This window comes from Xiphophorus hellerii, chromosome 17 (assembly GCF_003331165.1).
Source record: "Xiphophorus hellerii strain 12219 chromosome 17, Xiphophorus_hellerii-4.1, whole genome shotgun sequence".
NCBI lineage: Eukaryota > Metazoa > Chordata > Actinopteri > Cyprinodontiformes > Poeciliidae > Xiphophorus > Xiphophorus hellerii.
Window position 1 is genome coordinate 16763027 of NC_045688.1, and position 126669 is coordinate 16889695.

Sequence of the window (126669 nt, forward strand, 5' to 3'; positions counted from 1 at the left end):
AGAAATGTTTTAGTCTCACCTCAACCTGTGCGCTTCCTTCCCATAGTAAAGAGAACGCAGCAGTGTAAGAGCCATTGCGATGATCCAACACTCGCCCTGCAACGCCTGCAAAAAGAGTCGGGTTGTGCAGCCGAGCGAGCAGAACATCTCCCCCTGACGACTTGCGGCGGCCATGGAAGTCAGCGATTTGTATCAGGACCTCCAGCTGATCCCCTACTCGCCAACTTCCTCCGCCGTTTCTTGGCAGAACGGTGAAGGTGCTGTGAGCTGGACCACTGGTGTCATTCAGAGAGAAGTTAGACGGGAGAGAAGGAGTTTCAGGCCAGGCGATGGACTCCTTCAACAGTTCTGCCTCCAGAATGTCCTCTGGTAACACAGAGTGGAAGGAGCAGATGTTGGCCGGCTCTGGAGGCTCAGTGGGACGTTTTGACGTTGAGGTGTTGGGTGTTGGAGCCTTAGTGGTGGGGATGCTCATCTTTAGCTAGAGGAAAGTTTAGAGATCAAAGGTTTATCAAGAGTAATGAAGAAAACGCTTGACTTATCTTAGTGTGATTCACTTTTGAGTAAAACACTGGCAGCTGTGTTTGCCAGAATTTTATTGTAAAAATACAGTAAAATCCATATTTCTACAGTAAAACTGCTGCCTGTATTTTACTGTAAATTAAAGAATTTTTTAACAGTGTACAATCAGAGATGATGGTTTACTTGTTCATACAATCTTTCCATTGTATGAAAAGTTGTATTTTATCAGCCTTATATCCGTAAGCAGTTGGAATAAGTATTTTAAAGACGACAAGTACTCACCTCTGATAACCTGCAGGTTATGTGATCAGTGATGTTTTCACTGTAAAACATGACCCATAAAGCAAGGCAGGCCAAGAACAGGAAGATCCAACTGTACTTCAGAGGAAAACGTTTTCTGGACGTCTGGCCTTCCATGACAAATGACGACTGGCCCTGTGTTAAAAGACGAAATAAATAAATAAAAAACACTGAGGTTTCTGATTGTCAACTGAGTTTTTTTAATTAAATGAACGATTTGTCTTTCTTTTATTCATGATTTGAGAATAAATGAAAGAAGCTTTTTGGGGATCACGTTTACCTTTATCCTTTCCAGTTGCCTCAAACTGCTAGTATGAAGTCATATTTGGTTTAATTAAATACCAAAACAACCCGCTCGTCACAAGTTTAATGTCAGCAAAAAATGTACAAATGTTTATTTCATTTACTTTTTGTTGTGTCTATTTTAACCACGAGGGGAATGGCGTTTTCAGTAGATGAAAAGGGGGGTGCAGGAGATTTATATTACATTGCTGTACATCAAAAAGTTCAGATAAAATCAAAAGTGATGTTTTCCATGTGAACTTCTGTGCTACTGATGAGCTAATTAATAAGCAAGACAAAACTCTTACAAATCTATAACTTACATAATCCTCAGTTAATAGTAATTGTACATCTGAAAGACTAAAAGATTCAATTTTAGGCAGTTTTATATGATAAGTATAGTAACTGACAGTTTAAAGTGGATTACTGTGGGTCTCGTTTACGGTAATGCCAGCAGGATTTTTTTAACACCACGGAAAAATTGTTTGGTTTTATTGCAATATCAAATGATGACGTAATTTAATCGAGTCTGACCTGTGCTGCACGAAGCAGTGTACAAATGGAAATGGAATGAAAAAAAAGTAGCTGGTCAAATGCTCAACAGTCTTTACTTGACTGAATTTCACAGAATCAGCCCATCTCTGCGAGAAGGGAAGGATATACAGTATATAGTCTCTGCGGTGGTTTGACCCCTGCAGCTTCCGTACCCGTTTTCTGACTTCCCGGACCTCAGCTACGGAAAAGCTGCGACACATTGCGGTCAACGGCCGGTTTGACCTGAAACAGACCCGCCCCTGTTGACCAATGATTTTTAAGACTTCATGTAAATTTTGGGAACTATTTATTTCTGCTAATGGATCTATACAGAAATGGTTTTAATTTGAAATGTAATCAGATAGGCAGTGTCTGTTTCCTTTGGAACAACAAAGTTTGTCTTATTTTTATGAGCGTTATAAATAAAGCGCTTCCATTGTTCACAGTCATAGCAAGAATCCTAATCAAAGTGGTCTAACATAACGTCTTTGGAAATAAATGTAAGATTTTTTTTTCCATTATTTTGATGCTCTAACCCTAAATATTTAACCCTTTTGGTTGTTTACTGCATCTTCCTTGCATTTTGCTACCAATAAGGACATTCAAAGTTGACTGTTTTTATATACATTTTTTTTATATAAATGTATACATTATATACATTTAGCTAACAAAAAATTTCTAGAAAAGATAGTTTGACAGAAATCATGAATACTGTAAAAATGGTTAAGTAGTTTTAATCCAATAAAGTGTCATTTCTGCTCTGGGGGACGTTGCGCTTGGCGTGATCTGTTTGCTCCCTAAATCAGTATTTTCTAGAAAATGGAGACACTTTTGTTCAAGGTTTTTGTTCATCTCATATCAGATGAACGACAAAAGCAAATGCTGTTGGTTGCATCTGTTTGAGTCATAATGAAAACAAAACATTTAAACCGGAATACATTTAAACATTTTTCCTTAAAAGATATTTGTCTATAAATGTAGTTATCACAGTGAACTTGATTTAACTTCGGTAGAAAGTTATTGACCAGGCGACACATATCTCGAACGTGCCACGAAAGACGAGGTCTGCGAGGAGAGAGAGGCGGATCTGGCAGCTGATTCTGACCATTTTCACGGCGCTTCTGATCGATTTCTCAGTAAAAAAAACAAAACAAACAAACAAAAAAACAACTTGTATAATCATGTCAAGGTTGTAAAGTTCAGTTTAATTGGCAGCTGGTGTTTACAAAATTGTAAAAAAAAAAATAATAATAATAAAAAGTCAATAAATAAACGAGGTCTTCTTACGCTGTTTTGTGTTGTTATTTTAAACGCCAAGAGAATCGGTCTTTTTTCCAACTTTTGTCACTGAAGTGACAAAAGTTCTTCTCTTCTGGAAGGATTACCAACCGTCCCTGCACGGCCAACAACCCCCGAAAGCTGCACCACACCTCTCTCTTCTCAGGACTTTATCAATCTGTTTAATTTCTGATCTCTGCAACACACACACACACACACACACGTTTGCGCAGCTATCTTAAGGCCCATTCAAAGAAATACTGAGGTGGCAAATAAGCTCTTGCAGCCACTTGGGGATAGTGGCAGAACACGGCGGTGTCAAAGCCTATGGAGAAATTTTGCCACTTCTGTCCCTGGTCCTAACCCTATCCATTACATACCTAACCCTAACTAAAACTCAATTCACACCTTAGTCCTAAATCTGACCCCTGACCCCAAAACAGCGTTTCCCCTTGTGGGGACCAGGCTTCGGTCCCCATAAGGAGCAGTGTGTCCCCACAACGTATGTCAGGAATATGGTCCCCATAAGGTAATAGAAACAAACGCACGCGCGCGCGCACACACACACACACCCACACACACCCACACACACACACTCCTACTTCTTCAGAAAACTCCAGAAGTACGGACTGGACTGTACATACTGTTCTTGTACATAGATTTTTTTTTGCTTGTTTTTTTCTGCTCCGGGTTACATTGCTGGAAAAACAAAAGTTGGAAAAAAGACCGATTCTCTTGGCGTTTAAAATAACAACACAAAACAGCGTAAGAAGACCTCGTTTATTTATTGATTTTTACAATTTTATAAACAACAGCTGCCGATTAAACTGAACGTTACAACCTTGACATGATTATATCATGTCAAGGTTATATTAGTAGGTTTTTTGTTGTTGTTTTCTTTTTTTAAATCGATCAGAAGCGCCGTGAAAACGGTCAGATCCGCCAGATCTTCCTCTCTGGCTGCAATGCGAGCCTGTCAATCAATTCGGTGGGTTTTTTTTTTTTTTTGGTCGCAATTCGTCCCGAAGTAAACAGTAAACATCCGTTACCTAGAGGACGTTTTTTAGGGTCTACCATGCGCTGCAGTCTGGCTTAGATTTGATGATTGTCTGCTATTAAATGCGCTGCGGTCATAAAGATTTGGTGGAAAATAATCTGGAAAAAAAAACAAAAATGTTAAAAGTTGTCAGTGGGGAACATGTGCAGAAGGCAGCTTTGCACAGAGCATTCAGAGGGCGGAATGGACTTTATTCCATTTTCCAAACTGGAGTCTGGAAAAATGTAAACGAGGATAAATGTCTGCAGCTGATCAGAGAACAGCTGAAGACAGAGAGACGGTATTAAAACACCGAGATTGTGTGAAGGTTTAGTCATCATGACGTCATTGGTGTGAACTCATCAGTAGCGGCTGAAACGGTTGTCCAACCGGGTGACCCGTCAGCTCTTCAGTTTGCGCACGCGCACCCCCACCCCCACCCACCCACACACACACACACACAAAGCTCATAAACCTGCGACCCGCCAGAACCGCGCACACGGTAAAAAATAAATAAATTTTAAAAAAAAGCTCTGGCAGGATCCAAATTTACAAAAACTAAACTGACCAATGAGATTTTACGCAACTCCACGGACTCACACAGACTCGCTTACAAGACGTTTTGACACAATACATCTTTTTTTTTCTTTCTCCTAAATGTTAATAGTAAAGAGGGTTAGATAATAATAATAGTAAAAAAATAAATAAAAATGATTCTTTTATGTTTTACTTAAAGGAAAAGCTCAAGGTACACACAGTGCGTACAGCTGCGGGCAGGGCAGGGCCGTAAATTGGGGGTGGGGGACACTGCCCCCCCCAGCCCACCAAACATTAACACCAAACAAAACGTAATCCAAAATGTAATCCAAGATATACACAAGATATGTGTTTTCTACAAAAAGAATATTTATTTAAGCAAGCAAGTTCTTATCATTGTCTGTTTTAGGTCATTAAAAAAAAACAACCTTTAAATGTGACCAGGGCTGTTGCAAGACTTTATGAGGCTTTAAGTAGAATATAATTTAGCTGCCGCTTCCTGTGAGTTCCCCTACAGCAGGGTGCTAGATCTCTCTTTCAATAAATCCAGAAAAATAAAATGCTCACAGTCAGGTTGCAAACCGTGCCATCAAAACACAGCAGTAGAGTTGTAATTTAACTTGTAAAATGTGAATATAGTGACAATTTTTTTTTTTTTTTTTTTAAACGCTGAGTTAGAAATTGTCATAATTAAACTCATGTTGTTCTACTGGTTTCCAGTGGTGTCCAGTAGACATGCTGGGAGTGAAACATCACACGCACAAACACACAGAATTATGGCCGTATAATACGCACAGAAACTCCACGTACGTCTCTAAAAGTCTTGCAGTACACACCCTGCAGTACGACACACACTGCACACATTTCTCATTCGCATATTCACACAGCTACGTTTCAAACGCCCAGATATTTATTCACTAAAATGAACAAATCAGAAGGTTATGCATTCTGTATGCATTTTCACCGACAGTCACGTTTAAAAATATTTCTTCTTGTATTCTCATTGTACCCCACATGTCAATATTTAAATATGTCAATATTTTTAAAATAATGAGTTTTAGAGGGTTTTTATGCTAAAAAAGCCTTTTTGTAGCGCCAGTGCTATAAGCTGAAAAATTTAACTAGGCAGATTTTAAAAACTTCAAATTTGAGATGATTGATGTTGTGGGTCCAAAGAGCAGAAGAAAACGACCAGCTAAGAATAATAACTTTTCTTGTCTTTTTTTTTTCTTTTCCGTTTACCTTTGTATTTTTCTCCATCGTCGTCCTCACTTGGTGAAATCCGCAGAGCTGTGTGGAGATGTGTGTGTGTGTGTGTGTGTGTGTTTTCCTGCCTCTCTCTTCTCACAAGGTGTAACCAGGAATGGACTGGAGCTATAAAAAAAAAACAAAAAACTTGGACTTTGACTCAACTGGACCAACAACTAAAAATGTATCAACACATGGCACAGGTGTTCCACTACTTTAATCATGACTCTACCACACACACCATTCAAATTAAACGGCACATTTCTGTGCTCAAACACTCCTGGTGCTGTTAGGGATGTTGTCTTTTTCTGAGGGTGGTACAAAAATAAAAGACGGTTTGTGCTGTAAGATTAAGACGGCGTGATCTAAGGCTCAGGCAATAATTTTTATGTTTCATCTTACAATAATAGGGGGAGTATTATGTAAAATCAAAAGCATACCTGATGTCGTTGCCTTTATTTTTTAATGCATATTTGAGAAATCCTTTAATCGCCTCCCTGATCCATGTGAAGTTCCATCATGAGGTATTTGTTTGTTCCACCTGCTGCCAAAGTTCAATAGCCTATGGCATAAACTTAATCTGAGTTTGTTAACGTGTTTGATTAAGGCTGGGTCTGGGTAAAGCAACAAGGAGAGGGAACAATAAAAAGGTGTAACTTGGCCATTAACAGATTTTGGAAAAGTTCACAGCTGGTTGAAGTTCAGACGTTACGGGGAAACTTGTTATGGATGTCCTTCTGCCTGAAGTAAATCATAACACCTTTTTCTGACATAAGGTTCAGTAGCCTACCTTATTTGCATGCATTCAAAGTAGGCTAAAGTTCATGCCTACCTAGAATAGGCATGAATTTCAGGTGTGTACTTGGTGAATACACCTGAAAACAACAGGTATCCAGGTGTATGTCATGAAGTAAGCGGAGCAGCGCCTTGGTTTATAACAATGCTTCTCAATTTAATGCCTTACATGTTTTAGTTGTTTCCCTTTCTGCCAATCAAACACAACAACAAAGGAGAGTGAATACTGACACCCTTTTTGATTTCTTCACCCAGGACAAAGGGCAGATTCTACATCTTGAGGTGAGTTTAAAAACTAACACTGGCCAGAAAATGATAAATAACTTAAGTGTTTTTTTTTTGTTGTTGTTTTTTTCACTCAATATTTCTGCATTACTTTGTATCCATTTACAGGCGGCCATCGCAGGAAATGTTTCGTCTCCTTGGGCAGCATCAAAGGACGGGGGGTCGACATCTTCGTTAAAGACGATGAGCAGCTGGCGTCCTGACCCCAATCTGTACCTGGAGATCAATGACTTATATCAAGAACAACTGTCAGCTGTCCAGCCAGAATAATACCAACACTCTTGATGGTAACAGAAACAGACTGTCAATTTAGAAGGTGCTTAGTGACATTTGACCAAATATTAGTCTGCATTTATGTATATATTTGTGTATAATTTTAACAATGAACAAATTCCACCCACTTGTCTAAACGTGTTTATCCCAACAGGGTTGCTGGTGCCTGTTTTTTGCGGCCACCAGGCAATGTCCACCCTGGACAGGTCATCTAGCGATCACAGGACAACACAAAGACCTAGCATTATTTTTTACATACTTTTGACTGTGTGAGGAAGTCAGAGTACCTGGAAAGTTCCCTCAATGACTTTGTAGAAAGACTGCAGGCCAGAATTATTAAGCCCGAGTCCTTCTTGCTGTGAGGCAACAGGGCTAACAACTCTACTACTTTGCAGCCCAGATTAGAAAATAAATCTACAAATTGTTCAAAATTGTGCAAGCAGTCCTTGTCAAAAATAATAACAGTTGTGTGATAGTTACACTCCCCAAAAAACTTGATTCAAATCATGAAATGTCTATCATATTAATGTGGCATTTGTACCCATAATGAATGCCTGTAAATTTATGAACAAAACTGTAGGTGTGAAATTTTCTATAATTTTACATTCAACCCTTTAACTTATTGCCTCAGCATCAATAACTTAATAAGTGAAATTAAATGTAGAAATTCAAAAGATTTCTGATGGTGATGGACATTTTAATTACCATTACTTCGGTGTAATCTCAATTTAAGCTAATATTGTTTCTAGTGACTTAAGTTAGATTTTATTAGTCGGCTTGGGAAATGTTTTTTCATAGAACTGTATCCGTTCACAGACAATGTTCACCAGAGAAGACAACAGAAAACACATTCAAGAAAGTCCAAACTCCCTTAGTTCTTTATAAATTCTCTGTTTTGGGGCATATGTAAGACAAAACAACAGCTATCATGTTCTTAACTATGGGAGGTTGTGGATGGAGGCTGTGCGGCAGGTGGTGGGCTATAGACATCTCCCAGGCGTCCACTAGTTTGACTTTTACTCTTTTAAATATTGCCCTGAGGACCTTGTCACGCTGTAGCGAATACCAGTCGCTGTTGGTCAGAGTCTCGTACAGCGTCAGCGCTTTGGGGTTCGCAGTCCTGATGATGACTAGAGTATCTGGAGACCTGCTCAACAGCCGCACCACCGCTTTCCGAATGTTCAGCAGACGTCGGATGTAGACCTCAATGGGGAAAGTGCTGAAGTGAGACCAGATGCCGATAACGACAACCGTATTGGTTCCCCCAACCACACGGTCCAGTTCGTTGGCAATATAATGGAGATTACTGATAGGGATGATGCGAAAACGGATAGGAGGGCCGTGGCTGCGGAACGTCAATAAAATGTTGTTTGCGTAATCCAAAGCCAGGAACGGTCCGGTTTGATTGGAACTCCGCAGGTCAAACTCCTTGAGATCTGAGGCAAAGAGAACAGAAGAGGCAGCAATGTGAATCAGTTTAAACCCTAATGTCAGACATTTGTAATGGACACATACCTGGTAGCGATTGGTTTAAATATTCAAACCACTGTCTAATGGTGGAGTCTCCATACAGGTGGAGTGCTTTGTTTTTCAGACACTGGCTGATTGCTGTGATGGTGTTAAACTGGTGAACTGTGGTGCCATCTAGTGACCGCCAAGCACCCTGGTAGTAATAACCAGAGGGGCTAGACTGCATAGTTTGTTTTACTCCACCAGAAAAGGCCCAAGGGAAGTTGAAATCTAAATAAATAGAAGCCAAAACAAAAGAATAATTATAAACATGATTTAAAAATTCCTACATGTCAAATTGTCAGAAGACTGGATGTTTGCAAGCATTACTTCTTATAACCTTACCTGATCTGTAAAAGTAATCAAATTGACTCCGAACTGGAAGAAGAAGAAAGAATTGGAAGTAGGTAGATTAATTAGTTTTTGATTGCAGATTAATACTCATTATGGACAATCTGCAGACAGACGAGTTCACCTAACTTTTTTTTTCCTCATGCCATGCCTGCCATGTATTCAGCAGTAGTGACATTACGAAGGTGGCGGTAAAAATGTACTACCTTGGACGTGTGCAGGTCCTGAAGCCGGAATGGAGACCTTCAGGTTGATGGCACTAACACAAAGATGAACAACATGTCAACACATTCAGCGAAATAAACAAAAACTATTTGTTTAACTTTAGAAAAGTCAAACAAATGTTTACTAAAAGTTTTTTTGTACGAGTCAGACTGAACTAGACGGCAGTTGCCCAAACTGGCAAAATTGTCCTGGGACGTTAAGACTATTAGGTTTCATTTGTGTTTGAGCTTTGATCACTTCCATGTTATTTATTATTATAATTATGCCTTACTGTGTGTAGATTCATTAATACTATTTTAAAGATCTTGGGGTATCTGTTTATTCCTTTGAGTTTAGATTTACTTATTTATTCTTTCTTTCTGTTTCTTGTGTTTTTTGAATATAAAGCTTATTTGTCAGGGGTTTTCCTTTGGTGCCAAATCCTCTAACTTCCTGTTCGTTCCCTACGGTGTTGATTCGTTGTCCATCATTTGTCTCTGCCTGTTTGCCTTCTTCTCACAGCTGCATGTGTGGAATTAAAGCACTTATAAAGTATTTTAAAAAACACGAAGTTGGCCGGGAGAATTTTATTCATTTATTTATTTATATTAAACAAGGGTATGGAAGATAGGGTGAGTTAAACTTGTGGTTACACCTCCGTCCAGTTGGTGGCAGTAATACACAAAGTACTGCAGAAGAAGAAGATTGTTTCTTCTTTGATTGTTTTCAGATGTTGCTAAGGGAGTAGTTTTAAAGTTATACAATAAAATATGGGAACAAGGTGTATTCCCCTCTAGCTGGAAACATTCAGTTGTTGTACCAATAGTAAAGCCAGGTAAGGATAAAGTGGAGGTAAAAAGTTATAGGCCTATTGCGCTTACATCTAATTTATGTAAGTTGATGGAGAGAATGATAACTAAGAAATTAATGTATGAAATGGAAAAAAGAGGTCTTTTATCTCCTTATCAGAGTGGTTTTAGGAGTGGACGGACAACTGTAGATCCAATTGTTTGTTTAGAAAATGAAATAAGAAAGGCTCAGGTAAATAAAGAAATTCTCTTGGCTACATTTTTTGATATTGAAAAAACATATGATATGCTTTGGAAGGAAGGTTTATTAATTAAGATGGATAAAATGGGAATAAAAGGGAAATGTTTAATTGGATTAAGGACTTTTTAAAGAATAGAACAATAGAAGTAAGAGTTGGGGTAAATTATTCAAATATTTATGCTATGCAAAATGGAACTCCACAAGGTAGTGTATGTAGTCCATTGCTTTTTAATATAATGATTAATGATATTTTTGATACCATAGATTTTAGAATTAGTAAAGCATTATATGCAGATGATGGGGCATTATGGGTGAGAAGAGGCAATATTAGTGATTTAAAAAACAGAATGCAACCAGCAATTAATAAGGTTGAAAGATGGTCACATGAATGGGGGTTTCATTTGTCTGTTGAGACACAAGTAATATGTTTTTCAAGGAAAAGGGTTAATCCTACAGTAGATCTTAGACTATATGGGCATAAATTGAAGCAGGTAAATATCGTAAGGTACCTAGGAGTATGGTTTGATGTAAAACTTTCATTTAAGATACATATACAAAAGATTATTGATAAATGTAAAAAAGGCATTAATATTTTGAGATGTCTGTCTGGGAATGATAGGGGGCGACAAGCACATCTTTAAAAAGATTGTATGATGTTTTAATTCGATCTGTGTTGGACTATGGATGTATTATTTATAAGTCAGCTGCAAATTCTTTGTTATTAGATTTAGATAGAATCCAAGCTAAAGCGCTTAAGATATGTTGTGGTGCTTTTAGAACATCTCCAATTCCTGCTCTTCAGGTGATAACTGGAGAAATGTCACTGGACTTAAGGCAGATGAAACTGTCAGCAAATTATTGGTTACAATTACAAGGACATGAGGAAAATCATCCTACTAAACAGGTATTCAGAGAATGTTGGGAGTATGGCCATAACATTTGGAGTTTTGGATGGGAAGGAAATATTTATGCAGATCAGTTGGGGATAAATAATATAGCATGCTGTAAAACTGTAATTAAATCTAAAATTGCTCCATGGTTATTTGAATTGTCAATAGTAAATTTAGAAACCAAAAAAAATAGAACAGTCATGTGGAGGTTTGTATCAAATTATTCAGCAGTATTTAGAAACAACGTATGAAAATATTACACAAATATATACAGATGCATCAAAAGAGGAAAATGGTAAAACAGGAGTAGCAGTTTATGTTCCGAAACAAAAAGTTTTTATAAAAAGAAGAACAACGGATAATTTATCAATTTTTTCAGCAGAAATGTTGGCAATTATTTTGGCATTACAATGGCTGCTGGAGGTGAAGCCCAGTAAGGAAGTTATCTGTTCAGATTCAATGTCTTGCTTAATCAGTATTATAAGTGGGAAATCTGAAAGCTGTCAAGATCTTTTAGATGAAGTTGGTTATTTGATATATGGTATAAAGCAACAAACGATAAGTATTCAATTCACATGGGTTCCAGCACATAAAGGAATTGCAGGTAATGAAAAAGTAGATAAGTTGGCTAAAGAAGCAGTTAAGGCAAGAGAAATTGAATATCATGTCCCACTAAGTAGAGCAGAAATAAAAGTAATTATTAAAGATAAAAATAAATAATATATGGCAGGAGAGATGGAATTTAGAAGAAAGAGGAAGGCATTTACATAAAATACAGAAGGAGGTAATCATAAGAAATAATAGCATAATGAATAGGAGAGAGGAAATATGGATAAACAGGTTGAGAATTGGGCATACTAGTTTAAATAGTGGTTTAAAAATAATAGGGAAACATCCATCAGGTGATTGTTGTTATTACAGAAGGAGTAGAACATGTGTTGATTTATTGTAGGAAATATATAAAAGAGAGGAAAGAACTGGAAAGGGTAATGGGAAATTCAGTAATTATGGCTAATTTATTAGGGAAGCATTGATCACATTACATAATTCAAGCACTTATTAAATATTTAAAAGATACAAAATTAGCTGAGAGGATTTAGTATGTATGTGTGTGTGAGTGTATAAGCATGAATATAATTTAGTTATTTTTTTTATTTGGAGGTGAATAGTAAAAATTAATTTCTGAAGTTACATCTCCGTCCAGTTGATGGCGGTAATGCACAAAGTCTGTAAACTGCCATGAAATTCAACAGAAGAAGAAGCTCGTGTGTGTGTGTGTGTGTGTGGGGGTGTGTGTGTGTGTGTGTGGGAGGGGGTTGGGGGGGGGTGTCAAAAGTCACAAATGAAGGTCATCAGAAGAATCTGGAACTGGTGGCTGATGGTGTTTTTTGTGTTCACCTTGTTGATCCTTGACCTCACAGTTCACACAATGACTTGGGTAGATCATAAATTATGAAAACTATTGTTGAGGAAAAATGATTATTTTAGTGCTTAATACAGTTAATCTTACGGCATGTGTAAAAGGTATATTGAACATTCTTATTTTGAACAAATTTCTTAATTTTGAACAGGTTTGTGTTAAGGATTTAAAACTAAACTATTGATGGGTACGTATTCAAAGTACAGGAACCAAATGCAGATCAAAGGGGATCTCTCAATGAGGCTCCTGTTGTGTTATCAGAGGACAGGAGGCCATAAAATTAGCATCTCCTGCAGGGCAGTATCACTTGAGCCTGGAGGAGAGAAGTCTGTTTGGTTCACAGAAGATCAAAAGCCTTCCAGAACCAACATCTGGGATGGTGTAAAACTGAATACAACATAGAATGTTGAAACCACTAACATTTAATTTCTAAGACATTTTTCTAAGTACTAATAGCATGTTTTTAACGAAGATTGTATTATCTAATTTTAGAACTACTAATCTAGTAAATGATGAATGTATTTGAAAATTGTACTATCTGTAACAATATCAGAATCAAATGGAAATTGTTTGAATGAAAATGTTTTGTTTAGTATTAGAGAATTGCTCAGGATTTATGCTAAATGGGGTTTTGGAAAATGATTGTGTTAACTTGTATACTTAGGATTGAATATTATGTTTCATAGGTTAGAAAAGGAATTATACCTCATTTTGTTCTGTTGATTTTATGTGTTATTTTTGGCAAGACTCAATCTTTTGAGGTGCTGGGTGCAGAGGAGCAAAACTGGGTTTTGTGAAGATAACCTTTCCTTGAACCAAATTACTGGATTTAAGTTTGTCCTGAGAATTTATGTAAGGAGAGATAACGGGAGAGACTCCGGATTCCACAGGTATCTGTGAAATCTTATCTTATGTTTTTCTTTACCCAAATGACCGTAGAACCCAGAAGGCCAGGATGCAGCTGTTTGCTCTTTTGTTGAACCAGAGAGCAAAGGGCCTTTGATCTTTGGCGTAAATTAGGGGGAGTTCTAAGTTTTTCTGAGTGTCCAAGGTAGCTTCCAGTTGGTCAACCAGAGGTACGCCTTAATTGAATATATTAAAAAGGAAAGACACACCTTCAGTATAAGAGTTCGTGCACAGGAGTAATAATTCAGATAGCTGCCACTATTTTGCTTTTTTGCATCAGCTCTCTCCAAAGACACGTCTTTGCCTTTTCTTTGCCTTTTCTTTGTCTTTTCTTTCTCTATTTTTTTCCTGTCTCAGGTAAAGAATGTATATCTCTGTTCCTCTGCGGTTTTGTTGTTAATTCATACGTTGCTTTGTATGGGATTAAACTCTGTAATTCTGTGACGTCAACAAGCATTGTTGTTTTCCTTGTGGCCGCACGTCGCCCGCTGAGAGGTCCTGGGATCCAGAGGAAGAGAGAGCCAAACTTTTTTTCCAAAGTTAATTTATAAATTATTCTTCCTTAACACTATATAAAATGAATGATAAAGCACTATGCAAAACAGAAAGCCATTTTAATAGATTCAAAACAAAATATTTTTGCTCAAGACAAAAAAAAAAGAGAAAAAAAAATCAATCTCCTGTCCCGATTTCAGTCATGTCGCGTTGGGCAAAAGCAAAGCACAAACTCATTTAGAACAAGAAGCGGCCTTTGGGCGAAGCTGAGGCCGAGCTCAGAGGAGCTGCTCCATCTGTGAGACGATTGATGGAGAGAATAAGAAAGAAATGCATTGATTGTCAGATTTTGGCAGAACTGGTTCAACATGTTTGTTTGTCGCGACTCAAGCAGTGAAATTAAAACCCATCAGTTTCGAAGGGAGTGGCTGTTCAGCAGCATAGTTTATTCTGACTGACATGATATGAGCAAATAGTCAAGTTATGAAACCGCAGAGAACTGATTGATGCATGTCCAAATGGATTTTCAGTTTTTCTAATTTTTTTGCAATAAATATATATATACATATTCCAAAATACAAAATATTTAAATAATAATAATGTAATTTAATTTATAACAAAGGGATTAAGCCACTGTAACTTCATAAACACAACCCGCCCCCAAACCTCACTCATAACATTTGGCTTACAATAAGATGAGCAACATTATTATTCTAAAAGGAACATTTCTGTGGCAAACAAGTCAAGCGATTAATCTTGAATGATTGTTTCAAGATGTCTTATATTTTATATAAAAATGAAAAGGAACTGGGCAAGTTCCAGGCAAAAGCTGATGTTGGCTGTTTGAGTACTTAGTATAAGAAAGTATTTTTAATTTAAACATGCCAGTGTTAAATGTTCTTAGTCTACTTCTGTTTGCTTAATGATTTAGTCCATCATCTGAACTGTTGGTTGGCATTTCTTTTGTGCTCCAGATCGCACTGGAAATAGACTTTGACTGCATAGTTGCCTTTTTATGAGGTCCTTCCCTGCTTTTCAATTTTTTTTCCGACTGTTTGATTTAAAACTCTCAGCAGGGAGGCAACAACATCAATCACATTCTTTATTATGGGAGGCTGTGGGTGGAGGCTGTGTGGCAGGTGGTGGGCCAAGGTCATCTCCCAGGTATCCACCAGTTTCACATTCATCCCTTTAAATATTCTTCTGAGTATTTTGTCACGCTGTAAGGAAAACCAGTCACTGTTGGTCAGTCTCGTACAGGGACAGCGCTTTGGGGTTCGTGGTCCTGATGATGACCAGCGTACCTGGAGCTCTGGTCAACAGCCGCTCCACTGCCCTCCGTATGCTCAGCAGGCGCCGGATGTAGACCTCAGCGGGGAAAGTGCTGAAATGCGACCAGATGCCGATAACCACAACAGTGTTTGTGCCGCCAACCAAACCTTTCAGTTCACTGGTAATATAACGCATCTGACTGACTAACAGTTTAGTGAAACGAATGGGAGGGCCGTGGCACTGACACTAAGATGTTGTTTTTATAATCCAAGGCCAGGAAAGGTCCCGTTTGCTTTGGACTTTTCAAGTCAAACATCTTGAGATCTGAACGTTTGCACAGAACAGATTAGGCTGCGGCATGAAGCAGTTTCAGTTGTTGCTGGACATTCCTATTGTGCGTCTACCTGGTGTTGTTGAGATCAAATATTCAAACCACTGCCTGGCGGTGGAGCCTCCATACAGGTGGAGCACCTTCCCTTTCAGATACTGGCTGATTGCCGTGGCCTTGTTAAACTGACGGACTGTGGCGCCATCTAGTGTTCGCCACACACCCTGGTAGTAATAACCAGCAGGACCAGCAGGTCTTCATGTTTTCATTGGTTCCACCTGGAATGTAAATGGGGAAGATACAATCTTTAGGAAGGAACAGATACAGATAAAAAGAACAACAGAATAAAGAACAGAATAAATAGGTAAACATGTGGTAGAATGTTGATGCCGGAATGGAGACTTTCATATTGACGCCGCTACAGCAGAGCAAAGCAAATTGAAGGCAGACTGTCATGGAATGCTAAATCTTTGTCTTATCCACATTCTGTAGCAAATGTCACTTTTTCTGTCCCCCTGCTTTTCCTGCTCCATGTTGGGGTTTGTTGTGCCCTCAATATCCAGGGACACTGTGATTTCTGCGGCATTAGCACCAGGATGGGTCTCCTATTACAAATACTCAGGGTCAGAGGATAGACTCTTCTTAAAGACATGATGTACTATAAAGGTGCTGGAAAGAGTCTATATCCAGCACCACGTGTCACTTCTACAGCACGGAGAAAGACATTATTACTCCTTGTTTCTTCTGAGTTTTTTGTTTGTTTTTTTGTTTGTTTTGTATTTTTCGGTCTTTCAGATGATCAAGAAAACTTTTATGAAAACCTAAGAAAAAACATTTAAAACCATGTTTTCATTTATTAAGAGAAGGAATCAATCTGATCCATCCATTATTTGGTTAAAGATCTGATCAACAGAATATCTCAGGTGCAAATGTCTGCAATCCTCTCCTGAGTTTTATGTTGCAGGCAACACAGAGCTGGTTGAGAGAACACATAACATTACACTGACCTTTTAAAGAGCCGCTCTTCCAGGGTTTTATTCTTTGTCTGGATCCTATCAGGGTCACCCTGGTGACGCAGGTCAGTTTCTTTGGCTTGTAGCAGAACCAGGGCGCCCCCGTGTGGAGGTCAGTGTAGTTGCACAGCTTCTGTTTGGGAGCCTGGAGACACAATGGAAAACGAAATCAGGTTTCTGATTCTTGCCATCTGAAAACAACCTAAAAATGAATAATTTCCCTTCATTATGCAATAGGTCTATATGAAGAGGGTTTTTTTTTTCGTTTCCCATTATTTTGTCTTTTTAAAGCTGCTTGTTTAATGAAATTTTGTTGGCGGACTTTTATTATTACTTTTTTAAAATTATTTTATCATGAAATACAAACACACGCACAGAGGACAGCTCCACCAGCTCTTTCTCTTTCTCCTTGCTTTTTGACGTGTTGACAATTAAACCGCTCCTCTTTCTTTCTTTCTATGTCGGATTGGGACAGAAATAGAAAGACTTTATTATCAGCCGCTGCTAATAAAGCGTCATATCAGCCGAGAGAGCGGCGGCGATACTTAATTATAGGTAAAAAAAAAGTTTGGACACACAGTTGTGTCCAAACTTTTGGTCTGTACTGTATATATATATATATATTTTTGATTACCTGCTATAAACCCGCCCCCTGACTTTAGGTAAGGATTTTAAAAATTTTATGTATATTTTATGTACTTTTATTGAGGTCATGAATTGTAGACTACATGCAGCAGTCTGTGTCTGTGTCCTTGAAAAGCTTCTTTAGGGACAATAAAGTTTATCTTACCTTGTTTTAGAAGTGGTCACAGATAAGAAAAATAAACTCGTAAAGATGATAACGAAGGAATGTGTTGTAAAAAGTTCTGAAATAAATGCATTTGTTTTGGGGAAGGGGGGGTAAATTATTTTTGTGATATTTCATCTTAAATATTTATTTTTCATTGTTCTACTGCATCTGCCTTGCGTTTTGTTCCCAATGCAACAAGAACACACAGAGTTGATTGTTGTCTGTTTTTATTAAACTAAATGATTACAGAAAGGATGATTTGAAAGAAATGATGAAGGTTATGAAAAGGGTTAATCAATCTGTCAGTCAATCGGTTTTGTTTGTTTTTATATCAGATAAATTGATGAATACCGTTGGATTAATCTGTTTATTTTGTAAACAAAACATAAAAAATATATATATATTAATAGGTTGATTCTTTTTATGCGGCAACATTTCGGCTTCAGGACTTTTGAAGTAAAGTAATAATATTTTAAGATTTAAATATTTTGCTACAACAATGTTGAACAATAAGAAATAAATAATGGGCAAGCTCAGGGTTGGATAAATTCATACATGTGTTTTTTCTCACCATTGTCTCTGAACGTGTTCCACCCTTTTAGGGACATTTACATATAGACCACAAATAGTTAAACATGTACATTTTGATAAATAGTGACTTTTTCGTAAAAAGAATGTGTCCCTTTTACTATATAATATGTTTTATTCTTTAAATTGTAACACATCATGTAGCTACGAATCATTTATGTCTGTATTGTAAACAATAACTGTGTTTTTTTTGTGTGGTTTTTTTACCTATTATTACTGACAGTATAGAAAATATCAGTAATTTTAAAAACTTATACCTATATGTGCATTAATTGGTCTTTAATTCCCAACATGGCACAGAAAATTTCAGAGTACTTAATGTCTCTGTAATAATATTTAATTAAAGCAGATTTTCAAACAGGGTGGAATGGAACATCACACAGTGGATCGTATCATAACAGGGTGGAGAAATCAATGTCTCTGATTCTACAATCGGACAATTTTAATCGTAGGTGCAGGATTGCCTCTTTCAAGTCAAAGCCTGGCCAGAGTATTTGTCCTCGCTCTCTTTGTAAAAACAGGTGACATCCCTGTAGTGGATTTTGCCTTGACAGGTACTGGTGGATCCTCACTGCTCCCCACTAGGGGAACCTAGTGAAATGAAAACAGACAGATGTCTGTTAATACCTCAAACTACTTTGCAACACTATTCCATCATCTGACATTTTTATTTTACTTTAGATTACATTTCATCCTAATTTCCACCCTGTCTGGTTCATGAACCTAACAGGGTGGAACTTTTCTAACTAATCTACCTGCAGTTCTTTATGTGGTCAACATTTAGCTAGTTAACCTTCAACAGAATAACGAACCTTTAATGACTAAATCGAATTTAATGTTTTTTAAATTCTACTGAACAGACATTTTCCACGATCTATCTTAACAGGGTGGAACTTTAAGGTTTACTCATACATGTTTAACATATTTAAGATATAAAAAAAAAAGTAAGGAGATGGTGTCAGTTGAAGCTTACCTTGTTTTCCATGGTTGAGTTCACTTCAAAACCAATTGATGTCACTTCCATTAAATGGCCTTTATGGATTTTTAGTCTTTTTGAAGACAAAAAGGAAAAAAAGAATCACCCAATAATGAAGTTAAATAATAATTACATTTTAAAGTAAACAATAGTTTTCAGTGAAAAGTGTCATTATTGCAGGGAACTTGGTTGAGCTTTAGTAGAAGTACTGACTAATTTAGAACAAAAGTAATCGTATTTGCTTGAAACCTCCAAACGTTTGAAGAAAACAGTTTAAGTTAAGAAGGTTGGGGAAAGAAAGTGAAACTCACAATCAGTAGACTCCCCTCTAGTCCATGATAAAGTGGTCAAAATATTAAAAAACTTCAACTCTTAGATGACTGTCGAGTAAAAGGGAGGAAGACTAAAAATAATGTAACTTTTCTGTGTGGTTGTTTGGTTTACCTTTGTATTTTTCTCCATCGTCGTCCTCACTTTGTCCAATCCCCACAGCTGTTTGCAGATTGGTGTGTGTGGGCGTGAAGGGGTGGCCGTGTGTGTGTGTCTCCCTGCCTCTCTCTTCTCACAGGGTGTAACCAAGGAATGACTTGGACTTTGACTAGGCTGGGCTAACAACAAATTGATCAACACCTGGCACAGGTGTTCCACTACTTTAATAAAGACTCTACAACACACCATTCAAATTACGCGACATAAATGTTTACACACTTGGTGTACTGTTAGAGATAGTGGTTTTTTTTATGTGACGGTAAGGGGAAGAAAACCTTTGAACTGTTACTGTGATATAAAATAATATAAGGTCTCTTCCTCTAAACTCAATCTCAATAAACAAAATGACTGAATGGATATAAAAAAAAAAAGGTTTTATGTTTTACAACTAAGGTTGGGCAAGTTGCTATGATTTTTTTCCACAAGCCTCATTTTCTTTGGTGTCCTGTGCACAGTGTGTGATGCATGTGGCTGGTTTCAGATACAACTTGCAGTAATTTGCTTTTTCTTTAACAAACTTCTCCAGTTTTTATTATTTTAGCTCTTTAATGCCACACAGAAGGGGGTTGTGTTAGTAGCTGATTTTAGAAACAAGCAGTACGTTAGTGCCAAAGCCACACAGTCTGTGAAAGTATCTCTGCTGTAGTCTTGAGCGCAGAAAGTTACCCGGGTATTCCAACGACACACTGTCCGTCTGAATACCAAGGTAGTTATAGAGGCACACTTGTTGAAATGCAAACGTTCTCTCTCTTTGATAGAAACCTCTCCCCTTGTACTTAATCTTTGGACTCTAGCAATCAGTTTCCTCGTTCCGCGGGGCTTTCCAGAACTCGTCACAAGACTTCGAATCTCTTCGCTGCTTGTCTGGTTGCCGTCACGGTTACGAACTCTTCCCCTGAGTGGTCACTGCTCACTTGCCGGTTCCCGCCACACTGCAGAATGAACGTGGAGGGAACCCAACTTTTTACACCCAAAGGTTCTGCCAACTTGTGTTTATACACACCTAATCCTAGAGCTACTTCTCATCTGTCACCAGCTCCATTTCAGATTGTCCAATTATCACTCATTATCTGTTTCAGACCAGAACCACTTGCGTCTCCTCCCAGCAGTGAAACAAACAGCCTTTTCTTTTTGCAAAGACAGAAACTGACGACAAAAAGAATCGGCAATAACTGTGCCAAGCTAAAAGCCACTTGAAAGCCTTTGTATTGTGCTTTATGTAAAGTGTCAAAGAGTACAGTCTATGACTGATCCTTTCAATGCCATAGAAATTCCATGCTATGGGGTTGATCGCTGCACCATTCAAAAAAAATAGGAGGAACAACAAACTTGAGTGGGTTTCAGTAATGAAAATGAAGGGGTTTTTTTGTCTACAACAGTAAAATAATTTCAGATTACATTTCTGCTTCTTCAATTTCTGTTTCTTCCGCCTCCACTGCTACTGATCAGCATTCGACTGCTCTTAGCAATGCACGATGAGCAGAAAGTAGGAGGTGCAGCGGACAGGAGAGGTACAGAGTGCAAGTCACATAAAACCATCATGCCACTCTCTCTTTTTTTTCCTCTCTCTTTCAAGCATCTGACGTTTTTGACGCCATGTTCATTCACAGGTCTTTGCGAGTCTCCAGATTGAGGCATAATGCAATGGACCAATGGGAAGTAGGGGAAGGGAAACCAATGTTTTAACACAAGGGGGGGTGGGGCTATCTGCCAACTAACACTGAATGTAACCAGTACAATTACTTTTAGCAGGTTTAGAATATTTTCATTACTACATTTCTGATAGTAAATGAGACAGGGGTGGCTGAAAAGATTAAACATACATAGTTTAAAAAATAAATGTTTTTATTTACATCTAAATTTCAATATAAATATAGACTTCTTAAACATGAAAGAAGGCTTTCTTCAAAGCCTTCTTGGAGGCCATTTCATCCCAGTATCAAATTTCCTTCACCTACTTCTGTGTTGCTCATTTTTATTCCATCTTTGTAACAACTGGTTGATATTCCTTTAATGTGATATAGATGAAGTGTCACCAATCACCAGAAGTTACCCAATTACAGGTCCTATGCTACAACTTTGTTGCTTTTTTAAAGTTTCCTGCTGGAGAACATATGTGGGATAAAACAACATTTAGCATGTTTCTAATTATGGGAAGCTGTGGGTGGAGGTTGTGTGGCAGGTGGTGGGCCAAGGTCATCTCCCAGGCATCCACAAATCGGACATTGACCCCTTTAAATATTGTCCTGAGTATTTTGTCACGTTGAATTGAATACCAGTCACTGTTGGTCAGAGAATCGTAGAGGGACAGCGCTTTGGGGTTCGCGGTCCTGATGATGACCAGCGTACCTGGAGCTCTGGTCAACAGCCGCTCCACTGCCCTCCGTATGGTCAGCAGGCGCCGGATGTAGACCTCAACGGGGAACGTGCTGAAGTGCGACCAGATGCCAATAACTACAGCCGTGTTTTCACCTCCATCCACACCATCCAGTTCGTTGGCAATGTATCGTATCTGACTGATCCCCAATTTACCAAAGCGGATGGGAGGAGCGTGGCAGCGGAACGTCACTAAGGTGTTCTTTGCGTAATTCAAGGCCATAAAAGGTCCTGCCTGCGTTAGACTTTTCAGGTCAAACTTCTTTAGATCTGAAACCGTGAAAAAGAGCAGATTAGACAGTAGCATGAACCAATTTCAGTTGTTACTAGACATTTCTGTTGGGCGTCTACCTGGTGCTGCTGAGATTAAATATTCAAACCACTGCCTGATGGTGGAGTCTCCATACAGGTGGAGCACCTTGCCACTCAAACACTGGCTAATTGCTGAGTTGTTAGTAAGCTGGTGAACTGTGGAGCCATCTAGGGCTCGCCAAATACCCTGGTAATAATAACCAGCAGGTTGAGTGATCACACCTCGTCCTAAAGTCAGAAAGAAGGTTTTAAACATGAACCTTTAAAGAAGAAAATCAAGGCCAAAAACAATATTTTTAAAGACAGTTTGTTATAATATTCGATCAAATTTACCTGATGTGTTTGTGGAAACTGTTTCGTTCAGAACTGGAAGAAAATTATTTTTGAAAATTTAGTGACTTCATTATTATTATTATTATTATTATTATTATTATTATTATTATTATTTCAGCTTAAATAATAAGTATAATAATAATAACTAATAATAATAACTATTCTACAGTTGTTATGGGTCAGAATAAATACATGTTTATGGAAAATTAGGAAAAACACAAATATGCCAGTATAATTACAGACAGAACAAGTTCTTGCGACAAGGTAAACAGGTTAAACTCAAATCTAAATGTATCAAACACAGTCAGCCATAGAGTCGATTCCAAGTAGAGACAATAACATCTCTACTTTACATGTTATTTAACATGTAAATGATGAAATAACAGATCATATAAGGTGCTATGAGAAAGCCAGAATAATGTATCAAATGGAATAAATTTTTATTTCCCATTCTGTAATTTGTCAAGCAATCCATTGCCGTGTTGTAAACCTTTACCTTTCAGTTTGGGTAAAATAGTGATGTTTGAAGGCCCTGATGATTGAATGAAGACTTTCAAGTTGACACCCCTACAGCACACAACAGAAAATGTGTGTTTAGCAACATCATGTACATCATGTATTTAATAATATAATATTTACTATTACTGCCAGTCAATTTGTAAAAAAATATATATATATATTTTGCAAATAATTGAGTTGAAACCCGGTACTAACATTACCTTTGAAAGAGCTTTTCCTCCATGGGCTTTAGTTTCAGACTGAATCCTCCAGATGAGTGAATGAGCCAGTGTTCACATTTGAGTTTCTTTGGCTTGTAGCAGAACCAGGGCTCACCGGTGCGGATGTCGGTGAAGTTGCACAGTTTTTCCGGTGGCTCCTTGAGGCACACGTTGCAAGCAGTAGCTTCAGTGACTGAGCCAGCGCGGAAGTTGCCTTTTAAATAAATTCTGCCAGGGTTCTGCTGGGTGATTCTTTCCAGCACAGTGACCGCCTCGCTGGGATGGACCAGGGTCACCTTTTTGAAAAGAGCCGGAAAAAAGTCCTATGACATAAAATGAAGTATCTGCAATACTTGTAAGTACAATCTGGTGTTTCTGGTTTAGGTACGTAGCATTGTCCTTGTGGTCTGCCACAGGGACAGACACCCCAGCTCTCGCCCAATGGCTGCTGGAGAATGGAGAATAGCACATGACCCCTCCAAGTATAGTCTGCTTTATATGATGGAGAGACACATTTGTCCTCCTCAGGTGCTTCTCTTGTGTTTTGTCGTCTCTCCCTATGTTTATGTTATTCCCTCTGATCCGAACTTGTTGTAGGTTGGAAATAAAGTCACCCAAACATGAGATTGTCTGTTTCCTCTTATCACAAATCATTAAAAAGGTTAATTTAGTTAAGAGTTAGGACACATTACTGGTACGCTCATCAAGAAATGTTTTAGTCTCACCTCAACCTGTGCGCTTCCTTCCCAGAGTAAAGAGAATTCAGCAGTGTAAGAGCCATTGCGATGATCCAACACTCGCCCTGCAACGCCTGCAAAAAGAGTCGGGTTGTGCAGCCGAGCGAGCAGAACATCTCCTCCTGACGACTTGCGGCGGCCGTGGAAGTCAGCGATTTGTATCAGGACCTCCAGCTGATCCCCTACTCGCCAACTTCCTCTGTCGTTTCTTGGCAGAATGGTGAAGGTGCTGTGAGCTGGACCACTGCTGTCATTCAGAGAGAAGTTAGGCGGGAGAGAAGGAGTTTCAGGCCAGGTGATGGACTCCTTCAACAGTTCTGCCTCCAGAATGTCCTCTGGTAACACAGAGTGGAAGGAGCAGATGTTGGCTGGCTCTGGAGGCTCAGTGGGACGTTTTGACGTTGTGGTGTTGGGTGTTGGAGCCTTAGTGGTGGGGACGCTCATCTTTAACTAGAGGAAAGTTTAGAGACCAAAGGTTTATCAAGAGTAATGAAGAAAACGCTTGACTTATCTTAGTGTGATTCACTTTTTGAGTAAAACACTGGCAGCTGTGTTTGCCAGAATTTCATTGTAAAAGTACAGTAAAATCCATATTTCTACAGTAAAACTGCTGCCTGTATTTTACTGTAAATTAAAGACTTTTTTAACAGTGTACAATCAGAGATGATGGTTTACTTGTTCATACAATCTTTTCATTGTATGAAAAGTTGTATTTTATCAGCCGTATATCCTTAAGCAGTTGGAGTAAGTATTTTAAAGACGACAAGTACTCACCTCTGATAACCTGCAGGTTATGTGATCAGTGATGTTTTCACTGTAAAACATGACCCATAAAACAAGGCAGGCCAAGAACAGGAAGATCCAACCGTACTTCAGAGGAAAACGTTTTCTGAACGTCTGGCCTTCCATGACAAATGACGACTTGCCCTGTGTTAAAAGACGAAATAAAATTAAAAAAACACTGAGGTTTCTGATTGTTAATTCTGAGTTTTTAAATTAAATGAACGATTTTATCTTTCTTTTATTCATCATTTGAGAATAAATGAAAGAAGTTTTTTGGGGATGACGTATACCTTTGTCCTTTCTAGTTGCCTCAAACTGCTAGTATGAAGTCATATTTGGTTTAATTAAATACCAAAACAACCCGCTCGTCACAAGTTTAATGTCAGCAAAAAATTTACAAATGTTTATTTCATTTACTTTTTGTTGTGTCTATTTTATCCACGAGGGGAATGGCGTTTTCAGTAGATGAAAAGGGGGGTGGAGGAGATTTATATTACATTGCTGTACATCAAAAAGTTCAGATAGAATCAAAAGTGATGTTTTCCATGTGAACTTCTGTGCTACTGATGAGCTAATTAATAAGCAAGACAAAACTCTTACAAATCTATAACTTACATAATCCTCAGTTAATCCTAATTGTACATCTGAAAGACTAAAAGATTCAATTTTAGGCAGTTTTATATGATAAGTATAGTAACTGACAGTTTAAAGTGGATTACTGTGGGTCTCGTTTATGGTAATGCCGGCAGGATTTTTTTAACACCACAGAAAAATTGTTTGGTTTTTTGCAATATCAAATGATGACGTAATTTAATCGAGTCTGACCTGCGCTGCACGAAGCAGTGTACAAATGCTATTGAAATAAAAAAAAGTAGCTGGTCAACTGCTCAACAGTCTTTACTTGACTGAATTTCACAGAATCAGCCCATCTCTGCGAGAAGGGAAGGATATACAGTATATAGTCTCTGCGGTGGTTTGACCGCTGCAGCTTCCGTACCCGTTTTCTGACTTCCCGGACCTCAGCTACGGAAAAGCCGCGACACATTGCGGTCATCGGCCGGTTCGACCTGAAACAGACCCGCCCCTGTTGACCAATGATTTTTAAGACTTCATATAAATTTTGGGAACTATTTATTTAGGTATTTATTTCTGCTAATGGATCTATGCAGAAATGGTTTTAAGTTGAAATGTAATCCGATAGGCAGTGTCTGTTTCCTTTGGAACAACAAAGTTTGTCTTATTTTTATGAGCATTATAAATAAAGCGCTTCCATTGTTCACAGTCATAGCAAGAATCCTAATCAAAAGTGGTCTAACAACATCTTTGGAAATAAATGTAAGATTTTTTTTTCCCATTATTTTGATGATCTCATCCTAAATATTTAACCCTTTTGGTTGTTTACTGCATCTTCCTTGCATTTTGCTACCAATAAGGACATTCAAAGTTGACTGTTTTTTATATATATATTTAGCTAACAAAAAATTTCTAGAAAAGACTGTTTGACAGAAATCATGAATACTGTAAAAATGATTAAGTAGTTTTAATCCAATAAAGTGTCATTTCTGCTCCGGGAGACGTTGAGCTTGGCGTGATCTGTTTGCTCCCTAAATCAGTATTTTCTAGAAAATGGAGACACTTTTGTTCAAGGTTTCTGTTCGTCTCATATCAGATGGACAACAAAAGCGAACGCTGTTGGTTTCATCTGTTTGAGTCATAATGAAAACAAAACATTTAAACCGGATTACATTTAAACATTTTTCCTTAAAATATTTTTTTTCTTCTATAAGTGTAGTTATCACAGTGAACTTGATTTAACTTCGGTAGAAAGTTCTGGACCAGGCGACACATATCTCGAACGTGCCATGAAAGACGACGTCTGCGAGGAGAGAGAGGCGGATCTGGCAGCTGAATCTGACCATTTTCAAGGCGCTTCTTATCGATTTCTCGGTAAAAAAACAAACAAACAACATACAAAAAAACAACTTGTATAATCATGTCAAGGTTGTAAAGTTCAGTTTAATTGGCAGCTGGTGTTTACAAAATTATAAAAAATAATAATAAAAAGTCAATAAATAAACGAGGTCTTCTTACGCTGTTTTGTGTTGTTATTTTAAACGCCAAGAGAATCTGTCTTTTTTCAAACTTTTGTCACTGAAGTGACAAAAGTTCTTCTCTTCTGGAAGGATTACCAACCGTCCCTGCACGGCCAACAACCCCCGAAAGCTGCACCACATCTCTCTCTTCTCAGGACTTTATCAATCTGTTTAATTTCTGATCTCTGCAACACACACACACACAAGAACACACCCCCACCCCCACACGCACAGTATGTACAGTCCAGTCCGTACTTCTGGAGTTTTCTGAAGAAGTAGGAGAGTGTGTGTGTGGGCGTGTGTGTGTGTGCGCGTGCGTTTGTTTCTATTACCTTGTGGGAACCATTGTCCTGACATACGTTGTGGGGACATACTGCTACTTATGGGGACCGAAGCCTGGTCCCCACAAGGGGAAACGCTGTTTTTATGGTCAGGGGTCAGATTTAGGACTAAGGTGTGAATTGAGTTTTAGTTAGGGTAAGGTTTAGGCTGTAAAAATGAATGAAAGTCAATGGAAAGTCCCCACAAAGATAGCTGCACAAACATGTGTGTACATAGATATTTTTTGCTTGTTTTTTTCTGCTCTGGGGTACATTGCGCCCTGGAGAACATTGCTGGAAACACAAAAGGAAAAACAAAAAGGGGCGTGCCGTGGTGGCTAGCGGTTAGCGCGACCCATATTTGGAGGCCTTGAGTCCTCGACTCCCGGACCCGACGACATTTGCCGCATATCTTACCCCGTTTCCTGTCAGTCTACTGTCATGTAAGGGACACTAGAGCCCACAAAAGACCCCCTGGAGGGGTAAAAAAAAAAGACCGATTCTCTTTGCGTTTAAATAACAACACAAAACAGCGTAAGAAGACCTCGTTTATTTATTGATTTTTACAATTTTGTAAACAACAGCTGCCGATTAAACTGAGCGTTACAACCTTGACTTGATTATATGAATAGGTTTTTTGTTGTTGTTGTTTTGTTTAAAAAAAATCGATCAGAAGCGCCGTGAAAACGGTCAGATCCGCCAGATCTTCCTCTCTGGCTGCAATGCGAGCCTGTCAATCAATTCGGTGGGTTTTTTTTTTGTTTTTTTTTTGGTCTCAATTCGTCCCGGAGTAAACAGTAAACATCCGTTACCTAGAGGACATTTTTTAGGGTCTACCATGCGCTGCGGTCTGGCTTAGATTTGATGATTGTCTGCTATTAAATGCACTGCGGTCATAAAGATTTGGTGGAAAATAATCTGGAAAAAAAACAAAAATGTTAAAAGTTGTCAGTGGGGAACATGTGCAGAAGGCAGCTTTGCACAGAGCATTCAGAGGGCGGAATGGACTTTATTCCATTTTCCAAACTGGAGTCTGGAAAAATGTAAACGAGGATAAATGTCTGCAGCCGATCAGAGAACAGCTGAAGACAGAGACGGTATTAAAACACCGAGTTTGTGTGAAGGTTTAGTCATCATGACGTCATTGGTGTGAACTCATCAGTAGCGGCTGAAATGGTTGTCCAACCGGGTGACCCGTCAGCTCTTCAGCTCACGCATGCGCACCCCCCCTTCCCACACACACACACACACAAAAAGCTCATAAACCTGCGATCCGCCAGAACCGCGCACACGATAAAAAAATAAAATAAAAAAAAGCTCTGGCAGGATCCAAGCGACCGCTCTGAGCACTACGGGAAGATTCATTCCTTCATTTTTAGCTTACAGAAAAAGGGCCAAGCCGCCAAATTTACAAAAACTAAACTGACCAATGAGATTTTACGCAACTCCACGGACTCACACAGACTCGCTTACAAGACGTTTTGACACAATACAGCTTTTTTTTCTTTCTCCTAAATGTTAATAGTAAAGAGGGTTAGATAATAATAATAGTAAAAAAATAAATAAAAATGATTCTTTTATGTTTTACTTAAAGGAAAATCTCAAGGTACACACAGTGCATACAGCTGCGGGCAGGGCAGGGCCGTAAATTGGGGGTGGGGAGACTTTATGAGGCCTTAAGTAGAATATAATTTAGCTGCCGCTTCCTGTGAGTTCCCCTACAGCAGGGCGTTAGATCTCTCTTTCAATAAATCCAGAAAAATAAAATGCTCTCAGTCAGGTTGCAAACCGTGCCATCAAAGCACTGCAGTAGAGTTGTAATTTAACTTATAAAATGTGAATATAGTGACAGTATGTTTTTTGTTTTTTAAACGCTGAGTTAGAAATTGTCATAATTAAAACCATGTTGTTGTTGTTCTACTGGTTTCCAGTAGTGTCCAGTAGACATGCTGGGAGTGAAACATCACACGCACAAACACACAGAATTATGGCCGTATAATACGCACAGAAACTCCACGTACGTCTCTAAAAGTCTTGCAGTACACACCCTGCAGTACGACACACACTGCACACATTTCTCATTCGCATATTCACACAGCTACGTTTCAAACGTGAAGATATTTATTCGCTAAAATGAACAAATCAGAAGGTTATGCATTCTGTATGCATTTTCACCGACAGTCACGTTTAAAAATATTTCTTCTTGTATTCTCATTGTACCCCACATGTCAATATTTAAATATGTCAATATTTTTAAAATAATGAGTTTTAGAGGGTTCTTATGCTAAAAAAAAAAAAAGCAGTCTTTTTGTAGCGCCAGTGCTATATGCTGAAAAATTTAACTAGGCAGATTTTAAAAACTTCAAATTTGAGATGATTGACGTTGTGGGTCCAAAGAGCAGAAGAAAACGACCAGCTAAGAATAATAACTTTTCTCGTCTTTTTTTTTTGTTTTGTTTACCTTTGTATTTTTCTCTATCGTCGTCCTCACTTGGTGAAATCCGCAGAGCTGTGTGGAGATGTGTGTGTGTGTGTGTGTGTGTGTGTGTGTGCGTGTTTTCCTGCCTCTCTCTTCTCACAAGGTGTTACCAGGAATGGACTGGAGCTATAAAAAAAAAAAAAACTTGGACTTTGACTCAACTGGACCAACAACTAAAAATGTATCAACACATGGCACAGGTGTTCCACTACTTTAATCATGACTTTACGACACACACCATTCAAATTAAGCGGCATATTTCTGTGCTTAAACACTCCTGGTGCTGTTAGGGATGTTGTCTTTTTCTGAGGGTGGTACAAAAATAAAAGACGGTTTGTGCTGCAAGATTAAGACGGTGTGATCTAAGGCTCAGGCAAATATTTTTATGTTTCATCTTATAATAATAGGGGGAGTATTATGTAAAATCAAAAGCATACCTGATGTCGTTGCCTTTATTCTTTAATGCATATTTGAGAAATCCTTTAATCGCCTCCCTGATCCATGTGAAGTTCCATCATGAGGTATTTGTTTATTCCACCTGCTGCCAAAGTTCAATAGCCTATGGCATAAACTTAATCTGAGTTTGTTAACGTGTTTGATTAAGGCTGGGTCTGGGTAAAGCAACAAGGAGAGGGAACAATAAAAAGGTGTAACTTGGCCATTAACAGATTTTGGAAAAGTTCTGCTGTTTTAAACAGCAGACACAGCTGGTTGAAGTTCAGACGTTACGGGGGAAACTTGTTATGGATGTCCTTCTGCCTGAAGTAAATCATAACACCTTTTTCTGACATAAGGTTCAGTAGCCTACCTTATTTGCATGCATTCAAAGTAGGCTAAAGTTCATGCCTACCTAGAATAGGCATGAATTTCAGGTGTGTACTTGGTGAATACACCTGAAAACAACAGGTATCCAGGTGTATGTTATGAAGTAAGCGGAGCAGCGCCTTGGTTTATAACAATGCTTCTCAATTTCATGCCTTACATGTTTTAGTTGTTTCCCTTTCTGCCAATCAAACACAACAACAAAGGAGAGTGAATACTGACACCCTTTTTGATTTCTTCACCCAGGACAAAGGGCAGATTCTACATCTTGAGGTGAGTTTAAAAACTAACACTGGCCAGAAAATGATAAATAACTTTAGTAAAGTGTTTTTTTTGTTGTTTTTTTCACTCAATATTTCTGCATTACTTTGTATCCATTTACAGGCGGCCATCGCAGGAAATGTTTCGTCTCCTTGGGCAGCGTCAAAGGACGGGGGGTCGACATCTTCGTTAAAGACGATGAGCAGCTGGCGTCCTGACCCCAATCTGTACCTGGAGATCAATGACTTATATCAAGAACAACTGTCAGCTGTCCAGCCAGAATAATACCAACACTCTTGATGGTAACAGAAACAGACTGTCAATTTAGAAGGTGCTTAGTGACATTTGACCAAATATTAGTCTGCATTTATGTATATATTTGTGTATAATTTTAACAATGAACAAATTCCACCCATTTGTCTAAACGTGTTTATCCCAACAGGGTTGCTGGTGCCTGTTTTTTGCGGCCACCAGGCAATGTCCACCCTGGACAGGTCATCTAGCGATCACAGGACAACACAAAGACCTAGCATTATTTTTTATATACTTTTGACTGTGTGAGGAAGTCAGAGTACCTGGAAAGTTCCCTCAATGACTTTGTAGAAAGACTGCAGGCCAGAATTATTAAGCCCGAGTCCTTCTTGCTGTGAGGCAACAGGGCTAACAACTCTACTACTTTGCAGCCCAGATTAGAAAATAAATCTACAAATTGTTCAAAATTGTGCCAGCAGTCCTTGTCAAAAATAATAACAGTTGTGTGATAGTTACACTCCCCCAAAAACTTGATTCAAATCATGAAATGTCTATCATATTAATGTGGCATTTGTACCCATAATAAATGCCTGTAAATTTATGAACAAAACTGTAGGTGTGAAATTTTCTATAATTTTACATTCAACCCTTTAACTTATTGCCTCAGCATCAATAACTTAATAGGTGAAATTAAATGTAGAAATTCAAAAGATTTCTGATGGTGATGGACATTTTAATTACCATTACTTCGGTGTAATCTCAATTTAAGCTAATATTGTTTCTAGTGACTTAAGTTAGATTTTATTAGTCGGCTTGGGAAACTGTATCCATTCACAGACAATGTTCACCAGAGAAGACAACAGAAAACACATTCAAGAAAGTCCAAACTCCCTTAGTTCTTTATAAATTCTCAGTTTTGGGGCATATGTAAGACAAAACAACAGCTATCATGTTCTTAACTATGGGAGGTTGTGGGTGGAGGCTGTGCGGCAGGTGGTGGGCTATAGACATCTCCCAGGCGTCCACTAGTTTGACTTTTACTCTTTTAAATATTGCCCTGAGGACCTTGTCACGCTGTAGCGAATACCAGTCGCTGTTGGTCAGAGTCTCGTACAGCGTCAGCGCTTTGGGGTTCGAGGTCCTGATGATGACTAGAGTATCTGGAGACCTGCTCAACAGCCGCACCACCGCTTTCCGAATGTTCAGCAGACGTCGGATGTAGACCTCAATGGGGAAAGTGCTGAAGTGAGACCAGATGCCGATAACGACAACCGTATTGGTTCCCCCAACCACACGGTCCAGTTCGTTGGCAATATAATGGAGATTACTGATAGGGATGATGCGAAAACGGATAGGAGGGCCGTGGCTGCGGAACGTCAATAAAATGTTGTTTGCGTAATCCAAAGCCAGGAACGGTCCGGTTTGATTGGAACTCCGCAGGTCAAACTCCTTGAGATCTGAGGCAAAGAGAACAGAAGAGGCAGCAATGTGAATCAGTTTAAACCCTAATGTCAGACATTTGTAATGGACACATACCTGGTAGCGATTGGTTTAAATATTCAAACCACTGTCTAATGGTGGAGTCTCCATACAGGTGGAGTGCTTTGTTTTTCAGACACTGGCTGATTGCTGTGATGGTGTTAAACTGGTGAACTGTGGTGCCATCTAGTGACCGCCAAGCACCCTGGTAGTAATAACCAGAGGGGCTAGACTGCATAGTTTTTTTTACTCCACCAGAAAAGTCCCAAGGGAAGTTGAAATCTAAATAAATAGAATGCAAAAAAAAAAAAAAAGAATAATTATAAAATGATTTAAAAATTCCTACATGTCAAATTGTCAGAAGACTGGATGTTTGCAAGCATTACTTCTTATAACCTTACCTGATCTGTAAAAGTAATCAAATTGACTCCGAACTGGAAGAAGAAGAAAGAATTGGAAGTAGGTAGATTAATTAGTTTTTGATTGCAGATTAATACTCATTATGGACAATCTGCAGACAGACGAGTTCACCTAACTTTTTTTTCCTCATGCCATGCCTGCCATGTATTCAGCAGTAGTGACATTACGAAGGTGGCGGTAAAAATGTTCTACCTTGGACGTGTGCAGGTCCTGAAGCCGGAATGAAGACCTTCAGGTTGACGGCACTAACACAAAGATGAAAGACATGTCAACACATTCAGCGAAATAAACAAAAACTATTTGTTTGACTTTAGGAAAGTCAAACAAATGTTTACTAAAAGTTTTTTTTGTACGAGTCAGACTGAACTAGACGGCAGTTGCCCAAACTGGCAAAATTGTCCTGGGACGTTAAGACTATTAGGTTTCATTTGTGTTTGAGCTTTGATCACTTCCATGTTATTTATTATTATAATTATGCCTTACTGTGTGTAGATTCATTAATACTATTTTAAAGGTCTTGGGGTATCTGTTTATTCCTTTGAGTTTAGATTTACTTATTTATTCTTTCTTTCTGTTTCTTGTGTTTTTTAAATATAAAGCTTATTTGTCAGGGGTTTTCCTTTGGTGCCAAATCCTCTGACTTCCTGTTCGTTCCCTACGGTGTTGATTCATCATCCATCATTTGTCTCTGCCTGGTTGCCTTCTTCTCACAGCTGCATCCTGTTCCCAATCAGCCATCTGTCTCAGTAATCAGACTCCTTTGTATTTGAGCTCCCTGGAGTTTCATTGTTGTTCGTGTGCAATTAAAGCACTTATAAAGTATTTAGAAGACACGAAGTTGGCCGGGAGAATTTTATTCATTTATTTATTTATAATAAACAAGGGTATAGTGTGAGTTAAACTTGTAGTTACATCTCAGTCCAGTTGGTGGCAGTAATACACAAAGCTTGTAAGCTGCCGAAAAAGTACTGCAGAAGAAGAAGAAGATTGTTTTTCATTGGATCCTCTAGTTACTACGTCGGTCACCTGCCTAGTTCTCAATCTCAGCTTCTTGTCCTGTTCCTGTTTTCTACCGGTAAGTTGTTTTATTGTTCTTCATATTGTTTTCGGTAAAGCTTGTCAGCCTACCGAGGTCTTGTTTGCATTTTTGGTCCAGTTTTAAACCCACATTTTATGGCATAAATTACGCCAGACTAAATGCATTTCCATTCCAACCGGACTCTGAACTTTGCCAATATTCCGCTAATGTAAAAAAAAATAAAATAAAATAAAATAAACAAATCACAATTTCACAATTGCGGTGTAGAAATGCACGCGCCACCATCTCCTACCACTTCTTTTTGGTGATTTGTGCCAAGGCCAACATCCGGTTTTTTTATTAAGTGACTCGCGTCACTTTTCGGCGCATCCGGAAAAAAAAAAAACATCTAATCGTAGCGGCAACGCTTTTAAAAATTTTTTTAATTTTTTTTATCAAAGAACAAGTTCGAAATAGCCGGGCCTTCATTAAGCAAATTTATTTTCGAAATGTCAAATTGTGCAATTATAATGGAAATGCACCTATTGTCTGTAAAATCATGTATTATCGGATAACGTCAATTTGTGAAGCTCACTGCATTTCTCTTAATAGACGTATGTTGAGTCAAGAAGAACATGACTGAACATACATGAAATAACATGAAAATAATAATAATAAAATTTAAAAAAAAATAAAAACTACATTTCTACATTTTGTAATTTATATTTGTGTGTGCATACCTGGAGTGGTGTGTATAAATGTAACATTTCGCTTACCTTTGAAAGAGCTTTTCCTCCATTGGCCTGAGATATACTCTGAATCCTGCTTTGGCGTGGCTGATCCTGGCATCACAGCTCAAATTCTTTGGCTTGTAGCAGAACCAGGGCTCACCTGTGCTGAGATCCGTGTAGTTGCACAGCCTCTGACTTGAACGGAGGCATATGTTGCAGGTCGTCATTTCGTGCGCTGAACCCAGTCGGAAAAGACTGCGGAAATAGATTCTGTCAGGTTGCTCCTGGGTCAGCTTTTCCAGCACGGCGACTCCCTCACTAGGGTGGACCAAGGTCACCTTGCAGAAATGAGAAGAAACATTAGCAAAAGCGTTCAGGGTTATTTATCAGAAACACAAAACAAATTGATTCAGTTCCAGAAGACTTAAACATTTCCACACATTAAAGTACAGGTCAACAAAATTGCTTAATTTCATACAGAGAATGCAGCAAGTTTTCAATGTGTTCTTTCAAATTTGACATAAAAAAATGAGCTTGTAGAGTGTTTTTAAATCCTGCCCAGCACACATACTATCTATGCTAATAGCTGCTTTGGAGGATTAAAAGACTATATGAAAACACATTTCCTCGTTTGTTAAGCTAGTCCTGTTTTAACAGTAGCACAACACAAGATATTTATGTTGAAAAATCTGTTGAGTCCAAAAAAACTCGATTTTAAGCATTTATAAACTCTATATTAGGCTATATGCTATGCTATTTCGTTTTTCCTCAAATTATCAGTAGTAATTTAGAAGATAACTCTATACTTCCATATTAAAAAAACCAAAACATGTCGTGTGCATCTAAACGTGAGGAAATTAATTAGATTTTTTTGTGACATGAACTCCAGTCAAGTCTTTGAAACTTCTGAGTCTCCCATTGTGAAGAGTCAACTTTTTTTGGGAGGGACGGGGGGGTGAAAGGAGTGCAGTTTACTTAGATGGTTTGGACTTGTTTAGAGAAGAGTCAATGATTATATGGGTAGACGGATGCTGAGGTTGGAGCCACAGGGCAGGAAGACCAAAGGGACATTTATGGATGTAGCAAAAAAGGACATGAAGTTAGTTGGTGTGAGGTAGGACTACATGGAGACAGATGAATCGCATTTCCCTGTAGGGAAACGGTGACAGAGAAGTCTTCCTACATTATTGAAACGCATTTGTGTCAAACGACGGTTTACCATACAACTTAGTCTCACCTCAACGTGTGCGCTTCCTTCCCAGAGTAAAGGGAATACAGCAGTGTAGGAGCCATTGCGATGATCGAAAACTCGCCCTGCCACGCCTGCGTTAAGGGTAGGGTTGTGCAGCCGAGCGAGCAGGAAGTCTCCGCCACACGTTTTGGGCCGACCGTGGAAGTCGGACATTTTTATCAAAACCTCCAGCTGACCCCCTACAAACCAACTTCCCCGTTCGTTTGGGAGAACGGTGAAGGTGCTGTGAGCGGGATCACTGGTGTCATTCAAGGAGAGGTGAGGTAGCAAAGAAAGCGTTTCGGGCCAGGCAATTAAGCGTTTCAGAGAATTTGCCACTTGCGCCTCCTTTGGTGATAGTGAATGGAAGGAGCAGCTGGTTTTAGCAATACTGTTGGTGAGTTTTGCCTGAAAAAAAACAAAACAGCAACACAAATTAGCTGGCATAGTCACACAGAATTAAAATCTATCAGTTATTTGTTTTGCGGTATGAAGATTTCTGTTTCTAGGTTAATTGTTCAGCTGTAGCTTCTCGAAGACTCATTTACAGAAAGGAGTTTTCTACACCCAAGCATCTGTATCCATGCCTTAAATCACCATGTGCAATTCAAAGCTTTGTTACACCAAGAAAACCTTTGCACCCACCAACCCCTGGCATTATTTTTGTATACATGCTCAAACACTGATATACTTGAACACAACATACTTGCAAGTACGTTAAAGCCTCTGCACATATGTGCGCAAACACCAAAAGGAGATCTTTGAGGGTTTTTTTTTCATACTTCTGCACAAGGATCAGATTTCAGGATTTACAAACTTGTTGCTACTGTTACAAGTTGAGTTGTGCAACAGGCCTTCTCTCTTTTCTTGGTCAAGAGAATAATTTCGGTATCAGTCTGAAAAATGTCCCCCTATACGTCTGGAGACATGACAAATCTTGGCAAACACATCCAACCTTTAATACACCTTCACATTATGTACAGCTAATCTCTGCAAGTCAAATCCCTCATAAGACTCACAGACTCACCTTGGTTACTTCACATGTTCTTAAATAATTGTCTCTGTACAGCAGCAGAATAATGACATTCAGAGTCAAGAGGAGGTAGATAACTCTGAACTTCAGACAGCAAAAGGCTCTCCAGGCTGGTGGTCTCATCATCAGTGATGTCTTTGTTCGATCCCAGGTTAAAATGTAAAAGCTGAAAAAAAAAGCAAATGTGTCATTAGGAATCATTCTCATGTGTTTTATTTTTCCATTTTATTCTGTTTCGTATATTAGTTGTTTTCTTAAAATCTGTTTTGTTGCTGTTTTATGTTGAAAACAAGTCAAATGTAGATTTCTCCAAAGAATCTTTCTCAGCACATTTCCTTTATCTGCTATTGCTATTAAATTGCTTTTTTTATTATTATTATTTTACATTTTGGGTAAAAATCTTGAATGTTTATTTATAATAGTGCCGACTTCAAGCAGAAACATTTTTGCTCTGTAGATGTGTTGAGTTTGACCTCTAACCTATTAGTGTCCAGACAATTTAAGTTCTCTATTAAATGAGTTTGAGATCAGCATCACAAATACGAGTCCTCTATTTTTTTTTTTTACTGAGACCAACAGGGGGCACTGTAGATACTTTAAAAAGAATGTCTTTGCATCTGACATTTTCCAAAGTGGAGGGTTGCAAATGGCAAGTGGATGAAAACATCTTGCATCACTGCAAGTTATGATTTCACAAAGTTCCTCGCTGACGGTTCACTGTTTTTCCTCCAGCTTACTCTGCTGGAGGAAAAACAGTTATCACCTCAGATATTTTTTTTTCAAAACCCCAACCTGTTTTGTGGCCGGTTAGGTTTGTGTAAGAATATTGATACACACAACAGACCATCTCGTCCTAGCGCAAAAGCTTTACATCAAAACACGTGTTGTTTTTCCATTAAGCAAATTTATTTCCTAGTTCAATTTGCACATTTTTGTTTTTGGTCAGTGGAAACGCAGCTATGGATGGGCCCCGCAAGGAGGTTACAAAAGACCTCATTAAGCCTCACTACCCTAGGTTAGGGGAATGATGTGACTGAAGATTTTGATTTTTTTTTTTTAACATTGCGTTCAAAGAAGAAAAATCTAGTTTTTACTTGAAGGTGGTGAGGTTCTGTGTCTAGGAAGGGGACACAGCTCTTTTCTGGACAGGAACAAAACCCCAAAGACGTCTCTAAAGAGATCAAAGATTTGGTTTCAGGAGCAGCAGGCTTCAAGTAGGGACCAGTTACTGTTTTTCTGCAGTCAGTGTGTGTCATCTGCTGTTTGCATGTGCTGGGTCGGGCTTGGAACCCGTTTAGAACTGCTTGCGACTTTTTTTTTTTTGCATTTGGAAAATAAGAAATGAACAGTAAATTGTTGCTCTCAAAGGGGCTTTTGTACTTAGACATTCATTCTCATTTAAATTCTCCACACTTTGTCCATTTGTGGACAGTGCTGAACAAAATAACTTGAATTAGAAAATTTTTTCTTAAAAACGAGGGAGCATTTGAAGAGTGTTTGTGATGCGTTACACAAAAAGTGGCGCCCTTTAAGCGTTTAATTCTGATGAATGTTGCTACTAGCTACTGAAAACCACAAGAAAACAGTTTCTCAAAACCAAAAAAATACATTCAATGTAAAAAATCTCCCTATATTCTGCTGTCGTGTCAACCAATACACATCGCCATTAACAACAACCAATCAGGACCAGGAGGAGGGTCTTAGTGCTGTCAATCACTCTCCTGCACGTGCTGCTCACAAGCTCCCCCTTTCTCATTGCTGCGCCGCAGCTGGGTCACCGGCCATGAATGCTAACGCTAGCTTAGACCAGCCACACATGACGGCAGATTGACAGCTGTCCTGTGAAGGTAAGTTGTTTCTCTAACATTAACGCATTTATCAGAGCATACGTGGGCATGACTGACAGCGCTAAGACCCGCCTCCTGCTTTTGACTGGTTGTTTTTGACCTTTTTGTTCCAGATCGCACTGAGATGGAGGAGGCAGAGGAACTTGATTCCTCATACTGTCGCAACATGATGAATGTTTTAACAAATATGTTAATAGAAAAAAAACAATTTTTTTTGGAAAACCATTTAACGCTTAAGGTCCTTGAACCTGTAATTCTCTGAACTTATTCTAACTGAATGACATAACTGAACATCTAGAATCGTCTTTTCTGGCAGTGGTTCATCATTACTGAATCTCTACATTACTGAAGCAAAAAAAAAAACCCAGGAGAAAATAGTTTGAGATCCTTAAAACATTATACACGCGCAGCCTGAAATGACTGAACAGCCAAACGCAGCTCAGCCAACACCCTGACCTGAGGCTGGACCACGCAGCGCCTCCAAATGTGGAGCATTATAAAGGATGGCTGCAGCTGCAGATCTGGGTTATTTCCCCTGAGCTGAAGGTTCTTCCTCAAGGTGAAGAGTTTTTTTCCCCAGCAGTGTTTCGCCAGAGCTCAAGGCCAGAGATTTCGACTCTGCTTTCGTGGGGGGGGGAATCTGTCTTCGCTTGTTTTAGTTTGACCTTGGAACTGTGAGAAGGTGGTTGGGACGTTGGCGCCTCATCATGACTTAAAAAAAAAATAAATTCATCACATCACCTTTTTTTTATTATTATTGTTTATGCCTCAACACTTTAAAAAAGTATTGTAAATAACTCAAATAATTACGCAACGTTAAGACATCAGTTGGGATTAGACTACTGCTAAAGGGAAATTATGGATTAATCATTCTAAGCATTACTTTATATGAGATTTGTGTTTCATTAGTTTTCAGTTCTTTGTTGTTTTTTTTGCAGACTTTCCTCCAAATGCTTCTTTAAAGCTATTTAAGTTTAGCCAATCTGTTTGTAATATGTTGAAATGATCATTTGTTAGGTTATATAACCCTAAGATTAGCCTCAGAAACCAAAAAATAAACATCTTTTTATGGATGTTTTTGTTTGACCTTTCAGTAACTTCAGGGGTGCCCAAAGTGGGACCTGTGGGTGACTAAAAGACTGTGGGATGATTTGTTTGTGTCTGCAACTCAAGAACGGTCCAGTCAGTCGGAAAACTTTGAATTATACTGAGAATAATGTGGAAAATTTAGATTTTTGTTGATTTATGAATTTAAAAGTCAAAGATAAGGACTCTCAAAGTGAGTGAGCGACTTTGATTTACCCCCCCAAAAACTGGCTTCCTCTTATAATTTAATCATTATTATAGGAACCAAAATCTTTTTTTGTTGTTGTTTCAGAAAATAGAGAAATGGTGACTTACGAACTTCTGTGTTGCTTAAGAGTTTCAAATGTGATTTCCAACAAACTGGACACAAATCCCAGCGTGTTCACATTACCAAAACTGCGTGAAGCAGCCACGCCCGCGGTCACGCGCAAAAAGACCAGCATTATCGTCCAGCGCGTGGAAAAAGCTGAGCGCGAGCTCAGATGGAAGCGAGGGGGGTTGAGGTGAGCGCGTGTCCCCGCGTGCTGTGCGCGTCGCAGTGGGGAGGGGTCCAAAGCGAAAGGCGGTGCGGGGAGCGTCGCCTCGCCCGGCGGAGCCGCGCGTAATGCTGTGCGGGCTCCGCGGAGGAGGATGCTGGATCATGAAGCGGCGGCCGACGTGCGGCTGGTCCAGCAGATCGGCGCGAGCATGAAGATCCAGGGCGGCGGCGGCGGCGAGCACGTCGGTTGCAGCAAGGTCGGAGACGGCCAGGTCGTGTGCTTGCAATGCCAGGATGAGGTGGTGCGGGTCTGCCCGGGCAGCCCGCGCAGTCCCCGCCGCGCCTTCACCACGCGCCTCTCCTCCGGGTCCGCAGGTATTAAAAAAAAAAAAAAAGGCATCCTGTGCAGCATCCAGACTTTGATATGATGTTTTACAACTGTTACCTTTACTGAAGATCTAAAGCAGAGGTTCAAAAGTAGTGGGACACTTTAGTCCAACTCAGGTTTATACTCAGCTACTACACGTTCAAAAAAAAAAAAAAATTATAATTATCTAGAGTTTGGCTGTTCTCACTGAGCATTTTTGCTGTGATGTTGTTCATTCATTATGTGATGAATTATGGATGATAGGGTTTCCTGCTGACTTCCAACAGCTTTGGAAATAAATTACGTCTGCAGGGTCTCTCTGTAAAAATGGAGTCAATTGTAATTGCTTCAGCTGGAAGAAAGAGAAAAAAAAAAGAGCCAGTCGGTGATAAACAGAACCTCAGTGCCGCTGCGGTTCTGTTTGGATGCAGCTGTTGGTGTAAGATTAGAGAATTAGAACAGGAAGTGATTTTGAAAGGAACTTTTTGTTGATCTTTTTAATAAGCAGATACATCTGTTGATGACTCTGTCCTAAGCAGAAATGTAAGGAAGCATCTGAAATATTCTGCGGTTCATAAAGAACAAAGTCATTTCATTTATTTTTATGGGATATTCCAGGAAACGTATATCGACCAATCCGCCTATGGGCAGATGTAACGTCATGATTTTTGGATTATTGGTTGAGTGACATTTAGCCTATTTTTGGGCCATCACAAAGCCATTGGCCATTGTAGATAGAAAGAGTACATTTCCTCCAAAAACTCAGAAAAACCCTGATTGATTTAAGACATTTACTAGAAATTTTCTAAAAAGATTTTTTTTTTTTTTAAATGTTTGATTTCTGGGAATTTTCTTAGTGTGAAAAGTTTCAAAACTCAGAAAATTCCAAGTTTTTTTTCTTGAAAATTTCTGAGATACATCAAAAAAAAAAAGGGTTTTTTTTACCAGAAAATTTTCAAATGTTGAAACTCACAAATTTCCAAGTTTCTTATACAAAATTTCCTAGATTGATCCTAAACATTTCTGTTTGTTCTCACAAATTTTGGGCTTTTGAAACTGAAATTTCAACATTTTTTCTTAAAAAAAATTGTGAGATTGGTCTCAAAATTTCTGATTTTTTTCTTGCCCGTTTTCAGCTTCTTAAACTCAGAAATTTTCTGTTGTTTTTTGAGGGGTTGTTTTGTGAAAATTCCTGAGATTAATCTCAAAATGTACGATGGCCATAACACGCTGTCATAACACAGGGCATCCCTATGAATGATGGAAAACCGTAATAAAGCAGCATTAAATTCAAAAAACACACCTTATGTTGTCATTTTGATTTGATGTTTTGTATTTAACAAAGTTTGGCACAGTTTAGGCAATTACTAATCTCTATAAATTTATTAGTCTTATTTGAGATTCCCACATACTTTCTCCAATTTCCAGAATAAATTCATCCCCGTTGTCTTTTTAGGGGAGCAGGTTATTGACATGAATGTAGTGAAGACGAATGAAGATGATGAACTTCAAGAACAGTTGTCAGGACAAACTGAGACTGATAAAGATGGACGCATGAATCAGGATGAGAATCAGGGCAGTGAAGGCGAAGAAAAATATCTCTGCTATGGAATATAAATCACCTGTCTGATTTCTGCGCTCCTATTTCTGACCTTATCTTTAAGACGTCTGTCCTAGCAGCGTAAGTCCAACATCTGGGTTAAGGTTAATCCAGCAGGTTTGTGGTTTGGTTTTTCTTGCGCCGAGACAGATTAATGATCACTGCAGCCTCCCCTGAAAGCTGGCGTTCCACATTAGGGCCGTAGTTTTCGGTGTGGAGGTCGTTTTGTTTGTTAACCATAGGATAAATGAATAATGGAATCGTTCTGTTTATTCCTTTAAGTCCACAATAAAAAAAGGAATCATTTAGATGTTATCCATCAAAATGACTGCCATTGTCATTAGGCGTGTACGGGAATTTAAAACTCCCAAGATGATCCAAGATATTGAGTTCAGAGTGAGACGGAGTGAGATTTTAATTTTACTTTTAAAGAAAACTTCAAAGATTAAATTTATGCAGCAGAAATGCCTTTATGCTGCATTTTTTAAAAATAAATTTGACCAAAGCCTTTACTGGTGCTTTTTCTTATTTCCAAATTTCTTTCAGATCATAGCACAGCGCTTCAGCTATGCACAGTCTGTTGTACAACATTTCCCATTTCAGAGTTGCTGTTGATGGCTTGCACTGTGATTCTGACGAAACTCAACATACGCGTAAACGTCCTCAACCCTTAATCCCCTAAATTAACCGATAAATGTCCAGCCATTTTATTAGCAATGCTTTCCGCCTGCTTCATTGTCCGTGCAGTGACGAAGTTGCTTTGTTGCCATTTACGGTTCTCACTGGAAACCCAAAGAACTGCAAAGGAAATGATGTAGAGCAGTTGGGGCAACTTTTAGTAGAGTCTTTCGTCTTTGAGAAAGACGAGTACGGGCGACCCCTAGTGACGAGGCGGTGAGCAGCGCTGCACCCCGCGCTGACTAACTGCATCTTAACACCTAAAATAAAAGAATTTTTTGAGTCGAGCTTTCATTGGGCTGATAGAAAAAAAAATTGCAACTCGAGTCTATTTTTCCTTTTATTATTCTTTTAAATTACAAATAGTCCAAAGATGTTATTAAAGCGCAAAACATTTGTAGTAAAGAACAGCTGCTTTTTTATTATTTCTGTGTGTTTGACGTCATCGGAAAGCTTTGAATCCACACTTTTCTTTCAGAACCTATAAATGACTCAAAGCAGTAGCAGAGAGATTTTACTGGTGGCTAAAAAAAATAAATAATGTGAAATAAAAGACAGCAAAAAAAGTAATACTTTTCAAAAAGAAATTATACTGCAGAGACAAAAAGAATAGAGAAAAGGCAAGTATATGTGAAATTTAATGAGCGATTAGAAACTGAAGATTAAATAATTAGCCTGATGTCCTGAGCAAAATATGTAAGTATTTTAATTTCTTTTATTTACTGTTTACTCAGCGTTGTCAGCTTTCAGAGGTTTGTTCATAATTAGTTTTAGAAAATAGTGGCAGTCGAACTTGACACCCTCCTTGTGGTGGCTTTGAGATATAACACCTCAATAGGAGCTTCACCCTTAAATATAACGAACCAACAACAAATTCTGCATATAGTGGTGATGCTGCTGAAACGTGTCACTGAACGCAGCACAAATGTATAGATGATGAAAAAAAGGCACCAAATCCTTATGTAAATGTTCGTGAATCCGCTTGTGCGGCACAGCTTTCTGCCGTAGCAAGTTAGAAAGGCAACATTAGATCAAGAATAATGAAAAAAAAAACACTTTTTTCACATTGATTTATTATTTCCCTGTGTCTCTCTTTAGTAGGATTGTTGAAGCTATTAAAAATAGTTTTGACAGCCAACATGGTTCTTTGATCTATTGTCAATGTCTTCATAGGACAGTCGCACAAGCGGCTTCTGTTTTCAGATGTTATCCCGATGACTTTGAAAGCCCTAATCTCTATTCCTCCATCGCCTCCAAGGTTAAGAAAGGTTACACTCAGTGTGGCCTGACATTGTTCAGGGTGCCAACACTGCAGGATTAGAGTTTCATTCTCGTAACCTTGCAGGTTCAGGAGTTTTCTCCACCTCCCCCCCGCTGGAGCAACACAACACCCAGGGGTTGCTTGACATATTTGAAACTGCGAGACAAAAATATTTCCCCTTACCTTCGGACTACAGAAACTTTTAATTGCAAAAGCATTGATTGTAAAAAAAACCGAACCGATGCTAGCCTTGCGCTGAGGAAATCAATATCTTTTTTCTTCCCTCCCGCTGCAAGTTACTTTGGATAACACACCGCCTTATTTATGTGTCCCACAGACCGGGAACCCAGCAGCAGCAGCTACAACGTGTCTTCAGGAACATTTTACAGCTGCGTCAGTCAGATCACCATCGGTAAGTCTCACAGGAACTCAATTATTGGTTAGAGGAGGGGGGGAAAAAATGCTTTAAATATTTTGCCGTTCATGTGCACAGGATGGTTTTGCTGTGTGGTGGTATTAAGTATTGCGTAGGACACTTTTCAAGCTGCCAAAACCAAAAGGGCTCTACTGCAGTGGTCATCGCCTCACACAAAAGGTCAATTTCAGATAGATTTTCAAGAAGACTGAGGTTGTTTTAGCCTGATGGAACGAGAGCTGTGATTTCCAGACCTGGCACACACACACACACACACACACACCCACACACACACAATCTACTGTTATATCTAAAAATCCATTTTGACTAGACAAGACTATATTGGACTATCCGGAAAGGTAATTTAAGACATCTGTATTTACATTCTTACTAGTAGGAGTAATAATTCAAGATATCTTCAGTTACACTTTGACGAATCAAAATCCCCCTTCCAGACATCTCAAACGACGTCACCGGATCTGCAGTTTATGACATCTCACATGTAAACATTACAATTTTAGATATCTGAATTAAGAGTTGCGTGGAAGGCCGACATGCGCTCTCACTGAGCTGTCCAAACAGCTGCCTTCAGAATTTTAGGCTCCCCACCACAAACTTGTCAGAAAATGTCACAAAGTCGAAAGAGCTCAGCAGTGTGGCCTGTAAGGAAAATGCTAAATTTCATCAACTTGAAGACTGCTTCAGAAATCTGCCATTTTTTTTCCTCCTATTTATTCACTTCCGACAAACACAACTCACTTAAAAACATCTTTGAAACTCTGAAAGTTCTACTGTCAACCCATTCCCAAATTCCCTAATTTACTTTATGACTCGACATAATTTAACTGTAGACGTCTGAAATTGAATCCTCCATACAACTCAGTGGTAAAGCTGACATAGTTTATACTCGTCAGTAGTCAGAATGTAATTAGAAATATCTTAATTTACTAATACGTCTACGTCCTCTAGTCATAAACTAATTTAAGCTATCTGAAATTAGTGCGGTGAAACCGATTTTATGTTATGACGGCCTGCCATACTCGCCCTGATTACTCCTGGACTCACCCACCTGTTTGTAAAGATGGTCCGGGACGCAGCAGCAGCAACTTCCTGTGCTTCCTGGGCGGACTTCTGTTCCTATAGCTACATCTATCGTTGGATCGATAAAAAAAAATAAAAATCCAATAGAGTAAAATACGTCCGCTTCCTGTGCTCCAGACGCTCCGACGTATCAACACGGAAGTTCTGGAAGCAGGTGACGTCATCGCGTCTAAGGTAGCTCCTAAAAGTTTAACCCTCTTATGACCATATGTCGGCGTATTAGGACCGTTATATGACAGAAAAGAGTACATTTTCGCCAAAAATCTCAGAAATGTTTTGGTTAACCTAAGAAATTTTCTACAAAAACGTGAAAATTCCTGAGTTTGAAAAGCTGAAAAAATGTTAGAGAAAAAGTTCCAGAATAATCAGAGAATTTTTCTAGAAAAGAAAAAAAATAGGGAAACTGATTTCCTGTCCCCATAGGTTTAACAATGGGGCCAGATTTATTGGAATAGATTTTTTTTTCTTTCTCCCTTTAGAAAAATAAATAAAAAATAGTTTAAAAAAACTACTTTTTGAAATTGCGTTTTAATTTTTTTCTAATTAGTTCGGAAACAACAAAATTTGATAAAAGAACAAAGCAGGAGAAATCTCTATGGAGTCTTCTTGTCTACAGCACTGTTGGGTCTGTATGTACTTCCGCCATTTTCTCACAGTCAACCACTATGGACCTTACCACAGGGGCCGCTTTTCATTGGCTGATGCCCATTCTACGTGGTCACGTGCGTGTCCATCTCACAAACACACTTAGCTTCCCGTTAGCTAAGTACAGCATAATGGCAGAACTGATACAACTTCTACACCTTGAAGCCTGTCTGCTACACAGTCTTACGTTAGCTAAACAGATCAATATGCAATGTGTCTGTATCTGACATACACTAAAGATTTTATTTTAGCAGAAAAGGCTTCGGACTAAACTGTTACTCCTGTTAGCCGCTCTAGCACCAAGTACAGCTAGTCAATCAACCGTCGCTGTGTTCAGGGAAGCGCTGATTAATAATCGAGAAATAAATATCAAGCCTGGAAACTTGATAACGGACTGAATGTTATGTTTTTAACGTAATCTTTGCTCGTCTTGCGGGGCGCCGGCGGTTGCCACGGTAACAGGTGTGCTTAAACTATAAAGAGAGAGAGAGAGTAGAAAGGTAGGAGTGGTTTTGAGTTGATCACCTGTTCGGATTATTTTACCTTTGTTTCCCTTTGCTGTGGCGCATTACAGCCGCTGTAGTTTCTAAACGTTGGACTAATTACCTCGATCGTTTGTGAGTTTACGTCATTCACACAGTGGTGGGCCGTCAGGGCCTGCAAGGCCTTCTCTGCTGGCCTAAAAATATCTGGATCACAGACTGATGTTAATTATATTTTGTCCATGAATACGTATTAAATAAATCCAAATGGTCTGTCCGCTTCCTTTCATTGCTAGCCCCCTGGTTGCGCTGCTTCCAGACGTGTATTTTCATATTTAAGCATTTAACCAATCACATTTCTGCCACTATTTGTTGCCAGGTTCAAAGAAATCTGCCTGGAGGCCTTCACAATCAGCTCCGCTGGCCCTGTAGCATAAAATAAATGTCGATCAAACTGTTGCTTCAACCAATCAGATTTTGAGTTGGCGACACCAAGGCCCTCTAACAGGCGTACGGAAACGTCAGCGTATTCACACGCTCTGATTGGCTAGTCAAAGAGTGTACTAGCCAGAGCTAGCAAACTGCATCTGTAGCGAGCTGCACAAGCAAAGATATTGTTTTGTTGATTTAATAGCTGTTTTGTCAACCCACAATGGGTAAAGGAGGAGAAGAAGAAATGGATTTGGTTGGAGATTTACTGTCAAAGCCATTTTCAAGACGGACTTTTCAAGAAAAGCTGGACATTGTTAAGCAAGGTCGGGTAACTCCGAAGCTAGCAAGGCTGTCACAACCGGGAAAAGGATTTGTCCGCCACTTTCAGTCTACTAACTAAAACTTATGCCAGAAATAGGACCGGGCAGGCTCGACTTTCAGCATTAGCTTCGACGGCGATAGAAAAGGACTTCTTCATGGAACTGAAACGCACGGATAATCTGCACAACAGAGTAATTGAAATCTTCTTGAGGAAAGAAAGGAGGATGGATTTTGTGTACAAATAATCAGGATTTTTGGTGAGTAAAATGTTGCTATATTCCTAAATAATATTGTAATTTTATCAGGTTATTTTTGATGCTTTTTTTTATGTGTGTCGCAGCTGTAGACGTTTTATAGCCATAAAATAGTTATTGAGGGTTGGATTGATTCAGACGGAGCACTACTGAAGGCCTAGGTGTGAAATGCACTGCCCGCCACTGCATTCACAACAAACATCAAATGGAACAAAAATATATTTCATAAAATTTTAACAAACAAATGGCTTCTACCGCGATAATTATGTGAAATTAAATGAATTATATCCCAACTTCAGAAGATTTGCCTTTACCTTTACAGAGCTCTTTGGTTCCTCCTGTCAGTCTGTAGCTTCTCATATTGAGGTCAAAGTTCAGATCTACCATAACTGACTGACACCTGCTGGCCTCAGGTTTGCAACCAGCTTGTGACTGAGAAACCAGTAACCTCCTCCCAGTTGATGACATGAACTTGTTAGTTCCTCTGTCCATTTAGTAGCTGATATATTGTGAAAATCTGGTAGAAATGATGCACTAATGGAGTCATGTTTACATAGAAACAACGCGCAGCGATGCTTTGTTTGTGAGACTTGCGGTCACGTGGGTCGGTTGTGGGCGGAGCTTGGTAAGGTCCATAGCCGCTACTACTGGAACCACATGAGAAAATAGACACATTTCAGCATCAAATTAAGAAAACAGTTTGCATGGTCTCTTCCTCCTCTCTTCTTCTTTAAAGCCTAATGACTGACAGCTTTGGAGCGTAGAGCTACACTCTATTGGGCTTTTCAAAGACAACGCTCTACAGCCTGCTCTCCGACATCAAAAAGAGCCGGCTGTTATTTAAACGCCGCTGCTTTTGTCTTAAAGAAAAGAACCGGTCAGCATCACTGTAGGTTCTTAAAAGTTCTAATCGATCCTAATCCTGCGGGTTCTTTATTGTCGTTGGGATTTACTGCAGTCCAGCAACTCAGAGTCAGTGTTCCCCTTTGGGCAAAGATTTGGTGAAGGGCGATATATAAAAATGATTTACATTACGCTGCTGACATGTTGGCAGCACTTTACACTCAAACGGACTTCAGTTTAGACTGATCTTTGTCAACTTTACTATGTGGATTTCTGTGCGGATTGCAAGTGGATTTTTGGCTGATGTTTTTCTTTGTTGCAAAAAAAAAAGAAAGAGAAAAAACTTCAACGAATCACATTCTGTCTCTGTAAAGCCAGCGTCACTTTTGCCCCGACGAATTCCAGGGCAGCTACTTCCTTTCACTTTACTGCTAAACATGCTCCAAACATTCCATGTTTAATAAGTTTATAACTCTGCGAAGGCCTCAGAGGTGTGTTAAAAATTAATCATTCACTCCAGGAAGTTGAGATGCCAGCCATTAATGCGAATTCACTCATCACTGCTGTTCCGCAAATCTGACCAATGACTTAAACACATTTTTTTTAGCTCATATTTTATTAGTTCACTTGAGTCAAATTTGTTGCTGTTTGTAATTTTGCTTTGTTTGTGTTATCAAAACAGGTCTCTATTTTAAACGAGAGAAAACCTGTCTGAATAAAGTTCAAATAAATTTTTTTTAAAGGTCCTTCTCTGACCAATCAGTGCGACTCGGCTGAATTCTGACCAATCCCTTTGTCCCCGCTTCAAATTTAACTTCCTGTTTCTCGACGTCTCTTGAAAGCCAAACCTGGATCTTGAAAGCATGTGTGAAACGGTAAAACGGCAACATTTGCTTTTATTTTTATATTTTTCATTTTTGCAAAAACTATTGTGAGATGTTCCGTAGAATTTATTTCCTCTGTTTAAGAAGTTCATGTTAGCTTGACGAATCAAGATGGAATTCTTTTGGACTTTGAAAACTCTTTAGGACATGATTTACTGTTATTATTATTATTATTATTATTAAGGGTGATATTTCAAAAATTCACTCGAAAATGTTACTTGTACTTTATCTTTTTTGCAAAGGCTTTATGCAGCAATTTAAACTTTTTTGCATAATCAAAAGCTTGGAAACTTTTGAAAGAGGTGATAACGAGCAGATTTCATAAAAAAAAATAATTGTTGAGCAGGTTTAAAAAAAAGAAATCACAAACTTATATTTGCATTTTTAATTTAAGGAAGTTTGTGGTGCCACCTGTAGTTTAAATTAGCCATCTTTGCTGCAAAAAGTTTGGACACCAGTGACCTAAAGCTTAAAACCAAATGTTGACAGATGCTCTTTATCTAATCCGAGTTAGTTTGTCACTGACAAGATCAGAGTTGGTTTAAGCACAAGGCTAAACTTGTTTCTCCATACTTTTGGCTCTGAATACAAATGCAACACATGAAAAAAGTGATAGAAATAATTATGCAAAGCACTTCACTAAAGAGTAATTTAGTGAAGAGAAATTTTTGCGTTTTTGAGGGGCTTTTTTTATGCGTCAGACCTTATTATCATATTGATCTGCAGACGTTCCCCTCAGCAGTCCTCTCCAGCCCAGTTTCTGGGCGCCCCACATACCTGCACCTGTGTTTGGTGTGTTTGCTGCGTTAGGCTCCGAGGATGTGAGGAACGTATCTGGGCCTCGCTGTCCTCTTAGAGCCAGGAGGGCACTTTTTCTTTTTCTTTTTTTTTTTTTTGTTTCCTACTGCAACACAGATATTGCTTAGAACACACCACGTCCACGCTTTGCAAGTTTTGGAGGTCGTTGGGATACGTGCCAAGTGTAGGTTACAGCCGCGCCTCCTTCCTCACTGCTGTTTCCAGTGACTATGGTGCTTTTTTTTTTTTCTTTCGAATCAGCGGCTCACACTGCTCATTAGTGACATTGAAAAATCTGATCTTAACTGAATCAATGGCCGTTTTCCAGTTACGTTGCAGAATGCTCAAGGCACATTGTTGCAACTGTTGGATGGATGGTTAAATGAATGTATGGATGGATGGATGGATACTTGTCCAGACCTGTAGACACTCGAATCAGATTGCAGAATGTTCCATAGTTTAAAGTTAGCTGGTTCAATCTGAACTCAACTACATTTTCACACATAATGACAACTAACATGTTTTACTAAATGGTAAGCCGTCCATAGAACAGCAGAACCTCAGACTCTGCATCAGTAACTGATCCAGCTGTACATCTGAGGCCAGGGTATCATTTATCCAGCCATCCCTGCTCCTTGCCTCTCCTGTCCACAGAGGGCGGTAATACGAGCTGTGGATGAAAATCGCCCTTTTATCTGTACATTTTGAACTCTAGAACTGCAGAGTAAGCAGAAACAAAAGGTTTTCTTGTGCTATTTTTAACTCACTGAATTTATTGGCACCTCTGGCAGGATGATTTGTAAAAAGGCTTGAAATAAATCCAGCTTTTTTTGCATCAACATATGATGCAAAAAATAAGTTCAAATCTATCCTCATTTGATTAGCTGTATTATGTTTGGTGAAAAAAAAAATCTCATACCATGAAATACCTTTTTAAATGAAATCAGCCCTGATGTTAGTACTTCTCATAACCTCTATTTGCCCCGACTGGACGGCACTTAGTCTTCTATTACCTTTCACGAGGTTGGAATATCTAGAAAGACAGATCTTTGATCTTTTTTCTTTGTTCAATAGAGATTAGGACTGTGGGGTTACCTGATACACTACCAGAATGAGAACTTCTACAATCCAAACAAGCCAAGTCAACAAAACACACACAGATGAAGTGATGTGATTCACTCAAAAGATGCTTCAACAATACAAGGATGTGCAAACAAACTGCATTATTGCACATGGCGTATCACCATAAATTCCATGGTGGCATATTAGTGCTATTGTAGACAGAAAAATAGTAAATCTGACCCACAAAACCTGAAATATTGAAATTAAGCTCAGAAATTTTCTAGAAAAAGCTGGGAAATTTCAGGATTTTTTCTAGCATTTCTTTTTTTCTTGTGGTCTTTAGAAATTTCCCTGTGTTTTCTAGAAAATGTCTGAGATTAACTTCAAAATTTCTGAGTTATTTTTTTAGCAAATGTCTGAGATTAATCTAAAAATTTCCGAGTTTTTGCGTGGAAATTTACTCCTATTTTATATATCTGCAGTGTCCATAATACACCGTTGTTAAGAATCCTCCTTCTATCCGCCTGATTGTTTTTCACTTGAATTGCTCAGATTGTACTGTGCGGGTCATTAAAAGTGATTTATCATGTTCAGAGGGGCTGTGTAGACCTTTGAGAACCGCTGGGTATGACCCATATGTCTGTCCTTGGAATAAATCCCTGTGGTAAACGTAGAGCCAAGTTGTGATCTGAGAGGCTCAGGGACTACCAGGCATCCCACTCCTCTATTGATTAGGAAGTGTGTAGTTGTTCCAAAATCTGCTGGGATTTCTGTTTTACATAAACACACATATCCACCCTATGTGTGTGTGAGTGTGTGTGTGTGTGAACCAGGTTTTTATATCCTTGTGGGGATCTATTTCTGTCAACAATTTGGGGTTGTGGGGACCACTGCTTCTTGTAGGGACAAATCCTGGTCCCCATGTTGTTTTTGGGCTAGGGGTTAGGTATGTGATGGTTAGGGTTGGTGTAAGGATTACCCTAACCCTAGGATTACCCCATTCATTTAAAAGAATTAATGGAAGTCAATGTAAAGTCCCCACAAGAAACAAAAACACCACTGTGTGTGTGTACTTATTTAGCTATTCTTCTAAAGACCATTGCTATCACATTTACCGACCTCCTGAAGACCGATTGGGCCGTATGGGGACCAAAGCCTGAACATTATACAGTGGACCCCCTTGTTTAGGGTCAGGGGTCAGCTTTAGAGGTAAAGTGTGAATTAAGTTTTGATTAAGGTTAGAAATATACTAGTAATGCTTAGCATTAAGGGTTACGAGTAGGAGTGGGCGATGTGAACTCTATCACGATATTTTGTGGTACTGTTGCTATAACAATAATGCCACAAAATATTATTGTGGTATTAAATGTAGTTCTCATCTGTCATCTTTGTGCAGTGCTAATCCAAAATTCTAAACAGTTTTATATTTAATACAGCACTTTTAGAAAATCGTACAGAAACAAAGCAAGACAAAAACCTGAGGACATATTTTCATCTCCAAAGTGCTCCTACAAAACCATCTAAAAGGTTCCACTTTTCTTTATGTCCAAGTTTTCCAGGGATAAAGAAGCAGTTGGAAATTGCTCCCATTAACTCCACATTGCGATGTCTAAACTTGAAGGGAAAATTATGGAGTCTGTTAAAAAAAAAAGCATTAAACAGCGTCGTTGGATCCGGTGTTTGGTTTGTCCTTTCAGAGCTGCTGTAGAACATCGATGATGCACAATATAGTGCAGATTCAGTGTAATAGAAGGAACTGTGTCCTTAGAGATAAGTTACCAAGACAACAAGATTATTATTCTCATGTTACTCAAAACAACTACATCTGTCATGGGATGGATGAAAAGACGCATAACATCTTTTTGTCACAATCAGAAATGAAATCATGATAAACTTATGCTGTTGTTGGTCTCTTAGGATGACCAGAATGACCCATATTCAGAAAATGGGTTAAAATATGGACACAGTAAGAATATTTTGATTTAAATTCAGAAGTTTGCATACATTTTCTTCATAGAATTGCTTAAGGATAGCAATTGGCTTTGTTGTCCTTAAGCCTGTTTGTTACTAACATGCTGGTATCATTTACATTGTTGGACTGTAAACCAAACTACAACTGGTTCACCAGAACATAGCCCAGCACAAATGCAAATACTAGTTAGCATAGCCACTGATGTCGGTGAATACACAGTTTTTCTGTAACAATAAGTTGTTTTTCCACCATTAACACATTGAGCATTGTACAGGAGGATGATTGACAGCGCTAAGACCCTCCTCCTGGCTCTGATTGTTTTTGACAGGTAGTTAGCAGACCTTAATAGTAGCTCTGGGAGTAGGTGGAGGAGTTAGATTTTTTTTTTCATGGATGTCTTATCCCATACTGTCATGACATGGTGACAGTTATGAAGAACACATATTTTTGTAAAAGTTATGCACTGCGTCTTTAAGGGGTATAATATGCATTCTTTTTTATATATATGACTCAAAATGGAGCAGTAACTAGCTAATTTATTTCAAACCCAAAATATGGTCGTTCTGAAAATGTTTAGAGGCACAGTAATTGTTTTGTATGAAAACTTTTGAATTTAAATAAAGTAGTCACAAATCATAGTACCATTTAGCAGAGATAAATAATTCTGGAAATAAAACCGGAAGTTTATAGCTAAGAAAGTGTCTTGTCAGCGTTTCTTGTTTAGAGTGAATTTTTGTGCATCTCCTTTCCTCCTGCATAAAACGGGTAAATGCACAGTAAATACAATAGTACACTGTTGCATTCAGTCTAATGGGCAACTACTCTGGATGTCCACTTTATTGTTCTGTATTGCTAAAATACTTTTAGCAGCAGGTACCTCTCTCTTTCGGCTGTCTGCTTGTGTTTTTGCTGTCATAAAAGGACGAGAGGTTCATGTTGGACCCTCTAAAAGACGGATCTGAAGTGGCTGGCAGCAGAAAGCCCAGCTGCTGCAGGTCACCGCTCTTAGAGGCCTTGTAAAAGTGAAGGAAAAGCCTGCAGAGGGGAAATCGAAGGCCGGAGGCGAGCCGAGCTGGATCAGCAGTCTGCACGTCTTCACAAAGCGGGGAGGGCAGCAGATAAAAAGGCTGGCTGGCAGAGGCTTCCAGCCTTTCACTCTGATGAACCAGCACTTGACCATCTGCTGTTAATGATTAGTCATTCGGAATGCAGTTAAAATAATTATTTCCACATATCTGTACTTAGAAAAAATTGTCTTACTTCTTCATTTTTGCTTTGGAGTGTGTAACTTGACATTGAAGCAGAAAAGTAAAGGCTCAGATGTGCACGTTACTTTCTGACACCAGTAGATGGCAGTGTTGTTTTACTAAAACTCTCTTCACGGACGTTCTCATTCTGTGTGCTGATTGTTTGTTTGTTTGCTGTTGTTTTTGTTGTTGTTTTTTGACAGGGTTTGACCTCGGGGGTCAGGTGGCGATTGGCTTTTCCCATTGGAAGAGTCCCGTCCAATCGAGCAGCCGGAATCTCCACAGTCCGGATGGCGTTCGCTCCGAGGCTTCGGCGGCCCCACCCATCGGCGAGCATGCGGAGCCGATGTCCTGCCCGGCATCGCTCTCCGTCAACCCGCTGCCCACCTGCAGCGCCAGTCAGGAGACGCTGTGCGACAGCAGCACAAGTAGGTTAGACGGCGTGGTGGATGAGATGCCTAAAATCCGGTCTAGTTGAGTCCAAAACCGCCGTCTCTACCTTAGCTGACAGGCTGCACACTTGAGAGATCTGGTTTTTATGGAAGACCAGAACTTTGTTCAAAGTTCTAAAAACTCCCATTCAAAGTTTGACACAAACCATGTAGGAAACACAGCAAACATGTAGGAGACGTTGCTATGTTTACATAAAACCAAGACTAAGCTTTCTGCCTACATTCGGATTGCTTAATCCAATGAGAAACACAAAAACTGGACAAAAAAATGAATATACCTTCACTATCTTAACATTTGGTGGCAGTTGAATGACACTGTGGGGATTTTTTTTCAGTTTGGACAAGAATGGTTTTCAGATTAGAGAAAAATGGAAGGAGCCAAGTTCTGGGCAATTGTTTATCAATCATTTATTGGGGCCTGCCCATAGCAACGCATAAGAAGAGCAGTGACTGACTTACGAAGCAAGTCAGTCACTGCCTCCATGCATTGCATGGCAGGCACCTATTATTCTACACCCAAATACAATATATATTTATTTATATATTTATTTATTTTTCTTCCGTCAACCGGAATGCGGCAGAGCAAAGCAGTTCATTAGCATTAGCCTTTTAGCTTAAATAAGCTATTAGCTATTTTCCTGACTTATTAGCCATGTCTAGTATACTGAATGGAGGAAGTCAATTATAGACAACATCCTAGTGATGCCCCACATGCCACTGATAGCAATCACGCTAACATTAGCATTTTCGCTAATTTTAGCTGATACACTTTATCATACTGAATGGTGCATGTCCATGTTAGTCAACATTCTTGTGATTCTCCTCATACTATTGCAGCTTTCTTTAGCATTGATTCTAATTTTTAGCATCAGAACGCTGGGTCCAAACCGACGGGCACACTTTGGCAGGCCCTGGTTCAATTTCTTCAGGGATTTTCTAGTATTGTGTCCAATGTTTGCATTTCCGCAGCGTACAGAACAAATGTGTTGGAGAGGGTTGTTTACAACCCATCAAATATGGAGCCGCAGCATCATTTCTTTGGGCTCATTCTTTATTCTTTACTTATGCTAACATGTAAAATGATTAAACCAAAAATATTTCTTTGTAGCTCTTCTCCAAGCAGGCAAAGTTTCTTGTCACATTTTACAACAGCAGCAGCAGCAAATGCCTGTAAGTTACATTTAATTTTACTTGTAAGATATTTTTAAGTCAAGTATGTTTCAAACATTTAAGCCTGATAAAATGATAAAAAACCTACTTAAATTAATGGATTTAATATACCATTGTCAATCTAAACTTAATATTTAACTATTAAAATCCGTTTTAATCCCCAGCCTCCTGAAATATAAACTTCCGACGTCCGTCATGATTAATCATTCGCCTCAAATGATTAAGTGACGCAGTGGCAAAAGGTTAATAGTTTCAGTCATGCAGAAATTGATCTGACTGTTTCCATAGCAACGATCAAAAGCAAGACATTCTCCCAGAACTACAGTGAGCTCATTGTAGCTATGACGACCTCTATGACATAGATCTATGTCATAGATCAAAGAACATCTGAGTTTATGAATGCTTGCATCTCAAAGCATCAGGTATTCTACAAGCAACTCTTTGACTCTGAGAACAGTGATTTTCAACGATTTTTAGGATGGAAGGAGTTTTGGCTAGCATGTTTTTCCCCCTGACTTTTGGGGCCGGATATTTGATCACGACAGGAGTGAGGAAAGTTTTTAACAAACTGCTTCCGGGAATCACTTTTGAAACGAGCAGCTATCGGGACGAATGCACGGAGTATGATGATTTTGATAAGTTTCTTTTCAACCCTTCCCCGGCTGGGGAAGTTTGCTCACTTAGCTCTCAGGACGAGAGCAGTATCGTCTCTGAGTACAATATTTTTGATTCTTCTCCAGCTAGAGAGCAGCAAACTTCCCTGCCTGAGGACATCAGCTGTGAGATGATAGCAGATGATAATATCCTTGATGTCCTTGAAGAGGATATTGTAGGAGGGAACGATTCCTCCAATTCCTCCAAGTCCTCTAACTCCTCCAATTCCTCCAAGTCCTCCAATTCCTCTAACTCCTCCGATTCCTCCAATTCCTCTAACTCCTCCAATTCCTCTGATTCATCTGATTTTCATGATCAGGACTTCTCCTTATCTGGCTCCAGTGAGAGTTATCATGTATTTCCGCCTGGAAAGATGCCTCCTGCTTTCAGAAAAAATGCATTACAAGATAATAGCCACGTAGAGACCGCGCTCCTGGGGAAAGATTTCCCAAATCTTTCTAAAAAGCAAACTTCTCCGGCTGGAGAAGACCGGACCAATAAAAAAAGATCCGTCCCAAGAGATGATTTCCCCCATCTTCGCCAATCTCGACAAAGACCAATGTTACCTGGATGCAACGTCTGCAAAGAAGATCAAAGACATCTCCCTGAAATTGGCAAACGACTGGGCAGACGTCAGGCTAGATCTTCTTGCTGTTCCTTATTTTGATTTTTAATATGCCAGAGATCTTTGTCAGCGTCCTATTGTCGTGATCTGTGTTTTGCTGTGTGTTTATTTTGAGTTTCCTGTGTATCTGTGTCTCCGTGCTGTCCTGTCTCCCCTTGATTAGTTCCCAGGTGTTTCTTGTTCCCTGATTACCCCCAGTGTATTTAGTGCAGTGCTTCTCAATTCCAGTCCTCAGGCCCCCCTGCTCTGCATGTTTTAGATGTACCCCTATCTCAGAACAGCTGATCCAAATGATTGCATTACCTGTTCTGCAGCCATCAAGTACTGCAGAAGCCTGTTAATCACTCATAGATTCAATCCAGGTGTGTGGCAGCAAGGAAACACCTAAAACATGCAGGGCAGGGGGGCCTGAGGACCGGAATTGAGAAGCACTGATTTAGTGTCACTTGTGTGTCTGTTCTTCGTCGGGTCCTCGTCTAATGTGCGTTCAGTACTTCGTGTTGTCCAGTCGTTTTAACGGTTGCTACCGGCGTCGAGCCCTGGCTTCCGCTCGGCCGTGCTGCCCGTTGATGGACTGTATTTTCATCATTAAAAGATATGGATATGGAAGCCACTTTACCTTAACTCTACAGGGCTTTAGAAGTTGCTTTGGGTTCTTTGAGACCTCCTTGATCAATCCTTGATGCACCCTGAATTACTCTCAAAGTAATGACCTAAATTATTTTTGAGATTCCATTACGTAGAGTTGGGGTTAGGGCAGAATTACCTTCGAAGGCAACAAAGTTACTTTGGTAGGTAACTGTGTTACTGCTTTTTGAGTGTCTAGTCTACTTGATGTCTACGGCAGGTCGTACATTAGGGATTTTGTGATAATTCTGTCCTAATGAGGCTTAAGGGAGACCCAGGTGCAGAGGAATTTGTAGAGCAGGAAGTATAATGAAAATAATCAAAACAACTGACAGCAAAAACTAACAGGAGACACAAAAACTGGAGCAACGACTGGAATGCAGGCAGTGTGGTGCATAGTAATGGAAGTGAACAATGTAACTGGAAAGCTTAAATATACTGAGAAGGGAGTGGAAATGACAGAGAAGCTAATTACAGGTGAGTGGATGCAGCTGGGGAATGGAGCAGGCAGGCTGATAGTGAGGTGGAAAATAATCAAAGCTAAAAGAATCAGAAGAGGGAAAGAAACCTGACACTAATAAAACAGTAAACAGAAATACTAATGTAAGGAAACAAATCCAGAACACAAATAATGGGACTCATTGGACTGACACAAGGAATTAACAAAAATGGCAAAAATATAAGGAAACTATAAAGAAATGATCAAGACAGAAAATAACGGAAGCTAAAAGTCCAAACATTAACGCTTCATAACAACTACAGATCTGGCAATAATGAAAACTCCTTATATATGATGTACATTTATGTAATATGATGGGGGCTGATAGGAAAAAAGAAGAAATCAGCAGTAATACGGCAATAACATTATGTCATCTTTTAATTTTTATTAACATTTTTAACGTTGACCCGGCCCCTAGTTTCCGTGGCGATGTGTGCCCTTGAGGCTCCATGGAAGCTACCTGCTGACACTGTAATCGGTGCCAACTGTCATTGTGCTGTGCTGCCGCAACACTGCCAGCACTCTCTTCCGATTGGCCCGCTGTCAGAGCAAGTCTGACGTCTGATTGGCTGGCGTTGAAGAAGCCGATGAGCGCCACACACACACACACGCTCGCGCACACACCCCCTCGCTCCATCTCCTCCTCTCTCTCCCCGACACTGTAAACATCCTGCTCATGCTTGCGCGTTCCTTCTCCTTTCTTTGAGGATCTTTTGAATGCCAGCCTCTCCAGTCCAGAGCGCGTGCATGCGTCCCTGCGTGTCTGGGATGTTGACTCGGTCGCTACGGTGATGGGGTAAAAAGTGTGTGGGGCCGAGGGGAGATGCTGCTTTCCCTCGTGGGACGCCGTGTTTGTTTGTTTGTGTCCCTCTGCGAGGCCGTTCGCTGGCGCTGGAGGGAAAACGCGGGCTGACCGAGTGTGCGTGCGTGTTTGCATGTTTGTATGTGGAGGAGTCCTTCTGGCTGTTTTGACATTTGCTTCAGCTCAGCTGGGAACCCCCCCCCCATTCCGTCCCCAGCCCCGCTGTCCCCTCTCTCCTCCGCTCTGAGGGGTGAAGCTGCCTCTGTCTCTGCCCACCTCCACACGGTGAGTGTTATCAAGTTGTCTTGAAGCGAAGGCAGCTTGTTCTTCAGAGTGCTGCAGTGCTCTCCTTCATGCGTTGCCATGTCCTCCTCCTCTCACTCACCTTTACCCCCGGCTCATTCCTCACACTCGGCTCCCCCGTGACCATGCAAGCATATATGACCTTCAGTCGCTGTGGCGGTGAACTCTTTTTTTTTTTTTTCATACACTTCTCCATCATGCATGATGCATTGCTCTGAACACACTCAGAAAGGTCGTGTCATTGACGCCGGAGAGTGTGAGTGAGCGTCCTGCTGGATGTGCGGCGATGGAAACTCCATCATTCCCTGACGGGAAATAAAAGACACATCCAAGGACAATGATGGGCGCATCCAGATGGAGGGAACGGTTTTCCTGACACTGATCTGCGAACCACACACGCACACCATCGTCTCCTGTTCTCCTCTGTGACATAGAAGATCTAAAAGCGGCCGTAGAACGGATACAACCATTTTCTCCAAAAATATACAGTTCTTTGAATAAAAATACAACACATATCTTCTTTTTTTGTGTTTTGTTTAATGTTATACATAAAGGGGACATATTACTCAAAGTTCATAATTTGCACTTTCTTGTACTTCCATTTGGGTTTCCGTTGCTTCTAAAAACAGCCAAAATGCTTTAAAAACTCAAAAAGATGGGGTTTTTTTGGACAATATGTCAATGTTTTTTGGTGTCTGGAAAATGTGCCCTTTCAAAAAACTCAAGAATGTAATGTCACAAATCAACAAATCAAATCAACAGACACAAATCAACAGGCACCGCCCCTCACCTAGCCCATCACCTAGCAACCAAGCGGAGTTCCAGCACGTTTGGTCAGCTGGTCTCTTCATAAAAATCCATATTCCCATCATGTTTTAGTGTGTCTGTCCATTTGTTTTGTAACTTATGGAATTCTATACTAATATTTGCTAGTACCCTCATGCCATAATGTTTCCTCCTCCAAACACACTGTTGGTATGTTGTGTTTGGGGTGTTGTGCAGTGCAACTATTCCTCTAAACATGCAGCGTGAAATGGAATTGAAACCACTCACTGATGTTTCTAATAGAGTTCAGCTCTTTTCTTGACTTTATATGCCTACTTCACCTCCTTTTTATAAAGTTTTTAAAATGCATAGTATATTTCCTCTTTATTACACTTAATTTTTTATTTATTTGGGTGGATATTTTTGTCTTTATTGAATATTTGGACTGTTCATCCCTATTTTCCTCACTAATATTTAGGCAGGACCACTGTCTTAAAGTGGAACAAGACATGAGGGATCTGTAAATAAAAATAAATCTGTGCAATATCATTTTAAACTGAAACAAAAGATAAATTGTGTTTGATGTAGCATTAATGAGGCGTCTTGAGCTTCCTAACTCCCACACAGGAATGTTTATGAGTATTAATACCTTATATTGCCTGAGAGGGCAGAAACACTGGCATGGCCTCAAAACTGGAAAAGCACCATAAAATATCATACACTTTGACTATTTCTTGATCCTAGTGTCTCTAAAACTAAAGTTTTGGTTTGGAGTGGTCAGTGTCTATCAGAAACATCCTAAGGAATTAGCAACAGTGAACTGGTAACATGGTTGAGCAAGAGCCATGGTGGACTGATCTGATGAAGCAAGTTTTCTTATAAATTCTCTTGTATATTATGGCCTGATGGTGTGTGCGTTGTTTGAAGAAGGCAAGCCAATGGAGGCGGTATGAGGCTTCTGGTAAAGTTCTGTTGAGAAACTATAGGTCCTTCCATCTGTTGGGATGCTACTTTGACCCCTCTCCATCTAGCATACCATGCGTCCACTGTCATGGAAACATTGTTCCCTATAGGTTACAGCATCTTTCAGCCAGATATTGCACCTTGTCACTGAGAACACTGAGTACTTGAGCTTTTGGACGTTGGCTAGCCTTCCAAATTCCTGGATATGGCTACTGAGGCAAAGAACTCTGATCCATGGAGATGCCACTTTGCAACGTCCTGCTGTTCAGAGTCTGTTGTGTCTGCTGCTAACATACTGGAGACAGATACCACAGCCCACATCGATGTGTCAGGAGGACTCCAAGCCTCGACAGGTTGTTTTGTGGCTTATTGGTGTAGATTTATCTTAGAATTTAGTCTTCAGACAGAATGTATTTGCCATGTCAAATAAAAATCTATTCTTCTACTTACAAGGTACAGTATGCCAGTTGGACGTATCCCAAGAGCCACATCTTAGACTCTGAAAGCCTCTGTTAGCTTGAGAAATGCTGAAGTTTATGCCAGAAATGTTAGCAAAAAAACAAACAACAAAAAAACAACTAACAATTGCTCATGTGGATGTGTTGCAAAGAAAAAGGTTTGCAAAGATGCATCTGGGTGAAACCCAAGGCTCATGGAAAAATTTATTCTGGACAGATGAGACCAAAGTAGAGATTTTAGCTATGATTCACACTACCACAGTTAGCTAACGCCCAGAAGAGGCTGTAGGACTGGCAGATAAAATATCTATGGACTCAGCTCATGTGTTGGGAGGGTGAATTTGAACTTCTGCCATCTGGGAGGCGATTCAGAATGCCTTGTCACAGAAGGAACAGGTACAAGAACTCCTTTGTGCTGTATTCCATCAAACGCCAAAACCAGAGGAAGAATAAATTAATTCACCAGACACAGGTTAGGACCAAACAACCTCTGCATGGCAAGGAAACAACTCCTGCATTCCCAGAAAGTAACCGTTAGGTTCCAGGAATGTACTATCTATTACACATAGTTCTATAAAACATTCTCATTTTCACTTCTCTTTCATGAGTTTTCAGTTGATGCTGTGATCAAAATGTGTTTGAACTACCTATACCTTTCCCTATTAGGTTTCAACCCTGGGATATGACAATCAATACGTTTTGAAATTCATTCTGAGAGTATATAAAAAATAATCCAAGAACCAGCAATTATTTCAGCACAACAGTGTGAAAACATTGCTTTATGGTTGTTATTTTCTGTTTTTTTCACCTTGGAAGACACTAATCATTTGAGAAATGATTGAGTGGAATCAGTGAAAGCAGCCGATGCTCGTTCTGTTGCTTCACTGATGCCTGTCTGTCAATGACTCTCACCAGCAGTCTAAATATTTCAGCCTCGTGTGAATAAATGCATTTTGACCGGTTGGAATGCTTTGGAGATATAAAAGGGTGAAAGCAATAGCCAGATGAAAGGGTATCTGATGAAACGGAGATCTGACGATGAGGTCAGTTTCTCTTTTCTTTTATGTGCGCTCCCATCAGTTCACCATGCGATCTCAGATGTAGCTTGCGTTACACAGGCACCGTTAATGTTTCATAGATGCATTGTTTAACCCGTTACAGTGTGACCCGTCGGAGCAGCAGCACGACGTAAGCCCGGGGTGTCCAAAGTCAGTCCTGGAGGGCCGGCATCCTGCATCCTTAGTTCTCTCCCTGGTTTAACGCACCTGGATCCAATGATGTCTCGTTAGAAGGCCTAAGAAGAGCATTGACATGCTCAGAAGGTTGTTGGTACTACCAGGGAGAGAACTACAACATGCAGAACGCCGGCCCTTGAGGACCCACTTTGGGCACCCCTGACGTAAACTAATCTGTAACATCCTAGTCCCCAGACAGCTAACATTTATAGTAAGCAATTCTAATTTCCACTAATGAGAGCAGGGTTGACGTTCTGTAGCGACTAAGGAAATGGGGTCGCTAATGCATTAAATACTGGAAGTGGAGTCAAAAAGCTAAAACAGTGGCGCGCTTCTGATATTTTTATGTAATTGTTACATAATTGCACACAAAATCAACAAATGTGGGTAAAAGATAACAGAAAAGCACCAATTAAGACAACAGTGCCAATAAAAGGAGTGAACGTTTGCTAAAGCATTAAAGTTTGATGTTTCAGGCCCAACTTGTCTATTCATGATCTATTATAAATCAGTTCTGTGCAGGTTCTCCAAATAAACTAATATGCATCTTTATGATTTAGGGTTGTAGGTTGAAACTGGATTATCCAGAGAAAACACAGAACAAGGCGACAGCTATTTATTGAGATGAAAATAAAAAACTAGAGATCTTTTTTTCCAGACCTGTTGTCTGGTTGATTGAGCTATTTATTTGATAACTTATCCACACCCTCCATCCCGATATACATGCACTATTCACAGTGGCTTTGACCTCAAAGACCTTCATTTCCTCATACTAAGACAACATAGCATTATATTTTTCTATCTGTCAACATACAAGAAACGTGAGCTGCATTTTCACTGACGCAAACTGAAATTTTGAAAATATGAAAATATTTTATGAAATTATGAAATTATGAATTATGAAAATAAATTTGCCAATTTAAAAACAAAAAAAAACTTCGCTAAAAAGACTTTGCGCTCGGATGAGGTGGATTTTTTCGATCGATTCGACAGTGTTTCGGTGGAAACACTTTGTTTGCATCACACAAGTCGCATGACCAACAACCAGATGTTACTGCTGACGAAAAAGATGGAGAAGTCAACAGGAAGTGGTGGGAAGATGACGACGTGTTTTCACTGATGACTTATTCATCGATGGAAACGCAGCAGTTGAGAAATTATGTTGTTGTTTTTTTTGTTTGATTTTTTTTTACGGAATATAGATGATATAATATGCGGAATATAGATAATATTTTGCACACATTTGTAATGGAAATGCAGCTAGTACGACAGTAGCTTTTTATTATCCATTTTATTAACTTAAGCCCAGTATAGAGGAACCCTTCAAGGATGACTGGCTGAGCAGTAATTTTGCTTGTTGGGAGTTTGATCTCTTACCGCTCTCTGCATCCAGGGGCTCTGGTGTTCCACAGCATCAGCAGCTGATTAAAAGCTGCTTCCCCCAACTTCTGTCTCTCTCTCTCTCTTTCTTACTATCCCTCAGCAGAAAAATTCAGCTGAGTCACATTTGCTGTCACAAACGAAGGCAGTCATTAAGGACTGAAGGTTAAAAAAAGAGAGAAATAGATAGTTAGATTGAGTATAATTAATCTTTTTGGCTAAACTGAGGAAATTTTATCAATCCGGGAGTCAATTCAGTTGAGAAAAACTTCCAGTTATCTTGTGGTTTTATTGACCGGTGTAGATTTTCAGTGTTAAGCCTTATGAATGATCACAGATGACACACTGCCTCCTGTTTCCATTCTTTTATTTATTTATTTATTTTTTTCAAATTATGGTGACAAACAGGTTAGGACCAGCAGTCCCGCATAATGTTATGGGACACCTCATCCCAACACTAGCTGTGTTTTCATTACTAATGTGCGCAAAACTTTGCCAATATTCCCGTAAAGTAAAAAAAAAAAACAACAAAAAACCGAAACATAATTTTGTAGTTGTGTTGTTTCCATTAACCAAGAAATACAATTAAAATCACACATGAATAACTTTGTCCATGTGATGGTTCATAAAAAAAATATGTCATACCATCATTCTCCTGACACTTCTTGTTGACTTTGTAATTTTCGTCAGTAGTGACATCCGGTTGTTGATCATGTGACTCGTGATGTGAAAAAAAGTGTTTCTATCGCTGCTTTTGCGAAAGACACGAACTTCGATACAGCCGGGTAACCCCCCTCCTCCAAGAAACTTTAGGGGAGTTTTTTGTAATTGCCGTGTTTCCATTGAGCAATGTTTTTTTTTTTTTTTGTAATTCCAATTTGCAACATTTCATGGTCAATGGACATGCTGCTAGTGTTTGTGGAATTATATTACGGAAAATCTTAGGGATTCTGAAACCTGGACTGTTTCAAATCCATTCATGCAAACATTAGCATGAAGTTGAGCAGCTAAAGCATTCCCTCTGAATACATCTCCCAGAATGCCATGCAGTCCTGGCTCAGAGTTCAGTCCTATTATCTATTGATATCGATCACGTGTCAATCGCGATATACACTGTTATTGATTTATTGGCCAATCTTATATTAGATCAGAGAACTGTCCTCTTATATTAGGACAGTACAACCCAAAGCAGAAATAACTCTAAACCTCTTTACATCAACAGAGGAAGCACATAACCCTCTAAAACAAAAGTCCGTTTCAGTTTGGTACTGCATCTCAGAGTGGACATGCTGCTTTTGCATCACCGCGAAGTGTGCAAAGACACAACTCACGAGTGAGTTTCCTCTGCGTTTCTGCAGATGTGAGTTTATCTCTACATGGATCTGAGCCCAAGCAGCAGAGCCCGCACCGACACAGAGAGCTGCAGCGGCCCTCGGCCTCTGGCTACCAGCCAGCCGGCAGACCCCTCGCTTTCCGGTACCGAGAGAGGGACGGCGTCATGGAGGAGTCGTCGGCCGAAACCCTGGACTCCAGCACTCAGGGCGACGTGCCTCCACTGGGTGGGACTTTTGAAGGCGTATCTAGTTTTATTTTATTTTATTATTTTTTTTCTCTCTCTCTCTCTCCAGATAATTTAGTTTATTTTCTCACTCGTCTTTGCGTTAGCCGTGAAGGACGTCCAGGTGGTGCTGCAGAAAGAAAGGTCAGACGGCATCAGCACCCCGTCCAGAGACGACGACTCCACCCTCCAGAACCCGGGAACTCACAGCAGCATCCTGGATGACAACAGCAAGTCGCAGTCAGCCGTCCCGCAGGTAGACTAAGAAAAAGATAAACCTAGAAAACACAAAAAAGCAGCATTCAAATTGATGATTTCATTTTATAAAAGAAAAATACTATCCAACTTCTCTCTGACTGTTTGTCCACAGAGGAGGAACAAATCGACTGGTCTTTGCTTCGGGGACGGAAAAAGTCTCATAGACTACATCCTGGTTTACAGGAAGTCCAGCTCCCAGTCCGAGAAGAGGGAGATGTTTGAAAGGAACATCCGCGCCGAGGGGCTACGCATGGAAAAGGAGGTAAGGAAAGACGAAAAACATATGTGCCACGTGACTAGAGCTTAACGAGTTGTATCTTTTTTGTAAATATTTAGCTTGCTAATAGGTATTAAGGTTGAGGTTGTGGTCATAGTGTGATATTTATAAAACCCTTGTTCAAAACTGGAAGTGCCCTGGATTCACCTTTACTGATGTAGGCTGTGACAATAATACGGAAGAAGGATGGCCCAAAAACACGTTCTCCCGGATGTGCTATGGCAGTTAAAGTTTAAGCACTTATTTGGCATGGTGGCGAAACATGAAACTGTTGCTGCGCAAGTTACTCAACAGGTTGTTGCTTGGTAACCAAAGAGTGAGTTAGTTACTAGACGCCACCAACCTAGCTTCGCTCGCTGTCAGAGATATTAAGAATGTTGTGAATATTGAATATTCTATCAGACATACTGTATACTTTATTGATATTGATCACGTGTCTTACCGCGATATACAGTATATTGTTATTGATTTATTATCCAGCCCTAGATCCTAGTGCAAAAACCTTAATAGACTCACAAGCTCCTATACCAAGACACAGGAGCTTGTTTTAAGTCAAGAAATTTTTTCAAATATTAGAAGTTAAAATGTCTGGTGGCAGAATATTTCACTTATAAGTAGTGCTTTTTCATCAATATTACAGAATTAATGACTTGCATATCATGCTGAAAAGTTACTCATAAGTTAGTTTTGTTTTATTTCAAGATATTTGCTTCAGAAAGTAGATCAAAAATACTTGATAAGATTTTGTGTTTTTAGAGCGTGGTTACTCTTTGCCAGACAAAATGATTTTTATAGTAACTGAGAAGTGGTTTATGAAGGATCTTTGTCTGTTTTATGACATAGAGAGGAACGTTAGCCTGTTCCTCTCTTCAGCTCTTAGTATAGAGGGACAGGGTGCTATCTCCGCCTACACACCCAGAATCTTATTAAGGTCTTATAAAATTGTGTTCTGTCTTAATTTGGTTTCATAACACATTCAGTCTTACCAATGTAAATCTTAAAACGCTCAGTGCTTTAGTGCCAGCTTTGAAATCGCAGGATAAGAACTCTACTCCCACCTCAGAATCAAGAGATTTGATGATGCTGTTGTGAAATCGTCTCTTGGAATTGTGAAATTTCTGGATCATCTCTGATCTTTCAACCCCGTCTTTGATGTAGCAGCGCCCGCGTCCTGATTGGAGCATCTAGAGAACGATCAATGAAACTCTTTCAGCTCTCGGCCGTGGGTGTTTCTTTCACGGAGTCATTCGGTTATTTTTAGATCTCCTACTAGTCGTTTGCCGATCATGGGTGTTTTTAAACGAAACACCCACGCTCCTGGAACGTACGGAGAGTTAAGGATGCTGATGCCGAGCGGCCTGAGGAAAGTAGTGGTCCGCGGTTACTGAACCTGTTTTGCTTTGTGTGTGTTTGTGTGTTTGCTGTTCTGCGCAGGCCTCTTTAACAAACAGCGATGTGATCTTCCTGAAGCTGCATGCGCCGTGGGATGTTCTCTGCCGCTATGCGGAGCTCATGAACATCCGCATGCCATTCAGGTGAGAGTTTTCAGACTTATGCAGTCATTCGTCTGTGAAAAACGACAGCATTTGGACATGGCTTACATCTTCACTGGGGCATCCATATTAATGTGATAAACTATAACAGTTCTTTGATCCTGATTTTTTATTTTTGTTATTTTTTTCACAATGATTGTAAATCTAAATGTTTGCCCTGAAAATCTTGTTTTTGGGATTTTAATGGAACTTAGAACTCATCTTGTTCAAGTCGATTTTTCTGGTTACAAAACATACTGAGTCAGGTTTTTAGGCCTCCTTGTTCACATATTTTCAAATCTGTCCCCAAAGTTTCTATTAGCCTAATATTTGGGCTGATGGTGGCTCCAAAATTTGACTTTGTTCTCCTTAAGCTACTTGGTATCGAATTGGGTGGTCCAGCAAAACACCCAGACAACATAAAACTGCCACTCCTACAGTACGCAAGCTGGTTAGCTTCTTCCTTTTCTTGCTAGCATCTTATTTTTCTTGCTAGCATCTGTTTTTCTTGCTATCTTCCTCCTTTTTTGCCAGCATCTTATTTTTCTTGCTAGCTTCTTTCTTTTCTTGCCAGCATCTTATTTTTCTTGCTAGCTTCTTTCTTTTCTTGCTAGCGTCTTACTTTTCTTGCTATCTTCCTCCTTTTTTTCCCAGCATCTTATTTTTCTTGCTATCTTCCTCCTTTTTTTCCCAGCATCTTATTTTTCATGCTAGCTTCTTCCTCTTCTTACTAGCATCTTTTTTTCTTGCTTGCTTCTTTCTTTTATTGCTAGCATCTTTTTTAGTATTACTAAATCTCAGTAAGGAAAAAAAAAGAGGTTGTATGCTTTTTTCATACACGTCATCAGTCACATACTGTAGCCGTATGCGTCCATAATTACAGAACTTAATACCATTTTTTCCCTGAGCTCAACATTTTCTAAACCTTTGATCGTCAATCTTTGCCAGGAGGAAGGTCTTTTACATGCACAGACGACACAAGTTTTTGAGCAGGTTAGTGTGGAAGTTTTCAGAATCTGCCCGCAAACTTCCAACTCAATAAGTCTGGTGGTTTTAAACGAAACTTCTCTTCCAGGATGGAGAAGCGCATCAACAAGTTTCGGGGATGGCTCCCCCGCAAGCCTATGAAGTTTGATAACGACACTCTGCCCTACTTGGAGGAGAACGAAAGCTTCACGGCTCCCTTCAGTCGATCGAGGATCCATCAGTGAGATTTTTCATTTCAACTTCATCTCTTCTCTTGTGGTTTTGAAATCTTTTACATGTGCTTCTCACTCCCCCTTTTCCTTCCAGTTTCATCATCCACAACAAAGACACGTTTTTCAACAACGCCACCAGAAGCCGGGTCGTCCACCACATCCTTCAACGGGTCAAATATGAGGAGGGGAAAAACAAGATGGGTGAGTTTTCTCTGGATATTCAAAAGTCAACTTTTTTTTCTACTTTTAAAACTCGGGAAATGTTCCAAAGTCAAAAGTTTTCCACTTTTGAAACTTAGAAATTTTTTCTAGAATTTTTTTTTAGGTGGGAATTTGTTCTTCATCCTAAGTTTCCGTGGATATGAGGCCTAACTTAACGTCCTTACCAACTGTTTTCTCTCACGTTGCAGGACTGAATCGTCTTCTGACCAACACCTCGTACGAGGCAGCGTTCCCTATTCACGAGGTAATCACATCCGCCTTCCTTTGCGGCTCTTGTTGTCGCTCTCTTCCACCGCCTGTTTTCAGGTCTTTGCCGTTCAGCATGTTCAGGATTTTCTTGTGTTTGAACCGCACCAGGGTAGCTACCACAGCAAAAACTCCATCCGGACCCACGGAGCAGAGAACCAGAGGCACCTCCTGTATGAATGCTGGGCTTGGTGGGGGGTCTGGTACAAGTACCAGCCGCTGGACCTCATCAGGTGAGCAGACAGCTATGTTTCATATTGCATTTAAAAGAAAGAGATGCAACAATACAGTGCAACCCATATTTGGGCTAATTTTTGATCTTAACCCCAGGTCTGTGCAACAACTGAAATTTGATGAAACCCAAACAATACTTTAGTACAATCAATTTGCTGGAAAGAAATGTACATTCGTTTTAGATTAATCTCCGAAATTTTCTAGAAAAAACTTGGAAATTTTTGAGTTTGAAAAATCCAAAAGATAGTTTTGAAAAAAAAAAACAAAAAAACATCAGAAATTTGAGATTCTTGGAAATTTTGTAGAAAAAACTTGAAAATGTCTGAGTTTCAAAAGTCGAACATTTTTGACTTTTGGGAGTTTTCTGGATTACAATAACATTTTTTTTTTTCACTTTTAAAACTCAAAAAGGAAAGAAAAAAAAATCCATGGTTTTTTCTAAAAACATTTCTGAGGTTTTTTTGAAGCAAATTTTCAACTTTTCAAACTCAGAAAATGCCTTGCTGTTTCACAATCCCTGAGATTTTAGACAGAAATTTCCATCTTATTCTTTCTTTTTGATCTGCTGTGGCCCTAATGCACCGTCGTACTTCTTAACATCCTCTGCTGTTGTTTCAGGAGGTATTTTGGCGAGAAGATCGGTCTTTACTTCGCTTGGCTCGGCTGGTACACGGGGATGCTGTTCCCTGCGGCCGTGGTCGGGCTCTTTGTGTTTCTCTACGGGGTTTTCACACTGGAGCACTGCTCGGTCAGGTAAACACTCAAATGCTGCTTTTCTTTCTATGAACAATGCCTTGTAAGTTGTTCACATTTTTGTTGGTAGACCAAGACAAAGTAACTCTTCTTGGAAAACCTATTTTTTGACATTTTCGTGCAAATAAAACCTTAAAAGCGTGGCTCACATGGATTCTTCCTGAGCTTAAACTTTGTAGAGTCACTTGCAACTCCAGCTGTACGTCTACTTTTTAAGTACATTTTAGCCCCTCCTACTCCCATGTGTGACATGAAGACTTTGTAAAGGACAAGGTTAATTTGGTGTTTGCTTTTCTCCAGTAAAGAAATCTGCCAGGCCACCGACACCATCATGTGTCCCATATGCGACCAGTACTGCCCCTACCTGAGGCTGTCAGACAGCTGCATCTACGCAAAGGTACGCCCACTGCAGAGCGCTTCCTGCAGCAACCTGCACAACAACCAGGGGAATAAATGTGGTACTTTAACTAGGCCTGTCGCAATAAGCAATAAACCAGTTAATCACATGAGAAATTGGAATGAACTCAATCATTTGCACGATTTATCGTTTTTCCTTTTTTTCTCTCCCCATTTCTACCAAATAGTGATTCTTTTTTTTTTTTTTACCACTTTTTGAACTTGTAAAAACAGATTAAGTTAACTTTCGTTTTCATCTAAGTTGTAAGAAAGTTTGAGTTATTGTTCTGTCTATAAGCCGTAATGCTCCACTTATGAAAAAAAAATCTGTTAGTTACCTTGTAACTCAATCAATTATTCAGGTTTTTCAGCCATCCGATTGGTGCAAAGTGTGATTCTACCCATTCAGCTTTCAAGTGCTTCAGGAAGCACTGATCATTCATGCATTTGTTTGACAGTAAAACAAAGCCCTGTCTGTATTTTTAGGTCACCCATCTCTTTGACAATGGAGCGACTGTTTTCTTTGCCGTTTTCATGGCGGTGTGGGGTGAGTCCCTGTTAAACTGCTCCCCAACATTCCCAGTGTCTTGTGTTCTCGTCTTGTCACCCGGGTTTAGCGTCACCATCACGCTATCGGCTCAGTTAAAGATGAAATTCAAAACTTCAAGCTGAACTGCAGTGTTAGTGTTAGGGAAATGCATTGTCCGCCTTTCAGGGTTTTTGCCGTTTTATTATTATTTTTTTTTTGTGATGCGGATATGTTTCAGTACATCAGACAAAGAACACCTGCGTAAATACACGGAGCTGTTTTTCTCAATAAGATGGTTTCATTCATTTAGGAAAAGAGGCTATCTGGGCAAAATTTGCCACAGGAGCTTTGTGTTGCAGTCTCGTTTTACTACATCGATTGTAACGTTTTCCGTGAAACTGAGATGGAAACAATTTCATCGCCGTCACCCCGAAACGTGACAAGTCGTGGCTGTTCCGTCTTAAATTGACGTGCGATACGGTGTCAGTGCAAATCTATCTTAAGGTGAGGATTATACGCTTAAGCCGCAGCTCAAAAGAGACGTCGTTTACCTCAAATCGCACGTTAGGTTTCTCATTGGTCGAGAGTGCAGTCTTGTATCTCCTCTGCCCAATCAGACGTTGTTGTTTTTTGTTTATTTTTAAATCTTGTTCACTGTTGGAATGGGAAACACAGCAAGGTTTGGGACGAGGATATTGATTCACTCACAGAGGAGACAGTTGGACAGAGACTGGGATCAACATGATGTGAGATTAAATCAAAATGCTGGTTTTGAATGGCAGAAAACTAATATTAGGCTACAAGATTATGAAAACTGATGAAAAAATTAAAATATAAAAAACGAATCTTAATAACTGTTCATTTTAGTCTCTATTACCTTTTTGGTTACCTGGAAATAATCCTGTAGATTGCAGGACAGGAGACATGCATTCTGAATCCGTTTTTCATCAATCCATATTTTTTTTTTCTCAGTTATTTCCTACACTGGTCATTAATGACATGTTCTTTGCATCGAAAGCATGCATCACCATAAAATACCTCGGCAAATCCCATCTTTTGGATGTAAAATAAGAACACAGACACATATTTATGAGCAAAATTGCAGCAAAGAAGTACAAAAGGATAAGATTAAGTCATGTTTAATACTTTGCATAGCCAATGTGGGTAAATTATAATAAGCATCTAATACTCACTCTGTGATTAAAAAAAAAAATCGGACTAAATTCTTGTCTGTACTTTTTTTTTGTCAAAATCTTAAAAAAAAAAAAATTTAAGCATTCTTTGAATAATACTTCTACGACCTCGTTTTCTTTATTTCAGTTTGTGAAAGTTGGCAACGCTAGCTGCTAGCTCTGGCTAACGGTTAGCTAACCGCAGCCTGTTTACAGTGGCTGAAAGTCATTTATATCAATTCCGTCACAGTTTCTTTTTTTTTGTTGTTGTTGTGTTTTTATTTCTGCAGGGCACAAAATCGATGAAACCAGATTTTCACAATTAGCCAAAAACATTTTTATTAGCTAATTCTTCCAACATGACAGGCTAAAAGGCTCTTCAAAATAAGAGCCATGATAAATCATGTTGCGATGTAAAGAATCATAACAATTTCTACCATTAATTTCGCCAGATGAAGTCACACGGAAAATGTTGTAGTGTTTTAATATTTATGGACAATTTAAATCATTTTTAGCTTTAATCATGTTTAACCTTCTTTAAAAGACTTGTTTGTTGTTTGAAATGCCACTTTGTGTCGATTTTTCTTAATATACAATGCATATTTGCATCAGTCTCATATCAAAAGAAGACAGAATGACTAAATCACAGCAAATTGAAATGTAAAAAAAAAAAAGAAAAAGTTATTTCATAACTGCTGTACAAGGTCCCAGGGTATAGATGGTGAGTGTGCAAAATCCTCTGGATCTTTGTAGTTTTCTATTGCGCGGGGTGTGCAATGTGATGTACCATCAGAAGAATCACTGTAGAGCAAATAGGAGTTCTGTTCATAACCCTCAGGGTAATAGTGTGGGAGCCCTAAAGGGACACAAATAAGAAAAAAGTTAATTTTATATCCTGAAAAAGTGCAAATGAAAGCTGACTGCGGACGAATAAATACAAGATTTTTATATCTGTCCTCTAAGAAGTGCTGAGGAGTTTAAGAAAAAATTTGACTAATTATAAGTCAGAAAAACATTCACATATGGTTCATACACAAAGATTTCAATATACTTTAATGTTTCTTTTGTGGCAGACCTACGGAAAATAGTAGGTTTCAGAATAAGAGTGACTGAATAAAAATAAATGCTGGATTCTATATTGGAAGCAATTATGTATCACAGTTAGGTCTGTCACAAAAGAAATCCCAACAAAATGTGGTCGGTTGCTTTCTATCTACTCAGGATGAGCGTCTGGCGTCTGTCTGCAGCCCTTCTGTGTGCATGTTGGATCAAACACGGAACCACTGCAGCAAAATCACTCACCGCTGAGCTTGTGAACAGAGTCTGGTTGTTGGAGAGCCTCCTGAACTCTTCGCTCAAGCCTCCAACATCTCAGCATGAAGAGCAGGACGCAGCACAGCTGCAGGGCAAAGGTCAACACGCCCAGCGCTATGATGGTGCTGTTGCCTGTTGAGGGGGAGGAGCAGAGAACAGGCAGACGGATTTACACTGCACACCATTTTCAGTATTTTCGGGACATACAAGTGATACGTTGCTGTGGCAACTGTGTCCTAATAATCTACGCATGCGGACGTTGTCCTCGTCCCAAAGGAAAGCCTGGCTCTCAGTTCTCATTCATCCCAAAGCCGTTCTGTGGAGATAAAATCTGGATTTTCCCACACCAAACTCGTAAATCCATGTCTCTGTTGACCTTGTGCTTTGCTGCGCGGCCTTGTTGGAACATTGGCATCACCAAAGTGAACCCGACTCCTGAAAAACAGCCAAACACCACAGTGACTTACACTTGACACAATACAGGGGGAGACAAGTGCTGTTCCCCTGGCAACGGCCTGACAAAGACATCGAACACGTCTCTGCTCTTTGCGTCACAGCGTCGGACACTTTGCATGAGAATCAGAGATTAAAAGGTTTGGAGTCGGCTGCTGGGCCATGGAAACCCATTCCATGAAGCTCTCTATGCGCTGTTCTTGAGCGAATCTGAAGGCAACACCACATTTTTGAGGTCTGCTGAAGGTACCCGACCACCTCTCTGGGATTTTACGTAGCCTACAATAGGGGTTCCCATATCTTCCATGCCGCGGCGCCCAAAAGAGCATGAACCAATGGCAATGCTAACCACAGATAATGCTACAATGTAAAGAAACATCAACTTTTAGAATGCTTATTTTTAAATTCACTATTCAATAATAATTGCATTCCTTTAGCATAAATGTTGCCTCATACCTGAATACAGATCCTGTTGAACACGTTTGTGATTTGAACAAAAACAATGAGAAGAAATGACTTATATCCCGTCTGTATCTTGGTCTTATGAACCCATAAGTTGGATGTGTTACTTTAAACCAAGAGTAAAATTATCCACTTCCAGTAGAGGTGATCAAATGTGATCCAGACTCATTATAAGGTGTAAAATAGCCCTTTAGCACCAACTAGGTCCAACATTAGCATTAGTGGCTAACAAGTTACCAGTCCTGGTGTTCTCACAGAGCTTAGAAATTATTATAATCTTGTCCATTCTTCTTTTTCTGTGGTTACTACAACTGTGACCATCGAAAGAAACAGAACAGCTCAAAAACTACTTCCCTCTGACTTAAAAACAAGAGTCAGATATAGATGGAGGTCACCATCAGATTCTGGTCCCTTAAAAAATAACATGCACTTACAGTCGAGACATTCCATTTTAATCTCACCAGGTTCTAGATGTGACTGCTGCGCTAGTCAAACAGTAAAACAAGATATTCAGCTTTTAGGAGATGATTGAAAATGGTCCAGTACCGACTGATGATGCAGCGACTTCCCTGAAAGCGATGTCTGTCTGTACGACGGCTAGCGTCAGGTTCTGGTTCTGAATGAATCCCATCCCGCCGCTTCCCTTCTTCTCCAACGGCCGACCTGATGCCAAAAAAAAATCATGTTTACATGGCTAAAAGTTTATTTTATTTGAAATTTAATTTACCAAAATATCTATCAATAGCAAACCTGTGAAGTTCTGCAATACTATGAGCTGCTAGGTCAGAGGTCAGAAAACTATACATTTTTACTCTTATTCATGATAAATCAAATTTGTCTAGAGCTGTAAAAAGCTGCATGACCCTTTGTGAACTATAGTTAAATTAAAGAACTCAAACTTTATCACTGATTTTCGACTTTAGAACAAAGAACTAAACCTTTAGAAGAAGACAAAACTACATCCTTGACTGAAACATTTCAAATTTGTGGGAATCTCGTGAGGATGGAAGCAGATCGATGCTGGCTAAGAAGTTCCGAAAAACAATCATTAATCTGAGCGACAGGCAGAGAACGGCTTCTGCAAACAAGTAGGTTTTGGTTCCATTGTGCAGAATACATTTGGATTCAAACAGTTGCTGCCATCTTACAGGGAGATGAGTTTAAAGTAAAAAAGAACAATTCCAAACTGCAACTTACAGATACTATGCGTAGACTCAAAACGTCTGATGAATCTGAGATGAGAGAAGTTTTGCAGCAGCTCTTTAAAGGGAAAACTCAGACGGGAAAGCGTGCCGACCTCGCAGCTCTTCTGCTGTCCCGACGGATGTAGTTTGGGTTCACTAGCGACGGAGAATGCGCTCAAATCCCTTCATTATGGCCCTCTCGGTATGGGCTCCCTGCCGGCTCCCAGTGGAGAGCTGGGCCCTTCCCAGACAGCTGAGCCTTTCACTTTCAAAACATCCCACTCCTCTGAGGGCTGATCGCGGACCTGGACGTGGCAGAGGGACAGAGCGCAGACGAGAGGAGGGTAGAGACTGTGAGAATAAAGGGCAGTGATTAGAGCAGAGGAGAAGGTAAACATGTTCAATGAGTAAGCTATCCACAGGACTTTGATCAGAGACACACCACCCAACCTCTGTCTCAGGACTTTCTCTGGGAATGACCTCCACTTTATAGTTTAAATGATTTAATCAGGCTTTTAAAATGCAAACCTAATCATGTTCTTCAGGATTGGTTTAAGGCAAACTGAGTAGACCCAGATCTCGCTAAACTTGACGCGGGCAGGAAATTCCCAGGTTCGGTTTTGAAAGTTTGCTGCTTTGCTGAAAAAAGGAGCAGCTGAGTCCAGAAATGTTGCCTCGGAGTTTTGCGGATGACCTCCGAGTCCGTGAGGTCGGGAAAACCTCCACGCCGGTTCCAAGTCCGGTTTCAAGTCTGGACCTGAGCGGTTAACATGTCCCTCACTCTGAAGAAACATACTGGAAAAAACGGTACATTTGTAGCACAGTTGATGTGAAACAACAACAGAAGATTTTCTGAAATAAAGACTGAATTAATATTTACTGTGTTGACCATTGAGCACACCAATCACCAGACAGTTTCATTAGTCGCGCTTGTTTCCATTTCAATTGCCCAAAAATTTACCAGCAATCATAATTAAAGCTGTGCATACAAGTAGAACATTTTTAGACATTTGTCACCTATAAAGAAATAAATATGGTTGTAGGATAAAAGAATTGTTATTTGCTTACTTTTTGTTGATGGGTTGCTGCAGCAGAATTGAACTGTAGATCGCATGAGGTCCTGGTTTCAAAGCAGATGAGGTGCAACAATAATTAAGAGACAAAAATTAAATAAAAGGGGAAAAAATGCAGAAGAGACAACCAGAACCACAGTAATCTTGACAAATACATTGATTATCACTTTAAAAAGAGAAGACAATTAAATAAATTTGCCTGCTTTGCTCATTTATTTATTCCTAAAAAAATGACAAAGAAAAACACGCAACGAGAATAATGAACTAAACGATTTTTTTCTCTCCCTCCAGCAACAGTCTTCCTGGAGTTCTGGAAAAGACGAAGAGCTGTCTTGGCGTACGACTGGGACCTCATAGACTGGGAGGAGGAAGAGGTAAAGGATTTTACTCCCGTCTTTGTCCTCTGGGTTGATTTGCTGCGCGTCTAAAGACTCTCGCTATGCGGTTTCTGCGTTCTTTTTGTGCGTGAAGTGGTGCGCGAACTCCCCTGTTTCTGGTCATTCAGGATGAAATCAGACCCCAGTTTGAGGCCAAATACTCCAAGAAGGAGCGGATGAACCCCATATCTGGAAAGCCCGAGCCCTACCAGGCCTTCACCGACAAGTACAGCCGCCTTCTCGTCTCATCGTCTGGAATATTCTTCATGGTGGGTCTATAAGACGTCGATTAAATGTGAATATAAGTTGAACTTCTTAATTTTCCCACTTGTTTATTCAAATGTTTTAGACACAGGCTCTCCGTCACCTAATTTATATGTATATTTTTAAATCTCTTTTAGTTTTCGTAAGATTAGGACAAAGTACCTTCTCATTTGTTAAATGTAATCTTTAAAATTGTACTAAATACATCTTCTTTTTACAGGTAATTTCATATTTTAAGCTAACATTTGGACCGTAAACAACTTTTGCTTCTGAATTTGAAAAGAAAGCTGGAGCAATTAATTATCATAACATCACAACAATGTTGAAAGAGCCAAACAGAAGCAGCTGCTACATCAGGGAACATATATTATTCACTGGATATTTTTCCTCCATTTTGAGAAAAATCTGCATCTACATGTCAAAAATGGCTGTAATGCTGAAGCATCGTTGGGCTAAAAGCCACGTCTCCATGGGAACTGTTTACCATTTCCTCCCAGTTATTACCTTCTATGTGTTACATTTATGTTTGACGGAAACAGAATCAGGATGCCGTGAGTCAGACTTTTGGGAATAAAAATGTAACAATTTATTATTGTTGTGAACAATAAACAGTGTGTGAAAGTGGGTCAGCACCTGCAGGCTTTTCAATATTCTACAATTGTGCAGTAGGCATGCAGTTTCCTTAAATACTGCTCCTTTTTTTCTAAAGGAGAAGCCTTATGTAAAGCTTTAGGTCATGCTCCAATATTATTCCCTCATCAAAACATACCTTCATTCTTTCATGTATGTTTGAAAAAAAATCCTCTCATCTCCTATGGCAACCATTCAGCTGTGCAAAACGCCTGGGTGGACATAGCCCCGCCCTCCGAGACGAAGCTCCTGCAGTTTAGGAGCTTGGAGCTAACAGTCGGTCTCTTTGTATTCAGAGGTTGTATTTTTAGTGTTTAGCTGGAGTTCCAAGTGAGAAAGTTGGAGCTCGTGAAGCAGCCAAAGGTTTAGCATCCAAAATCCGTCTTTTTTTTTTTTTTTTTTTTTTTGCTGTAGCTTAGTAAAAACTTAGCAGCTTTTCTCTCACACAGCGTGTTTTTGTGTCCCGCCGATCTCCCAGATACTGGTGGTGATCGCAGCCGTGTTTGGCATCGTGATCTACCGCGTGATCACGGTCAGCACCTTCGCCGCCTTCGGCTGGGCACTCATCAGGAACAACTCTCAGGTGGCAACTACAGGCACGGCAGTCTGCATCAACTTCTGCGTCATCATGCTCCTCAACGTGGTGAGTCAGTCGCTCGCCGCTAACTTTCTGCAGACAAGAAGCAAAACGTTTTGTCTGCTTGATGGAACCCTTTCTGCGTACAGTGTTCTGCAAAAGCACTCATAGCCAGTAATCTTTTTTCATTTTTTGTCACATATGTTAGGTGACAGACAGACTGATGTACTGAGTTCCTATTTTTTTCACAGCTTTATGAAAAAGTTGCCCTTTTCCTCACAAATTTAGGTGAGTGGACTTTAAGACATGTTTAAGTCTTACAATGTCATTAACACAGCACCTTTTCTGTACATTTCAAATGTACAGTTGAGTGACAATAAAATCTGTCTGGGTCTGTAAACTTGTCCATGAGTTGTTGGCGTTCCTGAAACCAGGAACATAAATAAACTGCACTTTATTTCTTTCTCGTGTGGCTACAGAGCAGCCAAGGACGGAGTCAGAGTGGGAGAACAGTTTCACCTTCAAGATGTTCCTCTTTCAGTTCGTCAATCTCAACAGCTCGACTTTCTACATCGCCTTCTTTTTGGGAAGGTGAGGAAGTTTAGCATTACGCTTCTTACATACAACAGGACTGCAGTAAATGTAAAAACAGCCACGTAGTGTGAAACTAATAGTTCTATACGGCAAAAAAAACAAACTTATGAACGGAGATAGAGTCCGAAAAATAAGGAGAAAATTATTTGTAAATGTTGAAATAAAAAAAAGTTGAAATAAAAGTGTTATTGATGTTACAAAAGAGCAATGCTACTTTTGTAATAAATCTGGGTAGCTAACTGTATAAAATTTCAAATGTACAGCAAAACACCCATTGCCAATTGTTTTTGAAATAAACAAATGATAAGGCCACAGCCCTGTTTTGGTGGCTGAGGGAGCCAGGAGCTTTATTTAACAATAACTTTCTGCTGATAACATTAGAAAGTGAGCACACTGCTTTCTTTTAAGCAGAGATGCTAACAGGTCATTAGCAGGAGAACTGTGAAAGAGGAAAATGTAAGCAATCTAAATGATAGCATTAGCTCTACCGCTATGCTAGCTGCTACAGAAAGTTAAAAAATAGCACTTTATAACTCCTACTAAACACTTTTAACAACAAGACTGAACAAAACCAAAACCCCATCTGCCCAACTTCAAGAAATATCTATAAAATTAGAACCAAGTCATAGAAATATGGATGCTGGTCATTTTAGCACATTGCTTGCTCTTGTGAAAGACTTGCTTGTGAAATAAGCAAGTTACTTATTTCTCAGTCATTTGATGTTAGCAATTTGCTAATAAGCTAATTTTCTTGAACAAGCTAGCACATATGTGGATACTTGAGTTACATACAGGTATTAATGGTGTTAAAAAAGTCCTTTATTGATGTTCCTCTGACGTGAAATAATAGAGTTTCTCTGTATCCAACTCGCCTTTCCAGCCCTTTGCTGATCACTTACTGAGTCAGTACAAATGTTTGACTGTGATTGTCAGTAATATTGTTTTATTGACAGATTCACCGGTCGGCCAGGCGCATATCTACGCCTCATCAATCGCTGGAAGCTGGAGGAAGTGAGTTTTCCCATGACGGCATAGCCAAGAATTGTGAATTCACGAAGATAGAAATTAGAAATTGGGCTATTACTGCAAACCCACTCACCAAGCATTTAACCCTCATCTCTAGTAAGTGCTACTTCTGGGAACATGCGAGGAAAATAAAGCCCTGAGGTAGTCCACTGGGACAGAAGGCCTGAGCGGACACTTTTTGCTGCTGAGCTAATGTGCTCCCTCTTGTGACTCTGCAGCTGCAGAAATGGAAAACTCCTCTAATGGGATGAGGACAGTTCATGCCAGCCTTTTGTAGCCGTGCAGAAACATGACTGTGCTCAATGGTTCATGCCGTACATTTCCTTGAAAATCAAAAGATACATTTTGTTCAGCGGATGACGTTTTTGCCAAATAAATGTTTGGCAAAACTGTATGAGGTTCCAGCATACTGGAATTGCTTCATGTTCCCAAGTAATTGTTACTAACAAAACCAAATAGACTAATGATAACTCTCATTAGTGTTCAGGGGTTTTTTTTGTTGTTTTTTTGTAATTGCTGATCTAGTATGTTTTTGTTGCTGCTGCAGTGCCATCCCAGTGGCTGCCTGATTGACCTCTGCATGCAGATGGGCATCATTATGGTACTGAAACAGACGTGGAACAACTTCATGGAGCTCGGCTACCCGTAGGTTCAGGTTCTTTTCATTTTTTTTTTTTTTGCTCAGTTTTGTTATTGCTCTGTGGATGGTCCTAAACATTTACCAGCAGAGTCTTACACTTTCGTAGTAAGACTCCGCTGGTGTTTGATTGCGGTGTGTCTGGCTTCTGGGTGCGATAGAGTAGTTGAAGCAAATGAGAAAACTGAAGCAGGGCCAACCACACTGTCAGGACAAAAAACTTGCTTCTGCTCTCACTAATCACCTTAAATGAACAAACCAGGGCCTACAATATTTAGCTCCCTTACTGATAGAAAACAGTTGGAGAGAAGTGCGCACACCTCCAAATTGTGCATACGGCTACTGGTTGAGGGGGAAAAAAATAGTTCAGCAGCAGTTCAAGAATAAAATGTGCCCGTCCATTCAAAAAAGGTCCTGACATCCTATTTTGAAGATAAGGGAATTGCACAAGCCGTGACTGGTTTATAACCATTTTTAACAACGGTAGAATGGACACTAAGCTAAATAAACACAGTAAACTCTACTTTAGGAGTGACATGTCTGTTGGGTCGCCTTGCATTGTGCTTCCAGGCTCATCCAGAACTGGTGGACTCGACAGAGGTTAAAGAGAGAGCACGGCCACATCCCCAAGGCCAGCCTCCCCCAGTGGGAGCGGGACTACAACCTGCAGTCAATGAACGCGTACGGACTGTTTGATGAGTACCTGAAGATGAGTAAGTCGGCCCTCTATTCGGTTTCTGTTCTATATTCAGCCTCGCAGAAAATATTTCATATCGGGGCTGGGTTTTGAGATGACCTTATACGCGTTACACGGTTTAATCTCTCCCAGTATCATCAAAATATTCAAGCAAAACATTTTTTCATTATGGAGCTGATCTGCTGTACACGTTATGTAATTGTGGCATCCATCTGCTCCGGTATTCGTTGCTGCTTTCCTTTCTCTTCACAGGACGTGGAAACACTCTTTTTTTTTTTTTTTACGCTTGCGTCAGAGTGGAATAAGTTTTAGTGCGGATTAATTAACAAACATGGAAATGATAGGATTGGATTTCATAATAAAGCTTTGTTGAGAAATGGCGCCATACTGTGGATTATTTTGGTATGTAAAGTGGTATTTAAAACTATTTCAGTTGTTTTCATGCAACAAGGATTTAATGAAATAACTCACAATCAAATAAAAATACTATATTCCTTTTAATAAACAGTTTATATGTTGTGAGACTAACTGCACCAAGAATACTTCCATCTAAATAGTACAGAAGCTTTTCAATTAATGGAAAATGGCCATCTGGCTGCTTGGGTAACAAATACATAACATTTATGAAAACTATTTTTATCCCTAAAATATTGTTTGTTGAATTCATTAAAGTTCCCAATAAAGTCAAGTTCTAAGTCAAGATTAAAACTAAAATCTACTGTATTTGTGCTGTGACATAGTTTTTTTTTGTTATTTTTTTTCAATGGTAAAATCATGCCATTCGAGTGAGACAGAAGTTTGTTGATCTTTGTGAGTCAGAGGATAAGAAGAGGCTTAATGTACAGACTTGTCCATATCTACAGTCGGGCAATAATTAAAGAAGTGTAAACTGTGTTCCTCGGGGTTCTTCGCCCCATTTTGTACCTTCAATATTACACGACCCTTTGCAATATCTTCTCTAAATTCCATAACAATTTCAAACACTAAGCAGCTGACATCCAGCTCTTCCTTTCCTCTAAACCCACCTAACCTTTCTCAAATATCTCCCTGAGTAACTGCCTGAGATGAAATGTCAGCTCAACACAAACCTCTTCTAATTAAACAATGACAAAACTCTCCAGATTGCAACAAAGTCAGATCTCTCCAAAGCCTTTTTGTTTTTTTAAAACAATCATTTCTACCATTTCCCTTGGACTTGAGGTTAAAGGTCTGGCGACTAACTCCACTCAGCTCACATTGATACATTGCAGAAATCATCTCTGTCCATCCCTGACTCCCAGCTCCACCAGTATACTCATTTACTTAATGACGGCCTTCTGCATTGATTATTATAACTCTTCTATTGGGTCTCGGTTTCTCTTAACTCTGCCACCTAAATCTCCAGAACCTGCACCACTAGTCATATGACTCCTGTTTCTGGCCTCCTATTCCATACTGAACTCACTTCAAAAGTTGTCTATAACCTTGTTTCTCCAAGCCTCTCTGAACTCATCTGCATCGACACGGTCTTCCTCCATATTTAAATATGCCACCATATGTAGCATATTTATGATTACATATGCAGTTATGTAGTCTTAGAATGGAACAAGTACATCAATCAATGAAGACACTGGGTAGAGCCGTGAATGAAGGAAAACCGTAGCATTGTTTGAAGGGGACGGTTTGGAAAGTTTCTTTCTTTTGGTTGACACTGTTACTTAGATTAGTTGTCATGGAGAAGTCGTAAACATGCTATTGTAGATCTGGAAGTAAACCGGATGATAGAAGATCTTGGAGCCTAAACTACACCTACTGCACTGTTCAACTGGTCAACGAAGACGTGCTGTCTTTGTCTCAGTTTTGCAGTTCGGCTTCACCACCATCTTCGTGGCCGCGTTTCCTTTGGCTCCTCTCTTGGCGCTGATCAACAACATCATCGAGATCCGTTTAGACGCCTACAAGTTCGTCACCCAGTGGCGGCGACCTCTTCCATCACAAGCCAAAGACATTGGTAAGGAAAAGGCTATAAATGCTTTAGTAAAAGACGCTTTATTTTGGTGTCTTAACTATTGTTTGACTCAGGAATCTGGTATGGCATTCTGGAGGGTATCGGCATCTTGTCTGTCATCACCAACGCCTTTGTCATCGCCGTCACCTCGGACTTCATCCCTCGTCTCGTTTATGCCTACAAGTACGGACCGTGTGCCGGTCAGGGTCGAGCAGGGGAGGGGTAAGAGTTATCTTACCTCATAAGAGTTCATCTTTTCTCTTCGTTCCATGCTGCATGGTGTATGATGTCAGTTTCAATACATGTGTTAAATGCTATTTCTTTTCTTTTCCCCAGGTGTATGATGGGTTATGTAAATGCCAGTCTGTCTGTCTTCCGAGTTTCTGACTTTGAGAAGAGATCCCAGCCAAGAACCAATGGTTCTGAACTGTTTGAAGAAGCTGTGAAGTACTGCAGGTGAAGTTTAAAGGACTATGTTATCTGTGTGGTTGTGCCCAAAACACCCGAAAAAAAGGGGAAGCCTCAAAACATGTTTTTACGTATGTTTTATAGATGCAACAATTAGAGTTCTGTGGCGATTTCTGATCTTTGGTATTTTGATTAGCAACACATTGTCAATTGAAGTTCACATTTTAATCCGTCTTCAGCAATTTATTTCTTAACTAGCAAAACCAACATGGCGGGCATGTTGGTTTTGACGTTTACAATGACTAATTGTGAACGTCAGTCATTCTGTCGCTCTATCGATCCTGTCCAGAACTCTTAAGATATCCAAAATGCTACCAACATTTTTAAATTAATAATTAATGTAAGCGTCCTCTCACCCCTCACCGATGCTGAAAATCACTAATATCAAATCTTCTTCCCTCATTGACAATGTCCACTCTGAAGAGTGTTATGGTTAGCACAAATTGGTTGGTATGGTGCGTTTTAATGATCGGGAAAGGATTGGGTTTTCAACTCTGTATCTAATTTTTTGGTGCATCTCTACTGTTTTGCATTTCCAAATACAAATACAGGATATGTCTTTCCAAATAGTAGGAGAAATCAGACAAATGGAAGTGCTTTTTGTGTGACCTCAGTGATTGTTTCTTTTGTTTTACCTTACTCAATAGGTATCGGGATTACAGGGAGCCTCCGGACTCAACTGAGCCATACACCTACACTCTGCAGTTCTGGCACGTCCTGGCAGCCCGGCTGGCGTTCATTATTGTTTTTGAGGTCTGTTTGTGCGGATCCTAATTGCATTATTTTGTTCTTGTTGCAGACAAGCATCTGAAAATGTTTATTCCAAACCTCCTCACTCAGTATTAGTTTAACAGTCGAGTTCATTGACACATTTCACTGAAAATGGGGTTTAATTGACATCATGATCTGATTCGGTTTCCACAGCATATGGTCTTCGCCATAAAGACCCTGATTGCATACCTAATCCCGGACCTGCCCAAGGACCTGCGGGACCGGATGCGCCGAGAGAAGTACCTGATCCAGGAGATGATGTATGAGGCCGAGTTGGAGAGATTGCAGAAGGAGAAAGATGAGAAGAAGAAGAAAGACAGGGCCCACCATAAGGAATGGCCTTGAATACAACTGTCTGCTACATTCTTGGATTGGTTGTAAAAGAAAGTAATTATCTTCTTTGTAAGATCATTAGTGTTCTGTTGATTTTTTTTTTAATGTTTTTAAAACTAAGTCAATTATATATTCAATATTTTTTCCTCTATTTTTTTCATGTGGGGTCAGATACTTCCTTTTAACACTTTTAAGGCCAAAAATGGCTTACAAAAGTGATTTTTGGCGTTTTTACCGCATTGTTCCAGATTCAGCTCACTTCCATTGTAGATCGGTCGACAAAAGACATAAATACACTCAACCACCACAAACCCCTCCAAAGATTTTTCCATTCCTGATATGATGATTGCTAATTTTTCTATGAAATGATTCAATAAATATCTGAATCTAATGCTAAAACAGAAAAAAAATTGCAGCTGAATTAAAAAAAAAAATAGAAGTAAAAAATATGAAGTCGTCTATTTCAGACCAACATTTATTTATTTTTTTTTCTTTTTACCAAATATTTGATGGTCATTATAGAGATTTAAATTAGGGCCATAATGTTGGTTCAAAAAAGAAATTGAAACTGAAAAAACAAATCTTGAATCTGATATGTAATTTCGAACATTTCAGTTTCAAATCTCTTTTTCATTTAGATTTTCTTTCTTTTCTTTTCAACAAACTTTATGGCCCCAATTTAGCTCCATAGAAGACGCTTTAAAATCAGCCTTTTCTCATTTCCAGGCTTTCAATTGATGTTTTTTTTTTTTTTTTTTTTACAGTGGAGGAGTTCTGCATGTACTGGATCGTCAAGTCTTCCTCCTGCCATGTTAGACCAGCACCTCCTGTTGGACAATTACAGAACTGCATCTAACACAGAGCGACCATGGAGCCTCTGTGTCAGAACTCCTCAGCACACGGGACTTTTGGCAGCCAATTTTGCAACTTTTTCTCTCTTGTTCAGACTTTTAGCAGTATTTGGCTTCAGCTCCTGAATGTAGATTACAAGCAAGAATAAAACTTTATTCCTTTGTAGGCGACTGGAGCTGCTCTGCGGAGCGTAACGAATGATGAACCTTGTTTACATTTCTCCTTGTTCTGGGAGTTTACATTTTTTGTTTTTGCTTTATTGTAAATAAAATGTTGAAATGAATGAATGTCAGGCCGTACGCTCTGCTGTAGTGTAGTGCAATAACAATAAAAGTCACATAGATGAGGTTTCTTCTATTGATGCTGCTGTGGTACTTTCTACAGTTTGCTGTAAACAGAGGCTCAGATTAATACCTGCAGTAATAAACATTTATTTTGAGTCCCTTTGTGTTGTTATTCTTTTATTAAATGTTCAAATTGATGCTAATGTTATTAGAGTAAAATCTTTCAAGACAATTGCAAAACAAGCCATTCTAAAAAGTAGTCAATTTATAAGTCAAACTATATTATTTAAAATGATTTATCTTTAGCTGATTTAATTTTGATGCCTTCACATGAGTCAGCTTTTTTTTTTTTTTTTAATTATTAAAATTATTTTGTAGTCTCAGTAAATGTTTCACGTAGTACCATAAAATTCCAAGAAGAATGTTTCACGTAGGAAGATCATTAGTGGCGCACGTCGTCCTCCTCCTCCGTTGTTTTTTTTTTTTTTTTTTGTAAAATAAATGGCCAAAATAAATGAGGCGACAATTTAATGTTTATACAATAGCTTTAGCACAAACTGTTTGTGTTTTCTTGTGACCGAGTTCTTCTTAAACATCATAAATCCATTTTGGTCTGAGCACCTCTTGGACTAGCCGGTAGCTAAACGAAGATACCAAAGAGAGTTAGCTACACCAGGTAAGACTTCACTTCTAAACTCCTGAACTACCACTTTTACTTTTCTGCTGGAATATTGTGTTTTTGTCTTTCACTGTTATTATTTTTCAGTGTTGTTTGTGATCAATTTCGTAATTTTTTTATGTTTATTTTAACAACTGCGTGAAAGGGTCTAGCGATGAGAATTAGCGTAATTTTAGCTAAGTCGGGTACGGCGCTCGGCACGCTCATTAATGTGCGCTGACAAAAAAAATAAGGTAAAATTGAAATTTGGATTTAAAATTAAAAATAATGAACTATATTAAATGAATGAAATAAAAATAAAGAATTAAAAATAACTAAAAACATAAATGTATATATTTGGAAAAAATTCAGAGGTATAATTTTTGAAAAACCTTGTTTTCTTCCTCACCACCAGATGGGGCTAGAGCCCGTTTCCGTGATCTATGGCAGTTGGGAGGATTTAACATGGGATATTTGGGAAACAGGGTTACGGTTTAAGATAAATTAAGGGGAATTAATTGTATGTAAAGTTAATGACTTCTATTTAATTAACCTGACTGTACCTAAGCAGGGGATAGCTTATGTTGGTGTTAAAGTGAGAAGAGGGGAATCGTGAGACGTGTTGAGCTTCCTAATCGTTTTTAATCAGCTCATTTCCCCACTCTATATTTCAGGAACATTTTTACTGACTGCTGTTCTCTCACCACTCTCATTGTGACCGGCAACGTGCTGCGGACATTCCTGTAGGTCCATTTTATTTCCCAAACACGTGTTTATCCAACAGGATATCGTTCTGAACATCAAAGTAATCATAGATTAGAGATCAGAGGCTTGTCTTCCAACATGGATTACTCAGCAGCAGCAGCGCTCCTGCAACAACAACAAAAAATCCTCAATTTTCATTAGTAAAAGCAGGGGACAGAAGAGGCAAACTGTGTTTTGTTCTCTATTGGTGCAACTCCTCTCCCCTATAAGAGGATTATCTCTGACATACGCTAAGGGGTTACATAAGGCTGCCAGAGGATAATATCTGACATTTCCTCATATCCTGTATTTTGGCAGCTCCCATGTGGAATTGGTGTAGCGTAATGAGGTATGACGAAACAGTGGCTGTATGGCATAAAAGGCAACAGGACCGGTCGGCGAGAGAATTACTTAGAGAAACGCTCATGAGAGCTACCACGGTAGTGGCGGCATCATGCCGTGTGGATGATTTTCATTTTTTGGAAGAGACAAGGAAGCAGGTCGGAGTTGATGGAAAGCTAGACGGAGCTACATGGGAGAAACCCGGTAGGCTCAGCCATGTGTTAGACTGGCCCAGTCAAAGTCCAAATCCACCTTTTTTTAAAAATCAGCGGTAATTCTAGAAAATATATCTTCACAGGTGCTAAATCCAGTTTAACGCTTAAAGAATTTCAGCTGCAACTGCAGTAGAGGTTTTTTGACTTGATCTCGCGTAAAGAAGGCACCTGCAGAGCTGTTGTCGGCCAGTTGCCATGGCAACAGGTCAGCGTGCAGCATTCAAGAATACTGTATTGGTCCCGAAGGGAAATTAAATGTCGTTGTAACTCATATAATTAAAGAGTTGTTGAATATGGTGATGGCAAAAGGAAACACTCGCTGTGTTTCCGTGGACCAAAACAATTCCACAATTTGACATTTGTAAAATAAGTTAGCTCAATGAAAACTTGCCAATTATGAGTTTCCGTTAAGGAAAAGGAAAGTTTTGGTGAAAGGATGAAGTGTTTTTTTTTTTTTTTGGAAGCATCAAATTTGGTTATTTTGTAAAAGGGCAAAGGAAACACTTTTTTCTGCATCACACAAGGGACATGATCAACAACAGGAAGTTGTTGATCAAGTCAAAAACCACGATGACAAGCAGTAGTTGGAGGATAATGGTGCGACATGTTTTTCATTTACTTATCCTGCGAACAAACTTATTCATGTGTCATTTTTAACCGTGTTTCTTATTTAACAGAAACTTTGCAATTGCAAAATTGTGTTTTTGTCCACGTTAGTGGAACATCGACAGAGTTTTGGGCACATTTGTAATGGAAACGCAGCTACTGTCTCATCAAAGAAACCCGCTTGAGGAAACCTGGGTGTGTGCTTGTCTCTGATCTGATCTAAAAGCGCCTTCTTGGTTCAAAAAGATCTGCCTTCAATATTAAGGATACAACAGTCATAAAAGATGTGCTTTCATTAGATTACGTCATGTTGCTAAACCCTTCTTGAATGTCTCTATCTGCACTTTCATTAAGAATACAAATGCCTGATGCAGACTGTTTTTATTTCTTTAATTCATTCTGCTTTATTTTACATTGTGTTATGATTTATTCTATATAATATAAAGTAATGTAGAGTTAACAAACTTTAACTGACATATTTTTACCCTGTGGAAACTTATGTATATATGGTAAATGGTAAGTAATCAACGGCGTAGCAAATCACACGTTTCGTCTCATCTATAACCTCCATTATTCTTATTGTCCAGCCTTACGCATCAGGAATGCAGCTTGTTTGCGCACAGTGAGACCCCCATGTCTCATCCTGGACCTTCACTGCAAACACCTGAGCGGGAAAAAAAAGGGAACGAAGGGAAAAAGGAATCATAAATCTCCTGCTGTGACTTGGGTTTCGGTTGCCGGGGCAACGCAGCTGACAAATCAATCACCATTTCCATTCATCTTTTTCCTCTCTTCTCTATCTTTCTTTCAGTGTCATTTCCTCCGTCCCTTCTTTACACAGTCACTGCTAGAAGGCGCAGGAAGTAAACAATGGAGACAGATTCTCCATTACTACGTGATATATATTTTTATATTTTGTGTTTTTAAAGTTAGACTGTATTTTCTGTTGTGAGTAAAACTACAGGTTACTGATTTCTTCTTCTTTTTGGTTAATCTATTTTACTCCTGTGACTTCTACACATGTAATTGTGCAGTTTGACTTTTCGACAATGAATTTGCTTAATGGAAATATGCCAGTTTTGATAGAAAGAAAAAAAAAAAAGGGCAAGTTTTCAATTAAAAGTTTATTGAAAACAAGCCAATAAACCAATTTTGGCCATATCAAAATTGGTTTATTTAGCAAAACTGCACTGGAAACAGCCAGTGGCAACCAAACGTTGCCACGGGTCAAAACCACAAAAAGGGGACAACAGGAAGTAGGAGGAACATGTTTTTAACTACTAAAAGCGTGAGCAAACTTATTCACGTGTGATTTTAATCGCATTTCTTATTTAACGGAAATGGCGCCGTTGCAGTATTGTGTGTTTTTTCGACATAAGAGGAATATTGACAAAATTTAGCTTTGTTTCAGATTAGTGGCACATAAATACCAAATGCTGCTTCTCCATGTTCGCTTCTGGTTCTGGGGATCCAGAGTACAGCAGAACCAGGAGTGGTCTGGAAGGTTAATACAACAACAAGATATATCTTTCTAGGCAACGATGAGTTGACGACAAAGATAAAACTAAATTACAAAAGGATTTGGAAGTATCTATACGAGTTTGACACCCTGTACAACACATTTCTCTCTGTATTCCAACCACATCCTCTGTTGCTCTTTGTTATCCAACGAGGGGAAGGCGCCAGGCAGGGAGCTGTCTCCAAACTTTTTATCTTTCATTATGGATGAGGAGCTGTGTGACGCTATGGAAATCATTACGAGAGGTGATTGCACTGAAGACTTGACCGTCTCTCTCTCTCTCTCTCTCTCACTATTTTCTCTCTTTGACATAACCAATGAAAGTTTTACTTTTGAGGTCCCGTTGGCAGGTTAATGTATATTATGTTGAATGATAATAAGAAAAATCATCCTCAGACTACTGCGCAAAAGAAAAGCTCTTCATAAAGTAGAAAGTTGGAAATTAAAAAGTTGTTTCCAACGTGTAGTCGATAATGGTTCAATAATTTACCTTTAGAGTTAGCATAACAGCGCTAAAAATAAATTTGTATACAGTTATGCTACACTAAGCTAGTCGTATTACTAGAAAAATCAGCTACTGTAACATTGTATTTGTGGCAAGACATGAAAATTGATATTCACATTTGATTTCCGTCCAGTCCGACTGACCTTGACCTCTTTTGTGAAGAAGAATGAGCAAAAATATCAGACTTTAGATATGCAACATTGCTGGGAGAAAACCCAGAAAGATCTTCTATAAGGTACTCAGCAAATTACAAGGTGTTCCAATGCATTTAAAGAGACAGAACGATGTTCAGAAAAATGTTTTATACAAAGTAATCTAACAATTATTTTAGCCAAATTAGCGTCAGAATGAGCAGGGTAAAGTAGCAGGTTTTCAATGAAATTCAGTCTGATGTCAAGTCCAAAATAAAATCCAAACTAGAAAAGTGGTATTTTGAAAAAAGTAATCTTGAACGTAATTGAAAGCGGCTGTTGTTTTCTGTTGGACTTGATGGGTTTCGTGTTTTCGCCATCCCAGCTTGCTGTAAATGCTTCACATCCTGCAGCGCCGGACTGATATTAAAACCTTCAGAGACATCGGAAAAGCCAGGTACTGCCATTCCCAGCCTGCGAGCCTGTTTCCACACTGAAATATTGGATGTGACCAGAAAGGGCAGCGCTGTCATCGCCTGCCTCAGAGACAGAGGAAATTACTTCACAGATAAGGCTCTCTCTCCTTTTCACCCTGTTTCTATGGAATCTGGGTCAGCAACAGGGAACGCACTGGACACAAGTTGTATTTGGAAGTGTCGATAATAACTGCTTTAAAACTCCAGTATGTAACTTTAATAAAAAAAAAATATTTTCTTACATTTTTTGTTGGAAATGTCACTATGTCATGACAGTATAGTGTGAGACAGATAACCTGTGCCTTCTCTCCGAAACAACCAATCGGAGCCAGAAGGGGAAAAAAATTGTAGTTGGACTTTTATATCAGGCATAAAGAATTTTTATAGTGTTGGTTCCCTCAAACAGTGGTCCCCAAGAAAAAGAGCCATATTTGAACATGTTAACCAAGTCATTAATTGCAAGTCATTAATTATGATTATGATTGTTAGTGATAAAACTGTTTCTGAAATAATTTTTGATTCAGAAACCAAATTTTCTATTCAAATTGTTTAGAGATTCTGTTTTAAATTACGTGACAAGAGGAATAGAGAGGGTAAACGTATAGAAAATTTATTTAAAACAATTTTACAAGATCCAATACTGTATCAAATTCCATTGCCAAATTAGGTTTGTGCACCTAAACTACCAGTTAGCTTAGCTCCCTGGCTTTTTCTGAAATAAAAAAATATGAAAGTATTATTCAAAATATATACGGCGGGCAAGCGCCCGTGTAATGCAAATGTGCAAAGACATACAATTTAAATCGATTTTTGAGCACTGTGAATCCCCAAGACCAGGACTTGCGATTTTTTTTTAAAGAACCTATTATTTTTTTGTTTGAAGTATTTATTTTTTTCGCTTAATAAAAAAAGAAACTTGTTCACTGCTTGGTAAAGTACAATTTACAATGTAACCCAAAATGAATCACCTCGCATTGCCTACAGCTGAAAGCCCATGTAAAATTAAAGCTTCATAATGTTTTCAAACCTGTAAAATCCCCTTTTTTTAAAAAAAAAAAAAAAGCTTGTCCTTCACATTTTATCCCCTGCACGTCTTTAATACAAAAGTTAGTTTCACTCTGATCCACAGTCATAATATTTCCATCTCACTGTGGGCTAAACACCCCTTCAACAAATAGCTGCCATCAGTCTCTGAGCTCTGAATCACGTTCCCTCCCGTGTTTTCCTCCTCCGCTCCCTCTGATATGCACCTTAAACCGAGGCTTTTTACCAGATGAAACATCCATTCTCTCCACTAAGCCCTCTCTTGTTTTCGGCTGAAGCACTTCATCGTTCTAAGCTTTCAAGCGCGCCGATTTCTACTCGTGGTGAGCTGAAATCTTGTTGCCCGCGCAGCGTCAAGCGTTGCCTTCAATTTTCTGTTCTGATTGTCCCATTATGAGGACAGCCGTGGATCAGGCTGTATGGATCGACCAAGAATGAAAGGACATGACACAATAACACATTTTTAAATTTAAAAATTGCTGCACCTATCCTGGCTATGCCTACTATAAAGGCATTAATTATTTTAGGCCCACATTTCATAAACTACTGGTGTTACCTGGGCAGTTTTATGTATATGTTTTGTTGAGCTTTACATCATGTTATAATGTTATTCCCTCATCAAAAAACATACCTTGTCATGATTCTTTTCGTGGATGTTTGAGAAATCCTTTAATCTCCACGGCAACCATTAAGCCGTGCAAAAATGCCTTGTTGGACCTAACCCCGCCTTCCCTGCGCAGCTCCTCCTCTGAGCTGCAGTTTATAAGCTGAGCTTCAAAATCACAGAGCACTCCTCCCCGGTGGCTCCCCCACTCAGCTCCTTCAAACTAGCCAGCAGTAATTAGCAAACATCTGGTGGAAAGGCGCATCTTCTGAGCTCAATATTCAAGATATTTCTCAGAGCAACACTGGTAAAAACGTTAAAAAGTTAATAGAGGAGCCATGTGGTAATGACTTCCTGAAGGCGGAGTTTCAAAAAGAGCAGGAGCTACTTAAAGAGACAGAGACCCAATTTCAAAGCGTTAGATTCCGATGTCAAATTATTTTTAAGCCATGTTTGATGTATATGGAGCATTTTTATAACAAGTGAAGGTAACGTGGTTACTTGATTGTGCTATTGAAATACATAATACTGCCCTTTAAGTATTGCAAGGCAAATACAAGCTAACTTATGTAGCTCTATTAAGCACCAAGTAGTAATTAGAGCTGAAAGTAGTTCTTATAATCTATTAAATCTGACTCTATTGGACCAACAGGACATGTAATAATTTGTCTATGCCTTATTCATCATTCACTAATGTTAGGGTATTGGCCTCCTCTGTTTTATTAAACAAGGATAGCTGGCTGGGTGTTAACATTGCAGATTTTTATTTTATTCGTCTTGCGTTCAGATTTGCCGACTATAACGGTGGTGTCTTCAATTATAACGATAACAGCTGGTAGTAAATTAGTTCAAATGGAACCATTAAAAAGAGCCAACGTGCTGCCAGTGCCTTCCCTCTGAGATGAACTCAAACAGCTCAGTGGTGCTGCTCACCTCTCTTCTCAAAGAAATGAGTAGGCAGCTGCTTCCCCTTACTTAATTTTCTCTCCATCTCCTTTTTTTCCTCTCTCTTTCTGTGAATTTTGTTTCTTGAGGAAAGACGCTAATTTCTGAGGGAACAAAAAACTCAGAAAGAAAGTCCAAACCTTTGAAAACGCAGAATGTAGCCCTCCGCTGAGCCTTCGTCCAATTCTCAATTAGCATGTCTCCCCATCTGCCCGTCCCTTTGAGCCCTTCCTTCGCTAAACCTTTAAATTCATATCTTTGTTGCGAGGTTCTTGCTAATAAAAATGTGTTTACTGATCTGTCAAGCATTCAGGCATGACAGAAAAGCAAACGGAAGACATAATTAAGAGCCAAATGCGTTTTCACAGCCGTATTTTGCCAATGCGACTTCAAAATAAGCATGTGCTGCAAACATTACTGGATCAACGCCACACGATATCAATATCTGCAGATTGTTTGGATCTTGGATGAAATTTGCGTCTTAAAAGTCCTTTGCAGATTAGAAACTAGAGCCTTTTTCAGTACAGGACTGCCTAAAAGTATCCAGATTTCTGATAGACTGGATTAGAGACGATCCATCAACAACACGAGTAAGAACCCGAGGTTAATTAAACAAAGGGAACAATTTGCTAAATGGATCCATTGTCTTTTTTTTGTTTTTCATTACTGTTCTTATTTTAGTTCCAGCCCACACTTCCATTCTGTGCAGGTGAATTATGAATAGTCAGGAAATGACTGCATTTACATTAGACTCGTAGAGTAAATGATTCTGTAGTGCTGGGTAATACATCCACATGCAATTACTGCATATTTAATAGGATCTGTGATTAATACAGAACTTTGGACCACAAATTCCAAAGTTCTACTACAACTATGACAATAGTAATTAACTGAACACAAAACACTTTGCCATAAAGACAACAGGAGGCTATTACTGACATTGTTGCAAACTACTCTGTTGGACTATTAATACTGATTGTATAGTAATTTGTTGAAATTCAAAAAAGACTAATTTCGCATGTTTACTACAATTTGCTCGACTCAATTCTCGCTTCAGAGCACAGTCTGGACTTTCTCCCATTCACTTGGATTCCTCCAAAAGAATTTCTACCCAGCCAATCAGAGAAATGGAGACGTTTTGAACAATGATGTCAATTTTCTGCGCTGTTTTGGAATTGTAGTCTGCCTGTAGTTTTAGCAATTGCTTTTTACCAGGCTAGGGGGAAGGATTGCCCTTTTTTGTTCTAAAATCAATTGCAAAATTACAACATTTGCTTTACAGAATCTGTAGGAAACAATCAGTCCTGGATTCACTAAACTATACATGTATTTTCTTTTTATGTCCTACAAAATTCTAAAGTAGGCCTGAAAAGGCATTGTCAAGATTTTTTTTAAGACTTTCTGACCGTTATTGAATCATCCAGTCTCAGTATTTTCACTTTCCAACAAACTGTTAAGTAGCCCTTCAAAGCAGAGACAGACTTCATAGCCATTAGCAGCTAATGGTTAACCAATCACGGTATCTTCACACTGCCTGCTAATCATTTAAATCATTTCTCATGCTGTTGTCATTTTTTCTTATGCCTATACATTTCTTAGATATGCTTCCATATAAACAAGTTAGCCATTTACTGCCTAAAAAATGAAAACAAAACTTCTTAGATTTGCTGATTTTCTTCATTCTCGTCCATGAAAAATAAGTCACCTAACTGAGAGCAGCAGATCAGAAACCCTCTCTCTGTAACAACATAGATTTTTATCTGCTGAATAGCAGTGGAAAATGTGTTCCAGGCTTTTGTAGAGGACTGACACCAACAGCACGTTGAGAAGGTCACGCTACCGACCTGTGAAAAGCTACATGTCACGACAAAGTAAACAGGAATACCTCAGGCGTCTGTTTGGCACCTGCCTTAAAACTGCTTCCTGTACGAGCTTATGGCATTTGCAAAATTTCTTTTCTGACATTCTAACACTAAATTTGTTTTCTTTAATATTTAGTTTCTACAAAACTTAGCTAGCTGCATGCGGTACCCCAAATGCTCATAATAAATCGTTTAATAAAAACCTTTTCCACATATTGTGACATAAATTCCCTACAATTCAAATAAAAACTTTTATCTTTGGGAGAAAATATAAAACGGAAAAGATGGCTTGCATATGGGTACACCTTCCTAAATTAATACTTGTGGTTGTGACAAAGATAAGGTTTTGCCACAGTGGATGGAGTGATGAATATGTCCACAAAGCCACCAACCTGGACTGAAAAACCTGCAAGATGGTTGAGGACAAAGTGAGATTTTATTTTTCATGCATCCAAATCAACAAAAATGACCGCATGAGGAAATGTATGTCCTATTCAAAGTAAGGAACTAAATCTATGCAATCACCAGGGACAAGAGATGACTTCACAATCTGATAGATTTGGAAGACTTGCCAGATAGTGGACAATGGTTAAAGCTTAAACAAAAGTAAGTAAATTTATGTGAACTGATAATTTTATTTTTTTTAAACGTTGCGATATTGGTGGCAAAAGCCAAAGTGATTTATAATGGTCTTATGTTTTTCAATCACAAAAAGCGAACAGTTTAACTAGACTCTGAAGAGCCGCTGTAAAAGGCTCAGTGTTTTGCGGTAGCCTCGGCAGAAGCCTGTAAGAGGATTTCTGGAAAGGCGATTTGTTAACTAAAAGGTTGTCTGTCATTATTAAATCCTTCTGATGTAACATGACTTTTTTTTTTTTTTCACCCAAACCTCTTTTGATTTATATCCCACTAATACCAAAAACACGAGGCAAAACGCAGCGGCCAAACATGACAGGACAAACGTGTCGTTCTTGGATATAGTGCAGAACTCGCCTCCAGCACCGAGACATTTTATTCCACTTTCATTCATCATGACAAAATGTCACCTTTGCTCCTTTCTTCTTGACCATAAAACAGAAAAGAAAACCTGGTTAGGACAGCGTTAGCTAGCATGGACATGTGTAGCAGGAGAAACATTAGCAGATGTGGTGATATGCTGCAAATGATCCCACACGTTCAGACATCAGACAAAGGAAAGATGGAGAAATGTGGGTCACGGTGAGCTCTAGGGCATTCAAGCGAACATCTCTTTGATTTGTGTGATAGTGATCTGGGCTGACTGAAGTCTCCGGGCCAAGCCCAAACACTCCTTCTGTCCTAGCAGATACAGATCGATCTTCAGGGAATCTGTCCAGCGATGCAACAAGGTGGTCGGGATGTAGGCAAATACATTTTCCACAATATCCATAAAGATTAAATTGTCAAGTGTTTGCCTTGCCGCTGTAGCCACAAAAAAATATTCGAATGTTTGGACCTGAACTTCAATGGCCCTTTAAGGAAGAGCAGAATAAACTGTATTCATGTCATGATTTATCCTCGTAAGCTATAAAATTTTATCTTCCGCAGCTTAGAGGTCTGCCCAAAAAGTCGCAGTGGATAAGTACCTTTGAGCATGGCGTTTACAAATGGAAAATTTTACACCTTGCATTGCAATTGCATCTGAAGATTTGCATAATGAAGGATGCATGTTGCGTGACTCTAAACATGAGGAAATACAGGAAATTTCTTGGAACATTATCTCCCGCTAGGTTTGAATAGTACATGTAAACTGGGATCAAGGGTGTGTAGTTAACAGTGTTCAACTGGGCAGCTATTTACTTTAGCTGTGATGTTACTTGTGCTTTTTTTCCATATGCAAAGGGGCAGTATTATGTGTTTTCCAGCTACGTAGTGCAATTTTGTAGCATAATCAAGTAAGTGTTGGTATAAAATTCAGTTGTTTAAATTTTTATAAATATCAAATATGACTTAAAAAAAATTTACTTTGTCATTTAACACATTGACATTGGGAGTCGCAAAGGAGGGGCTCTGAACCTAGGAAACTGCAGCTCCGAGGAGGAGAAACATCTCAAAAGTAGAGTTAGGACCACTGAGGCTGAGTGGTTGCCACGAGAGATTGAAGGATTTCTCAAATAGTATGGCACTCTGAGTAACATCTTTGAATCATCAGGAAACAACGATCCAAGCCATGGCCAGTGACTCATGCATCCTAATTGTCCCATCAGTGCCCTTAATGGTCCGATTAGAGTAATTTTTCTGACTAGAACTTATGAGCCTCTTACTTACAAACATGTTCAGAACTGAACATGTTTCTGATTCAGAGGCAGAACCTCAGCAGGAAGCAATAGCTCTCCTTACTTGAAAAATAGACTTCATGGGTCAATAATGTACCTGGTCTTGAGATGGTGGCAAAGTGTACATTGAATACACTCTTTCTTTAAACACACTTAACTCGGCTTATATTCTTCTGTTTGAGATCCTTATAAGTCATGTTTTTAGATAACCCAGTATGGCTAGTAACTGGTGTAAAAGCAATTTGCATAATATTGGAAGACCTGAAATGGTTTAGTGCCATTTACTCTGATTCCTTGTCAAAAACTTCTGTGTATCTGAGTCGCAACACTCATTATTACTAGATTATTGCCCTACTGGAAGAACCTGAAGCTTGGAGCCAATAGCTGAGTTTCCTTAACAAATGTGCGCAAAAACTCGCAATTTTGCAATTACGGTGTTTCAATTAAATATGAAACGCAATTGAAATCACACACGAATAAGTGTGTTCATGTAATAAGTCATTAAAAAACATGTTGTGCCATTGTCCTCCCACCACTTCCTGTCATCTTCTTCTTTGTGGGTTGCACCAGTGGCAACATCCGTTTGTTGATCATGTGACTTGTGTGTATGTGTGATACATAAAAAGTGTTTCCACTGCAGTTTTGCTAAATAAACCACTTTAGATATGGCCAAAAAAAAACCACACACCTCATTCTGACACCAAAACATTATCAAAAACAACAAATTGCTTTGTTTCCATTAAGTAAATTTATTTTTGAAATGTCATCCTGCACAATTATATGGTCAATGAAAGCGCAACTAATGGCAAGCACGTATATCTTGTGCACACAGGACAGTGGAAACAGAAAACCCTGGGACAATTGTTATACCTCTTAACAAGATTGAGTGTAAAATTCTGATTGAAACATGTCCTGTTAGTATTCAGTCTAATGGTACTGATGAACCGTGGTAATGTCAAAGGTGTCATTTCTAGCATGAGAAGTGTTCAACATTTAATGTACAAACAGGACACAGTCAGTTAGTTGTTAAGGACTAATCAATGACATTTACAACTGTTGACATTCTACACTTATAAAAACAGTCTGTAAACTCTAATGTATTGACACAAAACACAGATTTAGATTTTTATCACTTATCTTAAACGCCTACCTTCTAAAATGACATTGGGTTCATTTGATGGCTTCAAAAAGAAAAATTGAACTTCACTTCTTTTTCTCCAGGCGCTATTTCAATGGTGATGGTAAAACTGGAACTATACTGCCCAATGACAATGTAGGAAAATAAATTAAATGTTAAAAGCAAAAAAAACCCAATCAGCAAACTAAATGTTGGTAGGATGTGTTGTAACAACTCATCCAATGACTCCAGCTCAATTGCTAAAAATCGCCAAAGCCTTGGACTTTGCTATGAGGATTCCAGTAACAGCTTCATGTAAGCAGTTTTTGAGGTCACACAACATGCTAGTGTCTACAACAAGTGAAATGAGGGAAGACACAAGATAAAGAAACAAAAGGCCATAAGTCTGGGACTCATCACCAAAAATAACTAAATACCAATTTAGCGCAACGTCCATAGATGTCTTTCTCAATTACAAAACTAAATTACTTGTTGATACATTGAGTAACAAGCAGATTCAGCATCCCAAATTATTATGCACCAACTGGTGTTCAGAGATTTAAAAAAAAGTCCAAACCAAGAGCTGTGATGATAGTTTCCACAGTTCAAGGATGTGGATACATTGTTTTAAAAGTCATAAGGTGGTGAACATTTATATTTCCACCTTTGAAGAGATGGATTACCTCAGGTTATGCTAATTGTGTTTTTATGTTGTGCAGTTAGCTAATGTTAGCATTTTTACTCTGCTATGAATATTTCTTTATTTAGCTCAGATTTTAATCAACATCCAGTTGATTGTGTGCAGCTGTGCTGCAGAAAAAGCTGCAGCACAGCTTTTTCTGTGCTGCAAGAACAGAAAAAGCTGTTCTTGCAGCACAAACATTTCTTTGAACATCATAAAATTTAGTGATGTGTGTTTTAACTGCTCTCTCCATGTCCCCTTAAATATGTAATAGCTAACTAGTTATGTTGTCTAATGCATCTGCAAGGCAAACACTGTCTGGTGACTTTTACTTACTGTTGTCACTGACTGTTTGATGTCCTGGCTACTGCCTCCTCAAACTTCTCACAAATAGTCATTTTCTCTACTGTACGGGCAAAAGTGCATTTCTGCTGTTTTTCTTGCCAGTGAGTTCAAAATGTGATCTATTGATTTGGCTGTAGAGATGATATCTGATATCCGTCTTGTTCCGCACATGAACACAGGCTTGTAGCAGTTTGTAAAACTCTTAGCAAAGGAGTGATCAACAGTCTGGGCTAGCGGAAAGCTCTGTAATTGAACGATGAAAACGTTGAGTGGTGGAAATACAGATTTGTCTGAGGAAGCCGTTCATCTGTAGTTTTAACGCAGCTGCATCAACTTTTTTTCAGGACAAGTTCCCACTACAATATACTGCATTGAAACTAATTCTGAGTTTCTCATAAAAGGCACTCTGCATGATCATGTTCACACCAAAGAGAAAAATATTACTCTCGCATTGTGTCTCTGTTTCTCTGCAAAGCGAGCATCGCAGTCCCACATTACCGTGAAAATTTGCAAGCAACAATTTTCACTGAACTTGTCATTTGAGAGTCACTTTTATGTGAAAATAATACACATATTTTGCATGTAATTCTGAGCCAACGCTGAATTCTAGTTCAGTTAAATGGACAGAGCTAATAAAAAACATAACCGATGAGGTTTCCAGTTAAAACGACTGTATGTAAAAACGGTGCTGAGGAAAAATATTCGCCCATTTCAGTCTTTGCTTTTTTGGCCGCCCAAAAGTGTTTCAGATCATCAAGCTAATTCTAATCTCAAAGATAATCTTGTTGCATGCAAAGCCAGTTTCCCACTGATGAGTTCATTTATTAAAAGAAGAAAGTTATTTAAAACAAACTGGCCCTGTGTGAAAAAGTAATTGCATGCTTTGTAAAATAATAAACTTTCTGTTTAACACGTTTTCTTATTTAGAAAGTTGAGCTCAAATTTACCGGGTAAGCCCAGTGCTAATCACAACTCAAGACTTTTGGGAAAACATTTTATGGTTGGACAGAGCAATGATCCAAAATACCAGTGAGTCCTCCTCTGAATGCCTCTTAAACGTTTGCATGCAGGATTGTGGAGTGGCCTAGTCTAAGTCTGGACTTAAATCTGATTGAGATTCTGCCGCACGACCTTAGGTGGTTCAAGCACAAGAACCTTTCAATATGGCTGAATAAAACATTTCTGTGTGTGTGTAAAAGACTCATTTCAGGTTAATGCAAATGCTTGATTGCAGTTGTTGTCACAACAGTTATTAGGTCAAGGAGGCATTTACTTTTTCACCTTTAAGGTTGTGGTCTGGCTGGTTTGGCTAGATTCTTTACTTAAATAATTGAAATGGTCATTTCAAAACTGCAGTATGTGTTAATTTATGGGTAACTGTGGGATGATTTTGATATTCAAATTTGATTGATGATTTGAAACATTTATACATTTATAGCTGAACCAAAAGGAACATTTTTAAAATGATAAGTGCAAAAACAAAGTTAACAAAAAAGGACAAACTATAATTTTATCCAGAACACATGCTAGACACTGTAGACAGATAAAGTCCTCCAACTCCACTCATCCGTCAGGTGTGAAAATATCCCTACTGGCCCAATTTAAAGAGCCCTCCCACGTTTCTATGATCTCTGTGATCCATGCATGAACGATTCTCAGAGATAACTGGGACATTTCCATATGAACTCTGAATATAAAACAGACACCACACAGAGAATAGACATAATTTAAATTCTACTCTGTTAAAGGACTGCATTTGAGACAAATTCCCCAACCCAGAATGGACAGCTACTTCACATAACTCACATTTTACATAAAATGTTTTTTTTCTTCCACTTCGAATACACAAAATAAGACTTTCAAGAGTACAATGTTGTTAAGAAGGTGCTTTTCCCTCACTATACCTCATGAGCCGGGTCTGTGAGGGTGTGTCCCACTGTCCTACTTCCATTTTTCAGAATTCCCTCAGTGGAAATATGGTCCAATGTCATCACCGGTGTTTTTAGGACACTAATATCTGAGTCCTCTGCCTGAGGCTCTAAGAATGCTACCCTCTTTCCGTTGGCACGCCTTTGTCCTGATTCTACCTCTCTGGGGTCTGAACAGAGGATGATGGCCCGTGCGCCACAGCTCCTGGAGCCACCACCCCGACTTTCCCGACACTGGCAGGGAGTGAGGTAGAGGTAGAGCAGGACCAGTACGATGCTGATCACACAGGAAGCAAGGGTGGTGAACGCCGTGTTGAAATGTTCACCGCTGCTGCGACGAGCCAAGCCCGTGGTGGAGGTGACACTTGAGTTACCGACCCTGACCCTGGCTTCTGGAGATTCGCCTGAATCGTAGTACCGTCCCCGAGCAACCACACACTCGTATATGCCAGAGTCTTCCATTAGCGCACCTTGGATTTCAAGTGTGCCGTTGGGAAAAACCGACAGATGAGACCTCAGATCACTTGCTGAGGAATTCAGTGCTGTTCTTGGGGTAACCCAGAAGACGATCAACCCTTGCTGGACAGGAAGACCTAATCCAGGACAGGGTACTCTTAGCCAATCGCCAGGCTCTACATGATAGCTTTGTGCCTCCAGGGGTATGTCTGACAGATCCTGATGTGTACAATTAACCTCTCGAACTGCAGTGCCTCTACATTGGTATCCAACTTGGAAATCCACCAGTGGGCGATACTGTTTCCAAAGCCAGTATTCAAGCAAAGCAATCAATGCACAGTCGCACAGCAAAGGATTTTCCTGCAAATATATTCTGGCATGGCGGCTGAGAGACAGCAGGCTCTGGACGGGTAACTTGGACAGCCTGTTGTATGACAGATCCAGGAAGGTCAGGTTACGCGGTCCACTAGGGTCCTCAAAAAGTCCCAGGGGGAAGGATGTTAGTCTGTTTGCGGAGAGGTAGAGTCTCTGCAGACTGTTGACATCACTAAAGGCCCCCGGCATTATTTGGGCAATCTGGTTTCCAATCAGGAGCAGCTCTTTAAGTTCTGTCAGCCCGCTGAAGACGGATGAGTTCAGAACTCTCAACTGGTTAGATGAAAGGTCCAAATGGAGGAGACGTGGTGTCGCAGTGAAGGCGGCCATCTCGATTTGACTTATGGAGTTCCAGCTGAGAACCAGTGTGGTGAGCCGCTGAAACGGTTGGGAAACCCAGGCCACCTGCACGGTTCTCAGGGCGTTGTGGCTCAGGTCCAGCCTCGTGGCATAGCTTGGAAGACCAAAGGGTAACGCGGACAGATTGCTCCCACTGCAGGAAATGATATCACTGGCACAAAGGCAGTGTGGTGGGCAAGGGGCCACTGTGGGAACGAAGCCAAGACACAGCAGGAGCAGCATGGCTACAACAGCAGGGTGGCAACAGCTGCCTCTAACATCGGTCTTGCCTAAAAGCTGGGATGCAACAGCGTGCATACTGGACACCCCTGTGACAGCACTCAGGTTACCGTCTCACTCGGTGAACACATGTCAGGTTTACAAGTCTCCAATGACACACTGCACACCTGAGAAACGGAAATGAACAAGGAAAAAAAAAAAAGACAAGAATCAGAGGGATTGTCTTCTCCCTGTTACGTAATTCTGTTTAATCTAATGAGTACTGTTTTTAAATGTTTCAATGCAGGACGTAGTGGTTAAAAAAAGACATAACAATAACAAAAACACAATAGGACTATGTAAGCCAAAAGACACATGATTCTAAAAATACACAAAAGCCTAATCCGCAACTCTGATGGTGGCTGGCATCACCAACACTTGACAACTGGTGGTGCCTGCTGGAACAAGTGTAATCTGATCCATGTTTATAATCCACATCACCAGTTTTTCACCTATGCATTCTTCATTACCTTACTTCATGGTTTCATAAAATAATAATAATAATAATGCAGTTTTGTTTTCACTTTGTTTGTCTTTGCTGTAATATTGCAAATATTACAGCATTACAGTAGTCATAAACTAAACAGGCAGCGATTAAGTTGTGCAGCCAATAGGGACAATCTTGTGCCATTTGCTTTACACATTTAAAAGCACCAAGAAAAGCAAGTCTAGCAAATAGTGTGTGAGTTTAAGAACAAAAAATACATATGCAATTTCAAATTCCAACCAATTTTTTTAAGTAAATTTGTTCAATTCTAAATAATGTCCAAAAATGATTTTGCTAGTTTTCTCAGTCAATGTTAAATAGTATCCTCAAAAAAAGGTTTTTAAATTGGTTTGAAGTATTTCTGAAATAAGGTTTTTAAATCTATTCTGACAAAGTGGCATGTATGCCTTTCCCCTAATTAACACTGCTAATAACAACAGAATTTATTGGCAAAAACTGCTTCTGGGTTTACAAAGATTAGCTTGCTAGCAAGTCTGCCTTTAGCATTAACGCTATCACTGAACTAGCTATGCATACTTAATAATTTCTTCCTATATGACAAAAACTTACAGTCTTATGACCGGTATTAGCATTTGTTAGGTTTACTCATTTATTTGCAATGTAACATATAAACACGTGCGCTTTTCTGTTTGCTGCTGGACTGAAAAAGTTAAAGTAGCTAATATTAAACTGCACCAATATTTAGCAGGTCAATTTTAATGGAAATCTTCAGATAGATCTGTTACCAAAATAGAGTAGCTGATGTAATTAAACTGGTATAGGCTAATTGAATACTATCTTTCTGAGTAGTAATTATATAAGTTTAATAACAAAGTAAGTAATGCAGTTCCAACCTAATTTGTTTTTAAAAAGCTACTTGGAACGGTATAAGTTAAAGCTCGGTTTGTTAGCATGTTTGACATTAGCATTGGTGAAATGCCTAAATTAACCAAATTGAAGTCTATATTTTATTAAGTTGATAAATTTATTTATAATACAACTCGTAGTCTATAAACACCATTTGTAATTAGACATGCCAAACAGATGAAAGAAGCCAATAGGCAACAGGTTTAACTTTATTAAAAATATTTAGGCAGAACCAAAAAGGTAAACATTGGTAGAAAATGGCCACAGCTGAATTACAATAACAAACTAAGTAGCTGGATTCGATTTTAATGACTAATATTTAATATCCCCCAAAATCCTTTTTTACAGTGTAATGGGCCGCATAATTAACAAGTGAACCTTGTGTTGTTCTAAACTTTACATTTTGCACTGGGTTGAACAGAAAGTCAGGGAGCTCTGATGAAAATATTCATGATTAAAAGTATATAAAATAAAACATTTTACTTATGTAATGTTTTATACTTATTATGACATTTCTTTGTCCTCCACATACTAAAGAAATTATTAGGCGCCTACGATCTTGTACCATGTTATTATTAGCTGTAATAAAAGTCTACAGTTTCACTGAGACTATATTAATGCAAAAAAAAAAAAAAAAAAGACAAGTAATTGATTCGGATCGTTTGTTTTTATCCAACTTGTGTTCGGATTAATTAACGCTCTACCTTCTTGTTTTCACTATTCCTCTGCGGGGGGAAAAAAACACGAAAGAGCGAATCCCCTCCCCAGAGTTCCCAGCTGCCTAAACCAAAAAGCGTTACATAAAAAAAAAAAAAAAAAAAGCCAATTCACCTTCCCGTCCACACTGTTGCCTTTTCCAGCCCGCCCTCCTGCTCCGACGCTCGGCCGTTCCCGAATCCTAAAATCCTGCAGGGAACTTGGCTCTTTGCGGAGCGAAGCGCGCCGCTTCCAGCCGCTCGGATGATCCGCGGCGACTCTGAGAGGGAAGCGGCTCACCTGCATGTCGGTGCGGGGAGGAGGGGAGAGGCGGGCAGGGGGGAAGGGGTGGTCCTGTCCTGGGAGTAAACACACAACGACTGGCTCACCCGGGAGAGGAGGATGCCGTGTTGAAGAGGAGGAGAGGAAGAAGGTGTAGAGACGGAGCAACATCAGCATCACGAGCTGAGGACGTGGAGGGAGTGTTTGATTTATGTACCGTTAGTTTGAAAATAAGTCATCACGTCCATATTAAGTATCCAAATAATTCAGGTGTGTCAGTAATTTAATTAAAGCTGCAGTATGTAACTCTTACAAAAATATGTATTTTTTCTATATTATTGAAACAGTAACCATGTCGTAACCATGACAGTTTTTAATAATAAAACGGCACATAAATCAAACAAAACGTCGGCAATAAACCTCATGTACTCTGATCGTCGTTTTTTAGGGGGAGGGGGTTGCAGTGAGTGGTGGCTATGCTAACTAGCCTTAGCATTTGTAACAGGCTAAGGTGTGGTGAACCAGCTGTAGTTTAGCAGAGAATAACCATGAGGGAGTGAGCACAGGAGTGATTGGCAGCACTAAGACCCTCCTCCTGGCTCTGATTGGTTGTTTCTGACTGAGTGGTGTGTTTCTGTTTATTTGTAGTGGGAGCAGACCGAGGAGCGCAATTATTTTTGAGGTCCTCTGAGAAGAGGAAGATTTTTTTTTAAATTGACTGTTTGTGATTGGCTCATATTAGAAAATGTTAACAAAAATTAAAATGTTACTAGTCATGCTCATCTTTCTGATTGGCTGCCTGTCAAGTTCATCATGCATTAGCAGTGGACACATTTCTGACAGGAAAAAGGCTGAAGGAATCGTCCTCTTACTAAGCAAATAATCATTAAATAGTGAAGAAAAGTGAGACAAAAACATTCAAAAAGTCAGTGGTTTCTTTCATATTTTGTTTGTGGGTTTGCTATCTGGTGCCTGGAACAGAAGTTAACGCTGTTTGTGGGGCTATAGCATAAAAAGGTTGAACGAATTCGTCACTGGGGTTGGCGTTGTTCCCGGGCTGACAGGGGCATGTGGGTGGTTCTGTGTTTGGTGGGGGTCTCCTGGGTTATGACTGGGCAGCGGATTGCTAGCCCCTCTTGCTTAGCCTGCCGTGTCTCGTGGCTCACTTTTAACCCAAAAACCCTTCATCATGTTTGAGCTATAACCCATGAAATGGCCTCTGAGTGCCCCACTCTGCCACAGGCAGCCTGATCCTCTGCGTTGGAAGCATTCGGATGTAATTGGAAACCAGAGTATCATAAAGTCTGCAGGGATTTCTGAGCGTGTCCTAACATAATAACCCCGTCGCCTCTAATGGAGCCCTTCGCGAGGACGATTCGGTTCATTAACGATAACATCCCTGTAATCAAGCATCTGTGACTTTGAGGGCATCTTTGTCATTTCCCGACCGCAGGGTGCGGTGCGAATCGCTGTTTGGCTTCACCCTACCGTGAAGAAGTCTATAAAACGCGCTAGGCGCGGCGAGTTGAGGAAGGAAGTAAACAACCAGCTGCAGCTACACCCTTTTTTTTGTGTGGCGCTAACTGAGGAGCAGCATTTTAGGATTTGCTCATTGGGGCAGAATATTTCAGATGGTAATAAGCTGTTTATGTACTCCTGGTGTTTCCTGAAATAATGTTGATCTGAGGAGCGCTGTAAAGGATAAACCATGTTGTTGTGGGCAGCAGCTTCACTTATCTGAGTATTTGAGTTTTTTGTGTTTTTTGCACCAAATGTTCAAACGTATCAGCTACAGTTTTGTAAGAAAAAAAACAGTATTCCTTACTGATTTCCTCTCTTTTTGTTTTTTCATAATACTTCACTGTTTTCAAGTAGATATATTAAGTTTTCACTTTAAACTTAATTTGATTACATGTAACAAATTAACTGAATTTTTTCAAGTGTCCTTTCGCTCTCTCTTTTTTTGAGTGTAACAAAGAAGAAAACCCAGAGGAAATCTGAAAAGAGGGGAGAATCATTTCTCCTCTCCTCTGTATGAACTCTAACAAGCATCAACTTGTTTTTGTTTTGGTTTGATTTCTTATTTAATCTCCCAGACCCGAGCACAAACACTCGCTGACAAAATGAAAAGAGGACAAAATCAATCAAATTCTCACTTTTGAAGACGAGTCAATTCCGTTATCTGAAAAGCGAAACGAGAACAACGGCTTAAACACCCTCCCCCCCTCAACCCCACCCCGACTCCAGGCCAGTCACGAGGCTGCGGTAATGACGAGCCGTCCACATGGGGACATGGCGACAGACTGAACGTTTCCATAGTGCCGACCATCAAAGGGAAAGGCCTGCGTGGATCCTCCACAGTGTCAGTCTCCTCCGCAGGTTCGCTCAGTGAGGTTGGCTTTAATGCATGGGTTGGGGGGGCTAACGCTTTGTGCTATTTGTTTTAATCACCCATGTGCCGAACAGCATTAACACAACCCAACACAGAACACACTGCATCCAGTTCTTCACCCAGATGCAAATCAGCATCCACTTATACCTGCAGCAGCGCTGTCTCACCTGGTGGTTAAATGCATAAACTGCGTCTATTTTTGTTTTGCCAAAGATGCTTCGACTTTGATTGTTTGACTAGAATAGTCCTCTCCGGTTTATACAGTATTAAAGGGACAGTATTACGTATTTTCCAGGCATATAGTGCCATTTCATGGCACAATCAGGTAACAGTGTTAATGCCAGTTGTTATAAAAATTAGACATATACCTATGCAGAACCACACAGCATTGTGGGAGATGTAGGCACAGGACAGGCTTCAGCTGCTCAACCTGTATCTGTGTATGAAGGCTGTGTGTGAATACAACGTATGGGGGAGTTGGACGTGCAAGAAAGCAACAGAAAACCAATTTGGATGCAACTGACTTGACTTTTTACACTTTTCGAGAGTTTTTGGATGGCGAGTCACCATCCATCAACAGTGTGTCTGCGTTGTTTCTGATTAGAAAATTGATCGAAGTCTTTTTCATTCCCACCAAATAAAGTCTGGATTGTCTCCGGTCGTTTTCTCAGATCTCTGCTTTTATTCCACACAGACTCCATGAATCCCATCAATCCACACAGAGTGCCCCCCTCCTCAGGAAGGGTCGACGTGAACGGAGATTCCACCCCGAATGCGAACTCACCGGCCGAAGATGGAAACCATCAAAACGCCAAGTGCTGCTGGACACGCAGAGGTACTCAGACCTTTTTAGCAGAACTTGAAAGAGAAATTTTTCACTTGGCAGGAGAACGATTCCATTGCAAACGTTCAGACGTGTTTCCACTCTCAGCTGCTGGGACTGCGGACTATCTCTGCTACCTATGAGCTCATTCTGCAAACGCTCCGGTGTTGAACTGGAAACACTGGTGCTGAGACCACCGCAGGTCACGAACTGTCTCCTCTCGGTTATGTTAAGTGGTAGTGAGGTAATGTGCTGCCTTATATACCGTACAGACCAAAAGTTTGGACACACCTTCTAATTCAATGGGTTTTCTTTATTTTCATGACTATTTATAAGGCAAGAAATCCCACTTATTAACCTGACAGGGCAGGTTGACCTATGAAGTGAAAACCATTTCAGGTGACTACCTCTTGAAGCTCATCAAGAAAATGCAGAGTGTGTGCAAAGCAGTAATCACAGCAAAAGGTTGCTACTTTGAAGAAACTAGAGTATAAGGGGTATTTTCAGTTGTTTTACACTTTTTTGTTTAGTGCATATTTCCACATGTTATTCATAGTTTTGATGCCTTCAGTGTGAATCTGCAATGTCAATAGTCATGAAAATAAAGGAAACTCATTGAATTAAAAGGTGTGTCCAAACTTTTGGTCTGTACTGTAATTCATACAGAACCTTTCTGCGTCCTTCGGACATTAAAAAAGTTTCTAACTGTTCTGAGGGTGGATCATAATGGAGTGTGTTGCAGGATGTCTCTACCAGCTTTAAGATATTAGAACTTTTCAGTTTCTAGCAATTAGATTCCAGTGTTTAGGGTCACGACTCAATTCAGAACCGAGTTTTAACTGAAGAGCCAATTTTTCTATACAAACGATCCAGAGACTCTGTTTAAATGATGTGACTGAGGAGAGGAAAAGACAGTGGAAGCAAGTAAGGACATTTATTTAAAAGTTCTGTGTCAAATTCCATCAGCTTACATTTGAACAAAAATAAAAAATTGTGCAACTTAAATTACCAGTAGAAGGTTAGCTGGGCTGCCTGGCTTTTTCTCATCTTAAACGCATTTTAAAATTGATTTTCCAACCCATTCAGAATTCCCAGGAATAAGAATTGCGATTCTCTATAGAATTATGGTTTTTCTGCACCTCTAATGTTGACTAAAACACACAACTCTAAGAACTCTAATACACACCAGTGACTGATTTTAATCTGATCAATGCTTCATATTCAGTCAGTAAATATTCATTATGTGAAAATGAATATTTTCAATCATGTAAATGATTTTTTTTATTTTTCTCTGCAACTCTTTGAACGTCTCTATGCCAATTACTTACAAAATAACTTCAGTTGAGTTAAATTGGACAGAGAGCATCTGCTCTACTCTGTTTTCAAGTCTGGACACAGAATCTTGTTGAAGTTTTACTCTGGGCTTTGACTATACCATTCATAAACAAGAGCAGGTTTGATCTAAAGCGTCTCGTCGCAGCGCTGGCTGAGTGTTTGCTGTCCCGCTGGCGGGTGAAGATTGTGTAACGTGATAAAACGTTGTCTAAATGCGGCTGAAACGGGATTTTCGTTGCTGTGCGGATTGGACACTGAGTATGATCAAATGTTGCTTTTGAATCTTGACACAAAGAAAGCTTTTCTTTTCGCTTTTTCCGACCTTCAGACCTGCTGCTGTGGGAGGTGTTTTCCTCCTGTCTCCCTTTCAGCTGGTAAAATCCTGGTGATTTCCCCCCCCCGCTCCCATCAAAACACCTTCGCTTTGTGTCACTGGTAAAAGCTTTTGTGTGTCTGGGTCTGTTTTGTTGCTGAAAGAGAAATTGCTTTTTTTTCTTCTTCTTTTTTCAAAGGTTGACAAAGAGTGTGTGTGTGTGTGTGTGTGTGTGTGGGTGTGTACACACTTTCAAACACACCCCGCTGTGCCTGCCAATTGAAGTATGCCAATTCATGGCAAGGCATTCTTTGGCTTCACAGTGACTTCTTTCATTTCCTGCTTCTGAGCACAGGGTGAAGATGACCATGGGCGTTTCTTGTGTTTAATAGATAAGGTTCATTTGTGGTCAAAATGGGCCAATTAAAGTTTGCTTCAGGTTGTCCTTTTCTCTTTTCTTCTGATCGTTTACCATTTCTTTTATTAATTCATTGCATTTTTTTTTTTTTTTTTATGGTTCATGGCCATGAACTGCTTTGGATCAGTTTTTGTTTCATGACAGCAGATGTTTCAGCTGGACCACAGGTCAGTTTTGACATAGCTTAAAAAAAAAGACAGAGTAATGTGTGCTTATTAAACCCCCAGTTGTATAATTAGATGAACATCAGCTGCTGCCAGAGTCAGAATTATTTCAGTAGCAGCTCACCATGTAAAATTTCAACCAGTAATTCATAAAAAATTTTAAAAAAGAAAATTTAAGTAGTCTGTCTTTTGAGATGCTTTCCTTCCTGCAGTTTTAGTTGTTCTTCCTACAAGTTGTTATTTCTACATTTTGTTAGGATTTATTTGTTTCTGTCATTTCTTGATTGCTGTCAACTTTAAAATGAAACTACCGTAAAATTTAGAGACCGTTGATTTCTTTATGTGTGACCAAACGTACGACCTGTGAGGAGGATCAAATAATTATGAGCTCCACTATGTTAGAATAGAATAGAATTCAGTAGAATTCAACTTTGTTATGGCACACGTCACAAGTACAAATTAACAAAATGCCGTTTGCGTCCATCAAGAAGCAGAAACAAAATATATATACATATATATATATTACAAATACAGTAAAGTTTTTACAAATATGCTAAAACTGTAAATATACAGACTATGAACAGGAGTAGATTATGTTCTACAGTATATACGGTAGTGATTAACAAATAAAAGTGCAGGTAAGTTTCAGTCCATGTGTTGTTGTTGTATATATGAGGATACAGCCGTCGTTGTTGTAGATGTCTGGAGGCAGAGTTCAGGAGTGAGACAGCTGTGGGGAAGAAACTGTTCCGGTACCTGGTGGTCTTAGTCTGGAGGCCCCTGTAGCGCCTCCCAGAGGGCAGTAGGGTGGAGAGTCTGTGTGCTGGGTGACTGGAATCTCACACAATCGCACAATATCTGATCTTCAGATATTATTGAGGAAACAGTGCCCTCCTGTGGACGAATGAGATAGTTGTACTTCTTCTGGCCCTGTAAATGACAATTCACTAAGCGCTCATTATCTGAATGTCTTTCATAACATATTTTAAAATTCACATTTTATCTTGTGAGGACAAACTGAGAGGATATTGTTTTTCTATAAAAAACAATGTGTATGTCTAAATGTGTATGTTTCTGCTTCGGGATCAAAGCTCAGTTTCCGAGACAGGAGAGTTTAACAGAAGCGCTGCGTTCTACCGGTAAAGGTGTGTGAACCTGTGAGACATGGTTATGTTCTGATCTTTATCAGATGGCTTACTGTACAAACGACAACTGTCCGTCTCAGGTTGTCCTCTCAACACATGGTGACAGAAGTGGTACGGTGACTGAGATGGAAGCATTTCCTGAGCTCCACTCAGAAGCATTTTTGGTATATGAGTCAGAAGGAGAGAGATCTCTCATTATGTTATCATGAGTTTAAATACTACAGAGGCATTCCTTCACAGCTCTAGAGTCCCTTGCAAATGTATGCACACCCTTTGAAGTTGTACTTTTTTTTTTCTTATTATAACCATAAACTCTCCTCTTTGTCTAGATAAGCCATTGAACTAACACAGTGTAGACGGGATTGTGGTGTGGTGGCTGTTTCACAAGAGTCTGGCTCGGCTCTTTAGCCCCAGGTCAAGGAACTCTAAAATATCCTGCATACCAAGATATTTTGGACAAATTCATGCTCCTGTCTTTGTGGGAAAATTCCCAATTCCCAAAATTCCCTTTGCTTCGTGCTTCAGTACACAAGGAAAGGCCAAGAAAGATATGGCCGTGTAGGTTGGGTCAACCAACCAAGCAAGATTGGATGGAAGCCTGCACAGAATCTTGATCTCGACCCAAAAGAAAATTTTTGGGGGAAGCAAAAACTCTCATAAACACACTCCTAAATAAAGAACAGTTGAAGTTGTTACAACTGTTGACATCATGCCATGCCCAATAGATTATGGGACGCTACTCAAGCATTTGAAGGCAGTTGAAAGACTCTTGGCAATTTCCCATTACCCTGAGGCCAGGCATTCCTCCACCTAGCAATATAGCAAAGTTTCAAAACATTAGATCTGCCATTTTATCCATAGTATGGAATGTGTTGGACACGTCACATCAATGTTTCCTCAGAGAAAATGTCTGTTGAAACTGATAATAGTACTATTTATGATTTAACGTGGTGTTCCATAAAAAATGTGTTTAAAGATTTATGAAAAGGAACAAACTTTGGCAATGAAAATCAACTCAATTGAATCAGCCAATCACTATCATTTTCTATGTGTACGATGAACTCTTATTTGTTTGATTATGGTCTAATGAAAGTCAGCAACTAATCCCCTATTGACTTATTCAAAGCATTAGCATGACAGCCAATGAACTGAGTGATACTGTTCCTTGTGCAGGTTCTGTGGTAAAAGCAACTGCACATATCATAGATTGCACTGTCATTGTTGTGTGTACAGTCAAAAAAGGAATGACTGTTGAGAACAATTCCAGAAGCTCCTGCCATTTGTTCAGCTGCCTGATGGAAAAGTACAGGGCTCTGAACTGCCACCCAGCTGCTTGCCTGTATGACAGCATGGCACCTAATTCTCTTGAGCTGCAGCTCTGTTTGTACAATTAGCGCAACTCAATTTGTGAAAACAAGTGGCGCATGACGTTCCATGAGACAAATCCTTGTTTATGAAAACACTTTTCACGAGGGAGAGCTTCCCGCCACGACACAGCGGGAAAAACACACCAAGATGTTGAATATTTTACAGGACGCAGGTTCTGTTGAGTGAGGTTTGAGTTAGGACATCACGGACTGTTGTACTGTGACTGTTTGTGACCTAAACAGTACCTACCTAATCAGAATGGCATATCACATATCATTTAATTTAATGAGTCCTGCTGCCTCCAACTGAAACATCGACAGATTAGTTTGAGAGTTCTTGTCTTACATAAACGTCTACCTTTGCTTTGGTATAGCATCAAGTGAAGGACAGGATTTGATGGCCATGCCATTCAAACAACTATAGATCCATCATATATACACCCAAACGAAACTTTTCTTCTCTTAGGAAAAAAATTATAGTGATCGATCTCTTAAGATCTTAAATTTCTTTCTAAGAGCTCATCATGCCTCTCTGTGTCCATGCATGCCAACCAGCACAAACTCCTATTTTTAGCTCAGCATTTGAACAATTGCATTCCACTCAGAGGTGTACAACTTTCCCTTATTTATCAAGGAGTTGATAAAGCCCCGGTTGGACAATCCTGAGCATCCCTTTCTCGAGAGTGAGATACAAGAGATTGTCTTCAGTCAGAGGCTTCGTCAAAACTGCTGTTGCACAGACCGCTACATAGTGTTTCCGTGCTCATGACCGGTTTAAGAATACTTGGTCTTGATTGGGTCTTGTGTTAAGTAACCTTTACTACAACACTGCTGCCATACTAACTATATTTTGATTTGACAAAATACACATTTAGCATATATCTTACTACATTTTGATTAAATTAAATGTCGTCAGATTCACCATCAAGTTTCATAGTCTTCAATTCAAGATATCTAGTGAATACTGACTATCTGAAACATATATTTTACATATCAACAATTACATTATGACTAATCTTCAAGTACATTTAAGATATCTCACGTTTTAAATATAATTCTGTTAAATCTTAAATGATACAATGATATCTTAAATATATTTTTAGATGGGAGGTATAGGATTCTACTAGCGGAAATTTTATTCTAAATATCTTGAAAACAAATAATGACTCCGCAGAACTAACTTAGAGATATCTAGAAGTCTAACTTTGACAAGTCAAAATTCCTTTTCAGATATCTAGAATAAATCAGAGTTATTTTGAATTTAAAAAAAAATAATTTCAGATATCTTGAATCTTGAAATTTCTGAAATCTTTAGTAATTATTCCAACTAGTCGAAACTTCCCAGATTTACATAATATTTTGAAATTTCAATAACTGTTTTTTATGCTCTATTTTCAGCTTGGGAATTGACAGTTATACATTTTGCTCTTCAAAAGCTGTTTTTAGGTGCATTGTGTGTGTCAGAAGAAAATGTATATAAAATCGGAGTGTGTGTGTAATTTTGACCAGTCATAGTTAAGTTTGAGATATCTTGAATTGTAATCACAGACATGTGACCCTTCAAACCCAGTGGCGTTATTTGAGATATCTTGGAAGGCAATCTGATACGTTAAAATGTAATCAAAGACACCTTGAATTCAGATATCTTAAATTACCATCCGGCATAGTTCAAACCTAGTTGTATGTAGTCAAAACTCACTTTTAGATAGCTGGGATGTAACCAGTTTCATGTTAAAACGGCCTGCAGTTGCAAGGCTGGTTAGTTCATGTGAGAAGTGACGGTAACAAGAGATCGTTTTTGTCAGTCACATGGTGACAAATATAGCCGATGGATATTCCTGGGGTTGAAAGCGGCCTGTTAGCTTGCGAGTCAGAGGCTTGCACTGCACCATGCTAGCCCTGCCAGGTAGCAATAATGTTTTTATGGGAATGGTTTAATTTAGACGTCATGCTATGGATACTGACCGCAGAACCTCATTGGGTATAGTGTTAGGTGTTATGTAAGAATGGAAGGGTGTTTAAGACTGAAAATGTAATTCAATATTAAAATCAGAAATAGAAGGCATTGAATTGCAGGTGTGGTAAGAAGTTACAACCTCACAACTGTTGCTAGGTTTGCATGTGAAGTAACCAAACAAGTTCAGCCTCCCAAGATTTTTGATATATGACACTGGCCTTTCAGCCAGCTGAACTGGCCTCTTAAGGAGAGGGAAAAAATAAAAGCCTCACATCATTAATTACCAGCTGGAAAAGGAGGTCAGGGTTTAATTCCAAGGATTAAATTCATTTTAACACAACATACGACCGCAGAACCGTGGCTCATGCATGTTCTGTGCAGATACTTTGGAAGGGGCTTTTCATTAGCAGTAGCCCAGGGCGCCAATTTTTAGGGGGCTTCGAATATTTAGGTTTTTAAACGTACCTTCATTTAAAAGTCAAAAACCTTATGTTCTTGAACTAAACAAGCCTTTTGGATGGGAGATGAAACGTCTTCGAGGAACAAAAGAAATCCAGTTCTTCTTAAGCACTCAGTATAATCAAACTCATCGGCCCGTATCAGGTGAGGCGTAGTCATTTATTGGACTTTTGTCAAGATAAACAATACTTAAGTGTTTGAGAACTATGATACACCTCTGGCCAAACACCAAACCAAGTCACATGTAGCAGCAAGATTTAATGCTTTCGCCACACCGCCATGTTTTTGGAAAATTTCAGTGACACTGAGGAGCTTGGGAGAGTAAACGTTTCAAGAAAATGAAAGTATTCCCAATGATATTAAACTTAAAGTTTGCTAATCAGTGAGAAAACTCTCTAGGCCTTTATTTCCTCAAATCTGTTTTGCACGGGAGTCATGGTGACATCCGATCACAGTTTTCTTAACATGGATTAAGCAAACAATGAGAAAACAGACTAAAGACATACCCCACCAGATGGCCTTTCAGAAATTCCTCTCTCCTAAAACAAAAATATTTCGCGATGCCCCTGGCAGAGCAGTGTCTGACAGTCTGCACATGTTCCCTGTTTGCTCTAAACTTTTTGGGACACGTGTTGCGTCACAAAGGTGGTCCTCCATCGACCCAGTCGGGTAGGTTCAACGGGGCCAGACCCCGGAGCATGAGAATGTCAACAGCAGCTTCAACCGCCGAAAACCTTCATCCGGAACCATTAGCAAACCGGGGGCCTGAAATAACACAACGAAAACCCGTTGCATAATGACTTGCATAACGAAGCTTAGAAATTAATAGTTGGAGCAGAGAAGCGGAAGAATCGGGAAATTATGCGGGGCCTTGTTGTATTGTGTGGTGCCTCCGGTATGAGGGGCACAACGGAGGGTGTGGATGATTCATAAAGCAGAGCCCGGTGGTTGGGAAAACCTAGCAAAAATGTTTCAACGAATACATTGACCGGTAATGAACAAAGTTGAAAATTGGGAAAATCTCCGTCGTATTCATTCGGGGGAATTAAAACAAGGGGTCCCTCAAAAGAGAACAAAGGAAGCTGATGTGATTGCAATAGCTGCTCCTAGAAAGCTCCAACTTTTTGGTATGTAGCTCTGTAAGCAGATTAGATCAAATCTGCCTACAGTGTTTGCGAAATCAGGCAGAAGAAACCTGTCAGGTTCTTGGTTTTCATCGCCTAAAAGATGTCTATGTTCTACAGTGGCAGGATTGGTGTTTCAGATAACAAAGATAGAGCTTTGTGTCAATATAGTTAACCCCATACAGGCATGCGCACCAAATCCCAGTGGCATTTTTCATCCATCTATCTGAAGATTAACATTTGGGCTGATTGAGCAAATTTGAGGATAAGTAGCCATTTTTTGGTAAAATCTGTTTAGATTGTTAGCTACAAAAAGCATCGCAGAAATGTGCTGACTGGTCGTATATACAGGGAAATGCTTCAGGCAGTTTATAACATGATTCAAATGTCAAGGAATAAAACCAAAACAATCTTTCAAAACGTAACAAAAAATGTTTGTTTTTTTTCTGGTCAGGAATGAATCTGCACAATTTATAAGCTGCCAACATGGCCAAGGTTTGAACGTTCTCTCAAGTTTATATATAAGTGTATCCCCTGAAAATAGTAAGAAGTTTTAAGTAATAAAAATATGTATGATTCATGCTGATGTTGTATTGGGTCAATATCGGTATCCGCCGATACTCAAAGCTGCAGTCTTGATACTGGAAGTGAAAAAGTTATATCGGGACACTTTTTACCGATATAACATTCTGTTAGCTAGAATGGCTAGCCAACTCTAGCCACTCTCTTCTGGATGAGTAGGGTTAGGGGTTAGCATTAGCGTCAGCTCCCTGTACTCCCTTTGTGTTATGAAAATAAGGTTGCAAACTTGTATCTTTGTGTGTCAGGAGTTAAAATCTTCACATTCAATACATGAATCTGTTTCAATTCTATGTTGAGCCATAGACGCTAAAGGGAGGTTAGCTGAGCCAGAATAAAATCAGATGAATCAGTATTTTTCCATCTTGATCCATAATTGACCTTTGGAAGGAAAATATGAGATTTAATTGAGTTCTTAGCCAAACTGCAGCTGAAGTTGCTCTGTCTTATGCATGTGTTGTGGAACAGAAGGATATCCACAGACATTTTTCCCCTCGTGGTCCAAATAACGTCCATCTGGACAAACATCCATTGGGTGAGGGGTCTTTGTTTGGGTCTGGGTTCCCTCCCTCGGACATGAGAACTTCGTTTTCTGTGCTAAATTCAGCAGACAGCTGTTGGAATGGACGATAACACAACCCACCCTCCTACGCTGTTTAACAGGCAGAGATTTAAGCGCAGAAAAACACAGATGTGGCCAAAGCAGGAAGATTACACAACATATGCCTCCTCCGTGCCGCTGGACGTTAAGGTGCAGCTGACTCTGAATTTACCTCTTTGTTCTCCCGAGCAGAGAAGTCAATTCTTTCCACTCGTCATTTCAAAGACGCGGATCAGAAAGTTTTCTTTGTGCATTTGTTTCGTCACTGTGCAAGGTTACATAACCAGAGCTTTTCTGTTTGGCTTGTTTGCACATTGGGAGTGAACCCCCAGAAACAGGTACCACCCTGTCTGCAATTTGTTTAAGGTACAATTGGTCAATTTCGAGCTCAAATTTCAACCCTTTCCGTTCTGCTGAGTTCAGTGGATTGCTGCCACTGGCTTATCGGCATGACAAATAAGAGCAACATTTGTGCAAACTTGCAGTCAGCTAGTGTTGCAGAAAGTTGCCCGTTTTTCTGTGATTTAGATCCCACTAGTTTAGAAACCTACAATGAAAAGATTCCCAACACTTAGATGGTCCGCCAAAATGCCACAATCTTTTAAAATTTTACAATCAAAACAAACTACAGTTAAGATTGCATACATACAATGAAAGTAACAATTGTCTATACAGCAATATATACTGTACTATATACTGTATAGACTGTTTGAGATTCCGATACATATTTTGAGGATGTTCTAATCTGAATCAACAGGTCTGAACTCAGTCAGTCAGTCGTTCCCATGGCAGCAGAGATTGTTCTTTCATGTGTGACATATTTTTGAAGCAAACATGAAAGCTGAGTTAGTGATGAACAAAATCTAGCCAGTTCAATATCAATCATCAGGTCCTAACTAGCAGGACAAAAACAATTAGCTAACAAAATACATAAGACGCTACACCGTTTATCCAGTCCACACCACCAAAAAATGTGCAACCTTTAATCTTTTTTTTACTTAATTTTCTTTTTTTTTCTGTTTTTGTGGGCCACTAAACTTAGTTTGGATTACGGTACTTTACTTTTTGTTTACATTTTGATGTACCTGTTGGTGGCCGTCGCACCACTCCAGGTGTGACAGTGCGGTTCAACGACTATGACCCAATGATGACCAAAATAAAAAAACACCAGCTAGGCAGAGTTATTCTTTGCAGTTTGATATATTTGTATCTTATCTTTATTTTTTTGTTTAAAGCATATGACAGATCTAATAAATATAAGAGATAATTATGGATAAAGACAGGATATTTTAATTTTCCTGAGATGAAACTGAACGTGCAGCTTTGGGGCCCCCTGGTGGCATTTGCCCAATTCACTATACGCAAGAAACGGCTCTTCTTTCAATTCACACATGTCCTAAATGACTCATAACATGCCAACAACTCGGTGTCCAGGCGGAAGAGATTCTATTTTACAGTAATATTCTAGATGACATCATCAGCTGTTGGCAAGCACCGCTAATCCACATCAAATCAAAATGTAAAACTTTAAAATTCTACCTTCCACCACTCTGTGCTGCCCGATTACAAAATCCCAATAAAACACATTGGTAGTTTGTGGTTGTAAAATGTGAAACAGGTGTGACAACTTTTGAAACCAACTGATCAGCCGATGTAATTTTAAAAAAAAGAAGAAAGACAATAAACGTTATTAATTTTTAACTAGAAGCAAACCATATTGAGAAATGTAAATAAAGAAACAGGAAACAATATAACCTGTCTTCCAGCTACAACTACGTTTACGGCTTCTGTAATCAAGTGGGTCAAACGTGATTGAAGTTGGGAGTTAATCAGGGTTTTAATTATGTTATCTTTATTGTGTGAGGTTAGCGAGGACAAAGTTTAACAACTGGCTCTCTACGAAGCTGCGGTTCCTGCTCCAGGGTTTTTTGGTTTTACTCACTGAAGCCAGAAAAGGCTTTAACTCTGAATTCAAACAACTAAGTTATACGTATAACTGCACAAAATGGATTTCCTTGCTGCTACTATAATTATTCCTTATTAATTCCAGGACAAAAAAGAAGCCACATGAAGCATTATGCCATAAGAAATGCTCTTTCAGCTTGTTTTTGACACACATTCAAAAACACAGCTTGGTTTTTTTTTTGTTCTTTGTGTTTTTTGCTGTATGATGTCCAACAAATTTAGTTTTGACCGATCAGAAACCTTAGTGCTTATTAAAATGCACTTCTGTTCTTGTGGGGCATGAAACTTCCTGGCCCGGAAAGGACTTTCATTTCACTCTCGTCACCGTTCTTTCAATGTACACACAGACTTGGACTCGTGTTTCCAACGTAATTGTGCCGCTCTTCTTCAACAGAGGCGTTGAAGCATTAGCACCAGCTCCGAAGAGCAACTTTCAGTCAAGGCCAGTCTTATCAGAAGCAGCTCTAGAGCAGGTTCCTGTGTGCGCCTCCAAGGATAATGTCCCTACATTCTTTATGTTTCCATCCAATTATCACGCAAATTTTGACCCAAGTTTTCAAATGTCCCAAAAAAAAGAAGAAGGAGGAAAGAAAAAAAAAGCAAATTAGTCGTGTTTCCTTCTCCTGGTTTGGAGCAAATCAACCAAACTATGTAAATTGTAATTTCGGCAGATGTTGACACTATGCATGGTTGTAATAATAATAATTAATAGTTAACCACGCCACAAGTAATTTATTTCTCTAAATATTTAGCTAAAGCCTGACAACTGACTATTTACAGCCTCCTGGCAACACCCCAATAAAAGCTGCTAGTTGAAAAATTGCCAGTTGTATGCCCTCTGTTATTGCCTCATTAATCTTTTTTTTTTTTTTTTACATCAGGGAGTCATCACATAAGTTCTATGTGGTATGTTTTAATAATATAAATAGAACCTTTTGTCGTCCTCTGAATAAAAACCTCAAAATTCTCTAACTTACCGAGTCATTCTTGGCTCAGCTCCCTTGAAAAACCTTCCAAATAAAAAAGTGGTTACCTGATTCCACTGGGGAGGAAAATCGCTTTATACGGAATGTGGGAATTCTACATTGTTGTCGGTTCCTCAAAATATGAGAACGGAACGCGTGTTGTACGTTCTCAACGCTGGTGAGGCGCTGACTTAATCATAATCAGATTTACAAATATAGACCCCCTGCATGGTAAAGTTCATAATTTGCACTTTCTCGTACTTCCATTTGGGTTTCCGTTGCTTCTAAAAACAGCCAAAATGCTAAAAAAAAAAAAACCCTGAAAAAGATGTTTTTTTTGACAATATGTCAATGTTTTTTGGTGTCTGGAAAATGTGCCCTTTCAAAAACCTCAAGAATGTAATGTCACTAATCAGCAAATCAAATCAACAGGCACTGGCAGGAAATTTTGACTCGTTGCCATAGCAACTGACAACAACACCACAATAAAAAACAAACACTCAGATATTTCCCACACAAAGAGCAAAACATTCAGTCTGTTGCAGTGGTATGGTTTTAGCCTTAATGTTTATTTTGCGATTATTAATAAGTGATTGCTGTGGTAAGAGATGAAAACTATAACTACTGTATATCGCCGTACTTGACTTTATTGTATGGCCAGCTCACTGTTACTGTCTCTTACTCTGCAGTTGTGGAGTCACAATGTCTGGGATCATGAGCGCCCCCTGCCATGAGGCAAGAGAACTGCCTGCCTCACGTCGAATCTGTTCTCTGCCATTTCTGATCGCTGCTCGGCACACGAAACATGTTACACACACACGGTTGGTGACAAGAATCACTGTACAATATATTATATAAGCTAAATTATGGAAAATCAGTTCATACATTAAATGTTTTTTATTGGCGACGTACAGACAGGAGGAACTTGCTCCCATAGAATGGCAGCCAGTGCCGTTAGAGAGGTTGATCAATCCCAGGTGAGGCTCGGCTCACTGCTGCCTCAGCAGCTTCGCTTCCGAGCATTTGAATGGGAAAATGCAACAATTCAGCTATTTTGTAGAAAAAATTATCAGAATTGGTGAAGCTAAATGAAAAATAAGTTCTTTATAGTACAAACCACAGGGTGAAAATAGCAATATAAATGATTTTATCATTATATATTACTTTTCCATGATGACAGGTGAGGCTCTGCCTCCCCTGACCGCACATCACTGATTCTCAAGTATTTCTCGTGGGAGATCAAAAAAAATCCCTGTTTTGTGTGAAGTTAACATTTGTAGTCAAACTAGATCATCTCCTTCAGCTCCCTTATCTCTACTGATTCATTTTCTTTCTCATGATTCATTTTCTCTATTTCTTTTGTCTAAACATTTGTCTCTTCTATGATTTGCGCTCAGTCTAGAATTACACGGGGGGAAACCCTTGTTTTCCCTACAAACTCATAAACTCTCAAAGTATTTCACTTCAAACGTTTCGACTCAACATAGAGATGAAAAAACAAGAGTCCCGTCCACCTTCGCCATCTGATGATGGAACTGACCATGACCCCGAAGGTAAAGTAACAACAATTCATTCCTTATCTCTACCAGATTAATCCTGGCAACATTGCAGACCAGCCAGCGTCTGTCCTCATTGGTCGATGAGTCCACCGTTGAAATGTGACCAGTGCCTCACAGGGTCAGGGACCACCCTCAATCATCTGGAAAACATGCAGACTTCCACAGAGTCTGCATGAAACCTTACAGTGAAGCTGAGTCGCACTGGTGTAACTGTTGCTTTATCTCTTTACTGTACGGCCTTGGCCGCCGATTCCGAGTTTCACTTCTTATGTGCTGCCTTGTTTATTTTTTTAGCTTGAAAGTTCAGATTTGATGTGTCATAGTCTAGACCCCAAGTCCAGTCCTCAAAGGCTACCATCCTGCAACTTTTAGATGCGTGTCTGTTGAAACACACCTGGATTAAATAAACTGCTCATTACCAGCCTATTGCAGAGCTGATTGGATGCTGGTGAGGGAATTCAGACATTTTGGAGCAGAGATGCTCCAAAATGGTCTAATATATGTGAAGAAACGGTCACCGTGTGTCTGAAAGGTTGAACCCAGCTGCCTTACAGAGGAACTTCGTCCATGAAGTGTCTACGGTCTTGTTCTTGTGTTCGTTGTCCGTTTCTCAGTACTATAGGTGTGGGATCTGGATGTAGACGGCCTGATGAACTGAGAGCTTTGGTTTTTGGTCAGACCAGAGCAACAGCCACAATACAGCAGGTTAGGGCTGGGCATATATTGTATCGTATCAGTTATCATTTATCGTGATCAATTTCTTATGGTAAGTGTAGGATCAAAGCTTTCTTTTTATTTATGTTCGTAACCTTTTTCCAAAAGGTTATGTAACATTTTCAACTCTCAAGTTTTAATAAGCTGGAGGGCAATAATAGTTCTTTAGGTTGTAAATGTTGAGGATCCCCGTTTTATGGTATCATAAAGGGTTCAACAAAAACTAAAAGAAGTAGCTTAAAGTCTCTCATAATAGAGAGGAAGCAGATAATTCTTTTATTTACAGGGATAGAGTTGAACCTAGAAAAAAACTGTTGATATGTTTTGATTGTATGATCTGACATTAAGGGTGTAGGAAGAAATTACAGGTGATATTAGCACAATCTGTGGCTCTGTTGTTAAAGTTGGACTGGTCATTTTGGAAAGTTACAAGAATGGGTGGGTGCTGACTTTCTTATCTGTCCAAGGATATGAAGGCCAGGGGGAGAGGAGGTTTTGAAAACTATTTCTTGTTTCAACAGAAAGCCTGTTCTGCTGATGAATTTTGCTCTAAATACTTTGCACTCGTAAGCTGCTTGTATTAGTAAAACTTTCCCAATTTTGAACTGCTATTAATGTCTTGCGTGATTATTGGTGATTCCAAACTTCAAATTAGATTTGTTTTGAAAGTTCTGCACCATTTAAAACATCTTCTGGTGAAAGCAGATGAACTAAGAAAGTGGGAAACTGCTGTGAACTAGTATTTACCCTCTTACAGACGCCTTCTATTTGCTTTTTCTCTGTCAAAATTTCATGTTTTGAATCATCAAAACTAACTGATAAACAGAGTGAAAGCAAAATGTCATTTGAGATTATAATAACATTTAAGGAGAAACAGCTTTTAAACCAAAACAGGAGGAACAGAATTGCCCACTGCATTAACTCCTCAGTTAACAGCATTCGATCACATTTTTCATCTCTGTTGATCAGGCCTAACCACTGCCAGGCATGTAGAATCGAAAAATTAGTTCAACTGTTCATGTCTGACAACAAGAATTAGGCTAAGGATACGTCACCTTTTTTTTAAAAGGATACGTCACCTTTTTTTTTAAAAAAGTGACGTATCCTGCTGCCATCTTTCAAACTCAAGAACAGAGTAGAAACAAAGTCCTCGACATCTATCAGTTTGGTAAAAGCTTAACAGTTTCTACGGTTTTGGGACGCCATCAAACTGCATTATCCACAAGAGGAGGAAATACAACGATGCCAGTCTATCACAATGACTTCAAGAAAACATCAGTGGCTAATCGAGGAGGTTGCAAAGGAACCCAGGACATCTAAAGTCAACGGCAAGAAAGGTGATGAGAGAAAATGGCCTCCAGCGGAAAGTTCCTCGGCCCAAAAGAACACAAAGATCTGCTTCCCATTTGCCGAGCAACATCTTGACGAGTCATGGGAAAGTATTCTGTAGACTGATGAGATAAAAAGATTTATGTTCTGGAAGAAGAGCATCCAATTACATCTGTTGTAGAACAGGAACCCTGGTGTGTTTTGAATGCATATGTGACGGGAGATCGCCCCAAAAGCAGGAAGGGGACTACAGCGCAAGGCATTCTGGGTAAATACAACCAAAACAAACGCAAGAGTCTAGCACTAGCATAAGAAATGGCTTATGGTGTTTTGCCAGAGACAGAAGAAAAATCGTACAGCCGCTAAATTCTGCCGCTACTCCGTTTTTATTTACATTTCGCAAAGGAGGAAGCTGCCCTCATGTTTTCTTCACAGGGTTTCCGTGTCGTTTCCTTCAGAGGACGTTGGCGCGGCGCCACCAGAGGCGAGGGGGCGGAGGCGGGTTTTTCAAAGGGTTTGGATTGTTGTAAGATCGATCCACAGCAGCTCAAAATGTAACAAACGTTGCGATTTTGGTTCCCAATCGAACCGAGTCTACCAGGCTATCAGGTGCAAAAACTCCGAATGAGAAGTTTGTTTTACTTTTGTCAGCAGAACGTAGTAACCCAGTTCCCTGGTACTCACCATCAAAAGCAAGAGAAACTTACTCCACCACACTGACGGGTAAAATATCTTTTATTTTCCAGTTCTAAAGCACCTACCTCTTTCTGTTGCCACTCTGGTCAACAGCAGCACCACTGCTTCCGAGATATGCGATACTGAGAATA

General features: G+C 39.4%; 6 protein-coding genes and 1 pseudogene across 10 annotated transcripts in view; 1 reads left to right on the top strand and 6 right to left on the bottom strand.

The window, feature by feature from the left end:
* Positions 1–5804, bottom strand: part of LOC116736447 (NXPE family member 3-like) — an 8447-nt gene extending 2643 nt beyond the window's left edge. Inside the window, exons 1-3 of the mRNA XM_032588896.1 lie at positions 5732–5804; positions 805–957; positions 20–481 (exon numbers count right to left, since the gene is read on the bottom strand). Coding sequence (XP_032444787.1) covers positions 20–481; positions 805–957; positions 5732–5749 — 633 coding nt within the window. The 5' untranslated portion in view covers positions 5750–5804. The remainder of the gene's footprint in view (positions 1–19; positions 482–804; positions 958–5731) is intronic.
* Positions 5805–7766: 1962 nt separating this feature from the next.
* LOC116737158 (NXPE family member 3-like) lies at positions 7767–16697 on the bottom strand (the record flags this gene model as incomplete). The annotated part of the gene is made up of 8 exons (XM_032590169.1): positions 7767–8526; positions 8606–8830; positions 8945–8977; positions 9157–9230; positions 15156–15299; positions 15433–15511; positions 15592–15720; positions 16523–16697. Coding segments are annotated over 8 exons (1416 nt in total), but the record flags the coding sequence as incomplete, so codon positions are not given.
* Positions 14014–15699, bottom strand: LOC116736446 (NXPE family member 3-like; annotated as a pseudogene).
* Positions 16698–21201: 4504 nt separating the features above from the next.
* LOC116736441 (NXPE family member 3-like) lies at positions 21202–29619 on the bottom strand. Of its 2 annotated transcripts, XM_032588889.1 has the most exons (8): positions 29506–29619; positions 24623–24775; positions 23837–24298; positions 23112–23407; positions 22889–22959; positions 22393–22425; positions 22099–22287; positions 21202–22017 (listed from the first exon to the last, which is right to left on the bottom strand). In XM_032588889.1, the coding sequence occupies exons 2-8, from the start codon at positions 24755–24757 to the stop codon at positions 21443–21445; spliced, it is 1761 nt and encodes a 586-aa protein (XP_032444780.1). In that variant the 5' UTR covers positions 24758–24775; positions 29506–29619; the 3' UTR covers positions 21202–21442. The 2 variants fall into 2 exon arrangements, with proteins under 2 accessions (XP_032444780.1, XP_032444781.1); XM_032588890.1 differs by lacking the exon at positions 22393–22425.
* Positions 29620–31636: 2017 nt separating this feature from the next.
* On the bottom strand, positions 31637–45763 carry LOC116736445 (NXPE family member 3-like). Of its 2 annotated transcripts, XM_032588895.1 has the most exons (9): positions 45572–45763; positions 37865–37941; positions 36765–36936; positions 35744–36145; positions 34552–34844; positions 32950–33002; positions 32739–32771; positions 32395–32619; positions 31637–32315 (listed from the first exon to the last, which is right to left on the bottom strand). In XM_032588895.1, exons 3-9 carry the CDS (start codon positions 36894–36896, stop codon positions 31759–31761), a joined length of 1695 nt encoding a protein of 564 aa, XP_032444786.1. In that variant the 5' UTR covers positions 36897–36936; positions 37865–37941; positions 45572–45763; the 3' UTR covers positions 31637–31758. The 2 variants fall into 2 exon arrangements, with proteins under 2 accessions (XP_032444786.1, XP_032444785.1); XM_032588894.1 differs by lacking the exon at positions 37865–37941.
* LOC116736437 (anoctamin-4) lies at positions 40178–86991 on the top strand. Of its 3 annotated transcripts, XM_032588881.1 has the most exons (29): positions 40179–40556; positions 44425–44499; positions 54747–54971; positions 65835–66035; positions 66142–66290; positions 66405–66554; positions 68004–68104; positions 69050–69094; positions 69177–69308; positions 69395–69501; positions 69711–69766; positions 69880–70001; positions 70621–70755; positions 71056–71152; positions 71638–71698; positions 77630–77712; positions 77844–77984; positions 79088–79252; positions 79438–79474; positions 79666–79777; positions 80734–80791; positions 81354–81451; positions 82014–82156; positions 83978–84130; positions 84202–84349; positions 84464–84583; positions 85243–85348; positions 85520–85753; positions 86464–86991. In XM_032588881.1, exons 1-28 carry the CDS (start codon positions 40334–40336, stop codon positions 85709–85711), a joined length of 3435 nt encoding a protein of 1144 aa, XP_032444772.1. In that variant the 5' UTR covers positions 40179–40333; the 3' UTR covers positions 85712–85753; positions 86464–86991. The 3 variants fall into 3 exon arrangements, with proteins under 3 accessions (XP_032444774.1, XP_032444772.1, XP_032444775.1); XM_032588883.1 differs by lacking the exon at positions 69050–69094 and having other exon boundaries at positions 40178–40556; XM_032588884.1 differs by lacking the exons at positions 40179–40556; positions 44425–44499; positions 54747–54971 and adding an exon at positions 58976–59657.
* Positions 86992–100753: 13762 nt separating this feature from the next.
* LOC116736342 (amphoterin-induced protein 2) lies at positions 100754–106820 on the bottom strand. The gene is made up of 2 exons (XM_032588733.1): positions 106487–106820; positions 100754–104429 (listed from the first exon to the last, which is right to left on the bottom strand). Exon 2 carries the CDS (start codon positions 104338–104340, stop codon positions 102823–102825), a length of 1518 nt encoding a protein of 505 aa, XP_032444624.1. The 5' UTR covers positions 104341–104429; positions 106487–106820; the 3' UTR covers positions 100754–102822.
* Positions 106821–126669: the final 19849 nt, after the last annotated feature.

Coding starts and splice junctions, on each gene's coding strand:
- LOC116736342 (XM_032588733.1), bottom strand. CDS start 104,340: ATGCACGCTGTTGCATCCCAGCTTTTAGGCAAGACCGATGTTAGAGGC.
- LOC116736441 (XM_032588889.1), bottom strand. CDS start 24,757: ATGGAAGGCCAGACGTTCAGAAAACGTTTTCCTCTGAAGTACGGTTGG. Junction 22,426..22,888: donor TATTTTACCCAAACTGAAAG/GTAAAGGTTTAC, acceptor ATTTTCTTCCAG/TTCTGAACGAAACAGTTTCC. Junction 22,018..22,098: donor TTTAATCTCAGCAGCACCAG/GTAGACGCCCAA, acceptor TCACGGTTTCAG/ATCTAAAGAAGTTTGACCTG.
- LOC116736445 (XM_032588894.1), bottom strand. CDS start 36,896: ATGATGAGACCACCAGCCTGGAGAGCCTTTTGCTGTCTGAAGTTCAGA. Junction 32,772..32,949: donor AGGACCTGCACACGTCCAAG/GTAGAACATTTT, acceptor TTCTTCTTCCAG/TTCGGAGTCAATTTGATTAC. Junction 32,316..32,394: donor TTTAAACCAATCGCTACCAG/GTATGTGTCCAT, acceptor TCTTTGCCTCAG/ATCTCAAGGAGTTTGACCTG.
- LOC116736437 (XM_032588881.1), top strand. CDS start 40,334: ATGCTGGATCATGAAGCGGCGGCCGACGTGCGGCTGGTCCAGCAGATC. Junction 54,972..65,834: donor GCTGTGCGACAGCAGCACAA/GTAGGTTAGACG, acceptor GCGTTTCTGCAG/ATGTGAGTTTATCTCTACAT. Junction 82,157..83,977: donor TGATGAGTACCTGAAGATGA/GTAAGTCGGCCC, acceptor TCTTTGTCTCAG/TTTTGCAGTTCGGCTTCACC.